The 138,661-nt window shown below is 32.8% G+C and overlaps 18 protein-coding genes and 1 long non-coding RNA gene across 37 annotated transcripts in view; 7 read left to right on the forward strand and 12 right to left on the reverse strand.

The window, feature by feature from the left end:
- Positions 1-2,304: 2,304 nt before the first annotated feature.
- On the reverse strand, positions 2,305-7,195 carry LOC107416575 (ubiquitin receptor RAD23d). The gene is made up of 12 exons (XM_016025081.4): positions 6,993-7,195; positions 6,148-6,309; positions 5,999-6,052; positions 5,158-5,231; positions 4,964-5,023; positions 4,636-4,813; positions 3,839-3,994; positions 3,695-3,760; positions 3,564-3,611; positions 3,349-3,455; positions 3,184-3,262; positions 2,305-2,703 (listed from the first exon to the last, which is right to left on the reverse strand). Exons 1-12 carry the CDS (start codon positions 7,056-7,058, stop codon positions 2,587-2,589), a joined length of 1,167 nt encoding a protein of 388 aa, XP_015880567.1. The 5' UTR covers positions 7,059-7,195; the 3' UTR covers positions 2,305-2,586.
- Positions 7,196-29,027: 21,832 nt separating this feature from the next.
- Positions 29,028-31,319, forward strand: LOC107416535 (uncharacterized). Of its 2 annotated transcripts, none has more exons than XM_025072485.3 (5): positions 29,028-29,474; positions 29,561-29,664; positions 29,778-29,949; positions 30,087-30,215; positions 30,319-31,319. In XM_025072485.3, exons 1-5 carry the CDS (start codon positions 29,292-29,294, stop codon positions 31,048-31,050), a joined length of 1,320 nt encoding a protein of 439 aa, XP_024928253.2. In that variant the 5' UTR covers positions 29,028-29,291; the 3' UTR covers positions 31,051-31,319. The 2 variants fall into 2 exon arrangements, with proteins under 2 accessions (XP_024928253.2, XP_015880523.2); XM_016025037.4 differs by having other exon boundaries at positions 30,322-31,319.
- A 273-nt stretch (positions 31,320-31,592) lies between these two features.
- LOC107416548 (small ribosomal subunit protein cS23) lies at positions 31,593-32,965 on the reverse strand. The gene is made up of 2 exons (XM_025072673.3): positions 32,569-32,965; positions 31,593-32,210 (listed from the first exon to the last, which is right to left on the reverse strand). The coding sequence occupies exons 1-2, from the start codon at positions 32,857-32,859 to the stop codon at positions 31,929-31,931; spliced, it is 573 nt and encodes a 190-aa protein (XP_024928441.3). The 5' UTR covers positions 32,860-32,965; the 3' UTR covers positions 31,593-31,928.
- A 340-nt stretch (positions 32,966-33,305) lies between these two features.
- On the reverse strand, positions 33,306-40,494 carry LOC107416545 (NADPH-dependent diflavin oxidoreductase 1). 8 transcript variants are annotated; one of them, XM_025072666.3, is made up of 15 exons: positions 40,344-40,491; positions 39,409-39,746; positions 38,801-38,974; positions 38,510-38,655; positions 38,317-38,394; positions 38,092-38,196; positions 37,597-37,688; positions 37,103-37,287; positions 36,929-37,026; positions 36,479-36,553; positions 36,250-36,360; positions 35,962-36,096; positions 35,490-35,609; positions 34,320-34,536; positions 33,306-34,223 (listed from the first exon to the last, which is right to left on the reverse strand). In XM_025072666.3, the coding sequence occupies exons 4-15, from the start codon at positions 38,645-38,647 to the stop codon at positions 33,694-33,696; spliced, it is 1,884 nt and encodes a 627-aa protein (XP_024928434.3). In that variant the 5' UTR covers positions 38,648-38,655; positions 38,801-38,974; positions 39,409-39,746; positions 40,344-40,491; the 3' UTR covers positions 33,306-33,693. The 8 variants fall into 8 exon arrangements, with proteins under 8 accessions (XP_024928434.3, XP_048327530.2, XP_024928435.1 ...); XM_048471573.2 differs by lacking the exon at positions 39,409-39,746; XM_025072669.3 differs by lacking the exon at positions 33,306-34,223 and having other exon boundaries at positions 34,349-34,536; positions 35,480-35,609; positions 40,344-40,494.
- Positions 40,495-43,679: 3,185 nt separating this feature from the next.
- On the forward strand, positions 43,680-45,502 carry LOC107416529 (uncharacterized). Of its 2 annotated transcripts, none has more exons than XR_003055669.3 (2): positions 43,680-43,898; positions 45,191-45,502. It is a non-coding gene; the product is annotated as an uncharacterized LOC107416529 (long non-coding RNA). The 2 variants fall into 2 exon arrangements; XR_009638792.1 differs by lacking the exon at positions 43,680-43,898 and adding an exon at positions 43,905-44,685.
- A 642-nt stretch (positions 45,503-46,144) lies between these two features.
- LOC107409994 (protein SWEETIE) lies at positions 46,145-74,541 on the reverse strand. 2 transcript variants are annotated; one of them, XM_048472647.2, is made up of 48 exons: positions 74,026-74,540; positions 73,404-73,611; positions 72,176-72,282; positions 71,084-71,320; positions 70,864-70,953; positions 70,300-70,387; positions 69,952-70,016; positions 69,407-69,511; positions 66,751-66,840; positions 66,559-66,639; positions 66,256-66,324; positions 65,527-65,652; positions 64,094-64,197; positions 63,716-63,848; positions 62,679-62,785; positions 61,575-61,685; positions 61,259-61,420; positions 60,985-61,071; positions 60,557-60,650; positions 59,709-59,777; positions 59,507-59,629; positions 59,344-59,412; positions 59,160-59,264; positions 58,936-59,024; positions 57,714-57,870; positions 56,377-56,526; positions 56,137-56,186; positions 55,874-55,973; positions 55,726-55,782; positions 55,576-55,643; positions 55,073-55,166; positions 54,290-54,510; positions 54,023-54,167; positions 53,847-53,915; positions 52,547-52,603; positions 52,274-52,360; positions 52,059-52,187; positions 51,706-51,909; positions 51,116-51,577; positions 50,709-50,774; positions 50,095-50,192; positions 49,915-50,011; positions 49,662-49,800; positions 48,808-49,115; positions 48,596-48,730; positions 48,325-48,489; positions 48,101-48,226; positions 46,145-47,192 (listed from the first exon to the last, which is right to left on the reverse strand). In XM_048472647.2, exons 1-48 carry the CDS (start codon positions 74,188-74,190, stop codon positions 46,320-46,322), a joined length of 6,741 nt encoding a protein of 2,246 aa, XP_048328604.2. In that variant the 5' UTR covers positions 74,191-74,540; the 3' UTR covers positions 46,145-46,319. The 2 variants fall into 2 exon arrangements, with proteins under 2 accessions (XP_048328604.2, XP_048328605.2); XM_048472648.2 differs by lacking the exon at positions 46,145-47,192 and adding an exon at positions 47,218-47,877 and having other exon boundaries at positions 74,026-74,541.
- Positions 74,542-77,658: 3,117 nt separating this feature from the next.
- On the reverse strand, positions 77,659-78,860 carry LOC107416561 (probable carboxylesterase 17). The gene has a single exon (XM_016025070.4). The coding sequence runs from the start codon at positions 78,830-78,832 to the stop codon at positions 77,774-77,776; it is 1,059 nt and encodes a 352-aa protein (XP_015880556.3). The 5' UTR covers positions 78,833-78,860; the 3' UTR covers positions 77,659-77,773.
- A 3,126-nt stretch (positions 78,861-81,986) lies between these two features.
- Positions 81,987-86,687, forward strand: LOC107416537 (T-complex protein 1 subunit zeta 1). Its single transcript, XM_048471843.2, has 15 exons — positions 81,987-82,353; positions 82,445-82,508; positions 82,869-83,004; positions 83,133-83,284; positions 83,434-83,481; positions 83,654-83,746; positions 83,947-84,053; positions 84,409-84,523; positions 84,618-84,704; positions 84,989-85,193; positions 85,354-85,448; positions 85,530-85,598; positions 85,727-85,834; positions 85,951-86,069; positions 86,389-86,687. Exons 1-15 carry the CDS (start codon positions 82,220-82,222, stop codon positions 86,462-86,464), a joined length of 1,608 nt encoding a protein of 535 aa, XP_048327800.1. The 5' UTR covers positions 81,987-82,219; the 3' UTR covers positions 86,465-86,687.
- A 413-nt stretch (positions 86,688-87,100) lies between these two features.
- Positions 87,101-89,121, reverse strand: LOC107416569 (uncharacterized). Its single transcript, XM_016025076.4, has 3 exons — positions 88,956-89,121; positions 88,625-88,772; positions 87,101-87,392 (listed from the first exon to the last, which is right to left on the reverse strand). The coding sequence occupies exons 1-3, from the start codon at positions 89,008-89,010 to the stop codon at positions 87,314-87,316; spliced, it is 282 nt and encodes a 93-aa protein (XP_015880562.1). The 5' UTR covers positions 89,011-89,121; the 3' UTR covers positions 87,101-87,313.
- A 2,588-nt stretch (positions 89,122-91,709) lies between these two features.
- LOC107416568 (14-3-3-like protein A) lies at positions 91,710-95,397 on the forward strand. The gene is made up of 5 exons (XM_016025075.4): positions 91,710-91,869; positions 92,607-93,120; positions 93,253-93,375; positions 94,573-94,689; positions 95,175-95,397. Exons 2-5 carry the CDS (start codon positions 92,635-92,637, stop codon positions 95,232-95,234), a joined length of 786 nt encoding a protein of 261 aa, XP_015880561.1. The 5' UTR covers positions 91,710-91,869; positions 92,607-92,634; the 3' UTR covers positions 95,235-95,397.
- Positions 95,398-96,156: 759 nt separating this feature from the next.
- Positions 96,157-100,560, forward strand: LOC107416577 (ultraviolet-B receptor UVR8). The gene is made up of 11 exons (XM_016025084.4): positions 96,157-96,329; positions 96,480-96,624; positions 96,822-96,932; positions 97,025-97,085; positions 97,368-97,486; positions 97,679-97,764; positions 97,969-98,170; positions 98,891-98,944; positions 99,724-99,837; positions 99,956-100,012; positions 100,231-100,560. The coding sequence occupies exons 1-11, from the start codon at positions 96,301-96,303 to the stop codon at positions 100,432-100,434; spliced, it is 1,182 nt and encodes a 393-aa protein (XP_015880570.3). The 5' UTR covers positions 96,157-96,300; the 3' UTR covers positions 100,435-100,560.
- A 30-nt stretch (positions 100,561-100,590) lies between these two features.
- Positions 100,591-101,796, reverse strand: LOC107416578 (membrane protein PM19L). Of its 2 annotated transcripts, none has more exons than XM_025073076.3 (4): positions 101,397-101,796; positions 101,120-101,246; positions 100,986-101,034; positions 100,591-100,889 (listed from the first exon to the last, which is right to left on the reverse strand). In XM_025073076.3, exons 1-4 carry the CDS (start codon positions 101,530-101,532, stop codon positions 100,701-100,703), a joined length of 501 nt encoding a protein of 166 aa, XP_024928844.1. In that variant the 5' UTR covers positions 101,533-101,796; the 3' UTR covers positions 100,591-100,700. The 2 variants fall into 2 exon arrangements, with proteins under 2 accessions (XP_024928844.1, XP_015880571.1); XM_016025085.4 differs by having other exon boundaries at positions 101,120-101,297; positions 101,397-101,774.
- A 1,283-nt stretch (positions 101,797-103,079) lies between these two features.
- On the reverse strand, positions 103,080-106,970 carry LOC107416530 (RHOMBOID-like protein 9, chloroplastic). Of its 4 annotated transcripts, none has more exons than XM_016025030.4 (7): positions 106,812-106,970; positions 105,375-105,936; positions 105,063-105,285; positions 104,772-104,937; positions 104,295-104,465; positions 103,550-103,704; positions 103,080-103,421 (listed from the first exon to the last, which is right to left on the reverse strand). In XM_016025030.4, exons 1-7 carry the CDS (start codon positions 106,866-106,868, stop codon positions 103,163-103,165), a joined length of 1,593 nt encoding a protein of 530 aa, XP_015880516.3. In that variant the 5' UTR covers positions 106,869-106,970; the 3' UTR covers positions 103,080-103,162. The 4 variants fall into 4 exon arrangements, with proteins under 4 accessions (XP_015880516.3, XP_015880519.3, XP_015880517.3 ...); XM_016025033.4 differs by having other exon boundaries at positions 105,063-105,291; XM_016025031.4 differs by lacking the exon at positions 106,812-106,970 and adding an exon at positions 106,617-106,779 and having other exon boundaries at positions 105,063-105,291.
- A 4,353-nt stretch (positions 106,971-111,323) lies between these two features.
- Positions 111,324-117,070, forward strand: LOC107416538 (uncharacterized). 2 transcript variants are annotated; one of them, XM_048472660.2, is made up of 13 exons: positions 111,334-111,913; positions 112,091-112,188; positions 112,295-112,381; positions 112,491-112,641; positions 112,746-113,480; positions 113,846-113,988; positions 114,129-114,317; positions 114,407-114,497; positions 114,585-114,753; positions 115,598-115,708; positions 115,848-115,935; positions 116,353-116,461; positions 116,795-117,070. In XM_048472660.2, the coding sequence occupies exons 1-12, from the start codon at positions 111,725-111,727 to the stop codon at positions 116,417-116,419; spliced, it is 2,118 nt and encodes a 705-aa protein (XP_048328617.2). In that variant the 5' UTR covers positions 111,334-111,724; the 3' UTR covers positions 116,420-116,461; positions 116,795-117,070. The 2 variants fall into 2 exon arrangements, with proteins under 2 accessions (XP_048328619.2, XP_048328617.2); XM_048472662.2 differs by lacking the exon at positions 114,129-114,317 and having other exon boundaries at positions 111,324-111,913.
- A 1,274-nt stretch (positions 117,071-118,344) lies between these two features.
- Positions 118,345-119,143, reverse strand: LOC107416562 (uncharacterized). Its single transcript, XM_016025071.4, has 3 exons — positions 119,012-119,143; positions 118,775-118,863; positions 118,345-118,673 (listed from the first exon to the last, which is right to left on the reverse strand). Exons 1-3 carry the CDS (start codon positions 119,033-119,035, stop codon positions 118,526-118,528), a joined length of 261 nt encoding a protein of 86 aa, XP_015880557.1. The 5' UTR covers positions 119,036-119,143; the 3' UTR covers positions 118,345-118,525.
- Positions 119,144-122,249: 3,106 nt separating this feature from the next.
- Positions 122,250-126,377, forward strand: LOC107416554 (uncharacterized). Its single transcript, XM_016025063.4, has 9 exons — positions 122,250-122,722; positions 123,165-123,211; positions 123,346-123,448; positions 123,835-123,921; positions 124,480-124,563; positions 125,172-125,225; positions 125,666-125,746; positions 125,948-125,993; positions 126,116-126,377. Exons 1-9 carry the CDS (start codon positions 122,390-122,392, stop codon positions 126,181-126,183), a joined length of 903 nt encoding a protein of 300 aa, XP_015880549.1. The 5' UTR covers positions 122,250-122,389; the 3' UTR covers positions 126,184-126,377.
- Positions 126,378-126,533: 156 nt separating this feature from the next.
- LOC107416555 (uncharacterized) lies at positions 126,534-128,311 on the reverse strand. The gene has a single exon (XM_016025064.4). The coding sequence runs from the start codon at positions 127,770-127,772 to the stop codon at positions 126,660-126,662; it is 1,113 nt and encodes a 370-aa protein (XP_015880550.4). The 5' UTR covers positions 127,773-128,311; the 3' UTR covers positions 126,534-126,659.
- A 1,534-nt stretch (positions 128,312-129,845) lies between these two features.
- On the reverse strand, positions 129,846-133,398 carry LOC107416553 (uncharacterized). The gene is made up of 5 exons (XM_016025062.4): positions 132,981-133,398; positions 132,843-132,887; positions 132,368-132,661; positions 132,084-132,262; positions 129,846-130,363 (listed from the first exon to the last, which is right to left on the reverse strand). The coding sequence occupies exons 1-5, from the start codon at positions 133,189-133,191 to the stop codon at positions 130,187-130,189; spliced, it is 906 nt and encodes a 301-aa protein (XP_015880548.3). The 5' UTR covers positions 133,192-133,398; the 3' UTR covers positions 129,846-130,186.
- A 2,308-nt stretch (positions 133,399-135,706) lies between these two features.
- The window catches only part of LOC107416550 (uncharacterized), a 5,577-nt gene continuing 2,622 nt past the window's right edge, over positions 135,707-138,661 (reverse strand). Inside the window, exons 2-8 of one of the 4 annotated variants that reach the window (XM_048472882.2) lie at positions 138,251-138,544; positions 137,792-137,917; positions 137,427-137,507; positions 137,032-137,095; positions 136,867-136,942; positions 136,659-136,774; positions 135,707-136,210 (exon numbers count right to left, since the gene is read on the reverse strand). In XM_048472882.2, the coding sequence (XP_048328839.2) occupies positions 137,067-137,095; positions 137,427-137,507; positions 137,792-137,917; positions 138,251-138,544 (530 nt within the window). In that variant the 3' untranslated portion in view covers positions 135,707-136,210; positions 136,659-136,774; positions 136,867-136,942; positions 137,032-137,066. Of the gene's footprint in view, positions 136,220-136,658; positions 136,775-136,866; positions 136,943-137,031; positions 137,096-137,426; positions 137,508-137,791; positions 137,918-138,250; positions 138,545-138,661 lie in introns of all 4 variants that reach the window. The other 3 variants (XM_048472881.2, XM_048472884.2, XM_048472883.2) reach the window with 3 other exon arrangements.

The raw sequence follows: 138,661 nt of genomic DNA on the forward strand, positions 1-138,661 counted from the left end.
ACTTGCACATATTTTAGACTAAAAAAGAAAGGATGAATAGGAGACATTACCTGGAATTGTTGACTGTATCAGTCAAAAAGGATGGGAAAGAGGGACATGAACATATGCAAATTTACTATTATAGGAACTCTTTAATGAAAGCCAAGAAAGAACATATTCTCACGGCCTTCCCTGCCAGCCCTTGTTAGGGGCAGCGTGCCGCAAAGCCCTTAAAACGGAGAACAAACAAAGATATTTCATGGCAAAAGTATAGATTCATCCTGGTACGGCTGATATTGGATCAATCAGATAAAAGTAGCCTAGACAATTTTCTATTTGAGGTCCCTACATTTTTAATTTTGGTACAGATGACTCATTGATAAAAGCAATTTTTTATTTTTGTTCCTTGTACACTAGCAGGGAATAATTAAAGGATTATGCTTTCCTACGGAGGTGGTTACACTATTTTCCGTGTGTAATAAGTATTTTTATTTTCTTTTTCTTGGTGAATATGTGTTATAAGAATTTTATTTTTGTACTGTGTTTGTATACCTTGAGCATGTCTAGATAATAAAACCACCTTTTTTTTTTTTTACGTTTTCAATCATTTTGAAAGCCCATTATCACGGGGTTTGCCGTGATCTTTCAAGGTCCAAATCCTTTTTAATGGGCATCTGGATATGATCCGAATTACTAAAGCCCATATCACTGTCCTGTTTTACATAGTGACAAACTACAATCTTTAACAATTTGAATTCATGGTCCAACATGCTCACAGCAAGCTGTTTTAAAAAACTATTAAAGTGTATCAAATAAAATAAAATAAAACCTCGTAATCTCATTAAATAAATAAAAAATTTTAATTTCAATTAATATATTAAATGAATAAATTAGTTAAATGCATAAAATAATAATTTTTTTTAAAATTCTTTAGTACTCATTGAATATATAAATTAATAATTGATTAAATTTATAAAATATATATAAACATTTATCCGATATAATAGGAAAGTTTACTTAATATTTTTTTTTCCCCAAAATATGCATAAAGAGTTTTTGCTTTTTCCAATGTATACAAGAAAAAGAAATAAGATTTGAAAGAAGAATGGAAAAATTGATCCACAACTTATGAGTCAACTAATTAACTAATTTAGCAACAGTCTTTTTTACATTTGTCAGTGAGATTCCTTCCATTACTATACTTCTTTGTATGGTGAAATTCTTTATACTGATTACTTTTTCTTTATTTATTGATTGAATGGTGATCAATCCCATGATTATTGATTATAGATTTGATCAATATTGATTAATTTTTTCTCTACTTTTTTTAAAATTAATAATTATTTATTTATTGATAAATTAATAACCTCTTTAACTGAATAATTTTTCATAATTTCATGGATATTCATTTATAAAGGTTTTACCGTAATGAGTTATTACTACTTTATTGATCTATATTTTAGTTATATATATTCATTTAAAAGTAACTGTACATGATTTATTTATCAATAATGTAAGATTTAATAAAATATTCATCAAATAATATAACAGATAATGTGATAATATTTAATTATTATTATTTTTTATTCACTTATTCATTAAAGATTTACTTTTTCATATTCAGATTATATCAATATATCAATCAATAATAATTTAACATGTATCATTTAGTAAATAAATTTTATAAACATTTGATACATATAACATTAATGTTGATGCGGATATTAATTCTAGCTAGTTTGGGTTGTTCTGGATAAAATGTGGTAATTAGGTATGATAAGGGAAACGGTGGCTATAGCTTGCTCTTTTTGGGAAATGGAATTAGAGGCAATTGACTGCTGGTATGTGCTTTCAGATATAGATCGGTTTCCAAAATTTTTAACAAGGTGATTCTAAGGATGCTATTTCACTTCTGCAGAAAAAGAATGTAGATCATCCTGAGGATTGCTTTGGGGATGAGAATTTGCAATTAAGATTGGCTCAAATGGGGTCTGTCATTGAGATAACAAAGCACTGCTAATTTGGTCGCTCATTTTGCTTTATAGTGTGAGGAAGCTTAATTTCGGATAGCGAAGGGGCCATTTCGGCGTGTAAGACTCATTTCCAAAAGTAGTTCATGATCCTGATGACACAGTGAACCCTTAACGATACTATAAACTAATGAAGTTGTTATCCTTTTGTCAAAAATTTAAAAAAAAGAAAAATTAAGAATATTCATTTATCCATCACCTTGCCACATCACCTTGGTAGACCTCTTCGCATTGACAATTAAATCTTTTGGTACCAACTAAATATCTAAACCATCTTTTGGCCACATGTCCTACGTAAGATCAAGATTGATAGCAATTTTATTGAGAATTTCTAAAATACTGTTTTTTCTGCATTTTGTGGTGGACTTGAATTACTTAAGAGTGCTAAACATTCGAATTGAGATTTGAAACAGTAACTCTGAAAATACTATATCCGAAAGATAGAAATCTTGACAAGAAAACAGTTGGAGTAAGACACCCTAAAGGATATTGATAAACTCGACCAACATGGTAGAGGAGTGTCGGTGAAAGGAAGGAAGATACATGTAGCAGAGAACATAAGAAAACACCACGTTGATCATTCTTCAAATTCATGCATGTGATCCAAAAGATAATTGGCGGCCAGCTCCTCATTCTTGTTGCATGCAAAGAATACTTCCAAAACTATAGCTCTATCAAAGCCCATAGCTTCAAGCTGCAAAAAAATTGCATTATACAAACATAAGGCCATCATGCCAAAGCACAGCATAAATTGCCTTTAACAGCGATTTAAATTTAAAGCAGATATCCCATGGATTTTACAGCTTTCTTTTCCTATCATCAAAATGGGAAATTGATATATGCAACCCAGGAAATAAATTATTCTTTCACATTCTTCAGCTGGATATAATAAAAATCCACTCAAACAAACAAATCCAACAGATTATCCTCACGAAATTAGAATGTAAAAGAAATACCCATCTCAGAAGAAATGTTGTATGCATCATAACACAGAACTTAAGACTACTACTCTCCTAGAATTACATCCCAGAAGCAGCACTTAAATTCATTTTATTATGTCTAAAATCCTCATAAAAAAAGCAACAATGTGGATATAATACTGTTCTCGCCACAACTTTGAGATTTCAAAAACACTAATAAATGCAAAAACTGTAAGAGAGATTAATAAACTTACACGTTCAATGGCTTCTCGCTCCTCAGGGGTGACAGACACAGCCTGTGGCATTGCCGAAGCCAACTGACCCAGTAGATTCCTGTCTTACATTAAGATATGATCAGCATGTGCAACTATATATTAATAAATACTCAGAAAGACAGTAGAAAAGCATATTTATCTCACCCTTCTCCCTCAGCAGGTTCATTTATGAGGCGTAAAAAATCAGCTTGATGCTCTTGAATGAGCCGCATTAGATGTGGATTCTGCTTTCCCAGCTCCTGAAGCATGGGCTGCAATAATATAAAATTGCATGAGTTCTTCCATACTAACATAACCGGTAAAATTGACCAAGATATCAAGGGAACCTTTTCCTTAAAAAAAGATGAGCAATTCAATACCTGCAGGATTTGGGGATTTGCTTGCACCATAGCTCGCAATGCTTGGAACTGCAATAAAGGGTAATAAGATTACAAATTTCAATCACACCAATGAACAATCAGTACACACCCAGATAAACATGTTTGCCTACCTGTTGACTGTTGCGGAGGAAATCCAAGGTGCCTGCACCAGCATTTGCACCCATATTTGGAAGGCCCTGATTTCAAAAAGAAAAAGAATTCATTGCTTCACCCCTAATAATAGGGTTTATAACTACTAATCAGACAATATATACCTGCGGAAAGAGATCCAGTGGATTCGAATTAGGACCACCAGCAGGCGCTGCTGGCTGTGGAGCCTGTACAGGAGAATTAAGTGGTGGAGGATTTGTTGCCTGCCCACTCGTAGGAACTCGGGCAACCGGTGGAATTTCAGCTTGTTCAGGAATTCCCTGACATATTCACCTTTTATGTTAACATTTAACTTTAGTACACGTCTCTTTTCAGGCAATCTAGAGCAACATAAGTGGAATCTGATGCCTTTTTAGATTTCAAAACATGTGCTACAACACCTCTCTCAAAAAAATCTAGAAGACTGGTGACAAGCTATTGTAGTGACACGACAGTGCTGAAAGGATTTAAAATCACGAGAAAACTAGGAATTTCATAACAAAAGTTGAGCACAGTTGGGAGAAGAATTTAGTGATTTAAAGGGGAAGAAACAATTGGTTTTGGAAGAGCTCAACCTACACATGCGGGGAGTTGTCAAGTATGTGACAGTGTTAACTTGATATACATAGGTCCAATGGTATTAACTTAAGTTAGTACAATTGACGGGTACAATTGACGGTAACTTAACAAAATTAACTGAAAATCTAGCTGAAACTATTTTCAAACATGTATTAGAGACTTGCATTTTCAACCTCACAACACATGCCGGTATAACAGGAACATATCACACAGAAAAAGTACAGCTTAATTGTATTAGGTGATTACCTATCTCACTTAGTATGAAACAGCATTCAGTGTCGAACCAATAACAAACAAGATCCGGTCACTGAGTTAACAGCAACAAAATAGGGTCTGAACTTACAGAATACAGATATTCCACAGCTCTTTCAGGGTTGTTAAATGCAGCACGTAAAGCACGAACAACAGTATCCCGGTCCCAACTTCCTCCACCCATATCAAGAATCTGTTGAATGGTAGACTCTAAATTATTTCCTGCAACAAGATTTGATGCAGCTTGGCCATACACATCAGATCCTGGGCTGCAAAAACCCAAAAAGGATTAATAAAATGATAGATATAGAAGGTAACTATGGAAATAAAAAATAATAAAAAATAGAAGTTTATTGCATAGAACATATTTTTAACTATAAAAAATGACATGCAAAATATAATATATAACAAGAACTCACGACGCAGTAGGGGCTGTGGTAGGAGCTGCAGTAGGAGCAGTTTGAGGGGCAGGCTGTGGCCTACACAGTTCAAAATGGGCAAAAGAGAAAATTAATCAACGGTTAAACACACATTACATTTCTCGAGTATTAGCATAAATATGCTTATTCAATAGAGCAACATCAAGTCAACATAATGAGGGAACAACACTCACAACACTACAGCTGAGGGGGGAACTTGAGATGTTGTAGATGGTGCTGTTGAGGTAGGAGTACTTGCGGGTTGAGCCTACAGAAACATTGGCTAGATTAGAGGGACTCTGATTACCATTTGAAAGCATAAAACAGTGACCAAGTAAAAACAAAAGACCATATAAAGTAAGTACCATAAGTAATTATTTTGTGAGTCTTCGATATATGATTTACGGCAAATATGTATTTAACACATGACAATTCATAACAACGAGTTACAAATTTACATTTTCATAAAAATGAGGACAATTAGAACACATTCTCCAAAGAATTAAGCAACAGAACATCTTTACAGTCCATCTTTACAGTCCAATCCAAATCACCAATGTCTACAAAATCAATTAACATACCTATATAAAATATGTGATTGGAAAACAATTTTTCTGTCATAATTCAGTGTAAAAGAAGAAAAACCAAGAGTCAAATTCCATGATCTCATCTCATCCCACTATCTCTTCCTTTATTAAGAAAATTTAGAAATGTTTTAATGAGAATAGGCTTGATAGTCTAATAATTCTTATATAACATTTGTCCAAGAATTATCTTTAATCAAGCTCTGAGAATATATCTAATAACTGAGACCTAGAAAGACGTCAATAAACACAAAACCAACCAATGAAACAGAAAATCCCCACAACAATATGTTTAAATCTTTAATTGCAAACAAAACAAAACTATCTCTTTCTCAGATGCAAGAAAAGAGTTCTACATAGAAATTTGATAAAAGTAAACCCTAGAGCTTCCAATCCTCTTAGAAGAACAGAATTTGAGCAAGGGAGTTTTCAGCAGCATTTTCAAACTTACCTGACTTGTTGCAGCGCCTGACGTACCTGATGCTCCACTTGGCGAAACCTTAGTCTACATTTTATGGCACAAAGAAATCAAACATATTCATGCGTGATTAAAACAGTTAATTTCTTCATAACTTGAACAAAAGAGACAATGAAACCCACCTTGCTTAACATGATAACAATAAAACTATTTTCAGCAACTTTATTTTCTTCAAGAGTTGTTGTATCCTTAAGAACTTTCCCCTGATAAATGAGCATCTGTTGAGAAGCAGGGTATACATCTGCCCCCTGAACTGTCTCTATGTTCTTCTTGACATCAACAACCTTAAAAAACAAATAATAAAAAAATCACAAATTGGAGAAGTGGAACTAGTCAAGGAAGCAGAACTTTGTAGTGTACAAGTAACCTTAGAGTCAGCAGAAGCACAAATTGAAGGCTCAACAATTCAATTGAACAGATAAAATATAATGAAATTGGTCAATATCAGTACTAATTTTCCACAGCAGTGCTTACAGAACAGCAATTTATAAAAGTTCAAAGATTTCAATTCGTAAAAGTTCACCAGCTTATACAGGACATGAACTGACGTCCATGGATATAAGAAGCTCAATGAATTCAATTTATTATCAAATTGCAAATTCAGAAATCTGTCATTAACACAAGAATTCCATTCCAATTGACCCAACACAAACGCAAATAGAAAAAACGCCAACAAAACATAAATGCATCCAAATTTGAATTTTGAAAAACCAAAAGAAAACAGAATTCTTAAAACTAAAGCAATTTTTATCCGCATAGGTTTTCCAGCATGTTCGGCCAATCAAACCGTTTGAAAAACAACAATCAGAAACCCTAATTCACTGACAGTTCCTAAATCCCGAAAATCTAAAAAATTGAATCAAAAGTCACGTCAAATAAGCACAAGTATTCCCCTTTTCCATCTAACAAATAAGAAATTAAGAGACTTTGTTTTTTTTTTTTTTTTTTTTTTTTTTCAATATCGTACCAAGTCTTCGGGTTTCACTTCGATCTCGAAGTTAGTACCCTTCAGTGTCTTCACGAAAACCTTCATCTTCTTCCTACGATGTAAATATTTCCGTACAGTTCCGACTACCCGGCGAGTCTCCAATATCAGGTTCCGGCCGGCGACACCTTTATAGAGAGAAAGAGAGAGAGAGGGGAAAGTCACTGCGAGAACGAAATTACTAAAAGCACGATCGCTGTTCTTCCTTTTATAACAAGAAGATGGGCCATGATCAGGTAGTAGCGATATTTGTAGGAGTGGTTTAAAAGCCCATTCAATAAGCTCCACGAAGGTCATGTGGCACGTGTCAATTACAGATTGGATTTTGTTAAACTTCGTTTCGGTAGTACCGGAGTGAGCTAGATTTCTGTGTCCCGGCAACGACTAGTTTGTGAGAGTGATTCATTGGGATTTATCCGTATATATTAAGTGGCACGTGAGAACTGACCACGGCACGTGTGAAAAGTGTAGGGCCGCTTTGGTTTCTAATTCATGTGGCCCGTTGGATTTTATTACTTCTTGTCGGTTTTGTTTTGATGCAATTGAGAATGACGAATGGTTAGGGAGAAAATTTTGGAGCTTTCTATATATCTTGCCGTAGATAAACTTTTTTTTTTGGGCCGTGGGCCTGTTAATGGAGTAAATAAAGAAATTATTTTGACGACCAAAAAAATTAATAAATAAAGAGATTGTTTCGTATACACGACAAGTATATAGAATGGAAAATGAAATTTGGTAAGATCGGGAAACATTTTCAAGACATTTGATTAATGGACGGTCTCTTTGGGAAAAAAATAAAAAATAAAAAGTGATTAGACTAATACATAACAAAAACAAATAATAAATGGTGTCCAAATTTTTTTAATAAGTATGACCTACTTAGATGGATAATTCAGTTATTTTAATCTTTATTTTCACAATTTCTCTATAAACTTCTTATTTTTTATATTCAAAATTTGTTAGCAAACATTAAACAAGACTTTCTTGTCATACCGTGGGCCAAGTGATTGTAAATTTACGATTATAAACTATTTTGGAGCATTTTTTGATACTTAATATTTGAAATAATATTTTTAGAAGACAGACTTTAAGAAATAAAATATACATTTTGAACTTAAAAATGCATTTGTTTGCACCTCGAATAATAAGGCATACACCTTATAGATATACTTAAATATAATAATTTTATTTTTATTTTATAAAATTTATGTTGTATAATTATTATTATCTATAAACTAGGAGTGTATGTTTTATTGTATATTTATTTATACTTCTTCATTTTACATTTTTGTTATATTTATATTTTTTATCTTTAATTTCATATCAATTTAAATATATATTTAATTTTTGTAATATCAAAATTAATTTCCAAAAACGCAATGCCCTAAGGCTTACTCTTCAACTCATAATAACGAAAATGCCTAGTCTTGTACCTTCCTCTTTTAAAATACTATTTTGGAGTCAGAACAAAGAATGACAAAATATATATATATATATATATATATATTTTAATTTTGGAGTAATAATTAAATGAGCTTTTGCTGCCCTACTAAATTTTCCAATGAAGAAAAAAAAAATATATATATATATATATGGACTTGTTTTGTTGTGTTATTTGTTTTTATTTTCAAAATAGAAAAATAAAAAACTGTTTTTTATTGTTTTAGAAAAAAAAATTGGATATTTGAAAATTCAGAATTTCGAGCATTTACGATGGTCCAGATGCCCAACTCATATGAATGGTCCCAAATACCTAGCCCATTTTAGTGGCCTCATCTGCTAGGCCAACTTAGGTGATCCTAAACCCTGAATTAGCACATTAAGGTGTTTTTAGGTTTAAGTCTAGTTAAGGGTTATCATCAGAGTCTTACATTGATCATTGACTACACCCTAGTTTAGTATATAAAGGTAGACTTAAAATTCCAAAAACAACTTGATTGGCATTTTCGGAAATATCCAATTGATCGGTGGGTTATTACAAATGCTGTCAGAGTTGTTGCTACGTTAAAATAATTTATAGGCAAAAGAGGTGAGTAGACTTTTAAACCAGTGTTCTAAAAGGCGCAATGCGTCGTCAGACGGCAAAGTCAAGCCTTAAACCTTATTGTGGCGTTTGATATGCAGGATAGATTTAGATCGGACAGAACAGGTTCGGATCAGACATGATTGAATAGAATACAATAGTACAGTTCTGTGTTAGGCAGAATTCCGGACTGAATGGAGGACTAGTTGTCACATGTTTGATACAGTATAATTTTTTATTTTTTTAAAATGAAAAATTTAAAAATGATCTTTATATTTACAAAAAAATATATATATTATATTTAATTAAAATTGTAAGTTTATATATTTATATTTACATAAAAAAAATTTAAAATTTTTTTTTTTACATCCACAAATTATATTAATATATAATTTTAGATATAAATTAAAATTAAATTATAATATAGTATTTCATAAATAACAATCAACTAAAAATAAAAATAAAAATAATTTAATGGGATTTATAATTAGAATTAAAAAATATATACTTGTTTCCTAGGAGGCCATCGGGCCCAATTAATTTTTCTCTACACTGAGTCTTCGATTAGTAGGCAACTCATTTGTTTGCGCTGTTTTCTCATTATGAACGGAATTAGTTCTGCAAGGACCATTTTCATAAGCAACAAATGAACAGAACTTTAATTAGTGGAATAGATGGTTCCCATAAACAAATTTTAGAAAAGAAAACCAATTTGACCAAAAAACAAGCTGCAGACTAATCTAAAGAAAGGTAAATGCAATTCCTTTCCTAATCAACCACAAAATCTGAAGAATGTTATATTAAACTACAAAAAAACGAAAAAAAAAAAAAAAAGGCATTGCAAAAGAAGGTTTCTATCATATATCATTTTCCTTTCCACTTTCCTTGTTTTCCTTACCAATCTCCTTAACATTTTCCTCGTCTTCAGTAGCTATCTCAGATGCCACAGCAGCAGTCATAAGAGAGTCCAATTTCTCAGACTTCCCCAGCACAATCTCAATCTGAAAGAAAAAGAGAAAGGTTTCAGCAGCCAAATAAAATATACTATCGGAATTTTATGAAAAAATTGTTCATAAATTCGAACTCCCAACTATGGATAACTGACCTTGGCCTTCTGTACCACTGTGAAATAGTTCCACTGATCACAAACACCTGCGCCTCCACTATTGCAGTAGCAGACCACAACATAGTAAGAATTGCCAAATGTGAAATAAGCAGGCACCCAACTATCTTGCTTCTACACACAAGTATATTCTCCATTGGATTCCCATGGCACAATCTTCCCATTCAACCTGGCAAACACCAAGAACACAACAATGGGCCCATAATAGACAACCAACCCCCATATCAAACTGGACAGAACCACGAACAAACCTAGGTACTTAGAAAGAGCATCAGACACAACACCGATTATGCTCACAATCAACTCAATTCTATGCTGGTTAGCCACGATTATCCACGAAAGAAACCCAATCACAAAAACACAAAAACCAGCACCAAAATCCTATAAATCAATGGGAAGGAATCGCTACAAGACAAGCTAACCGTACTTGCCATGAACCAATAAACGTTGAAGAAAATGGGTATAAAAATGAAAAACGAAAGCGATGCAGAGATGCAAAAATTCATACTCACCGGCTGTGTTTGTTCCTCGGAGAGATGCAAAGGTCCGGCGAAAAATACAATCGTTCACCGAGGAAGAGAGCTGCTTCAATTGTTGACACAATCCGGTGAGGAGTTGCTTCGGTGAGAGACACCAGCGAGGGAGAGAAGAGCTTCGGCGATTTTGGGACAAAAGTGACCCAGGTGTAGAAAGGGTTTGATTTGGCCTGCTGGCATGGGACACAATTACTGTTTGGGATATCCTGTCCCCTTATCAAAATGTTGCTACCAAACACCGAACTGGGTCACAGTCCTGTCCTAACTTGCCCAATCAAGTGAAATAAACATGGCCTATGAGTCTAGGTATGTCTAAGCGAAGCTTAGGCATGAAAAGACGTTTCATAATTATATTATTATTTTAATTATTATAACGCTACTAAATAAATAAAATAATTCATCTTTTAAATGTTAAATATATATAAGTCTATATTACCTTATATGTGTAATAAATATAAATTAACATGTTATTGATCATAACAAATTTATAAAAATTCATGTTTTCTAAGTTTCCAACAACAGATTAGTTTCAAAACATATATATTACAAACCTACAAGTACCTAAGAATTGCAAAATTAATACATACTTTAATTATTACCATAATCTAATTATTGTCTAATTTTTTATCGGATTCCAATTCAATATCTACATTTTCATCAAACTCATCTTCCATGCCATCCGATACAAAATCATTTTCCTCAAGTTCCCTAATTTCAACTTGAGCATTTCTAAAACTTTTTTTAGATAGTAACGTATCATTCTCCATCTCATCATCACAACTTTCGGCAATGCATGATTGTGCATTACTAGTATCATTTGCTAGTAAAGTCTCTAATTCCTTTTTTCTATTTCATTTTTTCCTTTTTTTGTTATAATTTCTCTCTAATTTCTTAATCCTTATACATTATGTTTTCATTTTTTTTGTTTAAGAAAAAAAAACTTAAACTTAAAAAGTTTCCATTTTTTAACAATTTTTTTTATTTTTTTTATTTTTTATGAATTGTTTTTTAATATTTTTTAAAAATAATCTTAGAAAAAAAAAATTGAACAAAAAGGCTTGGGCCTTTTAGCTCCTAGGTGTGCATTAGGCGGTCAACATAGCATAAATCATTTTTTTCTAAGCCTTACTACTATACGAGGCGTTATCTAAAAGTATCACGCCTAGATGACATATTTTTCCATCTTTTAAAACACTGTTTTAAACTAATCAACCACAAACGTGCATGTAGGTCCCGTGGTACAAAAACCTTTTTTTTTTTTTTTTTGGTTGTTTTTTGTTTTCAATCATTACTTTCAAAAAACAATGGTCAAACACTGGTTTCATTTAGTGATACAAAATTGGTGGTTTGGATTACTTTTTATTATGTTAAAAGTGTTTCCAAAATAAAGAAAAACAAACAAAAAATTTGTTTCCTAATTTTTATTCTTTCAAAAATTTTTTTTAAAATAACGATCAATGCCTTATAAATGTATTAAACAATTATTTTCAATTTTCTGAAAGAAAAAAATATTTTAAAAATAGCTAGCCAAACATATTCTCCTCAAATATATCCGAAAATACATTTTCATAGAAGATTTTAAAATAATAAACAATTCAAAAACTAGATGACCAAAAAGAAACAATATATGGTGTGCAATATTTTATAGATACTAATCCAATAAATAAATGAATAAACATGGAAGAATGACCAAATATGTAAAATGAATCTAAGCATCTAACAACAAGCAACATAAATTTCATATTGAATTATTTATTATATTTGTCTAGCAATAAAATTTGAAACTTTTTAAAGCCTAATCCTTCTTGAGTGTTTGAGTAGTGTTATTATAAAGAATGGACAAGTATATTAAATAGTAGTGTTACAGACACCAAAATATACACAAAAGTTATTTATCAAATGATACATGTTAATACATTATTTGATTGACACATTCATATAATTTAAATAAAGATAAATGAATGCTTAAATGAATAAATGTTATCACCATTAAATGGTTGGTTAAAAAAAAAAAACCTTTAATATTAATGATTAATAATATTTACTTATATTTATAATTATTATGAAATTAGGTTACTTTCTTTCAATTTGATTCCCATGTTTTAAGCGTAAATATATTTATAATCATTATGAAATCAGCTTACTCTCTTTCAATTTGATTCTCATGCTTTAAGCTTAAATACCCTTGAATTAAATATATTCAATATTTATAATGGAAAAATGGCTAAGAAATTCTGACTAATAAAATCTACCACTTTTATGGTGTATTTTATTAATATATCAAAGCATTTTATTAATATATCAAAAGGAAATAATAATATGCATTTTATTAAAAAAATATTTTTTATTAGTTCACCGTTAAAAATCAAAAAAAAAAGAAAGAAAAAAAAAAGAAAAGGTCATCTTTGAAGAAAATAATAATAATAATAAAAAATAAATAATCAAGAAGCAACTCATTTTTTCTCCTCCCCCCCCCCCCCCCCCCCCCTTGCATTTGTTTATGTGTATTATAGAGTCAGGTTTACATTAGGTCAACTTGATAATTTTAATATTGAATATTTTTTTATTAACTTTTGGATCTCATCAAAAATTATAATTTAAAATTTAATTAGTGATAAATTATAGATATATTAAATACTAAACCTTATTTAGGGAAAGTGAACACAAAATGTAAATTTGTTTTAATATCTTAGTCATTAAAATGATCTAAGAGCTAAAACATAAAATTATGTTGATTTTACAATCAGATTGATCTAATTGAAGCCTAGTTAATAATACATGCCAATTTAAAGGTGACAATTCATGATACCAGATTGTGTTCAAGTCAACTTATTTATTAACCTATTGATTTATTAACCTATTGAAATTGTTCAACCTTAGTCATTAATCCTATTAGAAATTTTTAGTCCAAACACAACATGTTTAACGAAAAGGTAACATGACACAATCTATATAACTTATTTATTAAATAGGTTACTTTAGGTGAACATAACCTGTTTATGGAAAATTGGTCCAATTATATAAATTAAATTATTTTAAATTAATTGCTACAAAAAATCTAAAAATAATTTAATCATGAAATAACCGTAATCTAAAATATATATCTAAAGCCAAATAATTATATTTACAACTTTTTTTTTACACTAACACAATATATAACAACATCATAATTTCATATAATCGTTAAATATAGATATATATATATATATATATAATAAAACTAATATTTAGTCCTTTAAAAATAACATAAAAAATTAATAATCTATTTTTTTATATTTTAAATAATTTTAGATATATTATTATTATTTTGGTTTGTTAAGTTCATAGTTTTATTAAACATATATTAAAGTAAATAAATATTAAAGAGAAGTAATATTACAACTCTAAATAAATATGTAACTCAATAATTAAAATTTAGTAATGGTAAATTTAATATTTTAAAATAATAATTTAAATGAGTTACAAGTGTGTCGGGTTGTGATGCATGATAATCAACATATTTAGTTAAATGGGTCAATTTGAATCAATGATAGGTTAAGTAGATGCAAAAAAAAATATTTAATAATTATATTAAACGAGTTGATCCAAATTAATCAAAACCCATTTATAGGAAACTCAAGTTTGTTAACTATGTATCATTTTCAAATTGTGTTATTGTATCATGACTTAAATTATCATACCTATCAATTTATTATCTTTGTATGCAAATGCCTCACTCTTAATACTCTTTTACAAAGAAGAAAGCATAATTCGACCACAAAGGATATATGATGGATTGGCATGCTTGAAAGGATTTTTTTTTTCTTTTGTTTTTTTAAATTTTTGTATTTTTTTTTTTTTGGGGTAAGAAATTAAGAGAGATATTTTTTTTTATGCTACAAAAATAAAGAGAGATCTTTGTGGTGTCAATTTTTAAGGGAGGATTTATCGTAAATGTAAGTGTACATAAAGAAAAACAAACCAAAAAAGGAAACATTTCTCCAAAAAATAATTACTTAACTATTAAAATAGTATTTTAAACACGTATAATATATACATAGTTTGTCCGAGGAAGCTAATATAAACTTTGTTTAAAATACACAAATTTTATACCAAAATGAAACTTATAATATGAGGACTACAGATCAGGTTTTACCTTTCGAAGATCAAACCGGTGGTGGTAAGGATCCAACCGAGAAGCTCGGGAATTAATTGTCCTTGGATCTCCCAATCTAACAAGTTGCAAATAAAAAGGTCAAAATATGGGAAAAGAGTTGGTGGAGACGATAGAAACTCACCAAAACCAAGGGTTCCGGCAAGCCACCATGGTTGCCGGTAAACATCGCCAACGCGAGCACGATAGGCGGCCACTGCCCATGAAATTTGGTTGGTTGATCGGCCTGAAGGTGGATAACAATGTGGTAGGGATGGTGTAACAAAAAGGTTGCTAGATTGAAGCGGACGGAACTGCAGTCGAAAAACATGCCGATCCCTACGCACCACTACCTACTGGCGATGAAATTTGGCAAACTATCCAGTTTCAAGGGTCAACCTAGTGGTCCAGAGTGTGCACACCGATGGTGACTGGAGCGTGGTTGACCAACAATGGATAGTTCTCTCTCCTCCCTCTTCTTTCTCTTTCTCTCTCCTCTCCACCAATTAAAACCACTTATAGATGCCACTATGCACTCACAAAATTGGTTAGGTTTTTGACAGATGGCACAATGTCAATGGATACTATGCACACGTTTTTCACACATGCACAGATTGGTAGCTGGTAAATGCAGTCTCGAAAAAATTTATCAAACTTCAAAGGTACATAACTTTTTAAGCATATGTTCAAATTAAGTGTGTCGCTAGTCTATGAACTTATAACAATAAGTACTCTATAACCATGTACAAGTCAAAACCAAATTTTGCAAAAGTGAAAGGTAAAATGCGGCACCACTCAAACATTTCAAACTGCGACTTATTTCGCTTATAATTTTCAAACTACAACTCTGTTTTCAGCATACTACCATTCCACGTACTCGGGTTAATATGTACTTCCCAACAGTGCCTTAATCAATGCAAAACTCCATCCACAGCAAAGAGTCAATGTGTGTGCCATTTAATCAATGCGTGAAAAATTTCGGTATGCTTTAGGATGGGGTATTACAAAATTGTATAAGATTATTTGATATAATTAATTTAAACATGTCAATTTCTTCAATTAGGTCAATTTTATAATTTCATATAAATTGGTCAATTTTATATAAATCAGCTAATATAACTCGAGTTAACCAATTTAACAAACAGGTTATACGGGTTGTGTTATGTTACCTATTTATTAAATAGATCGTGTTCGAATTGAGGGTTTTGGCATAATTAATAAATGAGTCATGTTAGGGTCAAATAATTAAGATATAATTATTAAATGAGTTGACACAAATATGACCAACTGACATGAATTGCCACCTCTAGTTAGAAGTCTTGGCCCCAAAATTTTGGATGAAAATAGAGATGGAAGAGACTTCGCTGAAGCCTTGAACCTTGACATGGATAGTGTAAAGCTATTTCATTGTGCATCTTTGATAAATGGAGATGAAAGATCCACAGAATTAGGTATTTATCATATTTTGATGGCATTGGTTTCAGAATCTGCTTCTGTTAGACCACGCATAGATCATAAAAGGATGCAGAAGGCCATTAAATTGGCTAAGTAGATGAAGACTTATTGACGATGAATAAAAAAAATATTGATAGATGAAGCTAGGATAGGGAGTGCTTAATTTCTTTGGAGGTTGCACTTAAAAGATGGGCCAGGATGAAGAATGGTGGTGTGATTATGAGTAGCTTTTGATTTAAGCTCTGACGTTTAACCACAATACTATAATAATGAGGGGAAAAAAAAAAAGAAAAAAAAAAGCCAAAATAAAGAGACGAAACCATGAAAATGCAATACAAATTTGTATGACCTGGTACCAGTATGTAGCATTCCAAGTGATTCAATATCAAAGGATAAAAATATGCCACGCCACCGTCCTAATTACTATTTTTTGGAAAAATAAACATTTTTTTTTTTTTTGGTGCCTTCGCAACACCTTTCTCCCTCCTCTTCTGATTTCCATGGTTTATCGGTTTCTCCATCTTCATTTTTATGAACAAAAGCTTGAAGATAAACATTTATCTTTTCTTATAGAGCCATCTCCCATTGATTTAACACAAAAAGAAAATCTGTAATTAAACTCACGAAGTATAAAAGCAAAACGAGATTTGATTTTTGTTTAGACTACAAAGCAATTTTCAAATTTAAATTCTTCAATTTCGTTAAGTATCGAGAAGGTAAAAAAATATTTTATGTGGTGAAGATTGTTGCATAGTCCTTTTTTTACTCAAAAATCTTTCATGGTGGATTTTACAAGAAAAAAAGTTTAAAAAATTTAAAAAAAAAAAAAAAGACAAGGATTTTGAGCTCTCTAATGTTTTTATATGGAGTTTTGGGAAACGATTTGAAATTTTATTGTGAAACTCAAAGGGGAGATAGAGAAAAATAAAGTCACCATGCAAAGGGAGAAGAAAAAACGTGTAGAAGGTTTAGTTTCCCAAAACAAAAATCAATTAAAATTTGGAGCTAATGTGATAAATTGTTAACACATGGCATTAAATCACTTGGACAAGTACCAACTGATTTGATACCACCCCATCATATAATTTTCTCACATATTTATGGTTTGGACTCCATGTTTTGGCAAAATCTTTTTTTTTTTTTTCTCATTATTATAGTACAATGATTAAACACATAAGATTAATCCATATTTTTCAATTTTCTTGGTATGAGTTGGTAACGCTGATTAAAAGTGTAAACATGTCTCTATTTGGCATTATCGTTCAACCTGAGCTAAGCAAGTTTAGAAGCTTTTAGTTTAGGATGGCCTTAATAGAAGAGACGATAAGGAGACTAGAAAACTTTACTTTGAAATAGATCGACGCATATAAATTAGTGTAGTCATTGCTTTTGGTGCAAAGGAGCAACAAATTGAGTGTGGTTTAAACACTCTATTAGAATGTCAATAAGAGAGGTTCTTCAAAAGTTTGTTTGTATGTCTTTTCATTATCTCAATCCATTGTATCTTTCCTTCAACAGCTATTAGCACAAATTTGCATCTCTTATGTCTCGCCTAATGTACACATTATTTGTTTTTACCCTATAAAATATTTGTAGTCCCTTATGTCTCTCCAATTTTAAAATTTTCCTTTTCTTTTACATTTTTTTTTATTTCAAGCCATTTTCCCTATATTTATATTTATTTGTATTCATTTGTCACTTATATGTATAATTATTTATAAATATAACTACAGAACACAATTAATTAATGGCAAAATTAAATGTAATTAAAATGAAAAATGTTTATTTGTACTTTTTTGGTTTAAAATAGAGAAAGTTAATTTTCACTTTTTTTAGTTAGATTTTTTTTTTCTAATTTTAATAACACAGGTATTTTTAATTCATTTTTTAATCTTAACAAAATAAAAAATTTATTATTCCTTTTTGCTTCAGCCTATATGTTAGTTAATCTTATAATTAATTTGACTGCATATAGCTAGAAAATTCACAATTTTTGGAATCCTTACTAATAAAAAAACTATAGGTTCTCTTAGTACGGCTAATACGGTTATTTTATATTATTATTAACTAAATTTTGTTATTTTGTATTTTTGGGCTATTCATGAGAATAATTTGTATTTTTTTTTATGTGTTGTAATGTACTGTTTTATTTTTGTATTTTATCTTCTTATCATCGTTTATAATAACAATAAAACAAATAGATATAGTTAAATACTAGTAAAAATAGAATACTAATGAATATTGATATTATAATTATATTTTTATTTTTATTGTGTTAATATTTAAGTATTATAGGAGAAACATAAATATCCCGTATAGATTGCCAAACCGAAGAAGCTAGATAATGTACCGTTTGCAAGAAAAATGAGGTCTTAGAAAAGCAGAAATCGGAGAAAAATCCACCATACATTTCCAAGCAAGCTTACTTAGAAGGGCTTGATTGAGAAGCACCAGATCCTTAAAACCGAGACCTTCATCTTTAATAAGAGTGCAACAAATCCACCAAAATACAGTAAACAACTTTTTTGAAGAGATAGAACAAATCCAAAGAAAATTTCTAATAGCTTGGTTCAAATGCTTAAACAAATCAATAGGCCATTTATAAACTATAAAAGAATGGACAAAAATCAAAGTAATAACAAAATTTATCAAACAAGCACGACCCGCAAAAGACAAGGAACGGCCTTTCAAGTTATCAAATTGAGCAAAAATCTCGTCTGCAATAGAGCGGAGACAAGTATTAAAAGGCCTACCTTTGAACAAAGGGACCCCAAGGTAAGTAAAAGGAAGGGATCTATATCTAATACTAATCGTTGATAAAATGGACAATTACCGGGCAGTAGTAATATACTTCCCAAAATAAATAAAGGATTTCTAAAAATTGTCCAATTGGCTAGACAAAGAACCATACAATAGGAAAATCTCATTCACCAAACAAATATTAGAGGCAACACCATTACAAATAAAAAAACATTATCAACTATTTGAGCACCACCTGAATTTATCGTACGCTATATTTTAAAATATATTTTAATTTTTAATTACAATTTTTACCGTACGTTATAAAATTTGTTAAAACACACTATTTGAGCACCGCCTGAATTTATCTCACCTTGAAGTTGCAGTGCAGTGATGGATGTGAAAGTATTTTGCTGTTTACTCCTCCATCATTTGTCCCCTGATGACGTTAGAAAATTACGAATTTGATCACATTAAAAATCACACCCGAAAAAAGACAAACTTCAATTCTATTAAAATATTGTTATCTCTGATTTTGGTAAATGATTTTATTTGTCATTGAAATGGTTAGGTTTACTAGTACGGTTGTTTGTACTATTATTATTATTTTATTTTATTTTATTGTAAAACGGTTGTTTGTCTTATTGCCCATTTTTTCTTTGCTTGAATTATTGCCTATTATGTGTAAATTATATCTTTATATCTATATATCTATATATATATATATATTGTTTTTTTACCAATTTATTGTCTATTGTACGTGGGTGTGACAATTTTATTCCTAATTGGAATCAATCTGCTGCTTATTAATTGTATTGAAATTGTATAAATTTGAACGTGATTCATTTACTAATTACGGCATAAATGTTAACCCTAATATGATTTATCTGATAAACAGGTAATTTGATCAGATTCATATAATATATTTATTTTTGGCTTAACACAACCTATTCATGCAAAATGGATCGATTAGTTAAATGAATTATTTTAAATAAAATAAAAATAATTTAATTACTAATTAATCATAAATTAAAATATATATGTAAAACTATATGATTATACTTATACATTTACATTAATATAATATATGATTATACAACAATCTCATATAATAGCTAAATATATATATAAATAAACTTAATACTGTTCTTTTAAAAATACTACAAAAAGACTTTAATAATCACATTTTTAATTTTCTGCGTCTCTACTAATTTTAGACATATTAATTTTTATTTTTTTGGTGCTCAGGAATTCATACATTTATTAAAATATAATACATATTATTTTGATTATTTTATTTCTTCATTTTTTTAATTGGTGGATTAATAATACAATTTTAAATAAGTTGATAATTTAGTCATGAAAATTTATTAATTAAAATTTTTTAATGGTAAATTTAATATTTTAAAATTTTAATTTAAAAAAAGTTATAATTATATTAGATTTAATTGATACATTAATTGACAAACTTATTTAAATGAATCAATTCAATTTAATTTTAAATTAAACATGTCAATTCAAAAAATGATATTATTAATAATCAGAATTGATCCGAATATGTTTATACTAAATTCAAATCTACTGCTTTACTGTTGCTTTTGAATTGTATTATCATATCATAATCCATATTATCACCTTTAATTATATGCAAATGACTAACATTATTTGAAATTCATTCGCAGCATAGCCTTGTCACTTTTCAGTCCTCTGGTAAAGTGGCATGCAAATAGAGTCAAACCAGATGCAAGTGACCAAGGAGAGCGAGACCATATGCACGGACTATGTATATTTTGTATAATTACTTATTTTTAGGATAGAGGGTTTCGTTATTGTTGTTATTTATTTTTATATTGTCCTTTTTCTCTTTTCTTCAACTTTTGGGTTGTTCAATAAATACTTAGATTCTTTTGTCCTTTTAAAAAAGGTTTTTGTTTTTTATTTTGGGATATTTTCCCATCAAAATGCGGGTTGAATCAAACACTTGTTGGCTATTGTTTATTTATTGGTAAAAAAACAAAAAAAAAAAAATTGGATTTATGGGCATTTTTAATGCACTCAACTGAAAAAAAATGAATTTAAGTGGGGGACAACCCATCTTGTACTCGGTCCTTCTCCTGGATTGGTTGTCTTCCTCCCTTTTGGGTGGAATGACTCAGGAGTGTGCACCGATGAAAGCCTCCTGGGTCTTGACTAATTTTGTAGTCATCCTTTTTGGTTCAATGAAACCCCTGTTTTTAGCTAGAAACTGAAAAAAAAAATGAATTTAAGCGATTATCAGAGCTTTAAACGATAAACTAGTAAATTTTACATTTTGATGAACCAAAAAGAAAAAAAGAAAAAAAAATTACATTTTGAAATTTGTAGATGGCTGAATGAAAGGGTAAAAGTGGTATTTCATATGTCAAATGAGTCAAAATGTTAGTTTTTGGATGGTAGTTATTTCCAAAGGATCTTGGTGATGAATTTTAAATTGATAGTGTTAACTCTAACGTGTATTAAGCCATGCAACGGGATCTAAATGCATCTTTCTCTTTTTATTATAAATATTAAGGACCTTCTAGCAGAGTAGTGTCTTCTAAATTTTGTCTTATACATATATATATATATATATATATATATATATATTGTTGTCCTTTAATTGTTTTTCTCCGGCAGCCGCATGGAAGCACTATAAAATAAACTTAGCAATGAGGTGTGAAAGATATTAATTTGGAAGGTGCTTTTAATAAGTTTTGAGTGACACATGAAGGTTTTACTTCTGAACAAACCAACTTCCCACTAGTTTTACTCTTAACTGGCAGAACCGATGATAGCCTTTTCAAATACTACTAATGACTCTTTTTTTCCCCCCCATTTTTAATTTATTATAACTTTTTTTTTTCTCTTATTTTGTACTGTTTGTTACCCGGTACAATCTGCTTATCCGTTCATTCTGGTGGATGAGTGACAAAATGATTTTGCTGAAGCCTTGAACCTTGGATAGACCTGATAAAATCTTCCTTTGTCTCTGTTTTCATCCATGGTCGCCAAGCCAAAACTTTTAAGGTCCTTGAGAGCATCCACCATATTGAATCGAGAGCAGTTTGGGAATAAAATTTTTTTTTTAAAAAAAAGAAGAAGTTAAAATAATTTAAGAAAAAAAATAATGATGATAATAATAATAATAATAATTAAGGTTGCAGGCATTATTTGCGGTTGAGGTGTCACCCTGTATTTAATCTATTTTTTAATTTAATTTGGTTCACGTTTTGGTTGAACCTAGAGAGTTTAATATGTGAGATAGTCTTAAGCCTGATCTGTATGAAAATTTCAGAATACCATCTTTTTTATTTTTTATTTTTGGTAAATTCAGAATACCAGCTTTAGTTGGTCGCAGTTCTATAAATTGAATAAGCTTGTGCGAGTCTGTATTAAGTACTGCAATTATGTTATGTGTTAGTTGTACTTCCAACTATGTTTCGAAAGTAGCATGATATCATTGGCCTTGAACATAACAATCCGTTGATTTTTAACATGGATTTGTTCTTTCAACATGACTAACTAAATTGTCATTATTTGTTCTTTCTGTGTTTATATTTGTGAATCAAATCAAATTATTCCATTCTGTTTTGCTTGTATGGGAAACACTATTATATTGTTTGAACAGTGTTTTTTTTTTTTTTTTTTTTAAATATGCTGAAATAGATTATTTTGTTACAAAATTTTGTTGAAGTTTAGAGCACAACGTAGTATTGATTATTTGAAGTGTGCAATCGAAGGGCGTATAGAACACTTAAAAAAAGCATAAATTAGATCTCTCTCTCTGGGGGTATATGAACATCAGCAGTAATCATTTCAATTCCAAGGTTCATAGCCAGGTAATATTTGCAAATAATAAAATCTTTTTTTTTCTAATTATTATTATTATTATTATTATCTATATAGAAATTGAAATAAGCAAATGGTGGTGAAAATCGCCAATTACAATGGCTGCCTAGATTTGCAATGTTTTGGTGGAGAGCTTGTTCAGAACATGCACATGGTAGGACCTAAATGGAATTGCTGTTTAATATGGATGGTGCTGCTAGATGCCCTGTTGGACATCATATTCCTCTGGTTTGATTTGTGGTGATTATTGCTTTACAAGGGACTATTAACTTTTACTGAAATAAGTGCGTCAAAAATGGATTTGATAGATTTAGGTATAATAAGAAATTTCAGAAAAAATGTAGCACAGAACACCATATAGATAGTGAATTTACAGAGCATCTTCATAATTTTTTTTTTTTTTCTTGCATTAACAATTTCTTATTGAGCACTGGAATTGAAGATAAAGATCACAAGATAACAGTAGATTATGCAAGAGGGTGGTGGAGGAGATGTTATTAGTTATGTTATGGTTCCCAAGCTGAAGCATCTGCAAAGATCATGAAAAACTTTTCTACATGTACTTCATGCGCTGGATGGAGACCTTAGTATAGGTTAGCCTCGAAAGTTTTAGTTGTTTGCTGAGTGGTTTTGGCTAACAGATCAATATAGCTAGAGCATTATATGCTGGCAAATGTGACACAATCGAGCATCTTAAAGCTCAAGTTCAGATAGATATTATGGGAGGACTAGGAGAACTAAAATATAAATGCCTGTTCTGACAGTCATAACCATTATAGCTGTTATGCTCTGTATAGCTTCTTCTCATACTACATTCTGAGTTTACAGACTATTTAATATATATATATATATATATATATAAATACATATAGGATTACAGTTATGAGCATAAGTAATTGGCAAGTCCATCTATGAATTCTCCATTTGACAAAACAACGAATTCGTTTCATGGTGGTCAATGGGTGTAAAGGGGGCTAGAATGATGAAATATGGGTGGTGTCAAATTTATTAAGAAACAAGAGGCATTGTGTTTGCTTTTTGTGGATGTTGGTGAAAGTGGGAATACAAAAATTGAAAGCAATCAGATGGTAAAAAAGATAGACAGGCTACACAATACGAAATCAAGAAAGCACCGGGCAAGGGTGCATTTTGAACTATTAATCAGAAAATTTCTATATGTATTACCTTTCTCTCTATCCAATCACAATCAGAAGCTTATCATATCGCTGTTGCTTATAAAAATCAAACATTGATCAGTCAGAAACTTTGAAACTGTTTTATTGCTTTTCTTTTTCCCAATTAATGAGCACAAAGAGTCAACCAAATCATCAGAGAAAATTGTGTTCAATGAAGAAATAAAAAATTAGCCATGAACTAAGAAATAATTCTCTGGTCTTAGAAACTACACGTTTCATAACAATTTCTGTTGTATCAAAATCAGATTTAAGTATTATTGGCCAAACATATGAGTTATTCCAAAGTGGGGAGGAGATGTGGGGGAGAGTGTCTCTTTGAATAGAAGGCAAACTATGGGCAAATTGACTTTCATAAACAAACTTATTAGCTAAAAAATAAAGATTAGAAGAAAAAACAAATATATTGTTTCATAAACAAACTTATTAGCTAAAAAATAAAGATTAGAAGAAAAAACAAATATATTGTTTCATAAACAAACTTATTAGCTAAAAAATAAAGATTAGAAGAAAAAACAAATATATTGTTTCCTAAGGGCCTGATAAGTTCTTTGCCGGTTATCAAATTTTTTTTTTTTTTTCCAATACATAGTACTATTTCTTTTATGCCATATCAATCTCCTACCCAATCAATACATCAAATCATCTTTTTATGTTTTCTCGAGGTTACTCTGTAAATCAGTTAATTACTAAGATTAACCTAGTCTAATCACTACAAGTTCATGCTGAGATCATCTTTCCTAAAATGTATTGAGTGGTTATTTCACTTAAAACAAAAGTGCCAAATGGGAATTTCCAATTATGACCCCAAAAAAAAAAAAAAAAAAAAGAATTTGCGAAGGGCTTAATTTTTACTTTTCCACCATGAGCAATTCAACCAGCAAATAAAATACCACCACTAGATATAAACTTTGAAAAGAGATTTTGATAATAATTGTTGTATATTCATATCATATATGTATAATGTAGGGAAAAAAAAGGGTTGTATAAGAAATGAGAACATTAGTCTGATGTTGACGTTCTTGATAGATGTTGACCAGGGAGATAGAAGTCTGAGCGGTCATACTCAACACCATGACTTTTGTGGAGACGGAAACTGATATATATATATATATATATATATACAGGACAACGGTGCTTCTGTTCCAATGGGAAAATAAGCACAGCCGAAATACCAATCAGAGAGGGACATGGTTCTTCTGTGTTTTACTTTTTCAAACGTTGATTATTACCAATTGTATAACACCATTTTTAAGACCAAGTTAGTTCCCGCGTTTCCATTTCTTATCTTTATAATATAGTCACTGCACACTGCGAAAGAATCTGGAAATTATCTCATGTAACAAGTATATTATTCTTATGTTGTCACGTTCCAATTAGTTATTGATATGTGGCACGCTACACATAGCTGTTAGTTGGTTCGTTTTTATTTTTTGAGTTTCTCGTTTGATATGTGAAATAGTTTTAAGCCTGATCTGTATGAAAATTTCAGAATACCATCTTTTTTATTTTTATTTTTGGTAAATTCAGAATACCAAATATAGTTGGTCGCACTTCTATAAATTGAATAAGCTTGTGCGAGTCTGTATTAAGTACTGCAATTATGTTATGTATTAGTTGTACTTCCAACTATGTTTCGAAAGTAGCATGACATCATTGGCCTTGAACATAACAATATCTGAATCAGCTGATTTTTAACATGGATTTGTTCTTTCAACATGACTAACTAACTTGTCATTATTTTTTCGTTCAGTGTTTACATTTGTGAATCAAATCAAATTGTTCCATTCTGTTTTGCTTGTATGGGAAACACTATTATCTTGTTTGAACAGTGTTTGTTTTTATGCTGAAATAGGTTATTTTGGTACAAAATTGTTGACGTTTAAAGCACAACGTAGTATTGATTATTTGAAGTATGCAATTGAAGGGTGTATAGAACAGTTGACAAAAGCATAAATTAGATCTCTCTCTGGGGATATATGACCATCAGCAGTGATCATTTCAGTTCCAAGGTACATAGCCAGGTAATATTTGCAAATGATAAAATCTTTTTTTTTTTTTCTAATTATTATTACTATCGATATAGAAAATTGAAATAAGCAAATGGTAAGAATCGCCAATTACAACGGCTGCTCAGATTTGCAATGTTGTGGTGGAGAGCTTGTTCAGAACATGCACATGGTAGGACCTAAATGGAATTGCTGTTTATTTGGATGGTGCTGCTAGCTGCCTGTTGGACATCATATTCCTCTGGTTTGATTTGTGGTGATTATTTCTTTACAAGGGACTATAAACTTTTACTGAAATAAGTGTGTCACAAATAGATTCGATAGATTTAGGTATAATAAGAAATTTCAGAAAAAATGTCGCACAGAACACCATAAAGATAGTGAATTTACAGGGCATCCTCATAATTTTTTTTTTTTTCTTGCATTAACAATTTATTATTGAGCACTGAAATTGCAGATAAAGATCATAAGATAACAGTAGATTATGCAAGAGGGTGGTGGAGGAGATGTTATTAGTTATGTTATGGTTCCCAAGCTGAAGCATCTGCAAAGATCATGAAAAACTTTTTCTACATGTACTTCATGCGCTGGATGGAGACCTTATTATAGGTCAGCCTCGAAAGTTTTAGCTGTTTGCAGAGTGGTTTTGGCTAACAGAGCAACATAGCTAGTATTATATGTTGGCAAATGTGACACAATAGAGCATCTCTAATCTCAAGTTCAGATAGATACTATGGGAGGACAAGGAGAATTATAATATAAATGCCTGTTCTAACAGTCACAACCATTATAGCTTAGATGCTCTGTATAGCTTCTCATACTACATTCTGAGTTTACAGACTGTTTATCTCGTTGGAAACAATGTATGAATATATATATATATACGTAGATACATGTGGAAATATTAATATAAATAAATAAAATTACATAAAATAATTAAAATATTTAGAATCTGTATTTTTTTAATTGATTTATTTTATAAAAGTCTAACCGAGGTCTGTATGGTACCATAATCTACTTAATATGATTTCCCTACCATAGTCTCCTTAAGACGATTTCCGCTCCACCGGTGCAGATATTTTCTGACGGTCGTTTCCTAGAATACAATGGTCTGACGATCGTTTTCTAAAATACAATGGCTGCAAAAGTTTTCAAATCTAGCATTTCAGAAGCTTTTCTCTTCGAACTTTTAGATTATGTTAACTTTACCACTATGATAAAAAATTTCTGTAATTTTTCTTTCTGTTTTTCACGTAAAGAACTCAAGAAGATTTCTCTGTGTTTTTCCAAAAACTCAAAAGAATGTTCGAAAAAACGTGTGTAGAATCAGAAGCTTATCATATCGCTGTTGCTTATAAAAATAAAACATGGATCAGTAAGAAAGTTTTGACACTGCTTAATTGCTTTTATTTTTCCCCAATAATGAACACAAAACAGTCAAGTCAAATCATTAGAAAATTGTGTTCAATGAAGCAAATAAAGGGGTACAAATAAAAATTAGCCATGAACTAAGAAATAATTCTCTACTCTTAGAAACTACACGTTTCCTAACAATTTTCTGTTGTATCAAAATCAGATTTAACCATTATTGGCCAAACATATGAGTTATTCCAAAGTGGGGAGCAGAGGTGGGGGAGAGTGTCCCTTTGAACAGAAGGCAAACTAACCTTGTGCAAGGTAAAAGAGAGTGGCGCAAATTAAGCGATTCATATGGGGCAAATTAACTTTCACAAACAAACTTATTAGCTAAAAAATAAAAATTAAAAGAACAAAACAAATATATTGTTTCCTAAAGGCCTTATAAGTTCTTTGCCGGTTACTATTTATTTTATTTTATTTTTATATATATAATCTCCTATCGAATCAATCCATCAAATCATCTTTTTATGTTTTCTTGTGGTTACTCTGTAAATCAGTTAATTACTAAGATAAACCTTGACTAATCACTACACGTTTATGCTGACATCATCTTTCCTAAAATGTATTGAGTGGTTATTTCACTTACAAAAGAAAGTGCCAAATTTGAATTTCCAAAGAGCTTATTTTTTACTTTTCCACCATGAGCAATTCAACCAGCAAATAAAATTCCACCACTAAATATAAACTTTGAAAAGAGATTTTGATAATAATTGTTATACATTCATATCATCTATGTATAATGTAGGAGAAAATAGTGTATAAGAAATGAGAACATTAGTCTGATGTTCTTGATAGATGTTCAACCAGGGAGATAGAAGTCTGAGCGGTCATATTCAACACTTGACTTTTGTGGAGACGGAGACGATATATATGTAGAAATTAGAATACAGGACAACGGTGTTTCTACTCCAATGGGAAAATAAGCACAGCCCACGTGCCCACCAGAGAGGGGGACGTGGTCCACCTATGTTTTACTCTTTCAAACGTTGATTAACTACCAGCTATGTAACACCCTTTTTAAGCCCAGGTTAGTTCCCGCGTTTCCATTTCTTTTCTTTATAATATAGTCACTGCACACCGCGAAAGAATGTGGAAACTATCTCATGTAACAAGTATATTATTCTTATGTTGTCACATTCCAATTAGTTACTGATATGTGATTCACACCACACACAGCTGTTACATAAAACACTTTGGGTTTAGTTTCTTTGTTTGATTTTTTGAGTTTCTCGTGTCAGAATATTGTTTTTCTTATATGTTGGGGACTAGTCTCCATTTTGATTTCTTTGTTGCGTAATGTACTTGTCTTTGACCAATATGTATATCACCCTCCTTGGTTATTTTACTTGCCCATATCAAAATTGTATGGTCATCTTTTGGGTCTTGCCTGAGAAACCGTCTAGTTTCCAGATTGTTTCTTCCAGAAAAGTTAAAAAAAAATAAAAATAAAAATAAAGAAGGCCGTCTAAAACAGACTTTGGCCCATTCAAAGCACATAAAAATATTGATATTACTAGGACAAACTTTTAGCATGCATTACTTTCCCATCACATCCACTTCGGTGAACTACGAATGACACGTGGCTCAACCTAAGGAGTTTGTGATAGTGTATTATCACAGACACCCTTCATGCTATCTCATATTATATGGCCAAGTCAACTGGTAATACATAAAAAGGAAAACTGATATAAACAGCTCTGTCATTCTTCTTATATATATTCATGAAAGCCTATTTTGGTGGTTAGAACATAGGAGAAGCAGAAGCAGAAGGAAGTGGGACAAAACATGGGTAGAAAACTGGATGCTTTGCTTGGCAGGGACTCGAAGACCAAAATCAAAGCCCTTGCTAAGCTTGCCATTTCCAGGGTTGCTATCCTCAAGAACCAACGCCAAGTCCGGTGCTCTCATGCCCGTTCTGATGTCAAAGAACTCCTACAACTTGGTCACCAACAACGCGCTCTCCTTCGTGTAAATTTGCGACCTTTGTGTTACCGTCTCTCTCTCTTTTTCTCTCCCTCTGTCTGTTTGCTAAGGTTGTATGGAACTTATAACAGGTTGAGCATGTGATAAAGGAGCAGAACATGTTTGATGTGTTTGTTATGATAGACTATTACTGCAACCTCCTTCTAGAAAGAGTCAAGCTCATCCAAAAGCACAAGTGAGTATTTGAAGTTGTAATTTTCCGAAGGAAAAACTGGTTCCATCTCTTTTGATTATAGAGATTATTGATCTCCCCATGCATGGTGATTGGTGCATGTGTTTTTTACGCAGAGATTGTGCTGATGAATTGAAAGAGACAACATCAAGTTTGATCTTTGCAGCTTCAAGGTGTGGAGAACTCCCAGAGCTTCAAGAGATTCGTGGGATTTTCACGTCAGTATTTGGTAAGGAACTTGTTGCTCGTGCAGTTGAATCACGAAACAATTGTGGAGTAAATCCTAAGGTACGTAAATTGGACTTGGAGAAAAACAACCAATTTTTCGGCTTTCTACTTTATTTTTTTTATTTATTTTTTTTTTTCTCTTTCATCTTTTTCTGCCCATCTCCTCGCAATAACTATGTCTCTCTTGGGTGCTCTAGATGATACAAAGGCTTTCAACAAGACAGCCAAGTTTGGAAAGTAGATTGAAAGTCTTAAAGGAAATCGCTTTTGAATCTGATATCACTCTACAGTTAGAAGAAGATACACCGACGACTGCCAAAGAAAATGTAATTTGCATAGCTTAACCCAAAAAAAAAAAAAAAAAAAAAAAAAAGGTCACTTTTTAGATAGTAATTTCTAAACAGAAAAGTAACTTATCTCAAATGATAGCAGGAGAAGTTAGATGTGGCCAAGAATCAGAAGAAGAAGGACCAAACGCCTGTTACATCTTCTAATTTCAATGAACCTGAGCTCGATAATGAAACCTCTAATTTGCCTGAGAACATAAAGCAGCAGGACAAATTCTCTGAATCAATGAAAGGAAAGAAAAAGTACCAAGATGTAGCAGCTGCAGCTCAAGAGGCGTTCATATCAGCAGCACATGCAGCAGCAGCTGCAAGAGCTGCTGTCGAGCTCTCAACATCCAATTCCCAGGACCGAGATGATCAAAATGGTTCTGATCATCAAGGAGGAACCATATCAGAATTTGATAATTCTGGAAAAGCTCAAATTCAAATGGACACTTTTAAAGCTTCTATGGAGACAGATCACTGGGGTAGTAAACTCGGTTTTGATAAGATCCATCTTGATCCTATCGACAATCTCAGCAGATCAGAAGGTGAAGACATGATAAATAACAACTACAAAACGCATCTCCAAAAGGTGGCAGAGAACAAAATAAAACAAGAGATAGATAAGAAACTATATGCTTTAAGTTTGGGTTTAAACAATCCCACCAACATATCCAGAGAGAGAAAAATAGTTTCCCACAATGAGCCGTCGAACAATAGTAAAATGGTGTTTAAAGGAAATGTTGATGGTCTCTCGGATGTGGATATTATTAGGCTTCCATACCAATCTCCAAGGTGGATCTCACAAAAATCTCAAGCTGATTCCAATTAAAGGAAAACCTTCACTGGAAAGACGGGAAGCTGGTATCAGTGAGGAGTACATGAGTCTATGTTAGAGAAGAAAAAGCTTTTCTTCCTAACATATGAAAAGCTTTTCTTCCTAACATTTACTATAGTTTCAAGGATTATGGTTTTGATTTCTTTATTTCTTTACACATAAATTTTTGACACACAAACTTCAGTATTTAGATTTAGTATTCGAAATCTATTGTATTAGATTTATTCTTGGCACCATCTATATAAGGTTCACTTTTATTGAACTATCGCCATCTGGTCTCCATATATCACCGAAACCGAGCTTGATCATGGACAACAGCTCTGAATGATCAAGCACTAAAAAGAAATTGGGTTTCAAAACAATGCATTCAAATGACAATTTAGGCTAAAAGCCAGAAGGTGAAGAAATTAATATATATATATATATATATATATCATTTGAAAAGAAAATGAAAGCCGAGAGAGAGAGGAGAGACTCAGGCATGACCACATCAAGATAAGACAGTGCAGTTTTTAAATACAGTTTGCAACATAACATGGTCTAACACTCATGGTTTGACTTTCATAAGAATCTAATGGATGAATACCAGAGTATACTATACATAATGATGCAACTACAAACCCAAAAGGGAATTTGAATCGTTGATTAAGTGGCATACCAGTTTAAACCAACTCCAAAATGTTAAATTGCATCAACAAGAAACAAGCAATTTTCTATGTAAACAAGCTCTTGACATATGCAATCTACATAATCAAACAAATATACCCCAAAAAAAAAAAAAAAAAAAGACATGTTTCATACAAAATAGAACACAATTGAAATACTAGCTCCATGAAAAAGCGAGGAAAAATCAAAATTTTCTACATGGCTGCTTATGTCAAATTGCCCCCACTTTGCTGCCACAAGTTGATGATGTCAGTAGCCTGATTGAGAAGAATAATCATCTCCTTTTGAGATATCCAGGGCTTGCTTTCAAGGAGCACCTTGAGCTCCTCCCAAGCATCTTTCCTGGGCCAGAAGTAGTAGGGACTTAGAGGGATTGTGCCATGACCAGGTATCAGTTGGTCAAGTCCAATGCCGATATTCTTCTCCATCCAAATGAATTTCAATACAAGCCTTGGTTTCTTTAATGGCTTCACAACCACTCCAAGCTTCTACAAATATCAACCAAAAAAAAAAAAAGAAAAAAAAAATTAAGGAAAAGGAATCGCCTTTATCACTGATTATTTTTTTGGTCACTGAGAAATTGTGGGAAATCAAGGCATTAATTAGATATATCTAATTCTATAAATATATCTATTCAGTATTCTTCAAACAGCAAGTTGATTCCCAAGAAATGAAACTAAATTTCCATACTTTTCCAGGCAATAAGCCAGTCTGCTAAAATGCGAAGTTGAGAAAATTCAGCATATCTATATTGACAAACCCAATTCCTTGGATTATTCCATTTTCAGCTCAAATAAAGAAAAAACCAACTTAAATGAAAGAGAGGGGAGAGAGAGAGAGTTGAACCTCTTTATTTTCTGAAGGGGTTCCGGAGGTAACATCATCGACGGGGTACTCTTCAGCCACTACAGATTCGGCGGCGGCTGAAACAGAGAGTTGGAACTTTCTGGAGGGGTGGCGGAGTTTGAACTCAGAGCCTGAGCGAGCAGTGAAAATGGAAGATGTCCTTGGCTTCACAAATACCGAAGAGGAGGAGTGAATGATAGGCTTGAGATTTTGAAAGTGAGCTTGGGGAAGCGATGTTGAAGGCCTGAAAGACGCATTCCAATTCGCAGCTTGAAACTGATGAATTGCCATCGATGTCGTCCCCCAACCTCACCTTATCTAACATGCACACACGGACACAGACACAGAACACACGCAGAAAGAGAGCTTTCTTTTATGTTCTCAGTTTTGTTTCCCTAACCGAGAGACGGCTGTGGATAAGGAAGATTCCGCAATTGGGTATTGATTACTTTGAGGCCACTCCCAGGCCCAACAAATTTTTGGATCAACTCACATAAAGCCCACTTCCTTTTGCACGTGCACGCACATTCCCCCACTGCAACTATGCATTCACAATAGATGAAGAAATTCAGTGGTAACAAGCGTAACAGAGAAGATTCCAAAAAGGATTTATTCCTTGTAATGATAAGAAAATCAACAATGAGGCACGACAAAGAAGGGTGAGGATTTTTCAATTTCTATTTTTATTTTTTTCTTGAGAATACAGATAAATAGATAAAAATTGCCAACCATCAAACTTGGTTAGGAAAAAAATGTGAATCCATTTCCTATTAAAATTAGCAAAACATTACAACGTGTTTCCCTGAAATGTTCCAAGAATTTCAAAAATTTAATGCAGTTCTTTCTTAATTCATTCTTTTAACTTTCTTCAGGACTCGATATCCACCTAAATCACACGCGATCAAAATTCATCACCCCTTTTTTTTTCTTTTTTCTTTTTTGACAATAAATTCATCTTCTTCTTCTTTTCTTTTTCTTTTCTTCTTGTTTTTCTTTTTTTTGACAATAAATTCATCACCTTCTAGTTCTCTATGATATATCCAAGCTTTGTATCTTCACCCTGAAGCTTGCCTTAATATTTTTGTTTATCTTATCCGGATGATACATTGAAGATTCAACCAGAGGTCAAGTCCATGCTTCTACATGGTACTTGCCAACCCTTTCTAGTGCTCTGAGCCATCTCACAGCCGATTCCTTAGGAACCCCACTTTCTTTGGAAATAATTTCTTCAAAAGCTGATAACACATCTGAGGGCATTTTGGTTGAAGAACCGGCAACATAGACCGCAGCTCCCTCACTCAGCAAACTCCACAGCCTCTGGCTATGTTCCCGCATCTTATGCTGCACGTAAACCTTCTGTTGCTGGTCTCTTGAGAAGGCCACATAAAAGCCTCCCCCTTTTGCTTCTGAAAGTACCCCATTATTTTGTGAATGAGACAACCAGAAATCTTTGTATAAAAAGTCATTTTCCTTGTTTTGACAACCAAAGAAAAACATAACTGGAGCAGTGGTATCAGCTGCACTTTGGATGGCTCTTTCTTCCACAAATCCACGAAAAGGTGCACAACCGGTTCCAGGTCCAATGAGAATGAGAGGAAGAGATGGGGGTGGGGGAGGAAGGGAACCTTTATGAAACCACACTGGAATATAAGTGCCTGGTCATGATAGAACAAAACAAAAATGACATCAATGGATGATTCATTTGGATGCTTATCAATAATATGACTTGGAAAATCTTATTAATGCCATACATTGTTGAGGATCAAGCTGGCTTAGCCATGATGAGCAGAGACCTGATCGTTTCCTTTTAAAAGGTGTCGTCAATGATACTACATTTACCGTTAAGTGCACTTGATTTGGGTGAGCTGAAGGAGAGGAAGATATGGAAAAAGCTCTGGTTTTCAAAGAAGGAACCAACTGCACCAGCCATTCAAATGGCATTTGAACTGAAGGAAAATCCTCCAATACCTGCATTCCAAAAAATTACATAATTCATCAAAAGGTGAGTAACCTTTTTTTATCCACCAAATGAAAAATAATAACTGACCAACTTCAAAGTCATTAATAAATAATTCAGTTGGCATCTCTATTACGCTAATTGACTCATCTAAACCAAATGAAACAGAGTGTCTAAAAAACCACTTTATTCATAAACGTGTATTATTATATTACAAGAAATACAATGCTCGTTAAAATGCAAAACAAATCCACAACTAAATCCCGTATGTATTGTATGTCCACTTGGAGCAGCTCAACCAACAAAAGCTGTGTTGTAAATAGGTCATGGATTCGAGTCATGACTTATGCCTTTAAAAACAATTCTAACATAACAAATAAAAAATTCCCATTTACATGGGACTCTCCTATGAATTCTAGAATACTATCAACTAATAAACCAGGCACCAGCTTCTTAAATCTTATCACACGAAGGCGTTTTAACTTTCGGTTTAGTAACAAAAGAATAACATTTCAAGGGTAGAAAAATGTAGACAAGCTGTCCAATATAGCACACCAAACCGAAAAGAGATAACATATACATACTATCACTAAGCCAAAAAAAACAAAAAAACAAAAAAACAAAAGGCTAAAAGCAATAAACTCAATTCTCTTCCAAAGGATAATGAGTTATCGACACCATCTTCTTCTTCTTCAGAATTCTTTCTTTTTCTTCCAATCTATACCACCAAACAAAGCCATTACCGTGCATCTCTATAGCATTTAACCCTCTACACAGAGGTTTTGACATGGGAAAATATCATACTTGTGACATATTTTGGAAACTAAGCAGCATTTAGATAGATTCAGAGAGAATTCGAAAGTCACAGGCCCATCACAAACAATGGTGGTGAATAGAGTAACAATTATAGATGACAAACTAAAGAGGGAAAAAATAAAAAAAGCATTCATTTACTTGACACCACCTCCAGAACAGTCCTCCGTTCCTTCTGATTGTATTGGTATAGGTCATCTCTTCCTTCTGGTGACGCAAAATATTGAAGTCTTTCCTTTTCATGTTGAGCTGTAGCAAAAATACTCATAACCTGGAAAGAAAGTGTTTTTTTATCAGAACTGAAGATCAACACGATACAGACATCTTGCAAAAGTTGAAACCAAAAATATTTAGATTCAACCACACTAAATTTCTTTCACATGCTAAACAAGACATTTTGGAAAAACTCAATTTTTTTTTTTCCCTTAATTTGTTGCACCCAAAGCAACAAGAGATTTTGAGGAACTAGTATGCCTTGCAAATTTGTTCCCTTATGTACTTAAATGTTTCTTGTTTTTTTTCTTCGAAGAATAAAAAGAAGAAGATTCTTCAAACTAGCAGTGGTGATTTTTCTGAAATTTACTAATAGAAAATCACAAGTTAAAAACATACTGGATCCTTGCCTCAAATAAATAGCGCCGAGGGGAAGCTGATGCAATATCCATTGTCAATTCCACAAAAGATTTTAACTTGATAGGAAATTTTGCAGCATTTAAATGAGAACGAAGAAGGTTATTCTCCACCTCAACAGGGCTAACCTGAAATTAACATATTACAGATCTAATTGGACACAAAATAATATACTCCAGAGAAGATGCTCAACTGAAGGCACTATTGAAGATCCTCTAAAGGCATTATGCAATCCAAAGTAATATCACCTACAACCACCAACACACAAAGAAACTACTCACAGTTACAAATACTTCAGGGTCCAAATTACAACGCCTGATGAAAGCGTCTACTGCAGTAGGATTCTGGCCAGGGAGGACCTCAAGGACATCGCCAACTTCATATTCAACAGCCTGAACAAGAATTGGAAATTGATATGCACAAATTTTCAATTTTTACAAAATACTTTAGCATTAAAATGGAGTAAAAATACATAGTTACTTGTACTCCAAGACACAACAGACAACTTACAGGTGATACAAATTCAAATTCCAAGTGGCGCACATCTTTTCCACAACCTTCTTTGGTCAATAGTTGATTTTTGATCTACATGAGCAAGTTCAGATTAATGTAGAGGTGCATGTGAAAATAAGATGGAAAGAAAGAATCCTCAGAAAAATATGACCGGTATTCGTGTCTCACATCCAGTGGCATAAACCAAAATCTACCAACTAATGCAAAAAATAGTTATTACAAACAGAACAAATTTGGGAAATCTAAGATAGGGAAAAATCCTGAAGGTTCCCCATTAACCCAAAATATAAAAACTAACCACATCTATGACTTGGAAAGAGCATTAAGAAAATGAATTCTATCCATATAGAAAGAAAAGTAAAGATTTCTACAAGAAAACATGATTTAAAATGAAAAGCTATAAAAAATTCATCAAAAACAAATCACAAAGAGTTTAATGTAAACTACCATTTTAAGAAAGCAGTCAGGCCTATTCTTGTTGTTTGAAAATTTTCCAGGCGACATTGTTCGAGCTCTCTCAATTTGCATCTCAATGTGTTTTAGATCTACATATGAGTTTAAAAACATTAAATTCAAGTAATTATTGATTATACAAAAAAATAACTCTGAACAATAAGTTACCTGAATTAGTTGAAAATTCTGAACCCTCTTTATCAATAGTATGATATGTGATCTGAATTTTTGGTTGACCAATTGATTTCTCATATGAGATCAAAAAACCAGGACCATTTGGGAAGAGGTTGGGATTGACCTTATTCAACATATTCCACAATGATGTCATCCATGGATCCAGAGCAGCCTCATACCTATCAATAGAATTCTGCTCTTGGTAAACTTAATACCATCCATAATAGAAAGTCATAATTGGAAAAACAACATAAAAAACTTTTTCTTTTGCAAGAATTGCTGGAAAAGGTTTACTTGTAAATTAGCCTGCTTCATCAAAAGTTTAAGTTATGTTATACCAATACACAATCATTAAAAACTCTACCAAACCAGTCAAATCTCAAAAAAGACAAAAGAATAAGACTGATGAAACACAGACAATGTATTTATCTCTCCTTCTTTCAGTTCAAGCATAATTAACAGACAGCTATAGTGTACTGTAGCCATACCCTGACGGGTGTTGATCATCTCCTAAAGCTCTTTCAACTATGGCAGTTGCCCCAAGATCTGAAAGTCTCCTGTCAAGCTTCTTTGCAACAAACTGCAGCGATACACATAATTAATGAATTCAAATTGAATGTAAAGAAAGCAACTTATACTTTCACCAACCATGTTACAGTCACTTTAATGAACTATATATTATAGAAATCAAGGAACAGAATCCACAAAAATCTACAATGAATGCAGAATAAATTTCCCAGGCAAATAACAGCTAAAATATTGGCAAAGGTAATAAAGATAAACAAGAGAACGTGCAATACGTGTATGATCAAACAAACATAAACAACCTAAACTTGGTTGAAGATCATAAATCAGAATACATATCCATACCAAGATTTTATGTGTTATATACCATCAGATAATTAATAGACATAAGAATATACCAACATGGACAGCAAAGAGAAAGAAAGAGATAATATATATATATATATATATATAATTACATTAAATTTCTGGTACCCAGAATCACCGAGACCAAACACAGCATAATGAACTCCTTCTAGCCAATGCTGACCTAGGTTCCTCTGAAGAAGGTATTTCCAAAAGCCCTGCACATATTCAATGCGGGAGATTTATGCAAAAACAGAGGACTAGCACATAATAAAACCTAACTTTGTCGATATTGCTATTAAGATAGATTCCCTGCCAAGAAATAAATAAATAAATACCTTCATGGAATCAGGAGCATCGCCCTGGCCTGTTGTAGAAACAACAAAAACGACAGCGTTTTCACGAGGTAAGGAACTCTGAGACAAGCAAACATGTCAAAAATGCCACTAAGCAAAACAACTTTCATACGATTAGGCACCGAACAGAGGAGGGAACTGGGAAGTAGAATGAAGTGTAAGACTTTTGACTTACGGCGTCGTATTCGTCCAGAGAAAGAAGCCTGACGGCACAGGCTCGGCGCTCGGCTTCACGGCCAACTTGCTCCGCCACGTCCAACGCATTTCCGGTCTGAGTCGCGTAGAGTATCAATAGCATAGGTCTTTCTTCCATGGCTTCCTCTAAAATTTTATATCAAAATATATATAAATATATTTATTTAAATAATTAATCTAACTACCAGAAGCTAAAGATCAAGCTTTCAATTTTATTTACGACTAGCCAAAAATAAAAATAGTTTTAAATCTTTATTAGTGATTGTTATACCTTCGATGACCAACAAGTTCTTCGCTTCGGCGCATCAGAATTTGGAAACGAGAAAAGGAGCGAAGGACGAACAAGAAGAAGGAAGCTTTAAGGCCCAATATATGCCGGACTTGGCCCGGATGTCTAAAGCAATCATTTTAGGCCCACTTCCTTTTTTCTCTTTTCAGGCCCAATCTGGATCCAATAAACACCGTTTCATTTATAGATGAAGAAGGATACAAGCACGGGTCCCTTAAGATTTTTTTTTTTTTTTTTCTTTTTGTGTGTGTGTATGTGTGTGTGTGTGTGCGTGTGGGGTCGGAAGATTTGAGTAATTTTAAAATTTTGGATTTAACATCTTAGGTTAAAATTCCCCCTCCTCGAATTTTTTAAAAGGTCAAAAAAGCAAAAATGTCCACCTCTCATCTAAGAGGAAGAAAAATGCTCACATCTTTCCTTTTCAATAATTTTATCCACCTTTTTATAATAAAAAAATAAAATAAAATAAATAATTTTATCTACCTTTTATATTTATTTTACCTAAGACATTACCAATTATACCCTTTTGAAAAGGTTTCTTTCTTTCTTTCTCTTCATTCTAAAACTTTGTTTCCAAAAACCAAAAATACCTGTAGTTGCAATAGTGTTGGATTGGAGTGAAGAATCAAGAATTAGGAAAATAATGGCATTAAGATCGATGATGATTGGTGCACTGCTCGGATTAGAAATGCAGATGTGTTCCTTTGAATTTTTGTCATTTTGAATTTTCTCAACAGATTTTTGGGTTTTTTTCTTTTTTTCTTTTTCTGGTTGTTGTTTCCTTATCCAAGTCCTTGGAAGCATGGGAACGGGACTTAGTGCTTTGTTCTTAAACCAGCTGGTGAAACGGGTTGCTTTTAACTTCATGAAGAGCCATCTCACAAAAGGAATTCATCAACATCTTTACGGTTTCGGTTTCCACACCAAACTGTACAACCAATTAAAATTTTAAAAAAAAAAATTTAAGTTTTAATTCTTTAATTCATACATAAAAAGACAAAATCAAGAACATATACGATAATTTCGTCCCACAATAAAGGCCCTCGTTTAAGTAGAGAGGAGTATCAAAATCAACTGTGTATGAGATTTTGTAACAATATATTCCCCGCCCAAATGGAGGTGAGGTATCAAACTTTTTGCTTGAATTTCGTACAATATAAAAGTGTTAAAGAGAATGTCTCTATTTTTATATATTTTTATCTTATTTCGAATGTAAATTTAGAACCATATATACCAGCTTTAAGAAATAGAAAACCTCGGATTTTGAATTTGACCAATAACTGAAATCAAACCCAACTCTAAAAGAGGATAGGTTAAAATCAAGTTTTTAAAAAAGATCGTTCAATTCGATCATTGAGGTGCTTAGGCTTTTGTATGGGTTTGTTCACATAATATGTTCAATGTTCTTCAATTTATATACTAATAGATTTATATGCTCCTATTAGTCATATAAATCATGAATGAAGAAGAACAGTGGACAACTTGAGCAAGGACAAGACTTGCTAATTCACCATTAATAACATACCTTATGATGCTTCCTCCTATCAAAGCAATCGGAGCTCAGATTGGACAGTTGGGACAGATGTTCCTATAGCAACTTACTTATTAAATGAATGATGTAATTGATAATTCATGAGGTGGGATAAGTGAAGTGTGGCCAAAATTGTTGCAATGATAAGGGTAGGCATTTTTCTTCATTTTGGATAAGGGATGAATATTTTTGTTTTTTTCTCCTATTAAAAAAAGATTCATTATAGAGAATCTGCAACCCACTTTATTAAATCTATTTAAAATGTTTAAATGAGATTTCAATTCAAAATTAATTGATAATGACTAAACTAGTTTGTTTGTATTATAAAGTAGATATTTTCAAAATCCCCTACCAATATGAGTCATGAAACTTTATTTGTATTTTTTTTAATAATTTTCTATTCACGTTATAAAAATTTTATTTAAATTTTTTAATTTTATTTTAATTATAATTAAATTTATATTTTTTAAAAATTCTATTTAAACCTTATATACAAGTTTTTCAAAATTAAAAATTATATACATAATTATAGCAAAACTGAAAGATTTAAATAAAATTTACTTTTAACATTTTAGAAGAGGGAATGTAAGATGTAATCAAATTGGGACAAAAACATTACCATAATGAGAAACGATGGACGAGATACATCCTACATTTCCTTTTTATATGATTGTTCCTGGTAAAGAGTATCTAGATGTTTTTCCGCTTTCAACTTTTCATGTTTCGTCGGCCATTTGGAGTTGTTTCCGGACTAATGGTTATTTGGATGTTTTCTTTTCAATTTGTGTTTCACATCATCTTTCAAGAGATTGGCCAATAAAAGAAAAATAGCACATATGACAATGAATGGCTCAAAATATTCTGATTTTTATTATTATTATTTGGTAATTTATATTCCGATTTTATTAAGATTCTTCAACTTGATTGCATGGGCATTCAAAAAAGTGAAAAAATAAAAATAAACAAATAAAAAATTTAAAATAACTTGATTGCATTTCACTTTAACCCGTAATATGAAAGTTTGTAAATTACATAGAAGAAAGATAATATACATATATACGGAAATTCTATGGTGAGAACGGTCTGTATAAGGATCGTAGTATTAATAACGGTTTTTTATAGTATTAACGATGATTTTTTAGAAAATCGTCACTAATATTATAAAAAACTATCATCAATACTGTGATCCGTATGAGAACCACCCGCACTATAAACAGACTATATATATATATATATATATTTTTTTTTTTTAATATTGCCTTTGAGAATTCAAACTCAAAGTTTCAATGGAAAAATAGAACTGAGCTGTTTCCATTAGGATGGTAAATAAACACACTTAACTACCTACCAAAATCTTAAAAGTGTTATAAAACAAATACATATAAAAAATTAAAAAATTGATTTTTAACAAAGTTTCCATTAGATTTGAATTTTTTTTTTTTTTTTACCGGCTTAACCGATTGTAAGTTAAGGTAATAAAAAAAAAAAATTGTAAGTATTCTGACTGGCTTTTACTTTTTTGTTTTTTTATTTATTTGGTAATTTAACGGCATTGGATAAGGATGGACCAGAAGCATGAGCCGAACCAGCTCGGCTGGGACCTGGTGGCAGCATTCTGATTGGTTGGTTGTATTGACTTGGGTTGTCCTGCATTACTCTGTAGTGAATTCTGTCCACTGAATGCTACAAATCATGACGTGAGAACCAAAGCAAAAGGCGAGCTGGTTTGACATACGTTCACGTGATTATATGCGAAAGTTGTACCATTTTCACGTGCGCCAGGCGACCTTTCACAAAGTGGTTTCCATGGGCCCCGCTGAATTTTGTTTGAGAACTAAAAAATTAAAAATAAAAATAAAAATAAAAGAAAAAGGATTATTATATTTTTACAATTACATGCGTGTATATATGTGGGTATGTGTATATATATATATATATATTCAAATTCGTGTTATGACTCTTTTAATATTTTTAATATTAAATTTTTTTATTAATTTTTAAATAACAATTAATATTGAAATTTAAATTTTAAAAATGATAAAATATAAATTTAATAACATATTAAAATATTAAAAATAAATATATTTTATAGTGAATAATTAATAAATATAATTTTAAATTTTATATAAATTAAAAATTTTTAAAAATTAATATTAATTAAAGATCTAATTTATACGTTATGTTATAATGAAACTCCTTTGAAAACATAGTTAAGCACATATTGATCTCATTATTTAATCCTTTTGAATTTGCTAAATAATAATATATTGTATTAAATTTAAAAATTTTAAATGACTGAATTCACTTATAAATTAAAAAGTTAAAATATATAAATATATATATATATATATTTATTTATTTATTTATTTAAAACAGATGTGAATTTAATATGATAAAAATAACTGTGATGCCTCCATTATATTCAAAATATCTGCATTAAATTTTCTGTGTACTTTGCGGTATTTTATTTTTTTATTAACTCTAGTAATCATTTTAGTAGGTTTACAAAAGAGGGTCAATTGCTCACCTATCCTTTTTTTTATTTTTTCTTTTGGTTTTTTTCATTGACCGAAACTGCTTACCTTATTTAAAAGGGCATTCTTATAAATTTAGAGTAATTTAACTCTATAATAATGAGCATTTTTAGCATCATTTGTGCCCGTGAGACACTTTCAACCCTGCCAATAAAACAGTAGTAGCGGAAAACAAAGGAAAACACAAAAAGTAAAAAAGACATGGCAGTATTTGGAGGGATATATGTAGTCGCATTCAAGTGAGGGTGGGCTCAATCTTTTAGAATCAGTAGATTATATATTATTTATATAGATTGCATATAATTTAATTGAATAACATATAATATTGATTAAAAAGTTAAAAATATCCTCATTTGAACTTTAATGTGTATATATATATATATATATATAAAATAAGTATTGGTTTAGGATATTCTGATTTTATAAAGTTACGATACAATATAAAAAAGTTAAACTGAAATAAAAATGATTAATTTAGCATAATTAATTTAAATTGTATGCTAACTTTATAAAATTAAAATATTTTAACTATATCAAATACATATATATAAATTAGTTATACGGTGCGGATCATATTAAAATCAATACTTTTTGAAAAAAAATATCAATTTATGCTGTATATGTTTTGTACACATACACATCAAAATAAATATTTTTTTAAATATCGATTTTAATATGGTCCACATAATAAAATTTTTTTCTATATATATATATTATTTTTGCCAATAGTAGAAAATAAGGAAAAAAGAAAAACATGTTTTGTTTTTCACATGCTTTTATTTGGTAATATTTGAAATTGAAATTGAAATTAAAAATCAACCGTAGCCTTCTTTCGGTCGCAGCCTTTATAAATAGAAACCTATGGCATCAATCTTTAAGCATCTTCGTACATATATGGCTATTCCTCTCTCTTTTTTTATTTTTTTATTTTTTGGTTTGGAGGAAAACGGCTCTTCGCAGAGTGTGGGCGTTGATAAAGATTATGTTCTAATTTGTATGAAAGATGAAATGTCAGGTAGCAAATCTTTCTGCCTCTTTCTTACACATATAATATATATGTAGTTACGTATGCATAGGAATTTTCATAGAAAATCATTAAATTCTCTCTTATTAGTCCTCAAAAAGGACTAAGATGATGTTTAATCGGTGGAATGAGAGGAAAATTTGAATGGCAATTCTAGTAGAATCTCCATTCCATTGTCCGATTGGATAAAAATATTGTTGGAATTAGGATTCTATTCCCCTCTCCATTCCACTATTTTGATGGATAATTTTTTAAACCAAGCTCTTAAAAGTAATACAAAAACTAATAATAAAAACCTTGGTAAAAACCATTTTGGATAAAAGAATGACTCTATACAGCCTATACAGTCATTACATATATAGAGTTAAATTATTACAGTGCAGAAGAAGAGTCTGGTAAGAATCAATCACTTCCTGTTGTGGGACATAGATTATAGAACCATCTGCTAGTTTCCAATCTATTACCCTAAAAAAAATAAAAACAAAATCTGCTAGTTTCCAATCATATTTCCCAAGCATACTGTCAAGCTGCTATTATGGATAACATAGTTGCACAAAGGCACTTCTATATGTACGAAGTTATTTTCACAATTTGAAACACAACTCCACACAGCCCATCTAAATTACATTTACATCTTATTCCCTATTTCACATTTTGAAACCCTCGTCTCTTTCCTCAATTACCAACAATCGACCACCGCAAGCAACCGTCAGTCATCGATTTTCGACAAAATCCGGCATCGGCCTCCATCAGTGGACAGCGGTCATGACTTTTAATGGTTTTATTTATTTATTTATTTGTATATTTTATTTTCCTATGAAATCCACCCATACGTGGAAAATATGTCTGCCGCTAAAAAAATAACTCTAATTTCTCATATACATATTTTTCTTTAGTATAATTTCTTTTCACAGCAAGAAACAAAAATATAAAAACAATTAGAGGACTGATTGATCATTATATTAGGTGGTTTTGGTTAAAATTTCAGTGTACAAATGGTTTTCTCTCTTTATACACATATTTGCTTCTATACATAGAAAAAAAGTTTTAATAAGTTCAAATATAGTAGAAGCTATGGGAACATTCATTGATGGTATTAATTATTTGTCTGAGATGTTTGAATCATTGTATGCATCGAGTTCAGAGTTTACTGAAAATTTCAAACTTGATATATATACTGAAATAAAAGATATTGTACTCCTCTTTTCCTTCTTATGATGAAATATCTTTTGTACTCTCTATGGTTCAATCATGTTGATCGTCATGATCTGTATTTTCTACAGGGAAGCAATCTCATGAAGGGCCTGCATTTGAGTAGCAGTTAAAATGGAACACTCATTTGAGCAAGATATGTACAAAGCCTCGGCCTCGAACCTTCACCTGGCCAAGAGGCAATAATTAATGTCGATCTCATTGCCGTTGACACCAATTTGATACCCATTGTACAAGCTTGTGTGCTAAATAGATCATTTTTTGGTTGTTGTCGAAAATGTGTATTTAATGTCTTTTCCTAATCTTAGTTGTTGAAACCGATTAAATGTGATTTGAAATCTGTACCAGCATATAAATAAATCAGTTAGATATGATTTGAAATCTGTATTAGCTTACAAATAAATAAGTTTCTTGTATATAACCGTACTTATTATACTTACCCAAAAAAAACACTATTTTTACCCAGTTTCTTATAAGATATTTTATTTGTCCTTAAAATCAACTAGTATGTCATATGTAATGCTTGTCACGGAAAAAGTAATTTTTTTTTTTTTTTAGAGTACAAAAATGTAATTGTCACAATTATTGTAAACCTTTCTTCTAACGTAAAAAGTGATTCTCCTAATTAGTTGTATTGTTAGCACTGCTATAAAACGAAAATTAACACTAAAACATTGACACTGACAAGCATTGGAGACCTTGAATATAGAAAAATTATCACCTTCCTTCAAGTATTTTTCTTTTTTATATTATATTATTTTATTTTATTTTATTTTCCAGACACATACGACTAATCTATTTTTAGTCATGTTCACCTATGGATTTGAGAGTTATGAGTCGGCAAATCCAGTTCATTTTTTATCATAGTGAAGTTTTGGTATTTATAGCATGGGACCTTCAAGGACAATAATGAAGCTTGCATCTTCCACTCGACGACAACATCGTTGTTCAAGTACAGACATCTATATTCATTAAAAAAATTTATTTAAAAAAAAAAAAGTACAGATCATCAAACGCAACTGATATCCTACTAAATTTGAAAGGACAGATTTTATTTAAAAGAAAATTGATTAAAAAAATGATATAAAAAAATAAAAATAAAAACATAATTAATCCAGTCGATCTAACAAGTACGAACAAAAAATTTGATAAAATAAATTAAAAGATACGTATAACTAAGTTAAAACTAGCAGTAACGCTTTATTCACTTATGGGTGATTTTAACTCATTACTGCTCTCTTTAAGCTGTTGTTCATCACTCTCCTTTTCAGCCATCGGCTCCTTTTGTGAATCTTTATCAGCTTCTGTAAGCTGCATTACGTCCTTTGAATCAACTGCTTCTATATCAGTAGTCAAAGGATCCGATGCTGATAGTAGCGGTTCAATTCTAGTGTCTGAGCTCTCCTTTCTCAATTCATGATCCTTGTCTAAACCCACTTCTGATCCTTCTGCTTCCTCAACTGGGTTAAGGTCAGATGGAATTTGTTCGGTTAATTTGCTTGACACATCTCGCTCTTCCCTCTCTTCTCCCGGGACTTCTCTCTCGTAGTTCTGATCATTTGGCTCAATTACATCTCCATCGCTTTGGGAACGACATGGTTGTTCCACTTCAATTCCATAATAAGTAATATTTCTCTCTTCCGGCATCGGATCACCTTGGCCAGCAGATACCATCTCCCCTTCACCAGCCTCTTGGTCTGTAACACTGATCTTGTCTGTAGAGTTAGAAGGTTGGGACATAGAGTTTTCTTGAAAAGAGTCATTCCCTATATCCATTTTTGTAACAGAAGAATCTTCAACTTGGTCAGGTTCTTTAACAGTGCTTTCTACATTTGAATCAGCCCCGGCTGCATTTGCAGAGGCAGGAAAAGACTGGAATGCATCCCAGTCATCTTCATCCTCCTCATCTTCTTCCATTTCATCCTTATTAGAATGCATTGTAGCAGCTGATGGCTGGTGACTTTCCTCTCTAATTCCCACCGTTGGTAATGGTAATTGTATTCCTAAAGATGGCGTTGCGGGTTTTACTTGTGTTGCATTTTGTTCCTGAGTTACAGATGCACGGATGACCCCCTGAAAGAAAGAATGGGTATTGAAGGAAAATTCCACCAATAAGCTCTAGAAAAACATAAAGAAAAATCGACAATTTTTGACAATGTCCAAGTGAAAAACCATAAAACTTCTTCCAGGAGAACAACTTGGAATGGCCAAATTTTTTCTAGATGAACAGAATGAGGTGCAGTGTCATAAGTTCTTGAGGTGTCATTTTAACGAAAATGAAAACAGAGAAGCATTTGGAGCAATTTTCTGTCGCAGACATTTTGGATTTCTGAAGATTATGAGGTGTTTACTTCGAAGAACAAATGAAAAAGGGAAAAAAACTGGAATATAATGTTACATGTCACTTGATCCAGATATTTTGGTCCACTAAATATAATATGGTTGTGGTATAAAAACAGCAGACTGATACAGTTGACAAATGAATAATGGGAGTAAAAAGCAGAAGAAAACAAAAATAGACACGTAGATGAGAGTTCTCTTTTGGCTTCGTAGTTCCTGAAAAACACAAGGCCGGTACCCATGTAATACCCAATATTCTGGATCTTTTTCAGAAATTTGCACAAAAGCAAAGAGAAGTTTTGAAGGGGAGCAACTGCAGTAACTTGGGCCGTAAAATACTGAAAGTTCTTAAAAGGTTCGGTCTTCAAAAAGACAAGGCCATTTTGTCACAACTGCATTAAGACATGTAGGAGGCTGGCTGCAATGATTATGATAATTTGCTTTAAAGACTAGCTTAAATAGGGCAAACAAATCCCAATGCCAAGATGTGAAGAAACTAATCCCAACCCCTGGCCTCTCCCATCCACACGTAAAATAGAAAATGAAAATAAGTCAAAAATATGAGTTAGTTAAATGTATGAGTTCCTGGGCCTTCTCAGAACCTGCATAATTGAAAGAGAAATAAAAATGAAAAAGAGAACCTGCAGTTGCTGCCGGTGTGTTACAGGCATAGACAACAAGGCATCCTTGAAATATACTGCTGAGGAAGGAATTTGTGCAAGATGAGAAACAAATCTTATAGCTGTATTTTTTACATCATTGAGTTCCTGTCAGCAGTATCCATAGAAGAATTTTTACAACGAAAGTAAGAAACGATTAAATGTCACCGCAATTTTCAATCACAAGAGCTGATTGATCATATTACCTGAGAATAACTGTCTTCTGAAGCCAAGATAACCATGACAATCGCTTCAAGAAGTAGGTTCATAAACCCTCTCTGACAGTCACTATCTTTTGACACTGTTTGCAGAAGCACTAAGAATTTCAAGCACTCACCAGCAACAGTTGTCGATTCTTTAGTAATAGGTTTCTGTCATGAAGAACATATTACAAATCTAGAATGTGAAGGATAACCGAAATTTTAACAGGTTTATAATTACTAAATGGGAAAGAGAACAACAAAAAATTAAAAACACCTTCAACGTCTTCTGGATTATCATGAAGATATCTTTAATGCATTCACCAGCAAAGTATATTAGAAAAGTGTTATCTTCTACATTTGTGCTTTTTTGTACCATGCCTTTTAGCACCTGCAACCCAATTGCTTGAACCTGTGCAGAAAAATTTTGAATTGCTGTTTTATGCTTGGTAGACATTACTGAATATTGCAAGTAAAGAGAACTATTACCTGTATATTTGAATCACCGAGTACAGTATGAATGCATCTAGTGCAATTTTTGTACATCATTAAGAATACAGGGTCACTATCTCCATTTTCTTCAAGAAATTCCATGTCATGAACAAGCTTAGCAAATGATATGATTTGTTCAAGAGAGAAAACAAGCTGCGCCTGCAGTGATATGCGCAAATCAGATTTATTCTCCACTAGATGAATACTCTCGATGCAATCCTTGGACAAATTAGACATCGCATTGAGACAAGCGCCAAGTATCATTTGCATATAATGAATAAAGTCATCACCGATATCAGATTTATCTGCAGCATGAAATTTCATTAGCATATGCAGATATTTATATAAATAAAGAACAATTGCAATCACAAAGCCAATAACATGAGCGAATATTTACTCCTATGGATTTTGGATTCCAACCAACGCTTTTGCTTTGCTAATAGACTATATTTTCTCATGATACAAAAAAGGATAGTTCCCCTATCAATTCCCCACCATCCACCCCACCCCCCCCACCCCCCCCCCACCCCCCCATGCTGACAGCTTTTGACACATGAACTGCATCAAAAGACACAAGGTGTGAATACACTTGCCCAAGATGGTAAACCCTTTAGGTAAGACTCTACAATTGATTGTCAAGTCCCAGAACAGAAATAGATTACATCCTCTAAACATGGTTAAAAGAGCCCTGGAGACAAAGTTTACACTCTTGGGCAAAGCCTTTGGGTTGCTACAAAGCCTGTATATTGGAACACTAATATCAAAACGAACTTTTTTTCTTATTAAATGATATATATTTTATTAAACAATACTATGTAAGACACGAACTCGCCAGATCATGAAATGCTCACCATCAATAAATTTCTTCAATAAAATACCAGTGCTCTTGGAAAAATCATTAACTTTGGATAAGCACAAGTCAGTTGAGGCTACTCCAATGCACTTGTAACCAATTAAAAGAAATGCCAAAGCCACTGATGTTAATTGCTTCTGCAGAATTATATGCAAATGATAAAAGAACCGTTAAATAAGCGTGTCTCAAAATACAAAAACATTTATTGAAATTCAAATACATGAACCTATAAAGCATAAGAAATATTGCACCTTTGGTTCAAAATACTTCACTAGTGTTTTTGCTATAACAAATAGAGAAGATATAGAATCCTCCCAGTGCAGAGGATCAAGTGATATTGCATTAGTTCTGCACACAACCATGTATGCTATTAGGAAATCACCTAACACGAAAAATTGTTAAACTAGAAGATTCATGGTAAAGTACTGTACCTCTTAAACAGCTTAAAGAGGTAAGCCATGCAAAGCTCCATTGCTGAATAAGCAAAATTTTCCATTTCAAAAAAGCTCTCGGGGCAGTTCTGCACAATCTATTGAAAGAATCTGTAATTCAGCATCCTTGATTGACAATTTATATGTACAAAACCAACCGCATAGAATCTAAACCACAAATCAGAATCAGTAATGCAAAAGTCCTTGAAAATAAACTACTTTATATGCACCACTTCATCATACCATCATTCTTTAATTATAACATAGAAAATCTAAATAACAAGCTAATTTTAGCTAGCTGTATTGGTTGCCAAACATATAGCAGTAGAAGTGCACGGGATGCATTGATGTTGACCGATATCTAATTGGAGTAGCTAGTGAATAAATTGAATAAATAGGAATATATCTCAAAGAACTGGAAAACCAATAAAAATGCCCAGATCATCTGCTTGATCTTTGACATAGGTTAAAAGATAATTGCAAAAACAATACTAGCTGTTATTCATCAATACCCAACTGGAAAAATAAAAAGTAAAAAGAAAAAAGAAAAAAGAAAAAAGAAAAGAAAAGAAAAGACTTATCAAATTATTTAAATAAGAGTTGTCAACGTATACCTGTGAAAAAACAGATATGGAAAGGCTATTCCACGAATTATCCTTGTATATGGAATATGAAAAAACCTGCACTAGTCAAGTGAAAAAATAATTAAAAAATGTAATTGCTCGCTACACCAAAACCATCAACATAGAACAGGAAAAAGTGGCCACACTAGGATCACAGTAATATCATCTTAAAGGAGCCAGTTGAAGAATAATAACAGAACAGGAATACACTTCGTGATTTCAGGAAACACAGCAATTTATCTATTCCAGAATGTGCCAAACAACATCCAATTTAAAAGCGAAGCCCCTCAAAATGAGCATTTCTGCTACAAGGAAAATTTTGGGACTATTTTCATGGAATGCCAACCCTTAAATCTTTTGAGAGCTAAGAGTAAGAAAAGAAAGAGACGGACTCCCACCTGTAACAATTCTCTACATATATCCAGAGTAAGAAAACCCGCACTCGCAAATCTTTTGGTTGAGAGAAACTGGAATACTGGTAACACAATCTCGTACAAATTCACCGCTGGAGAATCTAAATCTTCATTAGGTGGCTCTCCCTCATGGTTAGATTTAGCACAATTCAATGGAATTTTCAGTTTACATCGGATTGGATGTTGTCCTCGAAATAAAACAAGCAAAGAACATCCCCAAAGAAATTGATACTCTTCAGATCCCAGTTCAACCATACTATATCCAGACAATAAGCTATTTCCTGAGTTTTTGTCAACAGTGATTTCAGCATGTCTATTCTCCTCAAGATTCTTAGGAACTGCATCCAGTGCAAGTGCTTGCAAAATTACGGGCCAGGATTCCTCTAAACAAGACTGCAACTTTGATGAGACCAAAGGCGATTGGATTCCATCAAGAAGTGGATTCCACTGTAAGAAACAAGACATAGGAATGAGTACAATGAAAAGGATTGAATAAAGTTAAGCTCACAGCTTCCTCAGATAACAGAAAGAGGTGGGAGAGGAAAACTAACAGATTTTGAAACTATTTAGCTTACCTTCTTCTTAATTTGCAAGCTCATGCAGGTGTAACAGTAGTCCTTCAGAATCCTAATCCAGTAATTGCCAAGTATACTTGAACTCGTTGAGAACAATGGCAACAGTGCTAGATATTCATTCGGAACCTCGCTCTCATTTCTCCTCAAGAATGCATATGTATAACATTTGAGGGATGCATGAGCAGCCAATAGTCTTATCTTAATCTATTTTATCATTCAAAAGGAAAAAAATAAATAAATAAAAGGAAAAGTTTAAGTTTTATTCTTATACAACCAATGTATGCAGAGATCATATAAATAATAAAAAGAAAATATAGATTCTTTCTTCAAGTAAAAAACTAATTTAAACAGACCTTGCATGAGACCCATTCAGCAAATGATGGATAATAAAGGTCCTTGAATTCATTCAGTGGGCGTGAAATCAAAGAAAAGATCCGTTTAACTGCAACTTGGTCTCCCTTAATTATTCCGTTTGTCAGTATCTGAAAATTTCAGCCATTTAACATCTCGTTATGTGTATCATTGATAAGGAACTCATTCAATGAAGAAAGTTTCCATTATCCAGAACCTTAGTAGCCAGCTGCAATCCTGCCTCCAACAAAATAGGGCCAGCAGACGAGTCTAAGGCAGTGCGAATTGCAGATACTAGTTGAGCCTAAATTTCAAAGAGTCTCAATCAATAAGAAACAAGTGATATTTAAAAGATATAAAACCATAGGAAGTGCAAAATCCTTTCAAGCAGCTTTAAGGTAGTTAATTTATGCTCCACTAATAAATAATTTTGGTCCTAGGAAATTAATTAAAATAAGTCAATATCATAAAAAACCTCTGTCTGACATACCTGATACTGTTCCAGTAGAAGGTGCCCTGGAAGCTCAGGATCAGATGTTCTTTCGAACTGTCCAAAATTATAAGATAAAAACAAAGTATATATTAAAATCACAAAATTCTAACAGATAATTATTTCAAAACGGAGTACATGAAATAAAAGATTGAAATGTGAGCATATTATATATATATATATATATATTTTTTTTTTTTTCCTCATAACAAAATTCCACCAGTGTTAGTCTACATGTTAAAATTAGAAAAGTGTTCAATTACTATTTTTCTTGCAATTAGAATAGCCTTAGGGAAAGTGTCCCATTGCTAACTTTTATTTTCTATCAACATAAATAGGTTGTTCCTCTAACGCTTAAAAGACATTATTCTTTCATCTCAATACTCTAGGTCAAGAAAACACGATAAAAGAATTAAATCTGAAATCAATGGTCCAGTTAGAAAGTTGCATATATGTTATGGAAAGTTATTTCATGTTTCTCTCAATTCACAGAGTTTTTTAAATTAACAAAGACACAAACAAAGGAACAAATACGAACCTGCACAGCATAGAAGGAAAATGGAAGAGTAGTAGGAGGAACATAGGGAGGGGAGAAGGAAGAGAACAAAAAAAGAAAAAAAAGAACGAATTCAAGTATGCAACCATATAAATTAAGTTAAATATCAAGCACAACATGAAAACCCTTGGTTTGGCAAAATAGCTAGACTACTACAAACTATGTTATAAGAATTTAATTGCAAGCCAACAAACTTCACAAATAATCAAATCAAGCATGATAAAAAGCTATATGTTAGGACCTTCGTCTGCATCTTATTTCACAAGGAATTTACTTCCATATATTTGATGTTCAGAAAACTAATGATGGTATTTGAAGACACTTATTGAAGAAAAGTTTTAAGTTTTAAGTTTCAAGTTCATTTGGAATTCTTGCCGCATATCATAACACAGCATTATATAAAAGGTCTATTCTTTTATTTTGCTTTTAATTTTTTTTTAAGAAGTTACCAGTTTGAAGAGTATTTTAAATGCCACGCTTCTAAATTCCAATCCATAAAAGGCTGAAGGACCTACATAATTGCTATATATTATGCTAAAAAGGAAACAAACAAATCCAGCCAAAGAGATTAAGAACGAGAAGGAAACAAAAAAACAGAGATTATAAATAAAAGTTAGCCCCAAAAAAATCCAATTATCTTTTGGTCAAGGTGAGATTTAGTTGAGTTGAGTTGAGTATAAAATCAGCTCAATGGAAATTGGCAGAATGGAAATTGGCAGAATTAATATGTATCGCACAGATTACCTTATCAATAATGCTGCCAAGAAGACCCACACCAATTGGCCGCATGTTCTCAAAGTGGATTGTACTTATCTATGAAAAATAATAGGAGAGGGAAAAAAAGTCAAATTTACATAAGTTTTGGGCCTTAGATGTATTGATGTAATATGGACAACATGCAACAACTTTATATTAAGCACCTGATAAGCAAGTGATATTAGTTCTTGTATATGGAGGACAAGCCAATCACCAGATGCCCGTCCATCAAATGGTTCTTTCCTTGCCAAAGAAAGATCAAAATGAGCTGGATTCTTTCCAACAGCTCTTGGTAGACAACTCAAACACCTATATAAGCACATATTACTTAAAATAATTAGGTACTGAATATATGCGTGCATATAAAACAATCAACGCAGGTATGCATGTAAAGGAATCAGATGTACGTATAGAAAAAAAGTATCACATACTCTGCAGCAAATACTCTGGTTCGATATCTGAGGTGTCTATCTCGATTTAAAAGAATGTTGGAAGCTTCATATGCATTCCCATGCGCTGGTAAACCTCTAGAACTAGAAACCATGTTTTCATCATCATGCCCAAAATTCAAACTTGTGTCACCATCATTTTGAGGATCATTTTCTACGTTGTTACTTCTTTCATTGTCTCTCCTTTTAGATGTGGCAAGAATCTGGACAAATGTTTCAACAATATGCTCAATTAGAAAGTACATTGTGATGGTAAAAACAGTATTTTCTTATTTCAGAAAGCATCTCTAAGTATTCTATTGATCTAAGTAAATTTTTCAAAAATAAGATTTAAAATATAATTGACTCAAAAGCTTTCTAAGAATCAATGGGTATGATGTCAGTTACAAGAAAACATTGTGAGGAAACACTTTGCCGGAGGACATGCACTCAAGGACCTAAGCCATCAGTCAAAATAATAATATGTGAAAGCTTCAGGATGCATGGTTAAGAATTATTATGTAAGTATTTGTAAAAAATAATGTTTTGAAATATAACATCGTCCATTGTGATGCAATTCATAAACATACAAGTTTTGCAATATTGATTGTGCCACTTCCTAAAAGCTTAAGCTTTTCAAATTGATGATGGTAACTTAATAGTTCTTATAGAAAAATAAGCCTCGGTAAATTTAGAAAGGTTGCATGCATGACAGACACAAGGAGGAAAAAAAAAGACAAATAACCAAAAAAAAAAAAAAAAAGAAAAGAAAAGAAAGACACTTACCACATTACGACATACTGTTATCCAATGAGATGAACAAGAAGGGCATGACGCATACAGCAATCGCATAATTGTGGTACGCACAAGATCCCCAATCCTACAGAATGAAATATAAGTAACAAATCCTAAGTATTGTTCTTTTCAGCCACTCTCTTTCTCACACACAGATACACATACTTGTAACCACAGAAAATAAGGATATCCAATGTTTCTCAGACACAGGTCTGACTGTCTATTGTGGGCACATGTGCAAGTGTCATTCTCTCTCCATGTTTCTCTCTTTCTTTTCCCCCAAAGTTTCTCCACATATTTAGACTGTCCACTAGACATATCCACATCACCATCCAAGTGTTGAATGTGGGCATTAAATTGTATTATTAACAGCACAGGAAAAGCAAGAGATAATGTGAATCTAGAGAATCACATAATGATTAATGATTATGTAATGCAACCAATTAACACTCTAAGAAACAAAACCAGCAACATAAATTTTTTCTTTGACGTACTCTTTATCAGTTTCTTCATCCAGCATACAAAATAAAAGATCTTCTATTTGCTCATCAACAATGGACGCCTGTAAAACAGGATAAGACTTTAAAAATATGACACACTGAGATGAGGCTGTGTGACAACTAGGAAAAAGAAGAAGGGAATACCGGATCCTTTTCAACAAGATGCCGTAAAGTGGAAACAGCAAGATGCCTTAAAGTTGGCTGCATATATAAATAAATAAATAAAAGGTGATAGTAGAAAAAAGCGAAAAATATACAGTTTTAAGATAATGATTCCAAGAAGGATCCAAACCTGTCTCGAGGACAAAGTAGCAAGCAAAGTCTGCACATGGGAGTGCACAGACACAGCTTGTGGTGCAAAAAGAACAAGTTGTTGAGTAAAGCGGACATTCCTGCCAAAAATTGAGGCTCGAGTATAAGTACTTTGTATTCTCACATAATCATTATAAAAATAATTATAAAAGAGAATACATATACATCCATTTAGTATATTTAATAAAACTAAAAGAAATAAATAATAAATCAATAATACGAGAAAACCATTGGTCCACATACTCTAGCATTGTTGCTGTTTCCTGCCCAGCGCTTATCTCTGCAATAACAGACTGGAAACAAAATTTATCATAGGCATGCATCTACCAAATTACAAACTACTATTGAAAAGAAAAAACTTCCAAGATTTTAAGTTTTTGATCAGTGTGTCTGAATGGAACATTTCAAACACAAATGAACAGGAACATTAATACTCGAACAAAAATAGTCCATAGGTACATAAAAACTGTAACCAACAAGTACCTTACAACGAGAAAAGAAAATGCTGCCTGGGGCTAGTTCAGGACCAAGCACAGCAACAATGGCATTTATAAGACGGCCAACTCCTTGCTGAAGAACAACCCATCCATTGTCTTCAGACAAAAGAATGTCCAGAGCAAGCCCAAGTGTTGCCTTCCAATAAAGAGAAAAATACCAAGACGACATTATTGATAAGTCAAATAAAAGGCCCAATCATTAGAACCACAACTGATGCAGAATAAAAGTAATAATATTATTATTATTTTAGAATTATTAGAACCATTATTTAGTTTGATTTGGTTTGATTTATTTAGTTTCCCTTCTACTTTAGTTTTCCATTTAAAATTTGGTTAGTTTATTACAAATGGGGCTTGCTAGAACCCTATTAGACACCATTGAGATATTGATTGTTTGAGTGAAGGTTATAATCCCTCTACAATTTCCACCTAACTCTTTGCCTATTCATCTAATTCTACCCACTTCGTCAATTTTCTCCCTCAAGAGCTTCTAATTGTCACCCTCTTTTATCAAATTCTATCTCCCTCTTATCTTTCTCTATCCTAGTATCACCTCAATGGCAGAAAATCTTTCTTGAAGAATCACATCTCGTGTGTGTATATATTAGAACAAAAAATGTACAAATACATGCATGCAGATGAACACTAACTCTTCGAGTAAATAATCAAATACCATTCCCAGCTAAGCACATTCCTTAGTATTTATAATATTCTTAATTTTAGCAACTTTTTTTTTCTTCTCTTTTTTTTTTTTTGGGCTTTATTTCTGTTTCTTGAGGATTCCTTATTCTCTCCTTTACCCTATGTATTGATTCCTATCGATAAAAGGTCATTTCTTATTAAAAAATAAAACAAAATACTAAGGTGTTCAATTTTGCAAGGAGCTTAATTTATTGCAATTCCAACAGTGTAGCATTTCATATGAAAGATGTTGAATGATGACTAAACCAGGTGCTCGGTGAAACCATACGAGAACAAATATAACTTAGGATCTTTCAAATATAAAATAAAATATGATCTAAATGGTAAATAAAGTAAAATAAATATTCCCAGTAAAAAGAAAGCTTCATAATCAGCTTGTTGGTAACCAAAGATATTAAAAGCCTTAAATTTTCTCAAATTAGGGTGGAGATCCAAACTTTATCAAGATTTAAAGTCCTTTAGAAACATAAAAATACAGTAGAAAAGGTGAAGGCTTCAATTGCTAACTTTATTTTGGAATAGAATGAGAAAGCAAGAAAGCCCAGATGATGCTAACAATATCATGAGGAAAGAAAAAAGAAAGAAAGAAGAAAAAGAAGAAAATAATAGGAGAAAGGTTACCTGAACATGAGATACATAGGACAAGCCAGCAGCTTCAATGGTTAAAAGGAGTCCATGCAGTGACCAAATCTGTAAACCAGCTATTGAACTCTTAGCCAGCAAAGAGATTGAGCTCACAGTTGCAGGCACTAGAGTTGATAATGCCATGCCCCCTGCACTGCAGGAAAAATATATAACAATGGAAACGGTAAAAAATAAAAACTAAATCATTTTTGCTCAAAATTACAGCCAAGCAACAAACACCACCAGTCGTTAAAATTCTTTTAACAAATATAATAATAATACCTTATAAATAAAGTTGGCCTAACACAAGAGTGGTCAAGCCAGGAGTCAGGACCACTACGACAGATTAGCTGCAATCCTGATTTACAATAAAAATACCATACAAACTAGCTGTTCCACTAGGAATTCAGTTACTATGCAAGCCACGTGTGATATTAAACTGGTTGCTCAAAGGTAATCAAGACCATCCCCATCCTTCAATTAATAGAAAAGATATCTACTAGCAACCAAATAAATTTTTATTTTCTGCTAACCCAAAAGAAAAATAAACTCAAGTAAGAACAATACAGGACAAACATCTTGATAGTGAATATAAATAGAAAAAGCAGCAAATAATAGTTAAAATTATTATGGTCAAGAGATTGAATGCCGATTAAAATGTACAAATAGTTTTTTTTTTTTTTTTTTCTGTTTTCACAGCTGTAAACCAAATGTTCTCCTAAAACGCCCTCACATTATGTTCCATCCAGATACACCTTATCAAGCAAGATCAAGTTGTCGGCATGCAATTCAATTCCTCTCCAGAAGCACCCTCAACTACCCATCAGACATATCCCACTCAACTAATAAAAGAGCAAATATGCTACAGTAGTTGCAAAACAGCAATTTTGCAACTTAAAGTGGACCTACATTCCCACTTTCTATAACTCTATTGACTGTCTACGGATGGTAAGGAATTCTAGACGAAAGCTCTCAGGTGGTTAATTTCCATAATATAGAGTTGAATTATCCATTATTGTACCTACTAATAGTCAGTTAAAAAATTTTCCAAGTCTTTTTTTTTTTTTTCATTCCTGCCACAAGGTATTATGGTTTCAGAAACATCGTCCTTAAAGTTTCATAATCTATTTACATGATCAGTTCTAACGACAGATGTAATGGCAAAAACAAGGCTGCATGGGCATAAAAAGGAACACCAATGAACAGATAAATATTTCACCTGCGATGAATGCAGCCAAGAGCAAGGGCTATTGATCCAGCAGAGTTTGAATCCATTGCTCCAGTTAGGTCAGCAAGCAGCAATCTTGTCTGTTATCACCAAAGAAAAAACGTATTTAAGGAGACAAAAAATGAAAAACCTCTCTCATCTTCATATTAACTAAATATCATAAAAATGGGCAAATAAAATTACTGTAAGCCTGGTAACTAAAACATAAAACTGACCATTCTTGCTGTAAAGATGTCATTTCCAAGCCGTGCTAAAAGACCAAGACCTTCTGAAGAAGCTCTACGTTGAGAAGCACAAATATCTCCTTCTGCCAGAATACTCTGTCATAATTACAAATATGTTAACAAAAATGCAAGTAGTAAAGCAGTAATACAAGGAATCCTACAAAAAATTTGTCACCTGAAAAATAGCCTGTGCAGAATTTAAAATATCCAGTCCTAATGGCTGTGGACGAAGATTAAGCAAAGCCTGATAAGCATAAACAATGAATTAATATCAGAATGCATGAAATCGATGATTCAGCTTAGATGCTACAACATAAATCCTAAGTTGATGGAACAACCTTGAACCCTGCAAGTAACCCCACACATATATTGGTGACACTAGCTGCATGCCATGGTTGCTTTTTTCCAGCTTTCAGACACTGCTCAATCATTCCAAGAAGTGACAGCATCCCACCGTTATCCTGGGATAAAAAATTTGAGTTTGTGTTAACAAAGAGAAGCTCATATGCCAATGTACAAATGATTTTCCACATCCCCTACCTGACAAGCAAACATGACTCCAAAGCAGAGGAGCATCTGGTTCACCAGGGTCTTGTTTATTGGTTCCGGCTTCATGGTCAAATTCAATCCTCAGTATACAAAGTTATATAAGGCAATTTACAGTAAGAAACACATTAAAGAAACTTCAGAAGATAATATCAATATTGCCAGATATGCATCTCTATTTTGCAAGTATTGAAGACTTCAGCATGGGAGCAAATTCGTGAATCCTCAGAAGAGAATAAAAATACAGTCATGCAGGCATTACTAATGGCCAATCCAATTTCCAAATCTTTGGATTGCATTCAATTTCACATGTGAATAAGTAGAGGACAGCAAAAGAGAGAGAAAGGAAATTGTTTCAATTCAAAGAAAGTACTAGCCCTATGCTACAAGAATTCACCACTTCTCAAGACCATAATTCTGCAAAGTGAGACAGAGAGAAAAATCAAAGAAGGATGGCCTCTTGCTCATTACATTTGCTTCTCTGAAGTTGTCTTCCTCAGCCATAAGCAAAGCATCAGTCACACACATGGGTATGTACACAGATGACCCACAACGTAAAATTTCTAATAGAAATTGCTAAATCATAACCAGAGGTTATAACAAATTAACTACTGTCTTTACAGTACCCTGTTTCTGACCTATTAGCTCTTGTATTTCATCAAGCTTAACATTTTAGCTTATTAATACAGCTGTATACAAATAACAGTAACCTAATGAACCTATGTTACTAGAAGGTAGAGCATTTTCTACCCAAAAATCACTTCTAGTTTATGACTAGACAGAAAATAATTACAAACCAAGTTGTAACAGCAATGAATTATCAACAAAAGAGTTACTAGTACCTGCGGAAAGCTAGAAACTTCACTCTCCCACAAGCTAGGCACAAGGCCATCTTTCCCACCTTGAAAAGCACGCAGTTCATCTTCAAACCAATCCCTGATTAAATACAATTGCCAAGAACCAAATATCTCTTAACATTGAAACGAGATTACTCCAATTTTTCTTACAAGGATTAACAATGATTTACTGTACAATGTTGTCAAAGATGCAAAAAAATCAACAGAAAAATTCTAACCGAAAAAATTTGATAAATAAAATTTCCAAGAAACAAATTCCACTTAAAAGTTGAGATTGTTTAAAAATGATTAAGTTTTTTCTATAATAACCAAAAGTGATGCAACTACGAAAGGCTGTCAAAGTTGTAAAGACAAGAAAATTGAAAATAAAACAAAAGAAAAAGAGAATAATAGGCTATTTAAAGAGGAGACACCTTCCAGGAATCCAAGGACCCAACCATGCATCTCTTTTGTCCAACAGAGACCTCAAGCATGAACTTTCTTCACATCCAGCAGCATCCCTTTAACATTAAATAGCCAATTAAAAAGGAAAAAAAAAAAAAAAAAATCAGACAAACAAGAGGGATTCCAAATTTGAAATTTAAAAGAATGTGAAATTTCATAAACATTATTCCTCAAAATAAAATGAGATCACTTTAGATCTTCATACAAAGTTATGAAACAATAACATGTGCAGAAAATCATCACCTAAATGGCCTGGTACATAATTGAATAATCTGGCGGTGGTCGTTCTTATATGCCATGGGATCAGGAAGAGACTGATATGCTATTAATGTTCTGATGATAAATACATCAATTTCAGGCTTCACATTTGGCAGTTCCTTGGCTGCCACTATATAGGATAAAGCCCTGCTTTGCATAACATAAAAACTTTATAAAATAAGTGTATGTAAAAGTAAAACAAATTATTCACTAATGTAAAACTGGAAGCAATGCATGTGCCTGACAGCAACACTCAAACAAAATTTAAACAAATAACAAAAAAATGTGACAATAGACATACCTACTCAAATACACAAGCACTGGTTGAAGAAAAATCCCATTATTAACAGAATTTGGAGTAATAAAGCATCTTATAAAGGCTGTAAGAGCATCAACTGCAGCAGACCACATGCTACAAAAGAAAAACCAAGAGTAAATAACCGAACACAGAAGAATGCTGCCATAAAATGCATTAAACAAGAAGTAGATATGATGGAAAGAACTGTATCATTCAAAGCCAAATTGAAGAAACAACTGAAATTCTAAGTCTTTTACAGCCAGAAAATTTTGCATTACCAAGCCCAAGCAAAACTTTTTCATTCACCAAAATGGTGCGAGCCATGAACTAAATGACAAAATAAATTCCTGACACATTCCACCCACCCACACACACACACACACACACACAAAAAAAAAAAAAAAAAAAAAAAAAAAAAAAAAAAGGGGGTTAAAAACATGACAATTGCAAGCAGGTAATTTCAACCATACTTCTAGAAGAAAACAAAAGTAGAAGGAATACATTTGAGCCAGTTAATTCACTCTTTTATAGGACACTCAAAGTAGGTTAATTGCTAATCAAAATGATAAAATTATTATAGAATAAAGAAATTTTAAAACAGGAAAAAAGAATACAAGAAGGTTGAATGACAGGTGGAGGTTCAAAAGGCAGTGGCAGCAAGCATCCAGGGATAAAAGAAAAGTCTCTATGTTCTGAATTTTAAATTGAGAAAAGAATAATTGTGTTCATTATAATATGACTAGTAAATAAATCAAACCATCCAGAAAAAGAATAGATTCACAGGACCTTTTTCACCTTAAACATAGACAACCTAAACAATCTATTTAATACCATAAGCAAAGACTAACAGGGGCAAATAGAAACAATTAGGCACGTTAGTAGGTTTTGTTTGTTTCAATTTTTCCTTTTTTTATTTCATCTTCTGCCAAAGTCAATTCCCTAAATCTCAAACCATCTGGAGATAGTACTGTTCGATCTGTATTTTCAAAGTATCACTCTATATGCTTGAATGAAAGAATCAGGAAGTAGTTCCTGACTGAGTGCCACAAGACATAGAATATGAGTTGATATGATATTGAATAAAATACATCATACATAATGACTTACCAAATCCTTGATGTCAAATCTCCAGTATGTTTAGTTTCCAGATCTGGATTGCGAGTAAAGAGGTCAACCCACAAGGAAAGGATATCAAAAACTTGGTCCTCAAGCTCCTGAATGCATCAAGTATAGCACCTTAAATCCCTAGTACTAAACAGTTAGTCATTACATGAAATGAATATAGAGACTTCTCCATTCCTTAGGAGAGGGATGGAATCTATTAACAAAAGGGGATGAAATCAATCCTTTTGACAGCCCAGTACTACCTAGCAAGTGTATGGACTCAGGGGCTTAGCTAAGGAGATTTGGGGTGAAGATGCAGTGGGTGGAATATGACTTGGCAAGATATAAACTTCATATATGTATAATTTTTCTATGCTGCGAAAACTTGCAAAAACACATTAGGCAACATGTTGCCTGACACTTTTTCTTAGACAACACATTGTGTGCTGAAAGACTAATATATTTATAGAAAATGCTACAATAAGCACGTATCTTCCTCCATGGTCTGCACACCTAACCATTTACATGTGTATCCTTCAAAGGATAGGCAGGTAAAAAATGTACATGCATATTTTTTAAAGGATACACATGTAAATGTTTTAGATGCCCACAGATAGATGCTTTTTACAGCAAAATTCTATATATATATATATATATACATGCAGTCATTCTCCTATCAGTACCTTTATTATTAGCTCTTGAATTGCTTCAAGGCTGAGATTTAAAACTGTAATCTAGTAGAATACTAAAATTCTAGAGGGCAAAGTGAATGTTTTCTGCAAGTTGGACGCATATAAATCTCAACCCTTAAAGTAATCCAAGGGCTAATAACGGAGGCCTAAGTAGTTTTCCATCATTAGGGTCCCAGTCTAAGAATTCCTATACATATATGTAAAACATATACAAATATAATCATAAGAAGAATAAAAAATAATTAATGAACTAAGACAACTATACAAAAGATAAGACAAAAAATTAAACAAAGTGTAACTTTTGTTCCAGTTTAGATTGTTAGGAACATAAGGTAGATCACTGTTTACCTCCCTTGGCAAGGAAGCTAAGAGAGATGATAAAAGAAACCATCCAGCTTGCTTTTCAACTGTGGCAGCTACAGGATTTCGATTAGATTCAATCAGCATCTTCTTTGAAACTTCAAGCACAGATCTGGGCAATCTGGCAAATCATATTAATATTAGAGCCACAACCACCAGTATCAATGACAGCCATGATACTTCATTGTCACCAAAAGGGAAAACGTGCAATAAAAAATGGGCAGACATATATGTAGTGCTGGAAGGGATAAAAGACACTAAATGACTTAATAGACAAAACAAAGAAAGGATGGAGAGAAAGACTGACCAGTGACATCTCTCCACAAACAGGAAAATTATGTTCTTTAAAACAAAACATGCCATTACCTAGCTGGGTAACCAAGAGGTAACTTTGGGGAGATGGACATCAAAACTGCTAAAACGGTAGCCTGTCCATGCAAAGAATTGAGCTCTGATTGCAGATTATTCCCCTGCAAATGATATATAAGGGTCACTTAACTACGTATGAGTTCATAATTAAAAGAACAGTTGAAAGCATAATTGCAATCCACAAATCTAATCATCAATAGACATATCTTTATACTTCATATTTGCAGTATTTTTATATGATAAATAGATCGGGTTCAATAATACCAGTAAAATATAGGTTGCATGAGAAAAGTGAAAATGCCATTGGTGTTGAAGCAAAATCTTAAATTCAATTGATGAACAAGAGCATAGTGTCACATTCCGTGCAAAAAGGATGGAATACTTGAGGTTTAGCCGGAAGGTTCTACACTTTCCATGAAGATTCAAGAGAAGTCCGGAAGATTCTAGAGGATTCAAAAGAAACCTAGACTAATGTAGATAGAAATCTCTCTAGAATAGTCTAGAACCTCATCTAGATGTAAGCCATGTGTACATATCTAGAACTTTGTATTCTTGTGATACGTGTCAAGCCTCTATATAAAAGGTTGGACTCTCATTTATAACACATCTAAGAATTCAAGCAATACAAATATTCTCCACATTCTCTCAAACTCTCTCTAGCTCTCCTACTTCCTACTCTACTACTCTTAACTTCCGCATTGTGCTAGTTTGTGAACAAGGCTGACTTAGCAAGGGAGGTGCTAAGTGCCGCACGGGAGCGTTGTAAAAGTTAGGCCCATAACAATAGGCTCCTAATCCATCAATAGTTTATCTTGTCAATGAGAGCCTAGATGGTTTCATTAAAATATTGTGTTGAATCTTCAAAGTTCTTAGGTCATGTGCAAGTAAATTACCAACCCAAAATAAGGTGTATACAAAGACTAACATGATTTATGCAAAGACACATGTTCTTTAAGGTAAAATACATTTATAAAAATAAAAAAAAATAAAAAAGCCTTAAACTATTATCTAGTTACAAAATATAAAGAGAAAGTGGCCTTGTATTAAGCTGTTGATTAAAGTGTTGGATTCTACAAAAAGAGCAACAAAATAGTCAGGAAGGTCATACAGATACCATCAACATGAGCAGATTTTCTCACAAGCAACATGGTTCAGAAAGATATATTTATGAACAAAAGGTTTATCTACTAAAGTTATGAATAGGTTATAGTTTAGCAAAGCATTGAAGAATATTAATAGAACCATAGGGAGAGCAAGAATCTATTTGTAAAAAATCAGCAACAACAACAATAACCAATTTAATTGAATTTCGCAGAAATACAAATATGAAAAATATTCAATAGAGGTCATTAGAACAAAGGTAAATTACATGTGAACAGTAAATGAATGACAGCAACACATAAAGGTTTCAAAAGAATCACTAGCTTTACCTTCTCAAAAGAAAGATTCTCACGTAAAGCACTGAGCATGGTCACACCATAAGAAACCAAACCACCAACGCAGGTAGGATCAACCTCAGCCAATGAACGCAATGTTAAAGCAGCCTCAATTCGTACCTGACCATAAATTTGAATTTAACATTCAGCTATACAAAGGTTGTTATCAAAAACATAAAAGTGGAAAATTAATGCTTGAGCATATAAATTATGGTTCAGTTCCATGTTTTAACACATCAACAGCACACACCAGGAAAGCAAATCACACAAAATGTTGAGATAAAAGTGTACTGCCTAGCATGACTGTTTCTGATACAGGACAGGATAGAGAGAAAGGAGAAGAAGTAGAATAAAGGGGTAGAGAACGGAGAGAAGTTGAGGGGAAAGTCTGTCATATATACCAATCTGCATTGCCATAGCAAATACAAGTTCTCTAAAGCCTTTATTTATGATTGCATCATTCTTAATATTACCATGGCCAGACAAAGGCTGTTAAAGAGAATCCTCAATCAAACTGAGACAGAGGCTGTTAAAGAGAACCCACAATTAAACTGCAATTTTAAAAGGAAAACCCTACGTCTAATGCTTCATCTAACTAGACAAGTAATAAACATAAGGGCATCAATCGAGTGTTTAACAAGAGTAAAAATTTAGAAGAATATCATATGGATGCCACAAAAGATTTTAAAGCTTCAAATCACATAAACAAATTCAAGAGCTTACAAGTTGTGAAGAATGAGATACTGCTGCAACAACTGTATCATCAAGCACTTCCTTGAATTCAGATGGAACCTGTAAGTGGATAGAGCAAGCGCAGTTTAAAATCATTACCAAAGATCTTAAACTATAAATACTAATTTAATACCATCACCTATAGTTTTACTAGAAAAGGATACGAAAAAATCCATAACTCAATCAGATCCTTAGCAAGATATTGAATACCATAATCTCTACCTGGAAAAGAATAAATCATTCCTTCACAATGAAAAATTGGAAGACAAAGATATCAATAAAGTCACACCTCACCTCTCCCAGGGTTTTCAGGGTATATGATAAGGTACGTAGAGCAGCAATTTTCATGGAAGGACTGGCATCAGGAGATTGAAGCTGTAAGTTTCCACAAAAAAAAAAAAATTAAAAGAATACCATAAAAATAACATAGCCATCAGAAAATTAAATTTTTGAAGTAAAAAAAGTCCATCTGAAACCTCAGCTTACATGCTTTCCAAGAAAAACCAAAAAACTCCTTTGTGTAGGTTCTGTCATTTGATCAGTAACACCAACCCGAAGTATGTAGAGAACACAAGCCTTTGTCAAGCAAGGTGATCCAGTGGTCAGTAGTTTTATACATGTGTACACACACACACGCACATGTTTGTGTATTTTGATAGAATATCAAAAACTTTATTCATATTTCACAGAAAAAGCATTACAATATAATAAAGAGGATGACAAATCTACAAAACAGTTATTTTAAAATAATAATAATAATAATATCACATACTTCCAACCCAAGAAAATCAAAGAAAACGGAATATCCTTAAATTCTTTCAAAGTAGATGATCATAAATACAAAGAAGCCAGAGACTTGATAAAATCCTATAAAACCCTTGCAACTTGACCATAGTCTGTGAAAAGTCTCATATCATATCTGACCCCCATGAAGAGCAAATAATCCTTCCTACCAACACCTCTGTTTAACCTTCTGCAAAATGCAAATATTGGAATTTTCCTTCAAGAACATAACCTGATAATTTATTTACATCCTATGTTTCCTACACCTCTTACATTTCAACTTAAAATTATCACTGAAAAAGCAAACATCCTAAATCTAACACCCTCTTAACACTATCATGATAAATACTTTCAGATACGACAGTCATAATCCACTAAGCCTTGTACTGCAAACAACATACTTCCTATTGTTATTATCTCTACTTCCATCTTAAAAAGAAACTACTAAAAAAGTTGCAGTTCCTCGCTGTTAATCTCTTCTTTTTCTAACAATTGCCTACTCTTCATCTCCTTGGGCATCCTTGAAGTTTACATTATCTGAACCTATCTACTTTTCTATTTCATGAACTGCCAAATATCCTCTTAAGTCACTATGCTGGTTCTTTGACCTTTCCCTATGAAGAAACTCACATCAAAGCAATCACCAATAACTTCTCTCTTAGTTAGCTAGTAAAAGAATCACAATTTGTGAGCATCAATAAAGATTCATTGATCACCCTCATTGTTTACCCCTTAAACAATTTTAATGAAGACTCTGAAAACAAGTAGCTATATATTGAAGCTTGAGAATTAAAAACTGGGGATTGACAAGAACCCTTTTGACAGATCATTCTCAACTTAACTTCTTTGTTCTCCACTAACAAAAATATCCTGACTGAACATTTCTTCACCCTACTGGTGGTTAATTGAAAGGCTTCCCTCCTTAACTAGATATTTGTCTTCTTCTTCACATTGCCTATTGTCAGTTTGTTTATTAAGTGAAACTTTACCCACACTACAATTTACATCTAGAGGCTTGATATTCAACTTGTACGTCAGTAGCCCAGCATCAAAATCCATTAGTTATTTTAGATTAATCTAAGAAAACCTTTTGGGCCTCAAGATATTTGTATCAGAGAGTAGTTTTGGGCTTAAAACCTCCTTGGTATGAGGCTCATCTTCTGAAACAGCTCTTCACCCAGCCTCTGTTTGTTTTCCATATATAGCAATTAAATTGTCCACCACTATCGTCAAGTAACTCTTCCTCTTCCAATGCCGCATATTTATTGTAATAATTACTACTTCGGCAACTCTTTTTAAATTCAAATTAGCTTTAGTTTTCAAACATTATTACATGCTTTCTCTCAAAAAAAGGAAGGAAAAAAAAAAAAAAAACTTCTACCACATGCAGCCACCTGATTCCAATCTAACCTTTCATACCCTATTTTTACATGCAACCTCTTTTCCAAATTTGGAAAAAAACTTTATTTCCCCATCCACTTGTGACCACAGCATCCTCCCTATTTTCCCCCTCATAAGAAAGTATGTCACCTCACCCATGATGGCATCTTTATACCATTTACCTTATACCTGTCACTAAACTCTTATGTAGGAGCTAGGAACCTTAATCCCTACCATGATGTTTTTATGACAACCTGGTCATTATCTTATTTTTCTACATGGCATAAATAGGAGATGCTAAGTTTTAAATCACTAAAGTTTATGCTATTGGAAACTAGTCCAAACTATGCTTGTCCAGTTGACACAACATAAACTATAGCACTCTGTATTTCATGTCGTCCCATCCAATAATAAAAAATAAAGAGTCTTACACATGAGAAAAATTAAGTACCAGAAATGGGGATCACAGGGATTCAGACACAACATGAAACAGATGCAAAACTCTAATACCACGTAAAATTACCATCAAGCTGAAAAGCTTAGATTAGTAAGAAGCAACCCAACTATGGATACCAAGTTGACACAATACACATTTGACAAAGAGTCATATCTATGCCATATAACAGGTAAAGTTTGCAAAAAGATAACATGCAACAGAAAACACCAAATGACTGCATAAAATATAACAAACTGACCACTAAACTGATAATAAAATGAAGACAAGTGAATGGGGGGAAAAAGTAGAGAAATGAAAAATGAAAAGTCAGCACTACTGTCCATAATGAAACATAATCCATAATTAGAGCTAGAAACTTTAAATTTCAAACTTCCCTCCATTTAACTCAGTTCATGTTATGACAACAAACCAAAAAGCTTATATTGTGAAATGTATCTTGCCATTCCCTAGCAAGAAAGACTATGGGTGAAAAGTTAAAACAAAATCAATAAAGCTAAAGGTTGTGATTTTTTGAACAATTACCAGTGGATGGGCATCAATAGATGTATCTAAACGGAGCATGTCCATAACCTGCAAAGCGAAGTTTTGAAGCTCACTATCTGGATGTAGATACTTCAGACGAATAGCCTGCAAACATACATTGCAAAGAAATATATCATCTTGAAACAAGGTAAAATAAGTGCAAACCACACTTCAAACCTAGTGCAATGGCAACAGATGTAGCCAACACAAAAAGAACAGCAACATGACACAATTCGCATGCAAAATTCAAGCCAATGGCATCAAAATTTCCATTAATAGATTCTCAAAATAAATGAAAGCACCATTCTATTATGTGTAGAATCTCAAAAACGTGCTTTTCAATGCACCAATTTCAACCATTCCACCAGCAGTTTACGAAGCAGATTAATTCTAATATAGTTCACGTAACACCTGATCAAACACCATTGTTTCTTACAGTTTTAGTACATAGAAAATTTAATCATATCCCAAACATTGTTGACAACAAGAAAAAGAAAAGGGGGGATTAAGGGGAGGGAAGATGTGCAGGGATTCTTCAAATTTACCTGTAAGAAGAATACCCAAGACAAGGTTATGCCAACTCGAACATCCTTCGACCGAGGTCCACTAGCTGCTTATTGAAACAATTTGTTAAAAGTCGTTTGATGCCATGAAGCAAGAAGAATATGTCTACTGAATCACAGAATTAACAGGAGCCAAAAAAAAGTCCATCCATGACTTCACAGTTAATGCATATTACCACACAGAAAAACTAATCAAGTTCACAAATTAATATGCAAAATCCCATTTTAATACCACAACTTGAGAAAGTAACTTTAATTGTAAAACCATTCAATCCACGGACAACTAATATTCAATTTACAGACAACTAACGGCTTCAGGCAGGAAAATACCTCTTGTGAAAGGCAACGTCAAATGCCTCTGTAAACCACCTTCTAGCTTCTTTGCTGGAGGAAAAGGACCTTTCCCCCTTGGTTGAACCTGGTAAAGAAACACAGAGGATAATAGGACCACCACCAATCACCAACATGTTCAATTGAACATATAAAATCCACTCTAAATCTGATTACATGGTAACATACAAATTCAATTTTAATTCAAGTCTGAAGCCAGCAGATATATTTCTCAGTTCAAATTTTAATAGAAAAAGAAAATCCATTGCATAAATTTGGCTGGTCATATTATATACCTATTCACATAAAATTTATTTAAAAAGAACAATAATTCCTCTAACACACATAAATATAAATAGTGTTATCACTTATTTCCAGCCTAATTTGGAAATTAACAAGACAAAATCAACTTAATTCCAGATCTATTCCTATGACAATCAGATCTAACAATAAAATTTGAGTTAAAAACGGCCTGATCAAAATTCAATATAGGTAATAAATCTTGAACTGTTCCAATTTGTTTGGCTCAATCTTAATGCCAACAGAAGACTAACATATACTAACCTGTGCATCAGGATTCATTCCAAGAGCAAGCAACGATCCCAATGCTTCAGCAAATGCATCCCGAACAGAAGAAACAGGATCCTCAAGGGCCTATTACAAGCAAAATGTAAGGAAAAAAAGATGTAAAATCCTAGCAAACGTTTAAAAGATTAACATAATTTAACTCAAAAGCTCTCTGAAAAAAAAAAAAAAGGATAGCATGGAAAAGAAGAAAACTTGCCTTGACACAATAAGAAGCTGAATTGTCAAGTTCTCCCACTCCTAAACCCGGCCCTCCAATGGTGGCAAATGCCTTTAGACATCTTGCGGCAGCTATCCTAACAACAAATGATTTATCTGCAAAAGCAAATCGCATGACGAGACGAAATGCCTCAGTATATGCTGCAGAAGCACCACCACCACCTGAGCCTTCTAGAGCATTCTGAAGCACATGTAAAGCCTCTTGTCTAACAAATTCCTGAAATTTGAGGGATGTAACTAAAGTTATAAAAAGAAAAGAAATGGGACAGGAAAAAAAAAATTTTAAAAAGGAGGCCATTCAATATCGGCAACTATCAATTTCCGGCCAACAGGTTATAATTGGGTTAAATATAATCAAGCACCTGTGATTCCAAATCATTTACCCTTAACCTATTTGAGCACCTAACATTACTAAAATTGTGATATACCAAGGTCTCTGCCCATCTTTATTTGTTCAACATCCTCACATAATTAGAACCTTAAAATAATTTAAGCAGAGTATAACCAATTTGACCCATAATTGTACAACCAAACTGGTGATACATGGGTATTTTGTGGTTTGAGAAATATAGCTTGAAGCTCAGGCATAGGATGATCCTGAATTGACATCCAATATCCTGGCCACCAAGTTGAAATCCTATTTCAACCCTTAAAATGACATAAAGGATTTTAACTCAAACAAGCCCCAAAAGCAACAATAGAAAGTTAGCAATGATACATGAAGTAGCTTTATAAAATATGAAACTAATTGCAAGTACTTTCTACACTTTTAGCATACATATCAAACCAAGTGGCAAGAGCTTCATAATAAATCCCTATACCCTAAACCATGAGAAAACCATAAATTTCAAAAAGAAAAATAAAAAACAAACAGATAAATCCCCTTAATGTGAAAGATAGAAGATACAGGATCCTTGACTAGCAAGTCAACATAGATAAACTAAACCATTGTTTTACAACGAACATCATTACCACACATCCTTTTCCCTTTTTAATTTCCTACTCAATCTTAACTAACTTTTACTCATTAAAACATAAATACGTGCCAAAACCGCAAAAGAAGTAGGACTACCTCATGGAATTTGATAAGTTTCGAGGCAATCATAGTTGTTTCAAGTAAACCTGAAGTAATTCTTCGCCCAAAATGTCTGTATAACTCTCCTAAGCATTGCGCGGCACCTAAACAATTGTATTTAGAAACAAAGTAATAGAAAAAGATACATAAAATAGAATCCCAAAGATACAAGAGAAACAATCAAACAAACCACAGGTCAAAATATGGGATGGCCAAGATACAAAGCATATACTTCATTGTAATGAAATCCCAGAATCTAAGCAGACCAAAAATTATCATAATTTATTTTTAATCACCAGGTTCAGATAATTGCAATTTCTTCAACTCCACATTATACAAAGCATCATTAGACATATAATTTGGAGTTTGTTTACTTGCTAATTACTACTCAGATTGGGAAGTCGATGATCATTGAAGAAGTTTAACATCAATGATAAATTGATATTTACATGATTTATTAACCACCAGATTCAGATAATTATAATTCTTTCTACTCCACAGTATGCAGAGCACTATTAGAGATAATTTGCAGTTTGTTTACTTGCTAGTTACTACTCAGATGGAGAATTCAATCATCATTATAGAAGTTTAACATCATCAATGATAAATGGATTTCACATGGTGACTCTTTGAGACATATAAATTCATTTAAGTGAAAAGAGAGATGTTAACGGTCCTGCTGCTATTAACTCTTTCATACAAGTTGAAGGGAACCAAACGGTGAAAGAATCTAAAGCATATTTACATATTTCTTTTCTTCTGTCAGAGATTTACCTGAAACTGTTTTTTTTTTTTTTTTTTTTTTTCCCTTATAAAAAAATGTTATGTAGACATAGTTATTTTCCAGTTAATACATGCCTGCACGTGCATACAGAATGTGGCACACATGCCTGATAGCAAAATGCACAAATGAAGACTTGACAAAGTTTCACTAGGGCACATATAGCCAAACCAGGCAATTCAATCCTTGAAATCAAGCACATCTAGACCCATGCTGATACATTTCTATGGGCACCATGATATAACATCCTTTTCATGATGATCTCAACATTTCAATAATATAAGAGGGGCCGCCATTTAACCAATAAAAATATTGAAACTAGCTATCTTTAGTGCGGAGTTATGTCAATATATTTAAACATGTCACTAAAAAAATAAAAATAAATAAAAAAACACAAATATATATTTATGAACTACACCACGAGTTTTAGTGTTTGCGACAAACCAGCAACTTTTTGCGGCTCGTTCCTCTTCCCATCGGAAAGAAATCCTTGTAGACTGCTTGCTCTCGAGTATATTGAAATCCCATCTCCCTTAGATATAATCTTCCGCATTGCTACTGATGCCAAATGACGCACAGGCCTCCGAGCACCAAGAATAAGTAGAGAATACAATGCATCCTCACATTTCCTTTGCCATAACAAAATAGATTCCTGAAAAATTAATTCATTTGCAGATAAAATGTTAATGGCTAAACCAGCCTTCAAGTGACCATATTTCATTGAAAAAGAATGCTAAACATAAATGCTTGTAAAATAAACCCTAAGATCAAGAGCATTTACTTCCAAAACAAGAATTATCAATTCAGATGGGGAAAAAGCAATCAACTAAGAAAGGTCTTCCAAAAGAGAGCATGAATTCTGAAATGCACACACAATTCTGTTTGGCATATTTAACAAACAAACAAACAAACAAACAAAAAAACTAAGAATTTAAGTATAAGTCCCTACTGCATCATTCTATGCTCCAAAAACCAAATTCCATGCAATACCAATGCTTAAAAGTTATCAAACTAGTGAACGGAGAGAGAGAGAGAGAGAGAGAGAGAGAGAGAGAGAGAGAGAGACCTTAGGCTCTTCATCAATGGCGGAGATGAGATCGGAGAGTAGATCAAAGCAGAGGAGTGGCTCCGGAGGCTGTTGGACTGCGGAGGCTACTATGGACTCCAACTGCGCTACCAACACACCGAACCGCGAGAGAGGGACGTTTTCTCGGACGAAATTCTTCGCCATTTCTTTACTTCACGCTCACAGACCCGAATGATCGGAACAAGGAAAACGAAATCGCGTTCTCGAATTGGATTTCGAAAATAAAATAAAATTATATACTATCGAATCAAATCAAAGACACAGTGCTAAATAAATAGATCAGTTCTTTCACAGGTTGACACGTGTGTAGGAATAATCTCGGCACGCAGCCCTCCGTCTTCTTCTACTTCTATGGAGGGTTCAGTTTAGTTCAGTTCATTTCAGATCAGATATTTTGTCTCTCTTTTGGGTTCAGATATAACGGCATTGTTCGCCGGGATTTGCCTGTTAACGTTCATAAAAATCGAATAAACTGGCAGTACAGAACTTGTAGAACGATGAAAAATAATATTTATAAAACCAATGTATATATATATATATATATATATTTTTTATATATAAACCCAATGTATATTGGAATATATTTATATGTATATATACATGTATATATGTAGGAATGTCATAGTACACTGTTGAATTTAAAAGCGGTGCGGTTATTAATATAGTCAGTAAAACAAATATTTAACATTTAAAAGAAATTCTCCATCTTGTCAAAAAAAAAAAAAAAAAAGAAATTCTCCATCGAAAAAATAAACATTTTTAATTATTGTTTTTCATATTGAAATTGCGAACCCTTCAAACCAAATAATTTGCTCTAATGTTTTTTTTTTTTTTTTAGTGGACTAATTATTAAAATGTTAAACATATGTAAATGTATAATAATTTTTACTTACAATAGTAAATAATGAAACTGCACATTTCGATTTTGTATTTCAAATTTGAAAAATATTAAATATGTATATATATATATATCAAATATTAAAATTATAGAATATTTTAATTCATTTGTATATTTATTAATTTTACAAAACCGGATAATAATCACTAAAATATTTTTAATCTAAGAGAGGTTTCAGTTGCAGTTGCACAATTAAATAAATTCTATACAATTCCATTATACATTTATATTTTTATCTACATTTAAAATTATTATTATAGATTACTAATTAAATATATTTGTATTCAGAAATATAGGATTAAATATTTTAAATGATGATCAACATATATGATTGAATATTTTAAATATATTTAAAAATATACAATCAAATATTTTTAAATATGAATATATTAAACATATTTAAATACCAACGTCTGAAATATAATCAGAAGTATATAATTGAATATTTTAAATTAAATTTATCTAGAAGTATAGGACTAAATATTTTTAGAGACGTATAACCGAACACTACCCAATACATTTTTTCATTATCCAAAAATATTTTAATTTGAAATAAAATTTTGTTAAATTTTCATGATTAGTAGTCTCATTCAAAAGTATTTGAAGAGTTTTTATACAGTTATATTTGATTTATGAGCAATTTGTAAATAAAAAAAAACAAAAACATGTTCTTTAACTTAACTAAAACTCTATGAATTATGAATATTTTAGATATTAAAAATATTTATAAAATTATTCTATATTTTTTATATATTTAAACAGTAATATATAAAAAATAATATTTTATAAAGTTCTTTTAAAATTATAAAAAAAAAACTTCTTTAAATCTAATCATACCTTATTTCCATTTAAAATTAAATTTTTATAATTGTATGTGCATATAAATATGAGTTAAGCTATTTGTCATGTAAAGTACTCAACCCTGATGAAATCCATACTATTTAGATAAATATTAATTAGTTGCATCTATTTTCTAAGCTAAAATTTTAATTTGAAAGTGAATTCTAAATGATAATTTATTATACTATCTAATAAACATTTAAAATCCAATGATAATTGATCAAACAAATAACTTTTTGTACAAGAATCTATCGAACAGTAACCAAAAAAAGTTATAAATAACATCAAAATGTTTTGGCATAATGACTATCGTTGAACTGTCTGTCTTTTTAAAATCTGTAGATTGTTCTTGAAGTGCGGGCTGGTTCTTTTTGCCTTCTTTGTTTCTTAAACACCAAAAATAATCATGACAATCCTTTATTTTTCCTTTATATGTAATAAGTAATGATTTTAATAAATAAATCAAAGAAGCTAAATTGATAAATGTTGGCAAGTTGCCATGAAAAATAAATAAGTAAGTGCTCCAAGATGGCATAGTATATTTCTGAAGAAAGGATTTCCGCAATCATGCTGTAGCCACTGGCCTGGGGGGACATGGCCCCAAGCTTTTTAAACTTTTTAAAAATATTTTTACTATTTGTCAGAAATATTATTAAAAAGTTCTTTTTTTTTTTTTTTGGCTAACAATGAAAAAAATTTCATTTAAATACATGTTTTGCCTCATAATTTAAAATATTAACTTATCTATGTACATTATAAATTCTTAACAGTAAGCACTTATTATTATAAATTATAAATATTAGTTAAAATTTAACATTATTCTTCGAACAAAAATACAAGACATTGTTAAAATTATCTCAAAAATAAAAGACATTGTTTAAATTATAGCAAAAAAATACATTTTTAAAATTATAGACTTGATTAATTTAATGATTGGATATTAATGTAATTATATGCTTAATTATTCGTCATAACTTTAAAAAACAATTACTGATAAGAATACATATTTTTATTTTATTATTTAATACTCCCAATAAAAATTATTAGTTAATTCGATTATACTTTTGATTTGATAAATGATTTTTATTTATAGTATTACTGAACTTTTTTAATTTTTTTATACTTTTGTGTTTTAACATTTTATTTTTGTGGGTGTAACATTGTCACTTATAGTTGAATAATTGATAAAAAAGAAAAATACTAATAAAACTCATATGATTTCCAAAAAACAAAAATAAAAATAGATCCCATCTCAATGATATTTTTAGAGAATTATACAAAATTACTATAAAATAAAATTAACAACAAACCAAAAAAAAAAAAAAGAAGAAGAAGAAGAAGAAGAATATCAACTAAGACTCAAACCATTTTTATTTTTTATTTTTTGAAGAATGGATCGAAGTATCGAACCATTAACTTAGACCCTATTTGCATGGGGCCCCTTAAACTATTTCATGGCTGCTCCTGGATTCCCGTATCCGGTTGGTCAATTGGTCAAGATATTTTCATACCATAATTTTCCTACAGTCAGAATGAACAATTCCATTCTTATATCCAAACAAATACATGAACTCTCTCTTTCACTATTTACCTTTAAAAACGTATATGGATATGGATATGTTTAGATGGTTTGAATAGTTTCGATTGCTGTTTTGCTGTTAGAGAGACAAATAAGGTGGCTCATATGCTTGCTTAGTTTGCTCTCCTTATAGACTCCTTTCAGTCTTGGAATACTGTTGGTTCTGATTGGCTACTTCTTGGTGTTCAATCTGATTTTTCTAGTGACCATTGAGTATTCTTTTTAATAAATTTTGAGTCTTATTAGAAAAAAAAATTAAAATATATATATATATATATATGTATAATAAAGAAAATATTAAGTACAAACTATCTAATATACATGAACACAAAATCTACGATTATGACAAAGAAAAAAGATAAAAAAAACCTACATAAAAACACATAAGAAAACTACCATCATTATTAATTTCACACATTTAAAAACGCACTGATATGAGATATAAGTTCTTGGGTCCGAGACTTAGAGAGATGAGAACTCTGCAGAACTTGGAATGCATGTCCAACGCCTTTACAAACCGCTACTTCGACTTTCTTCCCAACACTAACCAAGGCATTGCCAAACTCTATATTTCTATCCTTCAATATATCCATCTCCGATACGCAAAGCAATATAGCAGGAAGCCTCAAATCCCTCAGCTTAGGCGCACCATTTGCCTGAGGGTTACACCATGGATGGTCTCGGTTAGCCCCAGAAGGCAAAGACAGCCCCCAATACGTATCAGAGGTTGAAAGTGTAAGCGCCGAGTTGGGTGGCTGGTTTGCATGCTTTTCGGAACCCGTCCTGGATTCTCCTCCAAAGAAAGGTTGGACCAATATGATCCCCTTGAGGACCAACGGGTTAAGAACCTTGGATTCGATATTCGACCCGACCCGTATGGCCACATGGTATGCTATGTTAGCTCCTGCACTGTCACCGGCTAGAAACAAGCGCGACATGTTGCAACGACTCAACCACCATTGATGCTCATTGGACATACTCACAGCTTGGTGTTTAACCCACATGAGAGTGTTGTAACCGTCTTCGTAAGCCGCGGGGAGGCGGTTTTCCGGGGCTAAACGGTAATTGACTGAGATAATGACACAGTTTGATTTGGAAACAAGATTGGTTAGAAACTCATGGTAACATCTCCAAGAGGCTGAGCCAACACAAAAGCCACCTCCATGGAAGTATATAAGCAAAGGGAGTTTTCCTGTGTTTGTGGTGGTGGGGATGTAAATTCTTGACCATAAATTCATTGCTTTGTCTATGACAATGTCTTTGGCTAGGATACTAGTGGATTCTAATGCAAAAGTACTAGGGACATTTGGTATAATAGGAGGCCTTTCAACATGTCCATCTCTTCGAACTCTAATTAGACCTTCGATTTCTTCGACAACTCCATGTGGGTAGTGCTTTTGCTGCTTGCTTACTGGGAGGTTAAGTCGAGGGTCTGGAGAAATGGTAGCCATTATTCTTTTCAATCGCATAAAAAAAGGTAGAAGAATATTTTTATGGTGTTTTGTGGTGTGGAAGCAAAATTGGTGCTGAAGCTCTTTATATAGGGAAATGATAGAAGTACCAAAGGACACTGGAAGGAAATTTCCTCTCTCTTTCTCTTTTATCATCTAGCAAATAGGCCTCATAAACTAGTCAACATGTGTATATCTTCTCACGTGGATTCTCATCTGAACTTTTCTAATATATCCCATTTTTCAACACCCTTTTTTAGTGCAACCAAAGTTGAGAAAAAAATTTCACCTTTTTGTTTATATGTATATATATTGCATTAATGTAGCATGTCAACACAACTTGCTTGGTGTATATGGACCGCAAATTGATATGAACAATCGATAAATATTCTTTTGAACTAGCTATTTTTGTTGCATGGAAATGATAAAAGCTTCGTTGTCATCAATATCTATAACTTAAAAGCTTTTAATATACATTAACCATATGAAACATTACATTTTCTACAACAACTTAAATATACAAAACTCATAAGCATTTGAAGTTAAACTTAGTTGATTAATTTTTGTTTTTTTTGTTTTTTTCAAAATTTTCAAAGATAATATGTATAAACCAACTAATTATTTTTTGGCAAATTAAATGGATATTCTTTAAATTCCATGTACATGCAAATTGACAGTCTAACTTTATTCTTCAAATATTTGTTTTCCCACTATCTTCTCTATGATCTTTTTGACAATGAACTTCACGTTGAAAATTGAAACTATTCTATCGTCTTTTGTATATTCATTCTAATAATCCCAGAGAATAAAAGAGTTTCAGTCTCTGTATAAACAACGTGCAAATACAACTGGCTATATACAAGCAGAGATAAAAATAGAAAACTTCATAGGTCCAACTGTCAATGCCCCAGAACCCGCAGGCCGATTTCGATCTTTGACTTTTTCCATTATGCAAGGAATCAACCATGTTGAATTAAATTCATAAGATTAAAGATTTTGTTCTCTGTACTTACCCCGCCTCGCCCACCACCCTTCCCCCCAAAACCAAGAATCTTTACCTTCCGTCCATCTTTACACAATCTGATCTTATTCTTCAACTAAGTGGCTCTTCAATGCAATAAAGTTGTTCACTTTGCCTAGCTCTATTACTAATAGTGACTGTCATTGGTATACCTTCAGGCAAACCATGGAAATTTTGTAAAAGATAACCAAACATTTTAATAGTTCTACGAATTATAAAATAAAGGAATAGCACTTTCATTTGTTTTCTCCTGAGAATGCTCCATAGAAAGTAAATTATAAGAAGTTCTTTGTTGGGTGGGCCCCAAATTTGACTAAAATGTAAAAATTAAATAAAAAATTAATACCAGTTTATGATAGGTGATAACAATTCACAAGTATGATGTTTTGGCAGGTCTAAAAAGATTGAAACTTTTACAAAGAGCATACAATATATTCACTTATTCAGTCGGCTCTGTTTTGGAATATTTTCTACAAAAATATCCAAGGTGATAAAATTTACTTGGCCTCCAAAATCTTCTAATCCACTGAACTCGATTGCAAAAAACCGAACAGAAGCAAATCCCAAATTCAAGACATATCTCTTATAGGGACTTCCATGGCGGTAAAAAAAAGTTTCAGATTCTTTTCATCCTCAAAATACCCACCATAATTAGGATTTCTCAATTCTTTGTGGATATGCAAATGGGTATTTTCCATCTTTATTCTTTAAATATTCTCTTTTTTCCTATACTTTTTGACCAAATCCATCCACATCTCAATGGGGATGTGGGGACCAACTAGGGGAGAAAGCTGGCTGATATTGCTATAAATTCTACCCCATGAGCTATCCTTAATCAGATCAAATGAGTTGTCTAAATTTCAAAGCTCTGAACCCAAAAAAAAAAAAAAAAAAAAAAAAAAAGGAAAAGGTTGCTACTTTCTCTTCATGCAAGGGGTCAATCACCAATTACAGGAAAAGTTGTTTTTTTTTAAGTAATACATTACACCAAAAATTGTTGATAGTTGGATAATGATACAAAATAGGGTCACGATAAGTCTATGCAAATGGGCTTTCCACCATAAAATAGAGATACAAGAAATTCATCTAAACTTTTTAGTTTTGCATTGATTCCCTCTTGTTTTTTTTTTCCCAAAAGCTCACTCTATACGGAGTTTAACGCATGTGGAAATTGTTTTTGGACGGTTTATAATTGCTTGGGTTAATTTTATTCGCTTCTTTTAGTTTGATATTTGATTCTTCTAAAAATACCATTATCTTCTTTCATTTCGAGTAATCATAATTTTTCTCTTATTTTATTTCATTCACAATCTTTAAAATAATGTCATTTGCATTTCTTTCAAGGATGCTATAAATACTTAACTAACTAACAAGTGAAAAAGGTAGTGTACTTTATTAACAAGCATAGAAAAATAATGATAAAAAAAGATACTATATTTGGTACATCTATGCCCCCTTTAAATTTTGATGCTACATACGTTTTTCTAGGAGAAAACATAGGGTGTTTGGATTTTCTTACATTAACGGCGACACGGATGGAAAACTTACACTATTTTTCTTAGAAAAATATATTTTTTTGTCACTATTTATAATGAAGCATCATTTGGAACAATATAATCATATGTCAATTTAATTGCTGTTGTGTGGATTCACTCTCCTATATTAAATTTTTAATAAAAAATTAATATATAATTAAAATACAATTAATTAGTATTTATTATTTTAACATGACTCTCACTTAAATGGTGGAAATAATAAAGAATTGTTATTTCACATTGCTTGCATGACAATCATTGATTAGCAGCGTTTGATTATGTTTTGATTTTCTAAACTAAAAACTTAGCATGATTTTAGGTGGTAAATTAAATCGTAATATGACGTTTGAGTTCTATCAGTTTGATAATGCTGTTGAAAGCAACAGAATAGTATTTTTCATTTATTATTTTTATATTTTGTAGATTTCAGTAACTTTGACTTTGTGCAAAGGCGGATTCTTGGGCCTCAGGCCATGGTTCCTCCTTTGGGCCTCTGTACATGGACTCATGGCCTGTCAATTTAGGCCTTGGGTCTGGAGTCGGGACATTGGCCCTGGAACACAGAGTTCAGAGGTGGCTAAGTCAAGGCGGTGCGTTTCAATGTTGTGGAGGGACTGAAATTGAAAAAAATGAATCAAAGTTCCAGAAAGCCCTAAAACCCTCTCTCTCTGTGACATAGTGTCTCTCATATTCATAGACAGCGAGAGAGTTCAGTTTCTGTGTTTTTGAGTTTGGCCAAAGCGCAGGAAGTTCAACTGCCTCTCAGTCACGCTCGCTGAAGCTTTTCTTTTTCTCTCAAAAGTCTCCGCGGTTTCTTAGAAGCAAAAAAATCAAAAAAGAGGAAACAAGATGTCTTTGCGGGTTCTGAACCCAAATGCCGAAGTGCTTAACAAATCGGCGGCGCTTCACATGAACATCAATGCCGCCAAGGGCTTGCAAGACGTGCTCAAATCTAATCTCGGCCCCAAAGGAACCATCAAGATGTAATGAAGAAACATATTTTCCCATCTCATTTTCAGATAAAAATAATGTAAAAAAAGTAAATTATTTTGTTTTGGATTTTTCTTTTTCCAGGCTTGTTGGTGGAGCTGGAGACATCAAGCTCACCAAAGATGGTAACACTCTGCTCAAAGAAATGGTAAAGTCTCTCTCTCTCTTATTTTTGGGGGCAAAATTACTAGATCTTTGGATTCTACTGCCTTTATGTACCATTGGGTTCTCGTTTGCTTTTTGTTCTGCATTGAATCGGGATAGGAAAGGAAATGAACTAAGTAGTTGAAACTCTGTTTAACTGATTTGTTATAAGAATTTAAGAGCAAACCCATGTATCAAAATAATGATAGTGTTTGTAATGCCATCGAATGGAATGGGAAATGTTATTTTTTCTTTACATGCACCATTACACATCTTAAAGAGTTGCATTAGGTTGATACTTTCCAATTATGTTGTTTTGTTTTTATGGTGGTTTTTGGTTAGAGTTTTTGTGAAATGGTTGCAGCAAATTCAAAACCCTACTGCAATTATGATTGCAAGGACAGCAGTTGCCCAAGATGACATAAGTGGAGATGGCACCACTTCTACCGTGATCTTTATTGGTGAGCTTATGAAACAATCGGAGAGATACATTGACGAAGGTTAGTGAGACACCTGAAGTTCATAACATGTCCATATCACCCCCATAAAATGTTGATGCGATGATTCATTCTTCCATTTGTTTTAAATTTTTGTGGCTCGCTGTGTTTGGGACTTATGTTTCATGTAGGAATGCATCCACGGGTACTGGTTGATGGTTTTGAGATTGCAAAAAGAGCCACTCTCCAATTTCTTGAGAAATTTAAGACTCCTATAGTGATTGGTAATGATCCTGACAAAGAGATTCTCAAAATGGTGGCGAGGACAACTTTAAGAACCAAGGTAGCTTGTAATATTGATTATATTTTTCATCAAAAGTGGTGAGATAGGATAGGGGATGGGTCATGAGTTATTTTTTTAAAATAATATTGCATTGTTTTTTCATTTCATATACGTTAACATACTTATGTTTGTTTTATTTTCTTTTACAGCTATATGAAGCATTGGCAGATCAGTTGACTGACATAGTTGTTAATGCGGTGAGTGTATGATTGTGTTTGACATTTCTTGAGGTTTTTGATGAGAGATACTTCCTTACGATATATGCTTTTAACAAGCACACAAATAAATTTTTAAGGGACCTATAAATAAGATGTATTAATAGACCTTTTTTCCACTTGGTTTTTGAAATCTGTTGTCTGTAATTGACAGGTTCTTTGTATTCGTAAGCCTGAGGAGGCTATTGATTTATTTATGGTGGAGATTATGCATATGCGACATAAATTTGATGTAGACACACGCTTGGTGAGTTCATTTCTTTGTATATGCGTTTCATACTTGTCCTTCTAACAATACATTATAAAAGTAAGTATTATTTTTCCCTCGGTTATCAAAATCTTTGTGATCTTTTTGTAGTGATGTTAAATTGATGCTGATTAATGTATGGTCTAGAGTTATGTTTTGTTATCTTGCAGATTTTTAGTTCACTTTTTTTTCTTTCCTAGGTTGAAGGTCTTGTCCTTGATCATGGTTCTAGGCATCCTGATATGAAACGACGAGCAGAGAACTGTCATATCTTGACATGTAATGTATCTTTGGAGTATGACAAAAGGTAGATGGATAGAAATATGGTAAATTGTTCACGTTTCAAAATTTTATGTTCCTATATGGGCTATTGTATAATGGTTTTGTGCGTGTTGGCATATAAATATATGGATGCTAGGAAATGGATATAATGAAGGTAGATGAAATGGAAGCATATATCTAAACTTTTTCATTGTTACAAGTTATTAAATTAGGAGTAGAGGTTTTGAAGTCATCGTAATGCCTCTTTGTGCTTCTAAATGGTGCTTATCTTATTTTTTTGTATGTTGATTCCAATTGGTATAGCTATCAAGGTTACAGTTTCTCGTGGTTTTTGTGTATATGGTTTGTGAATAACATTGTGTTAATTGGTTTTGCCACAGTGAAGTAAATGCAGGATTTTTCTACTCGAATGCAGAACAGAGAGAGGCAATGGTTGCAGTTGAAAGGCGTCAAGTTGATGAAAGGGTTCAAAAAATCATTGATTTAAAAAATAAGGTGGAGAATGTATTAATTGGTTTTAGGCTGCTCAGTATGCATGATTTGATATAGACCTTATATGTTATGAGTGTGCATTTTTTGTCATTCTCAGGTTTGTTCTGGCAATGACAATAGCTTTGTTGTCATTAATCAAAAAGGAATTGATCCCCCATCATTGGACCTTCTTGCAAGAGCAGGGGTAAGTACATACAATTGCTTTTTATATTTTGTAAACTGGTTTGCTGATAAGTCATATTCTATGTTATAGAAAAGTGTTCTGCAAAGGGATATGACGGTTTTGGTGGGTGTGCAGATTCATCGATGTAGTTTGTTGAAATGCAAATTTATTATCTAGTTATTCTAGATTATTGAAAGTGATAACTTCGTATCGTTTGGGACCTTTTCTGTGTTTCATTATTTTAATTTGCTTCTTATGCCTTGGCCACATCTTCTTGTTAATTGACTGAGTCAGTGGCTTTTCAGATAATTGCCTTGAGAAGAGCCAAGAGGAGAAATATGGAACGCTTGGTTTTGGCTTGTGGAGGAGAGGCTGTAAACTCTGTAGATGATCTCACCCCTGATTGTCTTGGTTGGGCTGGACTGGTCTATGAGCATGTGCTTGGGGAAGAGAAGTACACATTTGTGGAAAATGTGAGGAACCCTCATTCTTGTACGATCTTAATCAAAGGTACTGTCTTTGTAGTCTGATCATACCTATAAAAGATCTATGTTGTTGTTTTTCCTTGACCATATTAAGGGGTCTCTGAATTTCCACCATGATGTTTGTCATTTTGCTGTTAGTAAAATTCTTGGTGGTCTAATCATTATTGTCTTCATTAATTATGTAGGGCCTAATGACCATACAATTGCTCAGATTAAGGATGCTGTTCGTGATGGTCTGAGGGCAGTCAAAAATACTGTGGAAGATGAATCTGTTGTCTTAGTAAGTTTTGTCCAGTTAGAAAATCTTTTTGTATGTCTACTTGTAAATAAAAATAATAAGGTAATTTTCCATCTTTTATAGGGGGCTGGTGCTTTTGAAGTTGCAGCTAGACAGTATTTAGTAAATGAAGTGAAGAAAACTGTTCAAGGGGTAATCTAATAACTGCTGCTTTTTTTCTTTTTCCATTTTTTTTTCTTTTTTTTCCCCTGCTGCTTGGAAATTTTTTTGCTGTCGTCATTTATTTTGATATGTTTATTGTCACTGCAAACCTGGAACAGCGAACTCAGCTTGGTATTGAAGCTTTTGCGGATGCCCTCCTAGTGGTGCCTAAGACACTTGCTGAAAACTCTGGTCTTGACACGCAAGATGTGATCATTTCACTTACGGTATGTTGCTTTTGTTATACTTGTTAAGGTCATTACATACTTGGATCTTTCTTGAAGAAAATAGGTTGAGAATAAGCAAATTGAACTTGGCAAACACTGTTTGGATGTTTATTCAGGGAGAGCATGACAGGGGAAATGTTGTTGGATTGAGCCAGCACACTGGAGAGCCCATTGACCCTCAGATGGAGGGTATCTTTGATAACTACTCCGTAAAGCGCCAGATTATAAACTCAGGGTCCGTTAGAACTCAGTACTTGATTAATAACATTGTTCTTTTTTGTTTGCATTTTTAGCCATTGTGGAGGTGGGGCGTTTTTGTTTTGCTTTGTGTGTGTGTGTGGATGGGGAGGGAGACTTTCTTCATCTCCCTGTTTTAGTAACCGATTCAAACAGAAATGGAATAGATAGTAATGTTCAGGCGTTCAAGCTGGGATTAAGTGTACAAATGAAACGCACTAGTGCTTTTGAAAATATTCTCTGTTGTTCGATACAAATAAAAATCCATTGATATCCATGCGTTGAACTTTTTACTGACAATTTTTTATTTTTTGCAGGCCTGTAATTGCATCACAGTTGCTGTTGGTGGATGAAGTAATTCGTGCTGGGCGTAACATGAGAAAGCCAACCTAGTTTTTTTTGGCATGTTTTTTTGCTTTTATGGAGGTTCATTTTCTGATGATGTGCTATGTATTGGCTTGAACTACCTCAATGCAACAGAGAGCGGTTGTGATGCTGAGGAGTGTTGGAGGAAATTTGCATCTGTAGTGAAATTTTTTCTATGAATCAACTCCTGTCATATACATGTAGTAGGCTAAACTTTCTCATATAATCATCGTTTTGTTTAAGTTTCTCATTGGAATGGGTGATCTAACTTAGAGGTACGATATATTCTTGGTAATCTCCAAATATGGATTAACACTGATGAGATCTAAATGATTTGCCATTCATCCTTTCTTTGGAACTTAACATCCTTTTTCCCAACGGAAATATAAAATTTATTTTATTATAATTTGTTACATTTTTGGATCTTGTTTTTACAGAAAAATAAAACACTATGTTCTTTTTACCGTTGGAACTCCACATTTCATACATAGCAAATTTTTTATCCAATGGAGTACTAGCGTACAAATTGCTTTTCAGCTCAATAAGAGCCCCAAAGAAAGGAAAATAAAACTATGTCGATGAGATGATGCGTTACAAATAAACTTGTGGAATTAGAACAAAACAACTCAATATCGAAAGGAGCAAGAGCAAATATCAATCCCATAAAGAAGTCAGAGTAACCAAATTGCATTCAAATTTAACGATTTCACGTGGCATCTTCTCTCCAAAATGATAAGGAAAATGCAACATATAAATTCATCCAGTGATAAAATTGCATTGCATCTTCCAGTCCCACTAGATAGTGTCACTCACATACGCACTAAAAATCAAATTGTACATGAGAGGGCTTTCGTAAATGGGTATTATGAAAAAAGCTTAAACTGCTGCAGGTCCCTTCCCATCTTGTTGAAGCATGTAAACTTTCTTCATTTCTTCCAATACAGCATCATTAGTGCTGCCAACACAAGAAAAGTCTCTAAAGATAAAATATGCACTCATGGTTGAACTGGTTAACTACAGTACTTCATATCTAATACGCGTATAGAAATTTGTCATGTGTTTCACCTTTAGAAATCATATCTTCTTGTCTCCATTTAAATTTCTGCTATTTGTCAAGTTTGAATTTCCAAAATAAACATTTTTTATGACACATGTTCTTTACAAGGCTATATATAAAGTTAAACTAAAAGTCATATCGGTTAAAGATTTCTCCTAATCTCATTTCCAACTTCTATAGATTCAATTTCTTTAATACCAGGTCGGTGATATGGGAGAGAGTTAAAAGAGTGACCACAAGTTACCGATACTTAGCATTAGCAACTGTAAAACAAACTTAACCACAGTTACTTATGGACCATTATTTCCAGAATTTCACTCGCGGCTATACATTCTAAATTTTCCCAGCACTTCATTTAGATCATCAAATGAGATAAATACTTCCTTTTTACTTGATTATCTTTTTGTTGTAATATGACATGACAATAGCAGCCTTCGGGCTTTGCCTGCCCGTTCTAATGAAAAATTAATATTGCATCATACTCTCCTGTAAAAATCTTTGGAATACTAACCACAGTCCACCACCTGTATGACAAGCTTCGGATAAAATACGGCAATAACTAGCCACCTTGAAGAAGCAACACAAAAAGTGACAGTAGCAGTTCCTAACTCCACTCCATAATAGATAAAAAGACATAATGAACAGACACTAAACTAAATCTGTCCTCTCCACAGGATCTAAATACCATTATACTGCCTAATACAATTTCCTTTGTCCATAACCTATATGATACTGTGCTAATAGTTCAGTTTAATGTACCAGTACAAATTTTCAACTGGCAAATCGAGGCACACTTGATGTAGGAAAAGAAAAAAAAAAAAAAAAATGCAAACAACACTGTGATCTACACGGTAAACCCAGATCATAAAACCCCCTTTTTACCTCATTGTAACCAATCTTGGCGACTATTTTGAAATAAAAGCAACCTCTTAAAGCAACTTAACCATGAATTACAAAATTAAAATGAAAAAGGAAATAGTTTTCAAGAAATTGAGTAAAACCCATTTGCAGCTATCCTATCAACACTCAAAGCGCGCTATAAGCAGATCATTATCATCTTAAAAGATAATACTAAAAAATAATAATTGAAAGAAAGCAATAAAATTTTCAATTTATTAAAATAAGCTTACTATTGGTGAAGACAATGGTTTAATTCTTTTGCTTGTGTGCGACACTTCCAAACAACAGATAACGTTCTCCCCGTAGCACATTCCGCGTACTTGGAAGCGTAATGGTCACACTCCTTTAAAGCCTTCTGCTTCATTTTGCTCCTCAAAGCTGTTTGTGTATATATATATATATATAATATTATATACGCGCGCACACAGAATGAAATCATCAAATTTTTCCAACCAGTAAAAAGGTATATAAGAAAGGGACGAGAAATCAATTATTTTGGGCACGAAAAAAGAAATAAAGCTATAGCACTGGTTAAGCCCTAGATTAAATGGTGTTGCTTACCTTCTTCCACTTTCTTCTTCACGTGATTTTCACGTGCTTCCTGTACGTACCCCATTAAAGAGAGAGCCTCTCGCTGAAAAAGAAGGGAACTTTAACTTTGCTTGTTTGCCTGCTGAGAAAAAACCAGAGCTTTGATTCATTCACTGAATCACATGGGCATAAATGATATTGTATTTGAAGTAGTGCAGTTGGACTCTGGATGTGTATTAAAACCAACTGCTCAAGTGCTCCAATCGGGCTTTTGAAACTGGCACAACTCCAATTCGGTGATAGCAGTAACCTAGCCCAAAAGTTTTACAGCCCAACTGCCATGTTGATAACCAGCCCAAATATATGGACCCAAGTATGAAGATTTTAACTTATTTTTGTTGAAATAAATATTTTAATTTATTTAGATTAGTAAACTGTATTTATATTTGAAGACAAACGAACATTATTATCTTAAAACCCAACATTGGACCTTTCTAAGTACTTAGAAGATAAATAATTTTAAAAGCTTTATAAAGTATGAAAATTTTAATTTATTTTTTTAAATAAATATTTTAATTTATTCGGATTGGTAAATTGTATTTATATTTGAAAACTATAAACAATTATTCTCTTAAACCAACATTGGACATTGGAGCTTTCTAAGTACTTGGAAGAGTTGGGCCTAATAGGTTGCATATTTATTGTTTTAGTTATTTACAATAATATCCTTTTCCAATCAAAGTAATTTCTATTTCTCCTTCTTATCTTGATGTCTCGAATTTATAAATTTTCAAATTGCATACATATTTTTTTTTTTATCATTTACGATAATAATCCTTTATAATTAGAGTAATTCTCCCCTCCTCACCTTAAGAGTTAGACCTATAAGTGATTAAAAGAGTTGACTTAATAGCTTGCATATATATATATATATATATATTTGGTCATTTACAATAATACCTGTTGACAACTAAAGTAATTTTTTCTTCTTTTTTTTTTTTAAGTTTCAAATTCACAATTTCTTAAATAAATATGTGAATGCTTACAAATAAGCCCAAGTCACTTGATAACTTACATATTTATTGAATAATACATTATTTATTATTATTTTATGTACATTTTATATTGGGTCTGTGAACTGTGATATTGAAAGTATTTGAAAAAAATTAATAAAAATAAAACAACTCTTTTTTTTTTTTTTTTTTTTTTTTTGTGTGTGGTGGTGATAACTTATTTGTTCAGGGTTTTTTTTCTGCGTCAATGACCCTTTCTAATTCCAATATCAATTTAGCTGAATTATAATTAATAATACTTTCTACACTCACGAATCATGGTGCATGTTGGAGTTGAGTTGAGTGGATACACGTTATCAATCACTTCTCGTGTTTTTCCTTACACATTATAAGATTTTTTGAGGCAAATATATGATCAATCGTAACTGATATATATATATATATATATATATATATGATATTTACATATTTGTGTGACTAAAAATAAAAGATAGTTAGAAATTGAAAATTTATTCATCATCTAAAAGAATGTAGAACATTGAATAAATTATTCAACTCTTTGCGACATGACATCAAATCTAAGTTAAATATTCCACAACTAGTATCGAAGTATATAAATTAAAATATTACATGATAAAAAAAAAATTTGATAAATTTTAATACTAAAAAATAAATGACAAACTTTTAAAGTTTGAATAATGCACCAGCATGAGCTTTGATTTAGCGATGGGTATGGGTTGTGCTCCATGTTGAGCAATTAAATTATAATTAATTTATTATTAGAAATCATGCAAGTTGGATGCATTTAGCATCAATTTCACATCAATTTATATCCTTCTACAAGTGGTCTCTGGAGTTTGGGCTTCCAAAAGCACATAAGGTATCAGGTGCAACTTATTCAGTTTACAGGTGGAAAATTTTGATTTATGATATGCCAAGAATATTGCTTTTTTAGACACTTTAATCAAACTCTCACACAATTTTTTCTCTCTTTTGTTTTTGCTTTGAATATATTGTTTTCCCTTTGGAATTTAAAAACCTAACTATGATAGATTAGAGTTACAAAAGTGGCCTAACTATTAGGCCGTCCTTAAAGTGATAACCCCTCTTAATCTTATCTGAATAGTTAGATAGAAAAAGAATGGAATAAAACGGTGACATAGTCACATTCTGTCCAGAATAAAAGCTGTATTGCTTTCCCTTATTAGCACATCTAATTATAATGGGGTTGATAAAGTAGTTTTGACTAAAGTGCACATTAATAACTTAAGGATATACCGAGGTTATGCCGTCCATGAAAGGAAAATTATCTTCAAATTTTTATTTATATATATATATATTTTCATAAAAACTATTTTTCCCTTTAAAAATTGATTTTTTTTTCTTCATAAAAAGTTATATTAATAACTTATTAAAACCCGAAATGATTGTTTTTTTATGGATTAGTTTAAACAATCCAATGAATTACATGCTTAGCAATAACTAATAGACTAAAATTTATTTTTGTCTAGTTCTTCAAATACCAAAATGTTTATGAAAAAAATATTTACTAAATATCATGTCGATACACCAAAATGACTGATGACAGTGTGATGAGTAGGCAAGGGGCAGGCAAAAAAGGGGCACGCAAAGAGTGGCCCCATAAACCCCCGTCTAGCGGCCCAGCGGCAAAACAGCGAAGCGTGTGGGGTTGATTGTTTGACGGTCAACGCTTAGGAAAATTACAAAATCAACTCCATGGAATCTCCGTCACCCCACCACGTGTCTTATTCCCATTGGACCCCCAACTCTTCCCCGACCATTTTTAAGCACCACCACCATTGTTGCTGCTCTCTTTCTCTCTTTCTTTCATTTCCAGTTTCTTAGGCTTTCTACGCGGTTTCAGATTAGTCAGTCCCTCACTCAGATCTTCTTCCTGCACTCTTTTAGAGGTACGGAAACCTCCTCAACCTCTTACTCTTAACGCTCTTATCAAGCTTTCTAGGGTTTAGTATTTTAGGTATCAGACTTTTTTCTGAACATTTTGTTTAATTTTTTTTCTTCTGTTTATCTTATTATTATTATTTTTTTAATCTTTGGTTTGATTTTAGTTCTACTTTTAATTCGTTGTTTGTCTGAGATCCAGCGTGAAGATCCGTTTGAGTTTGCTTTTAATTATTTTTTGGACTAATTGATTTGACTATGATTTTTGGTGCTTGTGACTTGATCTGTTTGGATTAAGCTTTTACCTTGGCTGATTTCACTAGGGGATAGACGAGATTTATAGGCTCAGGTTAATACTAAAATTCGTTAGTTCCTTTGTGTTTATGTGCTTTTTTGGATCAATTTTTTGACTATCTGATCAGTTTGGCTGCTGAGGAACTCGAGGGAAAATAACGGAATCAGCATTTTGGTTTCTACTTTTGGGTTTTTGCTAAAATCGGAAAGTGTTTTCCTTGTTTTGCTCAATGTTTTGTGCTCTGTACTGAACTTGGCTGTCAGTAGAGCAGCTTTAACATTGGTTTTTTGTAATTATTGTCTTGGATTTGTTAACTCTAATCTCAGTCCCGTTGTGGGTGGCCAATAATTCTCTGTGTGCGCTAGATTTTTGCTTTTCCTTGTTTTCTTATTATGTAAAGGGCTAGATTATTCTTTTAATTAATGTAATTTGGGCTGTTGTATTTTCCAGATTCTAGTAGTACTTTGATATAGTAAAAATGTCGCCAGCTGAATCTTCGCGTGAGGAGAATGTGTACATGGCCAAATTGGCCGAACAGGCTGAGCGTTATGAGGAAATGGTAGAGTTCATGGAGAAAGTAGCTAAGACAGTGGATGTCGAGGAGCTAACCGTGGAAGAAAGGAACCTCCTTTCTGTGGCTTACAAGAATGTGATTGGGGCTAGGAGGGCTTCATGGCGGATCATCTCCTCCATTGAGCAAAAGGAGGAGAATAGAGGAAACGAAGATCATGTTTCCGTGATCAAGGAGTACAGGGGAAAGATTGAGGCCGAGCTTAGCAAGATCTGTGATGGGATCTTGAATCTTTTGGAGTCGCATCTTATTCCATCAGCCTCGTCTGCCGAGTCTAAAGTCTTTTATCTCAAGATGAAGGGAGACTACCACAGGTACCTTGCTGAGTTTAAGACTGGAGCTGAGAGAAAGGAAGCTGCTGAGAGCACTTTGTTGGCTTACAAGTCTGCTCAGGTTGGTATTCAGTGAGTTTTTTTTTGTGGATAGCATTCGGTGACATAGTTTGTAATGCTGTATTTTTTGAGTCTTATAATTACGGGCTTTTTTCTGACAATAACTGATATTTTCTTTCTGATATTTGTGCAGGACATTGCCCTAGCTGAACTGGCTCCCACACACCCAATAAGGCTTGGACTTGCGCTTAACTTCTCTGTGTTCTACTATGAAATCCTTAATTCACCTGATCGTGCTTGCAATCTCGCAAAGCAGGTAATTATGCATGACTATTAATTTGAATGTTTGTTCTTTGTTTCTCAATGTGTTCTGTTTTTTGAACTTCTCACTTGGTAAATGTGGATGAATTTATCTAGGATTCTTGATGATGCCAAATAGCTTAGTGTGAACTTTTTCCTATTTATCATGTATTTGTTATTCACTGTACGTTCAATATGATTAAGTTTTTGTGTCTTCTGTAGCATGTTTTGAATTGAATTAACCTTGGTGTAACTGTGGCTTGAATTTGCATGTTATTGGAATGTTTGTTTTCTGTTAGACAATGTTATGCTTTATAACTCTGACTTGGTAAAGGTGGACTATATTATCTAGGACATTTGAGGATGTCAAATAGCTCACTGTGAACTGTTTCCTATTTATTGATGTTTTGTTATTCAGAATATTATATGCAACTTAGCTTTTGGGTTATGCAGCTTTTTATATTAAAAAAAAAAAAAAATGTCGTCTGTGGATGTAACTGTTGCTTGAATTCGCATGTTACTGGGAGCATTGGCTTTGTTCCAATATCAGGGCATCTGTCTCTAAAGAAAGTGTCATCAAAATCTGTTTGATAATGTTGAGAGCGTTTTAAGATTTTTAAAAGACTTTTTACTTTTTGTTGGTTTGTCTGATTATGATCTTGTGGGATGGTGGCTAGGTTACCAATACTTGTTACCTAAGATCTGTTGATTACTTTCGTCCATTATCTCCAAGTCTCTCCTTTTCTCCTCCCTACTTTTTATTTTTTTTTTATTTTTTTATTTTTTTATCTATTGAGATCATAAAATTGAGGCAAGCCTTCATTTGTTGGGTTGATTTAGACTGCCCATGAAATTTTACTTTTGTTAGGAATGGAATATCTTATACTTTCAATATAATTATTTTATTATTATTATTTTTCTAATTTAATTGATTTTATAAGTTTCTTATGTGTTGATATGAATTGAGACCCTAGAAGACATTCTTGGCTGCCACTCTTTTGTGACTTGATTTTGGTTTGAGAGTCAACTTGAGCTATGGCAGTGTACCAGATTTAGTAGTCATAGGCTTGTGTTAAAGAGGTACTCCCATCTGTGGGAGTGTAATTGACATTTAGGTATATCATTAGTAAAGCTTTTGGTATATTTTGTTTTAAGAATGCTTTCAATCAGTGCCTCTTTGTGTTATGATATGATTGTTACCTTTATCTTTCAGGCTTTTGATGAGGCTATTTCTGAACTGGATACTTTGGGTGAGGAGTCCTACAAGGATAGTACATTGATTATGCAACTTCTTCGGGACAATCTGACGCTCTGGACTTCCGACATCATTGTAAATTTCTATCTCTCTTGCTCTCCAATTTGTTGAAGTTATTTATATTTCTAAAGGGATAGATAACCGATACCTTGTTACTAAATCCATGCTATTTTGTTGCACATCTTCATGTTATAAGTTTATAATTTTTTAGAAACAAGTACTATGAGCTTTGGTGGCTTGAAGAATGAACCTCATCCAGCCTAAAGCATCATCTCTAGGCCTTGCCAAAGTCTGTTTCAATAGTCTAACCATATTTTGACATGATCTTTACATCAAACTGGTCAATTCACTTCTTCCCACAAGAAAAAAATGTAATATCAAGTTTGGGATGGGATTCTAAAATGTCATAGCTCTCTTTGAGCCAAGATGCATACAACAGGAATTGTTTAATGCTTATGCTAGGCTGTTTGCTTCTTGTCTTACTCATTATTTAGTATTTATTGTTCATATATTTGTGGTTCTTTTTACAAATAAATTTTTTTTTTTCCCCTGAAATTTAGGATGATGCTGGTGATGAGATCAAGGAAGCATCAAAACGTGAGTCAGCCGAGGGCCAGTAGTGATGAGTTGTGGTGGATAGGATTTGTACTGTGTACTTTGATCTTAAAATAGATGCCATGTGGTTGGTTGTAGCTAAATTTATGGACTTCTTGATCTTGAGTGTTTAGTACACTTGGGGTTGAAACGTTGAAACAGATTATAAATTTGCCTTTTATGATTGAAGGTTTTTTTTTTTTTTTTTTTTTTTTTTTGGGTGAATTTGGTTCAGTTTTTGGCTATTGTGCAATATAAATTTTAGTATTGAATATCGAAATTAGTGATTAATCATTTTTTTTTTTTTTTGGCTTATGGTGCATGATATCTATTATCATTAATTTTTTAAATATTTCTTTTGACATGGACCATGCCTTTGTTTTTAATTTTAATTTTTTTTTTTTTATGTATTAGGCATGGACCGTTCTTTGGTACGTATGTAGGAATGTGTCAATTGTATGCGTCACTTTTATTTTAGTATCTTTTGTTTTTGTTTTTCCTGTCACTGAGCAAGCTTTTCCTTCTATTGTCCTCTCGTTGGGAGGTGTGCAGCAACAATATATACAACCAGTAGAGCGTTTTCTTTTTTTATTTTTCAACGATATTGAATTGGGTCTATGATAATGGTTTGAGGTACCAAATAAGTCGAGTAAGATGATAAAATAAATTAAAATATTAATATATGACATATGATATATATATATATATATATATATTTTAGCAGATTTATTACATTTATTTTGTATGATCTAAAATATTAAAAAGAGGTTAATATAATTTTTAAGAAATATAAGATTTGCATGTAATTAAAACAAAATTAAAAGGATTTAAGCAAATGTGAAAGAAAATTGCTGCAATGACTGTAATAGTCAAATTAGGATTAAAAAAAAAATAATGAAATAGTGCAACGACATCGTCTTCAGCTCATGGACGCACTAGGAGGCCTCAGAGCCTCACTGTCTTCCACTAGATTGGCGACTCATTTCAGAATCGGGTTCGCCTTGCTTAATCACCTTTTCTGGCCAAACTTCCACTTTCATTCTCTTTCTTTCATTGCTTTGATCAACCAACTCTCTCCTACTACTCTTTCCCATGGCTTCCAGTACCTCCATTATCGTTTGGTCTCTCTGCACTCTTTCTCTCTCTTGTCCTTTTTTTTCGTGCTGTTATTATTGCTGAGCTTAGACTGTGAACTGTGTACGAAAAACCTCAAAGAAAAAAGGAATGATTTTTATTTGGTTTTTTTTTGGGTTATTGAATGGTGTAAACAGGGGTTCTGGAGAAGATGGGCAACTAGGAATCGGAACAAACGAAGAGAAAGAATGGGTATGCGTTGTTAAAGCTCTTGAATCTCAGAACCTCCGCTCTGTTGTTGCCGGTAGCCGAAACTCACTCGCTATTTGTGATGACGGCAAGGTTCAATTTCTGCCTACTCTCTTTCTTCGTTTTACTTATTCAATTTACTTCTCTGTCTTTTTTCTTTTCCATTAGAAAAATGTTTGAATCTTTTTTTTAATTTTTTTTTAAACTATTTGTTATTCTTGTTGTTGCTTTTGATTGTATGATTAAATTGTCGTAAGTATTTATTTGTTTTTCTTTGAATTGTGTATTAGTTGTTTACATGGGGGTGGAACCAAAGGGGAACACTTGGGCACCCTCCAGAAACTAAGACTGAGAACGTACCGAGCCAGGTTAACGCTCTTGCCAATGCTAAAATTGTTCAGGTAGATCCTTAATTTCCTAGTTTCATTTTACAACCTATCTGGATTCCTTTATAAAAGGCATTTCAACTTCTATTATTGTTTTACATTTTTAGGCTGCTATTGGTGGATGGCATTGTTTGGCTGTTGATGATCAAGGCCGTGCTTATGCTTGGGGTATGTAATTTGTTTCTCTTTGCTCTTTCTTCTTTTGTGCTGTGATAGTGTAGGATTATAAACTAGAACAATTGGTTTTTTTCTTCTTTGTCTCTCAATAGAACAGCTAAAAAAGAAAGGGGTTTACTTTTTAAGCTGCTTTATTGTAAATTGGCTCCATTAATCATATTAAGCTGTTCCTTCAGGACCTGAAAGAGGATTTTTGTGGTGGTCTTGATGTGTCTTGTAACTAGACCAAAACAGTTCTTTGATCAATCTAAGAGTGTAAATTGTTTGGTGTAGGTGGAAATGAGTATGGACAGTGTGGTGAAGAACCGGAGCGGAAGGACGACACTGGTAAGCCTTTGAGACGGGATATCGTGATTCCTCAGCGCTGTGCGCCAAAGCTTGTTGTCCGCCAGGTATTTACCTTCTATGCCATTATCCATGTTTTTAGCAATGAGACTCGTTATGATAGGGTATCCTTTGGTTGCTCTGTTTACTTTTTACCAGTGATAACAAGTGTTGACATCTCTTGCCTAGGATTGGTCTTTAAGGCCATATATTTTTCCCTAGATTGCATTTATGGTTAAATCTATTTTTCTGTCTTACAGGTAGCTGCTGGAGGTACTCATTCTGTAGTTCTTACTCGTGAAGGGCATGTGTGGACATGGGGTCAACCATGGCCTCCTGGAGACATGTATGGTGCCTTTAAAATTTATGCTGTGAAGTTATTATAGTGCATTTTTTTTACATAGCTGTTTTAGCAATGTTATGGAATACATACATCAACTTACTTGTAATGATCAGTTTGTTTTATATTTATATTTATTTTAAATTATTGAACCTTTTGTTTTTTGTATTTTAATATTAATATTATTGTTTATTTATTTTTTTGTTACAGAAAACAAATTTCAATTCCTGTGAGAGTACAAGGTCTGGAAGAAGTTAGGCTTATTGCAGTTGGAGCTTTTCATAATTTGGCTCTCCAAGAAGATGGTACTTTATGGGCATGGGGAAATAATGAATACGGACAACTGGGAACAGGGGATACCCAACCGAGATCACAACCTATTCCTGTCCAGGGGCTTTCTGGTCTCACTTTGGTTTGTATTACAATTTCGATAACATCCTTGTTTTATCTATTGATAATTCCCCTTGCTTTCATGATTGGGAACTTTGCTACCCCAAGTCCCATTGCTAATTTGTCAGAACAATGGAAGAAAGAAGGCTTAAAAGATTGTCATTATTTTCATACATTGCATACATGCTTTTGGTTTGATGTAGAAGTCTGGAATTAGCTGGTTATCTTATGGGAGTTCACTTTAGTTAGGTGTCTGCTCATGAGCCGATGCATTATTTATATCATGACTGATGTAATGAAAGTGTTACATGTGCAAAACAATACTGAAGACATTACTTAGTTCCTTTACCAAATCCTTTTTTTTTTTTTGGGGGAGGGGGGGGGGGGGGGGGGGGGGTGGGAATTAATTGCTTGTATGAAAATAAATTTGCAACTTAACTATATTAAAAGGAATTTGTGATGTCTATTGAGTATTTAATGCCTAGAAATTGTTCTCACCATCTGTGTCATATAAAGTCCTAAAGTGCTCTTATAAACTATTTAGTGGTAAGGCCCCATATTTCACTTGACCCTATTCTTCTTTGGCTAGTTTCTACTTCCTCATCATTTGTTTCTGTGTAGCAAAGATGAATAGCATGTAGTCCTTGCTTCTTGTGTAGTTTCATGGTCAAATTTTACTAGGTGCTTATTTATGCGGTTGTTATTTAAGTAGCATTCACTTTTGGCCTTCTGCACCCCTCAGGTTGATATTGCTGCTGGAGGATGGCATTCCACTGCACTTACAGATGAAGGAGAGGTGATTACTTTTTCTCTTTCCCCAGTTTACTAGAATATTGAGGTTCTATATTTGGGTATAACTTTATCTTATGGTATTATTATGACAAGGGACGTACTATCATCATGCGGCCCAAATTTGGTCTTTTTTATTGCCAAAACATAAAGGAAAAGGAAAAAGAGTTTGTTTTAAGATGTTCAGGAAGTTATTACACTGATAGCATTTACATTTAGCAATCTCAAGTGAATTTACTGTTGTAGCTTGATTGTGTGGTAATTGAATTGAAGAGCATTTTCTAAGAACTTAACAAAGTGTATCTAGAGAGTGTTTCATAGGCTCTCACTCATTTTTTGGATACAATACGCAAGAAATGGTCAAAGAACTATATTTTTGGTATAATGTATGATGCAAAATTATTTCAGTTAAAATTCTTAGTAAAGCATTTGTGCTGGTTAAATGGTAAAGGTTAGCTGGTCAACCTTTTAAAGTGTTTGTGGAATGAGCCTTTGTTTGGTTAATGTGCGTACTGCAAATCCTAAAAATCATAGAAGGCATAAAAGGACAGACTTCGCGTGCTAGTTATGTAAACTAGGTTGGTAGACAATGAAGGTTCTCTTGCATCCAGGCACCCATCGAATTATTCTAAGCTTGCTCGTATTATATAAGTTATTAAGTTATTTCGTCCTTTCCTCTCCCTTTTCTTCCTCTTTCTCTTTTCGGCTAGTTGCCCATCAGAGTGAACCTTAAGTTCAGAAAACGAAAGTAAACCTTACTTCAGTGCCTCCGCCTTCGAATTGCAGGTGTACGGTTGGGGACGAGGGGAACATGGGAGACTTGGGTTTGGAGATAATGACAAGAGCAGTAAAATGGTGCCACAGAGAGTTCAACTTCTAGCTGGGGAGGATATTGTTCAGGTACCACTCATTGTTAATAATTGGTTATGGTTAAATTACACTAAATAGGGTTTTCATGATTTGAATGTTTCAGCTTCCATTAGTATCACTTATTCCCAACTGTTTGTTTATAACGTAGGTATCTTGCGGAGGCACTCACTCAGTCGCATTAACTCGTGATGGGCGCATGTTTTCAGTAAGTCCTGTTAAAGTGGTTTCCTTGGACAGTAATAATCTTGGAGTTGGAATTTCCCTATCCAGTATAAAGTACAAAAATTAAAAGAAAAAATACCAATGAAATAACATTACAGTCTTAAGCGAGTAAAACAGTTTAACATCCTACATCTGTTTGGCCAGTCTTGATAATGATGATGCCTAGTTTGATACATGATGATTTATCTTTGGCAATGGCAGTTTGGGCGAGGTGACCATGGTCGGCTTGGATATGGAAGAAAGGTGACAACCGGTCAACCAATGGAAGTTCCTATAAACATCCCTCCTCCGAGAAATGCAAGTGGAAGTGAAGCCGAGGGACATTGGATAGCCAAATATGTTGCTTGTGGTGGACGCCATACTCTGGCGATAGTGGAATGGAAGGTTGATGAATCAAAAGAGTGATCAACTTAATTGGTGGTAGAAAAACGTGTATCAACAAGGCGTAATAAACGTTGGATCTTTTATAACTATACAATCCAACGTCAACATATTACATAATCAATACGGGAAGGATTTTTTAACAGTAAATTATTAGATTCCCACTACTTTTCCTGATCGTGCAAGCGAAAAAAAGTATATTGAACATCGCAAAATTTCCCTTTACTGTCAAGCTGTTATATACAAAACAAAGCGTGAGGCAAAAAGAAAAATACATCTAGTATAGGAGGTCAGATCTCAGCGGGAGTGTCAGGCTTCTGGTGCTGATGATCGATGGCAACGCCGGCGGTGCCATGGTCCTCTTCGTTGAAGTTGCGATAACCCGGACCGTATCTGCTGTGATACACCCCACCGTGCAGCAGCACAACATAAAGAAACTGACTTAGCAATGAAATAACTATAAAGGTTTCCAGAGTTCGCTGCAAAAGCAACAGTGTATAGCAGTGTCAGTATGGCTCTAAAGAACAGCTACAACATGAAAATGTTTCAACACCATTGCTTGGAAACTCTCTTACCAAGCGTTTTCCTCTGTGCCCACCCAATATGATTTCCTTGCATACAAATCTGCATCATCAACATATATACGTTGAAGTTACCATGACAGTATATAAATTGCTATTCAAAATCAAGTGCAAAGAGGAAATTATACCCAAAAGCAATAGCTGTAATAGCCCAGGAGATTGCAGATAAAGATTGAGCACTGGCCAAACTGTCACTTCGCCATGCCCGCAGATGTATGAAACCCGAAAGCAGAGAACAAAAACCCAGCACCCCAGCTAACAATGCAAACACCAACATAAAGCTAGTTGATGGATTCCCACCCAAATCTGTAATTTATATATCAAAGAGATAGAAACAGAAAGAGAACAAAGAATATTAAATCCATTATTAGCTATGAATATGAGATAGAGAGAGAGAGAGCGTACGTGGGTGGTTCTGTTCTCCATTGATATATTTGTCGATGGACCATCCAGCGAGTCCGACCACAATCAGACACACCACAAAGTTTACTACTAAAAGAGGACCTATTAAGTCTCTAACACCCCTCCCCACCACCGCCATGACCACAAACCTCAAAGCACCACACCCTGCGATTTACACCTAAAGAGGCAGAGGTTTGCGGGTGTTTTTTTCCTTTTTAAGGATACAAAGAAACAATACCCAAAAATTTAAGATTAATGGTTTGCTACGTGGGGTTTCTTGTTGGAAACTCAAAAGATGTAGTTGCTTTGACGTGGAAAGTAATTTCCTTGAAAAAGTTTACAAGTCACGCAGCTACAACCTCCTCGAAGGCTCGCTTATTCTCCATTTGCCTTTATTCTCAAGCAGTAATTTATTATATGAGCGATGCGTTTTCCACCGTAATTTACTAATTTTGTTAGATTATTATTATTATTATTATTGGACCATTTTTTTTTTTTTTCAATGACTGATTGATTATCGCATATATTCGCGTCATGAAATTTCCACCACTAACACAAACTGTATTGCTCTTGACACTGTAGAGCTTACGTTTTGACACGTGGAGCTCATGCATGAATCCATGTAAACATGTTCCAATTCCGACTTGGTTGTGGGGTAGATCAGAGTTATCTAGCGTTGATCCAAACCCACAAACAGAGAATCATTTATTGATGCTTTCAAGCTTTGATATTATGTCTGTTTATTGTTATGTTCCGCAGAAAAGAAGTGAAATTTTTGTGTTTTAGCCGGAAAATTCTAAACTCTCTGTTAAAGAAGTCCAGAAGGGTTCCAAAGTTTCTAAAAGCTTCTAGCTTAGAAAAGTCTGGAAAGTTTCTGAAAATTCAAAAAAAATCTAAAAGGTTTTAGATATTCAAGAAAACTCTAAAAAATTTTAGAATATTTAAAAATATTATAAACTAATATAATTAGTAAGCTATCTAATATAGTCTTTATAAATATCTAGTAGAATGTTTTATAATCTCATCTAGGATTATGAAATGTATACATTATTTGGAAGCTTGTATTTTCAAACTACGCATCAAATTTTATTTTTGAACTACGTGTCAAACCGTCTATATAAAGGGGAGAACTCTCATTTGTAATCGTAATCGAACCCATGTAATCAAGCATCCTAGCAATACAAACATTTTCCACATTCTCTCAAACGTTCTAAAACTCTCCTACTTTTTATACTTCATTATTTGCTTTTATTACTTTTAGCTTCCACATTATCTTAGCTTGTGGGAAAAACTAACTTAGAAAGGGAGGCTAACTTAGAAAGGGAGGTGTTAAGTGCCGTACAGAAATGTTGAGAAAGTTAGGCCGTGACATTATTCTGTGAAACAGAGAATGGAGTGTTTGTAGGACTTCGTTGCATATCTCATACTGATTGTTATTCTTCTAAATTTGACCATGTTCCATTAAATTATAACTTTTACATATATCCATTAGACAACATAATACTTTCTTTTTTAAATTCCTCAAGATTATTGACCTATGAATGAATTAGATAAAAGCATATAGCCAATAGTAGCCTGTAATCAGTTTGTTACACTCGTCTAATCTCTGAAACCTCGCCATTAGTATTCAAAATTTCCAGAGGTTCCAACCAACATAGAATGTGTTTGGAATTTTGTGCATGAAAAGATCATCAAAAGACCTTATTACATATATATATATATATACACATATTTCTACATATATATATATACACACACAAAATATAAACTCACACTTTTAAATACAGGCCTATACAAAAGTTGATGTATGCCAGATCGTTCAAAGGAGGTTCCACAAAGAAAACTAAAGAGCTTAAAACAAGAATGAAGATGCTAAAGAAGAAAAGGGATTTGCAAGGGTCTACAGATCTTTTGACAAGTGAAATTCCTTCTTCTTGACCTGTTCTTGAAGATGCATCGCCCAGTTGGATTGTCGGGCATGTGAAATAGGCATATGCCATGCCTGTAAAAGCTGCACCAAAATGTGTCCTGCAATATTTACCAAATAATTATTTACCTTCTGGTTTTGAAAGATGGTTCTATTATGATTATAGTATTCCTATTAAAATCAAATGAAAACAATCAATTTTCTTTATCTATATGCGTACACTACTTACCAGTTGTCAACTAGACCAAAGTTGCTTAACATGCAGCCAAGAGCTGTAGTGATTACTGCCTTTTGGAGCATACTATCTGAAACATCTTTTGCTATTACATCTTTGTTTTGGATTTGATAAACAAGCCAAGCTCCAATTATGGCATATATTGGTCCCTGTGTATAATGGGCTTTGTATGTCAGAAAAGGTAGAAAGAAAACGAAAAACCAATCTCAAACTTAAAAAAGTAACAGCTATAACAACAATAAGTTCTAGCAATCCATGGGGGGAAAAAGAAACAAATTTTAAGCTGCAATCTTTCTTTTGCAGTTAAGGGTAATATGCAGATGACCTTGTGAAATTTGTGCCTCATAAAATGATAATCAGGTGGAATAAGCTTTGAATCTAATCTATCAAGTTGTTACAAAAATGCCAAATTTATAAGATTTCAAGTGCAAAGCATGACAATAGAGCGTAAAAATAGAAAGAAGGTAGTTTTATTTGGGCTTCGGCCGCCATTTTTCCCAAAAAAAGAAAGAAAAAACAACAGAAAGAAGATGATTCTGATAGATGAAACAATGCCTATAATACCAGTAACACCGAACTGCACAATTCTGATTTGTTGCTTTGTCAAAAATTTTGATCAGTCAGACTCACAGTCATACAAATTTTCACAAGCTAATTAGTATTTGGTTTTCAGGCATAAATAAAAGCAGCAGTACAATACGAAAACAATCACAAAATAAAAAGAAGTGTTGCAGCATACCGTCCCACCAACGGTTGGCTCTGGTGTATGGAGAAAGCTAATCAAGTTGCCAGAGATTCCACCAAGGACATATATCAAGACACATGTAAACGAACCATAGATTTTGCTAACTTTAGGCCCAAATGTAAGAAGTGCCCAACAACCAACACCTATGTGAAAAATTCCAGAGTGCTGCATATGCCAAATGTATATGAGAAGTAGAATATACAAAAGTTGTAAGAAAATAATTACACTCATTTAAAAAGTGGAAATTTTATTAAATTTTAAGGACCCCAGTACAATAATTTTAATCAAACGGATTTCAAATGCGTTTGTAAAATTTTTCTTGTCCATTTTGACCTCACTCCCTCACTGTATTCGCATTAAAAATCAATGGTCTTAACCCTTAAACAATAAAAGCAAATTTATAACAACTGACGACCAAATAAAATTTAGACTACAGAATCGAAACACGAACCCAGTTATCAAATCTTGTACCAGAAACATGGGTGTTACAAGCCTCCACCATTCTCCAACTGTGATTAAATGATTAATCTTTGCTCCATATAATAATGGAAGAGAAAAGAGCTCTAACTCAGAGGTCCTAACTGGACTAGCTATTTCAAAAAGAAAAACTGCTATGTTTATAGAACCCAATACACATCTGCATCCAAACATCGAGTAAAGAAGCATTAGAAGAAATAATAATAAGCTAATGGCTGCAAATTTTAAATATTATCATATATATAACAGCAAGAAGAATTCGTTTAGGAAAAAGCAGGGCTTTACATTAAGTAGAGATCAGAAGTCTCATCATACTGTTGTTGCCCCTGAAAGCTGCTAGAACTTTGATACACATTCCTAGTCCTACTTCTTTGGCTCATGTAACTATTCATTTTCTGCTCATCACCTCTTTCAGAATCTTCACTTTCAGATAATGGTTTTGCCGCTGGACTGGCTTTCATGGTATGCTCAGCAAGAGAAGATGATACATGTTTTTTAGAGTTTGCATCTGAAACTGTCAGAAAACATATAAGTTCAAGTCTCTTTTAGTTATCAAGTCAGAAAGCTACAAAACCTACTGGCATAAAAGCATCTTACCTTTATTGAGTTTGTCAAGATATGCTTCGAGTGTTTCCAACTCCTTCTTTAATCTAGATTGACTACTTCTACTAAGTAGCTCTTCTGTCTTATTTGAAGAATTTGAAGAAACTGAATTTGTGCCATCTTGGAGTTTTCCAAAATAAGAACCTAATGATCTAAGCTGCTTCTCGCTGGTACTAGAATCCAAGGCATACCACATCCTGTTGTGTGAATCATCTCCTGATATTTTTGATCTCAGATGGTGTTGTGCCTTACATCTCGTCTGCAAGGCAGTTACTTCGTTCATGTTTTTAAACAGCGAAGAACCTCCATAATGAAGTGGTCCTCTAGGTGCATTGCCTCTTGTCTTTGTTTTTATCAAGACATCAATATTAGGACATAATGAATGCCATTTCCTGCAAATGTCACTAGATACCGAGGAAAAACACCTAGGACCATCAACAATGGCGATATAGTCACATGTAAAGCCTCTGTCACTCTCTCTCATTACATTTTGAATTGGTTGTGTTTGGCCTCTACAGGGAATTTTGTAGCATATCGGAACCACGGCCATGTAGTTCTGAAAGAAAAATGAGCATAGTGGTATGAGCAACTAGAGCCATCCAAAATGAAACAATTCCACACAAGTATATGTAATGCAAATAATAATTAAAAAAATAAAAATAAAACTAATAACATAGTTCTGAAACAGAATCAAAAGGAGTTTCAGGTTCTTATAATCTTAGTTTGTAAACCACTACTCGAGGGTTTTGGATGTTGGTAAATTTAGTATGTTTATGTGCATAGAATTCAACAACAGAGTCTGTCACCTTCTACTTCTATGCTAGCATTAAAGAAAGGCATATGTGACGAAATCTGATGAAAGCAAGTCAGACCACAAAAAGTTATAACCATTGTTATATGAAATCAATCTCAGCTTGTCATTCCCAGTTAAAAACCAGTTGCAATGATAATAAATAAATAACCACTAGTAAAAACCAGTATCTATCCAGAATTAAAGGCTCGAATTGGGTTTTATCGGTGGACTATCAAGGTCCTAAATTTGCAACCGGACAAAACATGCAGTGCAGGTAGAGGCCAACCATACACACATGAAAGCAAAACTTCAAACACAGGATCTTCACTCTTTTTGCTAACAATAATAATTTGCAAAGAAGAAGGACAAAAGACAACTATTCTTCCAACTCAACGTTAAGAAAAAATATATCTTCCATTCAGGCTGAATTTAAAACGACATACATGGAAAAGTTAAAGTTGAGTTTCATCATATTCTTAAATCCATGACAGCAAAATATATATATACATATATGTTTTTCCTCTCAGCAACTAAACATGGTAAAGGAAAAAAAAGAAAGATATAGGGGGGAAAAAAAAAATGGAATGCAAAAATAAACAGACAAATTGAATAGGATAGAAGTAGAAGATAAAACTCACAGATATCTGAAATGGGGTGTCAGTCAGAGCTTTCAAAAGGGAAGAGTGGGGGCACATTCAATTCAAAGGCTGTTAGTACAAGAAGTTCCATTAATGGAAGTCTAGTTTGGCCAAATGCACATACACACAAACGTATTACATACAACAGCTTGTGACACAACAAGAGATGGTAGGACAAACTTGGACGATTGATGGAAAAGAACAACTGAAATCCAAAATGAATCCTGCCTTATCTCTGTTGACCCATTAAGATATTGCCACCTGTGGCTCTCTCTATCTCCACCTCTAGTTTGGTTTACCACTTTGTCCCACATTGGATTTTCTTTATTCTATTCCTTGGACCCGCTTGGTCCTGGCCCTTGTGGCTGTGTCCAACAATTGATGCGAGCCTAACACTGACACTAACACACAGGCGATTGCTACGGACGCTAGGATTTCTCATTTCACAAAAAAGGAAAAAGGTTCCTTGTAATTGACAGGCTATTAAATACAAAATATACATACATATTTCTTTCTCTTTTTTTTTTCAAAAAAAACAAAATGATATTCATGGCCATTGACGACGAAAGCATCGATTAACAGGTAATATTAAAAAATTTACTCTTTTGAATTATATTTAATATTAAAAATTTAAAAAGAGTTATGTGTTTCTAATTAATAATTTTTGATGGTGAAAGTACTAAGTATGCATCTCTGTTTCGTGGATTTTATCATGCTCAGGTTAAATCTCCTATTCTTTTTAATTTAAAATAGAGCAACTTTAGAATAATCAAACTTTTTGGAATATAGTGATTTAATATTTATTAACGGTCAAGGCCGGTTAAGGCGCCTAGGCCCCCATTTTATTGGTATCCCAAAAAAGATTCCATTTATATAATATATACATGTATTTATGAAATAGAATATAATTATTAGTTTATTTTGAAAATGTAAAAATTTTAATTAAAAAAAATTTTAAATTATTTTTAATTAATTATTTATTTTTTTAAGATAAATTTTAATTTATTATTTGTTGTGATAATTATTTTAAATTATTTTTATCTTTAAAAAATAACACCAATTAAGTTCAATTAAAAATTTTATATTTTATAATTGATTAGATTTTAATAATAATAAAAAAATATATGTTAAGTACTTTTTTTATTTATACACATTTTCTAATTTGTTTGTGCTTTTTTCTTACCTGGCTTATTCATTTTTATACTTTTTTATTCACTTATTTTTTATATTTGTTTAATTTTGATATACAACCTATATAATTTGTAATTTTTATTCAGATGATTCTAAAAGAAAAAATAACTTGTAAATTGTTATTAATTTTAATGAATTTATATGGTTCATTCTCATAATATTTTAAATTTTTCTTTCTTATTTTATATGAATTTAGAATTTTAATTATTTACTAATTGTTTTTGCTATTCATAAAAAACTACATTTCGCGTTTCTCTAGTTTTCACTTTCATTTCTTTATTTATATCTTAATTCGAATAAATTGATTATATTTATTTTGAAAATTAAAAGCCTAAAAGATAACATAAATTTATAAATAAAAATAGTATTTGAGATATTAAACTTTATAAAAAAAATAATTTTTTTCCAATGCATGAATTTATTATTTTTTGTTAGTGTAATTTAAGTGGAAAAAAATTTTCAAAATTAAAATTAATAAATCTTATTTATGTTCAACTATTAATTAATTTAGTAGTTTTATTCATTAAGAAAGAATTATTATCAAATATTGAATATAAAAATAATATTTAATTAAACATCCAATATTGTTTTAGGCCTACGCCCAAGAGTTGTTGAGACGGCCCTAATGGTTTTAATGATTGATTTAATAATCATTAAAACACTGTCACCTTTGTATCAAAATTTCGTTCAAAAATATCATATCATAGTATTGTCTTTTAAAATATATTTTAGACTTTGCCAAAGAAAAAATAAAAAAATAAAAACTTATACAATGTTTATCCTTTTATTTTCAGAAAAAAAAAATAGTTATCATTTTAGTAGCAACAGAATCTATATTTTAATAAATAATAATGCTAATATAAAATAAAATAATGATAATAATGCTGTAGTTCACTTAACCTTTAATTTTTTAAAGTTATTGATAATATTTGTTTATGTATATTTGATATATATATATATATGTATGTATTTTTACAGATAAAATAATTTGCACTGTAAAGTAAGGTATCATGCCATAATTTGTTGAATGAAATAATAAGATATCCATCGATAAACAATTTAATACCCATAGCACTTGAAAATAAATTAATTTTCTTTTGAAAAAAAATTCATCATTGCTAAAATCACAAAATGCATTTATGTTTAAATATTAATTAATTAAAGTGTAATTAACATTATATAAATCTCCTACTCTTTTTTATTTTAAAATAGAGCAAATTTAGAATAATCAAACTTTTTTGGAATATAATGATTTAATATTTTTTAATGGCCAAGGCCGACTTAAGGCATAGGCTATCAAGGCTTATATCTAGCCCCATTTTATTGGAATCCCAAAAAAGATTCCATATATATAATATATACATACATTTATTAAATAGAATTTCATATATATGATATATACCTGTGTTTATTAAATAGAATATAATTATTAGTTTATTTTGAAAATATAAGAATTTTAACTTAAAAAATGAGTTTTAAATTATTTTTAATTGATTATTTATTTTTTTAGATGAATTTTAATTGATCATTTATTACATTAATTATCTTTAATAACTTTTATCCTTGAAAAATAACATCAATTAAGATCAATTAAATATTTTATGTTCTATAATTGATTAGATTTTTAATAATTAAAAAAAAGAGAAACATATTAAATACTTCTTTTATTTATACATTTTTTTTTCTAATTTGTTTATGCTTTTTTCTTACCTGGCTTATTTATTTTTATCCTTTCTCATTCATTCATTTTTTATATTTGTCTAATTTTGATATCCAACCTATATAATTTACAATTTTGATTTGGATGACTTTAAAAGAAATAGTAACTTGTAAATTATTATTAATTTTAATAAATTTATATTATTTATTCTCATAATATTTTTTATTTTCTATGAATTTATGATTTTAATTATTTATTAATTATTTTTTCTATTCATAAAAAACTAGACTTCGTGTTTTCCTAGTTTCCACTTCCATTTTGTTATTTATATCTTAGTTCGAATAAATTGATTAGATTTATTTTGAGAACTAAAAGCCTAAAAAATAAAAAAAATTTATAAATAAAAATAGCATTTAAGATATTAAACTTTATAAAAAAAATAATTTTTTTCCAATGCATGGATTTATTGTTTTTTGTTAGTATAGCTTAAATGGAAAGAAGTTTTAAAAATTAAAATTAATAAATTTTATTTATGTTCAACTATTAAATAGTTTAGCAGTTTTATTTATTAAGAAGAATTTATTATCAAATATTGAATATAAAAATTCAATTAGTAACTTTATATTAAAAAACCAAAAAAGTATACATTTTATATAAAAAAATCTATTTTATTAAAAATAATATTTAATTAAATCCCCAATATTGTTTTTGGCCTGGGCCTCAAGAATTGTTGAGACCCTGTTGATGGTTTTAATGATTGATTTAGTAATCATTAAAACAGTATCACCTTTGTCATCAAAATTTCGGTAAAAAATTTCATACCATAGTATTGCCTTTTAAAATATATATTAGACTTTGCCAAAGAAAAAATAAAATAAAATAGTTATCATTTTAGTAGCACCAAAATCTATATTTTAATAAATAATAATGCTAATGTAAAATAAAATAATGATAATCATGCCGTAATTCACTTAACCTTTAATTTTTTTTAAGTTATTGATAATATTTGTTTATGTATATTTGATATATATATATATATATTTTTGACAAGTAAAATAATTTGCACCGTAAAGCAGGGTATCATGCGACAATTTGTTGAATGAAATAATAAGATATCCATCAATAAACAACTTAATACCCATAGCACTTGAAAATAAATTAATTTTCTTTTGAAAAAAAATTCATCGTTGCTAAAATCACAAAATGCATTTATGTTTAAATATTAATTAATTAAAATGTAATTAACATTATATAAATTCCCATAAATTCAATCTATATGTAAGATTAAAAAAAATTTTGCAGGAAAATGACAATGTAATTAAAACGAAACTTTAGAGATTTTATGATTAATATGTAGTAAATTAAAAAGAAATTTATATATTAATTGTAAGCAATACAAATATATATATATATATATATATATATTTATGTGACCTATATATTATAATATTACAGACTATTTATTAAGTGATAAAGTTAACTATCCATATTCATTTAGAACTTTAGTAATTGAGTTGTTTGTTGTTTTGTAAATACCACTATCAAAAGGGTGTGACAAAGAATCCATCAAAATAAAGGTTTTAGCTTAGTCTATGTTCCTATAAGATCTGGTAGCCTTCTTTTCAGAGTGAAAAAGTGGTTAAAAAAAATAAAAAAAAATTAAAGAGAGTGTAGGAGATTATTTACTTTAAAAGAACAATCATGACTGAATATTACTTTACCTATTGACCTGCCCCCTCAAAAGTGTTTGTTTAATTAATTCTAATATTAATCACAAATTAAAAAGGACTTAGTGGGAAAAAAAGAAAAAAAAAATTGGAATTGACAATTGGCGCGACCGTTCAAAACATTTCAATCAAAAATAAATGAAATTTTCAGAGCGAATTAAAAATCTGGCGCCAGTGCCTGGGGAAAGAGGGAACGAAGCGAAAATTTCGAACAAAAGGTGTCAAAAAGCCCCAAAAGCCGGCGTTTCCCACTTCTAACATCGTTTTTGTTCGTTGTAGAGAGAGAGAGAGAGAGAGAGAGAGAGAGAGAGAGAGAGTACGGAAAATAATAGGGGATGGCAATAGCTTCAAGCCCTGCTTCCCAGAAAATGGTTTCAGCTAAGAAGATGGAACGCAGCGAAACCAACAAGAGGAAACAACAAGATGGCGATAGTGCAAACCAACCCAAGCGCTCGAAGTGCCCCGGTGTACGCGTCGTCGGAAGCAGAATCTACGATTCTCAGAATGGCAAGACTTGTCATCAGGTGATTTTTTTGTTTTTTGTTTTTTGTTTCTTTTTAGGTTTTCGTATTGTGCCCACTTGTATATTCTGTTTGGCTGGTGAGAAAATGTGGAGAAATTATTTATTTATTTATTTTTTTAGGTGTCTTCTCCTCTTTTCTTTCTTTGTTTTTAATGTTAGAATTACTTGCACGCTGCAGTGCCGTCAAAAAACTAGGGATTTCGTGGCGTCGTGTAAGAACCTGAAAAAAGACAGGCTCTGTACCATCAACTTTTGTCACAAATGCCTATCCAACAGGTTTTTTGCTTTGCCGAGAATTTTTTGTATCATTTGTTTTTTTATTTTTTATTTTTTTATGCATTTACATGCCGAATACTTAATTGGGGTTATATAATGAATTTAGATATGGAGAAAACGCAGAAGAAATGGCACTGCTGGATGATTGGAACTGTCCCAAATGCAGAGGCATTTGTAATTGCAGTTTCTGCATGTAAGTGTTTCTTGCTAGCTAACTTTTTTTCCAATATAATAGTTAGAGTTGATATGCTAGTGGTTTCAAAGAAGCGCTGTTAATTTGTATTGTTTTGTCTGTTCTTTAGGAAGAAACGCGGTCACAAGCCCACTGGAGTTCTTGTTCATGCAGCTAAGGCAACTGGGTTTAACTCAGTTTCTGAAATGTTGCTTCTTAAAGGACCGGGAAATTTGAATAATTTGGTTGTTTCGCCTAAAAAGCCTGATGTATCAAACAAGGTAAAGCTTATTATTATTTTTGTTTTTATTTTTAGGATGTTTGTTTGATGGGTTATGTGTTTGTTCATATAAACTAATAAGCCTCTGTTTTTGCGAGTTGACAGGAACCTGTGGTGATTTCACCAAGGAAAAGAGGAAAGGAAAATTCTTTTGATGGAAAGATTGAGGCAAACTCAACATCTCCAAATTCATTACCATTATCTGGCCACAACAAAAGTAAGAAAGTAAAGAGGGATGGATTAAAGGAAGTAAGTGGTAGCAATAAAGATGATGGGAATTTCTCAATCAACAAAAGTAAGAAAGTAAAGAGGGATGGATTAAAGGATGTAAGTAATGGTAATAAAGATGATGGTAATCTCTCAAACAACAGAAGTAAGAAAGTAAAGAGGGACGGATTAAAGGAAGTAAATAATGGCAATAAAGATGGTGGAACTTTCTCAAACCAGACTACCTTAGGAAAGCCTATAGTTTCTGAGAAAACATTCAAAAAGGAAGTGGAAACAAAAAGGAAGGATGATTGCATTCTCTCAGAGAAAAAACGTAAAAAGAAAAGGGTTTTAAATGATGTTTCTTCGGGTCCAGCAAAACCAGAAGAGGAGAGGAAAGTCAATGATGGGCAACAAGATCCAAGAGTTTCTAATACACTGAAAGAAGATAATGCTAAGGCCAAGAAGAAGGCTCTCAAGAAGTGTACCTTGAATCTCGAGGATAGAAAAGTTGACATAGACCTTCCTTTGCCTCAGGGCACCATCTTAACGACAGTAGTTGGCATTGAATTGCCTCCTGAAGACGTTGGGCATGCATTGCAGTTTTTAGAGTTTTTTGCAACTTTTGGAAAGGTAATTATTTCGACATCTGATTGAGGCTTTTATTCTTTACATACTTTTATTAGAGCTGATTGCTTTATATTTGTTCTCCAGGCGAAATCTTGATGGTGTATGATCAAGTTGTTTTATATTCTTATGACTGCTCTTGGAAATATTAAGCTGTTCTGTAAAGTGTTATGAATTGAGATGAGTGCTGGTATCAAAATTTATGGTTTACAAAATATTTCACAAAATAATGATTCAAGGACTCTTTTAATGCTCAAATGCCAATCTGTTCTCTGTTATGCCAAGTATTAAATGGTTACTATATGTGGTAAAGCATGCATGACTATGGATTTATATATCTTTTTTATTTCATATTTACTCTTCTTCTTTAGGTTTTCGATGTTAAGAAAGGACAAGCTGAAGCTGTACTTCGCGAATTGATACGTGGACGAAGTGGACGTGGAGGACAGTATTCCACAATTGTTCGAATTCACACTCAGCTCTTGTCCCTTATACAAGAGGATGTACGAGAGGAGTAAGAAATCTTCCTATTTGTTATATTTACATAAACTTCGTAATTGAATTCAGTATAAACTTTTTATTATGTGCAGTGAGTTCTATTGAAGTAGTGACTTGGATGAAATAATTGATTATTTCGGAAATTTCTGTTTTTAGGTCTGTTTCCTCAAGTGGCAAAAATTCATGGGTCCCTATTTTGGAGAAATGCATTTCTGAATCCAAATGTTTACCAAAGGAACTATCTTCATTGTGTTTTGGTAGAGATGGCAAGGGATATGATGGTTTAAGCTTCTCAAAGAAACTTAGAATCTTAAATTTTCTCTGTGATGATGCTCTTTGCACAGTGTCAGTAGAAGAGATCTGAAGCACTGCTTTATTGTTTAAATGTTTCTTTTGTTTTCAGTTTAGAAAATGATTAAAATTTTCTCTTCCAGAAAGTTGAGGAGTTGGATTGATGAGCAAAATGCAACATTTGTAGACAGAGCAAAAGAAGCAAAAGAAAAGGTTGGTGCTGCAAAGAGCAAGGTAATATGAGAATAAGCCAAACATCTCTAAGAGCATATTGAAATGTTACTTTTATTGGTTTCCATTTTTAAAGAATTTTATATGCAGGAAAAGGTTATCAAGCAGAAGTTGCAGGATGAGGTTGCAAAAGCTATCATTGAAAACAGTGGTGCTCCCCTTTCAATTTCAGAGCATGAGGCTGTTGTTTCAAAAATAAAAATTGATGCAGCTCGAGCTCATGCTGAGATTCTTGAGGCAATGGGGGCTGTTCCTAAGAGTATGTTTAGCTCCCAGTATTTATATCTTCAATGCTAATTTGACTTTGCTTTATATTGGAAAACATTAATATGAAATATGCAAAATGATTATTCTAGTTTAGCTCTTTCATTACAATTAATAACTTTCAGGGAATCTTTTGGTTTTTTATTCTAATGCACCTAGCATTTGAAAGGTGGAACTTGTCTATCCTTATTTGTGGAGTTTCACTTTCATCCCTTGGCATATGAGCTGTTTTACAACTTTTCAGTGTTGGAGAAATAATAATTAGATTTAGTGGAGTAAAAAAGTGATGAGGAAATTTCTGACTTTTTTGAGAAATAAAGGCTAAATCTTCCGTTCTGTGTGGAAAATTGTAATTGCTCATCTGACAAGTGTATGCAATTAGTGGAGGAATGGTCTGCCTCTGCCATATCAGGTCCAAAACTAGATATTATTTGTGAGTCGTCACCTTGTGTCTTTGATGAGGACTTCTAGGAAACTTGGTATCAAACTAGATATGTATAATATTCTGCATATTTTTATTTCTTTTTGTACAAATACAAACAAGTTATTAGTTGTAGAAAGTTAATTCTCTTTTGAAACTACAAGAGAGGATTGTTTTTCATGTTGTATATTGCAATCTAGTTTATTAATGTATGAAATGAGAAGTAGAAGATCATAGAAACTTGAAAGGTCGAGAAAATAAGTCTCGTCGAATGATTTCTATTAACTTAGCTATCAACAACAACTTTAGCAATTGAGTTGGTGGTGGGTTCCTTTTTTTTTTTTTTTTTTTGGGGTTATTTTTTTATTTTTCCAATTTCTTTATTATGTGGCCGATGATTTATCTTATTATTTTACAGAAAGTCAAAGATCTGATGCTGTTAGAACGGAGCCTAATCTTTTGGATGCTGAAGGCCGTGTTTTTTGGAAATTAAAGTGCTTTACTAGTGAACCAGATATCTTGCTTCAAGGCTAGTTTTACTTTTATGCATCAAATATAAATATCTGCAGGATCCATTCTATGATATTATGCCTTCCCCCCCCCCCCCCCCCCCCCCCCCTTTTCTTTTTATAGTTTTGTTTTTGTAATTAACAAAACATAATGTACAGATATGGGGAGCTGGGATGCTGATGGAGAGGTTGATAAATGGTTTGTTTATGGTTCTGAACAGAAAGAATCAATAGAAAAATACATACGGTAACTTTTTACTTTCAGTAATGACTTGTTCTTATGGACTCGTTTCATGAAGTTCTCTTGAGGGTTTGCATTTCATGTATATCTAGCTGTTAAGAGGGGATATCAGAGCCAAATTTGTTCGGCATAAAGAATTCTAAAAAGTTGGGACCCTATTATGCATATGTTCATAGAAATTTTTTTCCTGAAATAATTCCAATATTCTTGGTAAGGGATCTTTTGGAGGATAACTTGGAGCATTTTATTGCATATATAGATGATATACTTTTTTAATTAACATAGGCTCAAGGAAGTTTCTACCATGTAGAAGTCCTTGCATGTTAGTTTCTAAATTGTTTCCTCTTGTGACATTTCTCTCTTATTATGTATGGTGGGAGGTTGAAGGATGGTGTTTTAATTTTGAAGATTTCCAAATCTCAGGGCAAAGAGGAGCAGTCAAATTACTTCTCGGACTGTACCTTGTAGAAGCATGGTGCAAGATGTATAACTTGATTGAGAGAATAATTGAACAATTTTTAGCCATTATTAGGTAACATCACTTCATATTCCTCACTATTTGCAAGCATATAATTTGGATGTTCAATTGTAATGGAAGTGGATTTTCCAGTTAAGTGCCTTTTGAAGTATTAAAGCCTTAGTTTTCGTGGGTTGGGTTTAGAAGCTATGGCTATGACGTGGTTTTGATTGAAAAACTATTTGGTTGAATCGGCCCTATTCTTAAAAGGATTTTAAATCTACATTATGAACTTTTCCCTGTTTGAGAACGCAACAATGAAGGCATACAAGTACATTTTGTTCTTACTCAAAATGTTAAAAATTACACTAATAAAGACATTATTACCATTTTGTTTCTGTGGAGCAGGCAGGCAGGCAAGGTAGAGATCAAAAAGTTTGGTCGGCTGCTGATTCTTTGAAGTTGCTTCAGATGTAGTATCTGGTTTCCATTTCTGGTCAGTATTATTTTTGTAAATGTAAAGAGTAAAGCTGACCTCCTGTATATTTTTGGAGACAAGAATCCCAGCTGCCTAAGAAATGGTGTTTATGTAGTCTGAATTTGATTTGTAGCGGAAAAATGTAACATGAAAAATTGATTCTTGTTTAAAGTAATATAGTCCATGAATTACTTTTTGAACAATAATCCAGTCATTTTCTTATAACGTCAAAAATATTGTATGGCAGTGGTTAAAAATTGTACTTTTGCATAAAAATGCTTCTAATTTCTCATGAAAGAGGTTTAACAATTTATTCACCAAGAAAAGAGAGGTTAACAATTTATTGACCAAAATATGTTAGTATAGATGCTAAAGTATTGTATATAACAGATAAGTCATGTTAAACTCATTGACTTACAATCATGTGTAATAATAATGTCACATAGTTTTAACCTAAAAGTGGAAAAATAAAAAAGGGAAATGGAAAAAAAAAAAAAAAAAAACTGAAGTAGGATTAAGAACTGTTACCTTTATTTATGTACCCATATCACATAATTATAGGACGTGAAATTTATTTACTAGTTTTGGTCATTTGAGATAGTGAGACTGAGATTATGAAACTAATTTATTTTAGTCATATATTACTACCCACATCAAATCTTTTTATAAGATTCCGATACTGTCATTAATTTTGTATTCTAATCAACTTTGGTGTAGACTTGGCAATTTGGATCATGACACGGCGACACGATTTGAAAACGATACGGAATAAATGGGTTTGGGTTTATTATAAATGGATTCGGGTCATAATCGGGTCAATCCGTTTAACACGATTATTAATCGTGTCATTTTCGGGTTGACCTGTTTAACTCGAAATTGACTTGTTACGACCCATTTATTAAACGTGTCAGTTTCAACCCGACACGATTATATACCTATTACAACCCATTTAAATTTAATTTTAAATTAATATTTTATCACTAATATAATATTTAATAACTAAAAAATATTATAAATTAAAAATTTTATAAAAATAATTTTCTATTACTAATTTTTTAAAAACAAAAAATACATCTTCAATAAAACAAAAATATAAAAATAAAAATAAAATAAAAAAAAATTTCGGGTTAATAGGTTAATTTTCGGGTTAACAGGTTAATAGGTTAATTTTCGGGTTAATAGGTCAATTTCAGGTTAACGGGTTAATAGGTCAACACGACCCGTTAAAATAATCGTGTTAAACGGGTCGTGTCGTGTTGACCTGTTTATAAACAGGTCGGGTTAGTGTTTTAGGTACCTGACACGATTAATAAATGGGTCGTGTTCGGGTTAGGCATTTTTGACACGATTATTAAACGGGTTGACACGAACACGACCCACCAACCCGAATTGCCAGGTATACTTTGATGAATGGTAATCGATGGCTAACTAATTTTATACCGTTGAGACCATGGAAAGTTAAAACTTAAACATACATATATCCTTTTGCCAATTGAAATTGGCTAGATAATCATTATTATTAATCAAAGAACTAGTAAAACATCATGAATTTCATGATCACCTCTTTACAACCCCATAAAAATAAAACCCCAAAAAAAAAAAAAATATTTCAAAACAAAGCAAAACCTACACATTTACGGTAGGATTTGGACATGAATAAATCATTTATCTTGTGAGAAGAAGTGATTGATGGCGGGCATGATCTCCGGTGGACGAGTTCGAAGGAACTTTCGGAGTCTATGCTCTGCATACTTCTTTCCTTCCTCTCTGTTTTCCAGCACTCCCATCCCACGGTTCACTTTGTTTACTCTGCAAATTGATTTCAACCCCTCAAAATATTTTAGTATCATTTAGAATGATGCATTTCTAATTATAAATAATAAATTGATTTTTAGTACAAATTTAATTACCTCACATCAGGGTTTGTCAAAATGTTCCTTGTAAGTTGGAAGACACACATCCCCGTCACAAAGCTCATGGCAGCCATTAGCGGATACACCTAATTATTAGTTAATAATGAGACAACATATATTAGCCAACATAAAAAGGTCTAAATGTCAATGAAATTTAAATAAATAAATAAATAATAATAATAAAGAATTATATTGGTTATTTTATTCAGTATAGTGCTAAAAAACATTGCTCACCTCTGGTTTAATCCAACGCCCCATCACAAACTACTATTAATCCTTGTGTACCTCCTATTTCTTTTTAAATAACCCAAATCCAAATGTACTTGTCTAGCTTCCTTAACCTTCACTGTTTGAAATGAATTTCTATATGTTATTTTTCCTGAATATTGACACATCTATATATATACAGAGAGAGACATAGATAGGATAGGAAACGCTATGTGCAATTTTCTGTGGGCAGCTTTTAAATTTGACCATACCCAAAACCAGGTACTTAGCCACATGTTTTCTTAACTTGGCAAAATTTTAATGACCGGAAGGTTCTTTCGTTAAGTCCCAGAAAAGGAAAGAAGGAAGAATGTTCTTTTTTCTTTTTAGAAATGAGAACGTTCTTTCCTTTGAGAATTTATATCGTAATCAGGAGTGGTATTGATTAATTCTGTGGATTGGAAATTTATTTATTTATTTTTTTGGATATACATATGATCATCGGACGATAACTTTTAATTAGTTTACAACTCTTCCAAAACTAATTAGTTGACCTTGACATTTTTTTTTTTTTTGGCTGAATTAGTTGACCTTGACTTTATGGATCAATACTAGAATATATTTGAATAGGTAGCACGTGACATATAAAAAAAAAAAGAAAAAAAAAAGGGTTATGGTGGTAGCCTCGGAATTTCTTCCTTAGACAAAAACAAAAGGAGGTTAAAATTTGGCTCAATCTGGATGATTATAAATGATTTCTTACCAAACCAAGAATTAACTTAATTATGAAATTCGTTAATGATTCTGCTGGAGAATCCATTCTCCATAAGACAAGCAGCAGCTCTGTGTAACAGCTCGACCATTCTCATGTCAATCTTGCAGAGTTTAGCTTTGTAGTATTCATTTTTGTTTAGGTCTAAGCAATTTTTGATATTGTAATAGAACCTGTCCAAGCATTAGGATTTCTACACGCTGGAAATGTGAAATCCCAGAAAAAATAATAATAGTAATAATAATTATAAGAAAAAAAAATTTATAATGAAAAAAGTTTTGAGTATATATGGGGTGCAGGATAAGGTCGTAATCGAATAGAATTATTACCTAATAAACATCTATAAATTAAGTATCACACATTAATAGATAGGATAGTATTGTACATAAATAGGTAATACTATACATAAAATTAGTAACATATCTTAAAAGCTTATGTTATTTAAATAAAAATGACAATTGGATTGGATAAATTTGGATTTGAGGAAATCTTATACCATCTCTTGGATTTTCCTGGTTTAACTTGATCCGATTTGGTTTTAAAAGTTTGAAATTTACTTCTTGAATTTTTTTTATATTTGTTAGTTGATTTGGAATTTTTTTATTCTATTTTCATTTTATACGGCCATTTTTTTTTTCATTTTTTCATTTTTTATAATTTTTTCAAATATATATTGGTACTCCTGTAAAAAATGACCTTGGCATTAACCAGCGCGCACTAGACCTACAAACGTTTTGCTTTATGATACAATAAAATTCAAATTTACTCGATATGCGCTTATGCTAATCTCTTTTTTTTTTTTTTTTTTTTGGGGCGCCATTGAAGGAGGTAAAAAAGTTTAAAAAACACACTGTCCTCAGATTGAAAAGTAACATAGCTTCTCGTGCAAAGAATAATAATGACTTTTCTTCCAGACAAAATTTTTACTGCTTCATGGAGCACAATAGATTTTTTTTCTTTTCTCCCTTGTACGATAAAAGAGTAGTATGAGTGAGGAGGATGCATTAGATAAAATGATATATGGTATGAGGATTGTTGGAGGCATTTGCACAGATAATGAATTATTATATATATATATATATATATATATCTGCCACCAATACACAAATTATAATGATTTGAAGTCGACTCCTTTCTACTATTTCCACCATGCTTTCTCTCTGCCTTATTCGTCGAGTCATTTTCAGCTCAATTACATTGAGTTGAGCCAGTCAACGAGGGGGGAATGAATGGTTTCTGATACAGATATAGGCTCACAAGTCTACATAGGACATTGAGCCTTTAGTTACCATAACACTAACACTCTCTCATTATCCAATTTCACGGTTAGCTATCCAACATTAAATTAAATGTAGAACTTTTTCCAGCAGGGTCCACTTTTTAGCTTTTTAACAAATTACACTCCAAATTTTATATTTATTATATTTGCTTTTTAAGTTTACAGTTTTTTCACCGATACTTTTTAAATGCCTTTCTATTAATTTTGTAACGTTAAATGTCACATGAATAATAGATGCTTCATTAGAATAAACATAATTTTAGAAGATAAAATCATTTGATTTTGTTGCAGTGTACAAGAAGATATTATTACAATAATTTTAAAGTTTCGACATATTAGTGCAAAATTACTTAAAATTAGGACTATTTTGTACAAAAATAATTAAAGTTGGTGGGGCGTTAATGCGTTTCTACCATGTTATGGCACCAAATGATTTGATCTTTTAAAAATATCCTTGTGTTAAGAGAGTATGAGCTACTCATGTGGCATTTAAAGGCTATAAAATGGACGGAATTGGGAGGTATTGGTATAAAAAACAGTAAATTTAGAGGCTATAAATGATGAATGTGGAATTTGAGGTGTAATTTGCAAAAAATCTAAAAATTTGGAAAAAAAAATAAAATCCTTAAATGTAATTTGTGAGGCGTGACATGTATTTTTAGCTCTAATTTACATGTACTTTGACGCAAATTTGTATTACAATGTGTGCTTCAATATCCACTACAACAAAATTATTATATAACCCTATATGATTTTAGAGAGAAAGACGGCACTAGAGAAACAAAAACTGACTTGCTTATTTTTAATCAAAGATAATTTTTTTTCCCCCTAAACAATGCATCACATATCCCGTCAAAAAAACAAAAAAAAAAAAATGCATCATATATTCCTCGATCTGCCTCTCTCCTTCAATGATTTTTATTTCATTCTAAAAATATTATAATTGTTTTGTAATATATATTTTTTTTTACTAAATATTCTTAGTTATTTTTTTATTGTTACGTTAGACGTTGGATTATGAGTGGTTGTGACACGTCATCCCTTAAAAAAAAAAATAGTTCACGTATATTTTTCTCAAATACTAACTTCTTAATTGACGACGATCTCTTTACTGTCGTTTGCGTAACAGGTAGATCATTCCCGTTGATTTTTTATTTTTTTTTGTTCTGTTTTTTAATTGTTTTGAGAGATTAATAAATTAAAAGGGATAAACTGGGGACACGTCATCGGAAATTTGGCGGTTGAGAACAATTGCAGCTGCAAAGTTCAATTGGTCGGTATCTCAAACCATAGCCCTGGGGGGTTCTTTTCTCATCTCAGAGAGTGACTCGGAGAGAATTGAAGCAGCTCTCAAATGGCGATACGAGCGGTGGGAGTGGCAGCAACGGCGAGAGGTAGCATCATCGTGAGCTCACAAAGTGAGAATCGCCATTGCTTTCTCTCACTGCATCCTCCTCCTCGTCCCAATCACCACCATTTCCATGGCTATGTCGGGTCAATACCAAGCACAAGCACAACCACCAGTACCAACGGTGTCTTCATCCACTTGGAGCCTATCGGTCCCAAATCCCGACGCCGTTCGGAGCTATTGACCATACCTAAAGCCGCTGATTCCACCCAGCCTTCCTCCGTCTCCTCCTCCGCCGGCAAAACCGTCGTCGCCGACGACCAATTCTCGCTTGCTAAGGTATCAACTTGGTAACCTTCTCCATTTTTTATGCGCTTTGGCTGTCTTTTCCCTTTCTTTTTACTTTCTAGCTAGACAAAAATGAAACAAGTAGATAAGGCATATATATATATATATATATATATATGAAAATTTGATGGTAGGACTGAATCATGACAGTTTTTTATAGTATTAATGACGGTTTTTTAAAAAATTATTATTAATATTATAAAAAATTATTATCAATACTGTGATATGCATAATGGTCGTCCGCATTATAAATGGAAAAACTATATATATGGAATTGTTTGATTTTCTTTTTTTTTTTTTTTTTTAATTTTTCGTTGCTTCTTATGGTTTGGATAATAATAATAATAGTAATAACAATAACTATCGATTAGAGTCTCATTTTTATATTTTGATGAATTAGATGGAATGGTGTTTGTTTTTCCAATGGTTGCAGGTTTCATTTGGTGTTATTGGTCTAAGTGTTGGAATTTCACTCTTAGGGTGAGTCTCTGAATCCTTTTGTTAGGACCTTGTCTTCTTTTTTTATTTTATTTTTTGTGATAAACTTGTTAGAACCTTATACTCGGAAGCTTTAGTTTAATTTTTTTACATTGATTGTGGTCTGCAATTTGCAGGTATGGTTTTGGAGCATATTTTAATATACTACCTGGATCTGAATGGTCAGCTTTGATGTTGACCTATGGCTTTCCTCTTGCAATTATTGGTATGGCTCTCAAGGTAATAAATAGCTTCTTTAATTGTTTTCTAGTATCCATGATAAAGTTTTGTAGGAAATGCTAAATGGTTCATAACTTGAAATGGTCAGACAAAAGATAAGATTTTGAAAATAGAAAGAGAAAATGCAAATTAATAGGAAATATCTGTGTTTTTTTTTTTTTTTTTTTTTTGGGGGGTTGCAAATCCTCTAATTGTCTGGTTATACCAGCCACATACACTTGTAGCTGAATTTTTTTTTATTCTCTTTATGGGCTTGGAATCATGGCTTCTGAACTTGGATAGGTTTATAAATTGAAGTTTCTTCGTTAAGGGGGGCTTTTGATAATGAGAAAGAAACAATCTGCTTTCCATTTGTATTACATTATTGCCTTTGGACTGTTTTGCAGTATGCTGAACTCAAGCCGGTGCCATGCTTGACTTATTCAGATGCTGAAAAGTTAAGAGAAACATATGCCACTCCGATTCTTAAACAGGTAATTCACTAAATTGATTCATTCTTGTAATCCATATATAGAATTACCCCACAAATTCAGATTTTTTTATCAAGAAGGAAAGTAGGGAAGCTATGAATCCTCCACGCTTCTTTTTCTCAATCTTTTAAGCTTTTAATTTATATTTCATTCTCTTAATGCTTATCTCCTCTCTGTTTTGACTTGAAGATTACTTCAAAGATAGATAACCAACTACTGACTGTTTTCTTTCCTTTGTTGTACCTGATTGGATATCACCCCCATTTTTGTCATAAATGTTCAACATGGTGTTTTTAAGAGCCTAAGATAGGTTGGGTGATTTAAATCTTAATCAACATTCTTCCTGTGAAAATACTTGTGGCGTATAGCTTATCATGCAGCACTAATATACATTGGTTTTGTTTTCTCATACTTAATTCAGGCCTTGTGATTTTTGAATGCCATTACCTGCTAGTCCCCTCTTAGATTCCTTAGGAGTTGACAACTATTCTTCTTCTTCTTCTTCTTCTTTTTTATTTTTTCAAATAATATAATATCCTCAATGATGACATCTATATTTAGGTCAGGAACGATGTAATCAGATATCGATATGGGGATGAGCAGCATTTGGAGGAGGCATTGAAACGGATATTCCAGTATGGTCAGGTACTTTACCCCTTATAGCATGCATATATAAGTAATCTAACAAAAAGGTCAAACTCAAAGCATAAAAAGAATTCTTAATTAGTAAAATGAAAAAGCAAAAAATTGCTTGTGATCCTTTGATCACTTCTGTTCGAGCGAACTCATCAATTTGAAATATATGCATTTTTGGATAATTGGTTAGATTTCCAAATTGAGATTTGATTATCAATTGCATCTTTCCGGTGAGATGACAAACTCTGTTTCCTGTATGCTTCAGTTTCCTGTAAGCATGCAGATTTAACCTGTATTTTACCGAACTTCGTAGAAGAACAAAAAACAACATGCTCGTAATTCCTTAGCATAAGTATGAGATTAAAATTCCTCGGGTAGTATAGGAGGGATATTTTACTATTCCTGCCAATTAGAAATATTGGTGTAGGAAAAAGTTAAAAAGAATGCTATTATCACAAGCCTACTTGAAAACTCAAATGGCTGTCTGATAACCCATATGTTATCAATTAGATGATTTAGGATTATCTTTATATAAATAAGTATATATATTATATTTGTAGGTATTTATAAAAACCATCTCTGCATGCCTAATTCTTTTTGCCTACTTCACTTATCAGGGTGGGGGAATTCCAAGGAGAAGTGCACCTATTCTGCAAAGCATTCGTGAAGAAGTATGTTTCTCTGACTTAGATTTGATACCAATGGAAAATGTTTAAATTTTCTATTTAACATAACAAAGAGGGTCCGCTGTTGTTAACCGGGAAAAGAGTGGGACTTGTGGCAATTTCTGATGTCGACTGCATGTCTATTTCAATTTTTATTATGGTGTCCTAGTTAAAAATGAATTTTACACTGGTCTCTTCACATGCAAAGATCAGACCATGACCATAATATTAGATGATTTTTTTCCAGCATGCCATATATATATATAGAATTTTATCGTGAGAACTTGTGCGAGGCTATCACTTTTTGTTAATATGTTGAAGGGGTTTCTACTTTTGCCCTGTTTGTTTAGATTCAGTGACAGACATCTTACTTTTGTTACATCGCTAAGTAATTTTACATGAGGATGATTCTTTGTCGAGACCATCTCATCTTTCTGCATGGTTAGGTCACTGAAGATGGTAGATACTCTTTAGTACTGGTGTTTGAAGCTAAAGCTTTGCAGTTGTCGGATTTTGAACGGAGACAGGTAAAGTAATTACCTGCTAAGCCTAGAAAAATAGTTTGCCAATGTTCATAATTACATAACTATCTATTGATGCCGCCATGAAGATCATTTTTTGATTAATTTTTCTTTGGTGAACTGAGGGAGTAAAATGTTCAGGGTTGTCCAATTTTGTTAATCCTTAATAACCAAAAACTGAGTTTTCAATCTCCAATGTGCTTGCAGGCCAAGTTCACTTCATTCTTTGGACCGGGGATTACAGCTGAAGTTGGTGAGCTAAGCTCTCAATTTAAAAGCAAATGTTTAATTCCAAGCTGGAAACACAAATATTTTACAGCATTAGCAGTCTTAATAATGATTCTAATTATTGTATTTATGAACTCTTTGCTGCAGCTAAGGGAGAGAAAGATCTGTACGAAGTCCGACTTATTTCAAATGCAAACAGTACTGGATCACCATGATAACAACTCTGATTTTGTAATCCAATTGTTCTAAATATTTTGGTTTCGATCATTATAGTCCTATAGTAAAATTGTGCTGACATTCAGTTTGGCAAAAACACTAATGCTTCCATTTGTAAATTATGAAGAGAGAAATGTATGCATATAAGTTGGAAAAGAATGAATGATACAAATGCAGCAAAATTTAGATTCCATTATCATGATCAACATATACGTACTTGTGCTTTTGAATTAATGGGAAATTTAAGTAGAAAAATTCAAACAGCAAACACAACACATGTAAATGGAATTAATGCAAAATTAAGTTTGGTCATAACCAAACTTTGGTACGTAAAGTATGAACAGTTGGGTTATATTGTATTCACTTTGTATGAAAATTCCATCAAACTCAGATTGAAAGCCAATTAAAAAATGTAACAAAAATTGTAATCTCCGTATAAACCCAGAAAAACACTAGATAACCCAACCCATTTGCTTCATCGGCCCAGAGCCAGGACGGCACAAGCAATCGACAAAGCAACCGGAAATTGAATGCCAAGGCACTGTGAGGCCATGCTCGATCTCCACTCGTTATTCTCACCGTCGTTATCGCCGTCCGGCAGCAAAGGTCCCGGCGGTGGCCTAATGAGCTGGGGCTGACCCTCCGAAGTAGGTTTAGGCAACAAATCGAGCCCGTCACCATAAACAGTGTAGTCAAGTATGGCTCCGACGCCGTGGACTGCGATGGTGGCAGTGATGTAAAGGTCTGGCTGAGTGATCGGAGAGCCATCGACGCTGAAATTGGAGCGGTTGTTGCTGGTGATGACGATGGATTTTCCAGGGAGAAGAGTCGGGAGGCGAGCGTTTGGTTTGAAGAGCTGGAGATCGGAGAAGGAGAGGCGCTGCGGGATGACGTGGTAGGGGAACATGAATGGGTCGGCCGTGAGGAGGCGGTTGACGGCGTCGTCTTGAGGGATGAAGAGAGTGGCGCTCAGAGGGAGGATCAGAGGGTTCGCTCCGGAGATTATGTTCACCCAATTCCCAAAGTCACCTGCTCCAATCAGCGCGTCTATTATGTTGCTCAACTGCTGTGGTGGTTGTGTCGATGCCGGAGTCGGCGGTGGAGAGGATGGTCGCGGTGGTGGCTGCTCGGGCAACGGCGGTGGCGGGGGATGTCTAGGTGATTGCGATGGAGAATGTGGAGGAGGTTGGCGAGATGATCGGGAATCCATTGGAGGAGAAGCAGAAGGTAAATGTTGAGGCGGCGCTGGTGGTGGAGATCGGGAGGCCATGGGAGGAACAGAAGGTGGTGGTGATTTGGTGGCGGGAGGAGGAGGTGGAGAGGGTGACGGAGGTGGTGGTGGAGATGGTGACGGAGGTGGTGGTGGTGGAGACGGTGAAGGAGGTGGTGGTGGTGGGGATGGTGAAGGAGGAGGAGGCGGAGATGGTGACGGAGGTGGTGGTGGAGATGGTGAAGGAGGTGGTGGAGGTGGAGATGGAGATGGAGAGGGAGGAGATGGTGGAGATTGGGTGGGAGAAGGTGATGCCTGCAATGTGGAGGAACTGAGGAGGAGGACGGAAAAAAAGACTAGGTAGTCGCTGGCCGCCATGTGAGAGAAAAGAGAGGAAGATCGATTTTCTTTGGGGGGGTTTAAAGAAATGGGAAATATATATAGTAGGTGAAAGAAAATTCGATGTAGATTCTTGGATGGTTTTCTTGGATTTTCTTTTCTTTCTGTCGTCTCTGTGTATTGTGCTTGTGTGGGGGTTACGAAAACTGAGAAGCTTTAGTAGCAGATGAGTGCGGACAGGGATACAGGGGTTGAAGGAGGTCTCTGTGTGTATAAGTGTGTTTGTGTGTGTGTGTGTGTCTCTCTCTCTGCTCACGCCTAACAAACATGTAACGGATCAGGATCTTTCCCGCCAAATCAGTTTGGACTCTATGGGGGAGACGATGGCACGTCATTGTAATTACATCCTTATGTCAAGGGTGTTTCCGGAATTTTATAGAATAACGTAATTTATTAACCCAGGCCCAGCAAGTTGTGCCAGCCCCAGTTGATATGGATTTGGGCTGCTCTGATGCCATTTTCCAATCTGTCCATTCGGACCCAAGGTCCTTTACTTTATGTTGAGTCACAGTACCTTTGACTCTCTTCTATTAGTATATAGAGAAATTAGTTAAACCAAGTAACTCTATTAATAATAATAAGAGTCAAATTTCAGTTGGTTGTACGAGTCATTAAAACGGTCTTAGGATCTGGGAGTCTGAAAATTTATGCACCTATTCTGCAAATAATTCTATTTTTAGGTCCCTTAAAGAACTTATTGCGAGCTTTTCTCCACGTATGATAATCTTCAATTAAACACTTTAAAACAGTGTCTGTAAAAAGTCAAAACTTATTTCCAATGCTAACTCTGGATAATCACCATCATAAGTTAATTATCTTGTAGTTTAATACAATGGTTAAAAGTGGCTTGGTTTTATTCATTATACCAGACTTTAGTCCTTTTGGAAAAAAATTGCTGATATTCGGTTGGCAAACATTAATGTATCATCATCCTCATCCATATGAAGATAGAAATTTATATGCGTAAGTTGGAAAAAGACTGAATGACAATGAGACAGAATATTTGAATTCCCATATCATTCATGCATGACTTGGGTCTTTGATGGAATATGGAACTGACTGCTAAAACTAGGTAGTAAAGGTAGTGCTGATGAAGTTGACCTCTAAATGCCCACTTTTTTTTCTTCTTCTTTTTTTTTTTTTTTTTTTTTTTTTTTGGTGGGACTTTTCTAGTGATTTTATGCACGAGAATTGGAACTTCTTTCGTGTCTATAGTAAACAGTAAACATACAACATCTTAGGGTAAAAAAAATATATATTATTTACCAAAAAGAAAAAAATAAGGGTAAAGAAAATATATTAATGTTACTGAATGTGGTTAGCTAGTGTAGTTCATAACAAACTGGGGTTTTGAAAATTCAATTTTCCAGGCTATCTTAAGGAAAATTTTTAATTTTAATTTTATAGAATTTCAAAAGCACGGACTGGTATCTCTTTCTTAAAAGGGACATGGTGCGGTATGCTTTAGGTTCAAATTAGTGACTGTCCAAAAAGTAAAGCAAAAAGAAAAAGAAAACATGTACTGAAGTTGTCAGTCTATATGCTGTTTGATTGCTTTGTATCTGGGAAGACCATCACTAAAACCGGAGACTCTTCATCTGCATTACTACTTTCTTTGGCAAAGTTATCAGATTATGTCAGCTCAGTCATCAAAATATCTTGTTGGCATCATTATGGCAATCAATGAATTTTTTGGAGATTTAAAGTTCCCAAGACCGCAAACATAGTGTCATAATGATGATTTTTGCCATAATTTTCTAGCTTCAGGAGAAATTTAACTCTAATTTCTGAAATCTTTTCTATAATTAATCATCTAAATGAATCAATTATTTTTGTTTTCCCAATAGATATCCAGCAAAATATATTCAGTACTCACTGCTGTCTTGGCATGATATGAAGTCGTTTGTCAATACCCAAAACCAATATAATCAGTTTCAAAATTGCCCTTGAGCATATATTTTAAAACTGTTCAAAACCCATTTCTTATTTTACTAATCTTTTTTGTATATAAAAGAGAGAGAGAGAGAGAGAGAGAGAGATAGAGCAGAGACAGAGACAGAGACAGAGCTTTTTTTCCATTGTTAAAGCACGGACAAAAGCATGCACGTGAACATTTAAGCTTGCAGCCAACTTTCACCACGAAAAGAACAAAATATAACATCACCTGGGCTCTACTACTACAATTAAAGAAATCAGAAGTCAGAAAAAAAGAAAATAATAGAAATGATATACACTCCCACCCATCTTTGATGATTGTTCTTAATTTCTCTATCAATGGCAGACACATTCATGCAGTGACCTGGGCCTGCAAGATCTCTGTTGATAGAGAGAGGAAAGAGAATCTCCCAACCATTCGACCAATATTCTTTTTTTTCCAGTTTCAGCTTTATTTTCTAGCACCCTTTAAGACGGAGGGCAAAGATATTCTTCTTTCTCGGTTTGTGTTTCTCTCTCTGCCTTTTTCTCATCCATGACAAACACCCTCCTTGACTCTGCTGCTTTTGCTCATCTTTTTCCTTTCCCTCTTCTCTTTTTGTTTCTTCTTTCTCTCTTGTTTCTGGCATTTTTACCTGCACTAATGCACACTCTCATCAATGCCTATATTCTACTTTTGTCTCTGATAGCTTAATTATCTTTTTCAATTTGACAGAATTAGAAAATTTTAATCTGACATGATCTTTCTAGTTTTTATTCCAGATCTCCACAGTTAATTCTATGAGAAGCAACAATAATGAAACTTCTGGATCAACTAAATTCATCAAGCTTTTTCAAGCATCCGAATTCCATTGGCTTGTGCTTCTGTTAGCCTTGGAAGTTCTTCAAGCTGAGAAACTTTGACTATTTGCTATTTATGTATGACCTTAATAATTGTATTATCACATACTTATCAGCCATATTTAGTTAGTAGCCCAAATATGATCAATGGTAATAATGAATTACCATCATTTACCCCCCCCCCCCCCCCCCCCAAAAAAAAAAAAAAACTTAAATTGATTGGAAGTGCTACTATATCAACAACCTCAAACAATAGATATTATATTATGTTGAACAATACTCATCTAAATGGTCTCTGTGTAGTAGTTACACCGATTAAATTTTGGTTTCTTTTTCTGCTTCCTTTCTACTTTGGGTGCGCAGTTTCATTAATATTTATAAATATGTACATGACTAACATAGGATGCAAGTACCAAGTAGCTAAAACAGGATCAAACCATCTTTTCAAAACCTAAGCAAAGATGAAGTAGACGTGAATGTGAACACAAATTGTCACTTTCACCTAACAACCATCAGATATCAGTCACAATATTGCCTCAAATTCTATAGTTTAGTTTACAGGATGTAACATCAAGGTGCAATTGGAGTATTTCCCTAAATATACTGCGAAAATGCAATCATTAAAGCAACCAGCCCTGAAACACACAAGGCCATCTTTCCTAAAACCAAAACAGCGAAATGGCATTTTCCATTATGAACCCCCAAAAGAAAACTAATTCTGAGAATCCTTTTACCATTTTCATCAAAGAATCTTCAGTGCTTCCATGTAAAACAAAAGAAAGGATGACAAAACAAAATACAGGAATTCATACACGGCTCAAGGAATAAAAAGTGTTGTGAATCTATGATGGATACGGTGAATTAATTTCTGCAACTTGTTTTGAACTCCCAAAATAAGTCATCCGGGTTTTCAGCCTATGAGAAAACACGTTTCTTTTTTTTTGTTTTTCTCTCTCTTCTTTTTGCAGAAAAACAAAAAAGTGTTTCTTGAAACACAAAGACCAATTACTATTATACGTGGTAAAAAAGCAGGCTACTTGAGGAGTACAAGACTAGAGAGGGCATGTGCACACCATAACTTGGGGGACCAATTCGATTTATGAGTCCCTCACCTAAGAATGTGAGGAAATTTATATACTACAATTATATGCTACACCTATTCTATTCTATATCCTAAATTTAGTTTCCCATCTTGAGAAACACACCGACGTTTTGCAAATGCTTTTTTTTCATCTCTTTCTCAAGTCCGGTACATGAAAAATACATAACGAAAAAAAAGACCTAAAACCAAAGTATAAGGCATAATCATCTTTTGTTGCTTTTTTTGTCATTATTTTAGAATCTTGAGTACTACTAAACATATCTCTGGTACGGCTTAAAACTATAGCAGAAATGAAAATGGGAAAAATGAGCCTTCTTGATATTTACATCTATTTCTTTTATTGAGCTAACCATAATAATTAATTTTTTTTGTTAATTATTCATAATGATGCCTAATATTCCAAAAAAACATACCTCTTGCTGAGATTTTAATTTTGCATATGAATTTGGTGAATCTCCATTTTCAAGTCCAAAACGTTTTAACGATCTCTCTACAATGGGAGGGGTCGAAGCAGGACTAGGACTACTTGAACTAAGATCAGGTGGAGTGCTTTGAGTTCCAACATCCCTAGTCATACTTCCCATTTTCTTTTCTGCAAATAGAGAAAACAGAGAGAAGATTTTTAGCTCAACACAATCTAAACAACCCCTTCAAATATATGAACCGGAAAAAACAAACAGTAATAAAAGAAAAGAACCTGGGATTGGAACAGGATGAACTACATCTTCATGTACTGTATTAGGATTAGGAGGCCTAGTTTGGAAATGTCTAGAATGGGAAGGGTAAATGAGAGGAGCTGACATTGTTATTCTATTTGTTAAGTTACGAAATGATCTTCCACTGAGTGTTTTTGCTGATAAACACTCCATTGGAACCTCTCCCGAAAGAGGGTTGCATATATATTTCTCTGCTTCATTCCATTTTGAATTCAAAGCAAACCCATCTGGGGATAAGCATTCCCAACTATTGTAGACTGACCTTGCCTGCAATGCTGCAAGGATAAAAAAAAAAAATAAAAAAAAAAATACCCTTTTGTAATTCAAAAACAAACCCAACTGAGATTCACATTTCATGATCGTGAGAATAATAGTTACAGGATAAAACTTATAGAAAAAAGTGTTTTATGAAAGCAAGAAAAGTACTTCCAGGAAAAAACATCAAAAACTCTTTACCTTGGAGAGCAGTGGTGAATGAGTATGTAGATGGGTCAATTTCATCTGCGAAAAAATAATGGAAGAAGTTGAGGGAAATAGTGAGGGCCAAAACTTAGTTTTCAGAATGGAAAAAAACAGAGGAGGGGTACCTCTAACCTCTTAAGCAGTAGCCTGGTGAAGAAGCAGTGCTAGAGATGGTTATGCTTGATCTGAAAGACCTTGCGTCTTCTCTAAAACTTCTGATATATGATGCTGAATACCTTCTCGAATTCGTGTTTTCGCGGCTAATTCTGGCCTTGGCACCCCATTCTCTCAGATTGAACTCTGCTTCTTCTCGTCGACGGGAAGTATATGGAGATTTTTCCATTGGTTTATGTTCATGCAATTAGATATTGATGAGATTTTAAGGTTATTATAGTTTCTACTTGTTCTGCTCTATCAATGTAGCAGAGTTTTTTATTTTTATTTTTTTATTTTTTATGTGTATCTAAATTCTATGATAACTAGATGTCACATCAGCAAAGCACAACTGTAATGGAACTGAGAGCAAAACTTTCATGTTTGAAAAGTATTTTCTTTTTGGCATATCCTTAACTGGAATCTGAGGTTGCCATTTTTTATTTGCATTATTTACTTGATGTTACATGATGGTAGATCTTGAAATTTGTTCAAATTATTTTGGTTACAAAAAGAGGTAAATAGAAAATCAGATATAAGATTCAGTATGCATGTTATGACTTTCAACATCAATGTATAAATTAATAAGTCTATAACTCAATTCTTATCAACTATCACGAAATATTTCTTTCAAAGGAAAACAAAAAAATGAAAATATTTTCCATTTTTTTTTTTAGCATTTTTTTTTTCTCTCCAAATTCAAGAATATGCCAGGGGACAAAAGGATGTCTACCCTTCAATTCTCAATTTAAACATCCCCTGCCAGGAAAAGCCACAGGTAAACATTTGCCACAAAATTCCTTCCTTCTGAATACAAGTAAAAGTTGAATAAAATTTTTAACAATTTCCAATTAATTTGGATTACTTTTTATTAATTAATAAGTATTTTATATGCTTAAAATCAATTACGTGCAATTTCATTCTCATCCCTGAAGGGAAAAATAAAAAATAAAAAAAAAATTGAAAACTACAACCTTGACAGTGTTCTTGCAAACAATTAGTACTACAACTTCACACTCTGCCCACAGGTAATATATGAGAGTCCGTGCATGATTGACATATAATGGCCTGAAGAAAATTGTTAGCAAATAAATGAGATTCTGATTGGTGGGCAGTAGGTGGGTCACCTAAATTTGTGTAGAATTACTGAAGCAAGCTAAGGCTGAACTCTCAGTGGTGCATACATATTAAAATAGTGTAACCAATTTTAGGGATCTGAATCTCAAATGCATAATCAAGATTTTCCCCGACATCTTTCTTTCGGTGGATAGATTTTCCCTTACATAGAAACTTGTTTTTAGGAACTTGGAGAAATTGATTGATTCATTTGTGAAAAATTCCACTAAAACTCACTATCATATTGAGCACAGCCTCTCCCTTTTTTGCTATTTGGGAACCTCATAGCATGTGATTTTCTTAATGAAAATTTGACCTTAAATAAATTTAGAACAAAGAAACAATTATTGAAAGGCTGAGGGATTGAGACACAAGAAAACAGATATAATTTTGTACAAGGATTGTCAATTTCCAGGAAATAAGATTTTTGGATATTTGCTAGACAGGAGTTCACAACAACCACCCAAAAAAAAAAACAAAATTCTTGGCAACCATGCAATAAAGTGAGAGTCCCTTTTTTGAATTTTAAAAAAATTAGAAAGAAATGAAATACCAATTCCCTCCACTGTGAGTTATGAAACGCTTAAGGACAAAATAAATTTTGCCACAAGGCATAACCCAATGGGGGTGAGGCCCATTATGATAATCACAATGGTCTATGGATATGGCTGTAACAAGTTGATCAAACGTATATGAATGCAGGGTTGTTTTCAGTGTGGGTTGGATGGAGAAGAAAAAGAGTGGATAGCAAGAAGTGGGGAAAGAGCCAGAGAGGGAGATTGAGAATGTCTGTGCGGTTGTGCATGTGCTTGTCATATGGTTGTCATCATCTCTGTTGAAAATGAAATAAAAAGTGTGGGGTCCTCATCTTATGGAAGCAGGAGGGTCCCATCCCCGAGGCTCATCATCACCGTCAGTTTTGTCTGATATATATGCAATGTAGGTTTCACGAAAGGGATAGGTTCTGTGCTATGTGTCAGTTTGGGTCCCTCTGCTTCATTTAATTTCTAAAGTTTTTTTTTTTTTTTTTTTTTTTTTTTTTTTGCCCTTTCATTTCACAAGGATATAATATTATATAGTATGCTTTTTCTTATCAAAATATGATATTTTCTGGGTTTCCATAATTTATTTAGCAGCTTCTAAAGTTTTCAAATTTTGTTTTGTCTTATATTTGCTTGTATGCTATTTATTCAAATTAACATAATTTCATTCATTTCCTTTTCCTTGGTCACGCACACAAAATTGTAGCCGATGAATACAAAGTGTATAATTTGCACTCTTACTTTGACATCAATTTGAAAAAATTCAAGTTCGGATTGTTGACCACCCAAAGAAACATAAATTTTACCACCGGATTATCTGGTAAAAACTATAATGTGCATCCTCAGTCTTGCGAATAGACAAATTTATTTAATTTTCCATGACGTTATTTCAAGCATTTAAACTAGCTTGATCTATATAATGGGATATATATATATATATATATACACACACACCCCTCCTTGTCCCCACAAACTTTTCCGAGGTACGGGTAACTTTTTCATCCAAGGAAAATTATGAAACACCTACTCTATTAACTCCACATGCAATAAGGAAATGTAATAACATCCAATTGAAACGTTATTTAGGCATGAATCTGACAATTACGGTTTTCTTGTTCCATCAAGTCTACCAAACATCACAAGCATAAGTTGAACTACATGTTGCACAAGGGGACCACCCCACCTACATGCGTACTTGGATTTATGTTACAAATTTTACATGCTCCAAAAACTGGCTGTCTCAGAAATTTGTAGTTTCACCCGCCGATCAAACAGGGTACTGCAATAGAAAAGCCAATTTGAAGTTGTTTCCAACTTGTTTTGAATCTCGGTTGGATGGCTGGTTCTAGTCCTCCAGTTGACAACCTAAGACTTAAAACATGCTCCGGAATAAGGGTGTCCGAATCCAATGAATCAACAGAGATGGAGTTCACATATTCATGGCAAAGTAAGGATGCAGTATACAAGAGTCAGATTGAGTAGTTGAGCTGTTTAAGACTCTCCTCTCTTCTGAATGCAGAACTCCGTGACAAGCATCCAACTGGTCCCCAACTGTACCACCTAAAATTCATAAGTACAAAAAGAAAAAAAGAGTATAACCATGAAGTATAAAATCAATCATGTAAGATGCAACATCAATGACAGTATGCAAATTAGTCAAAGGAGTTGAGAAGCCAATATAGAACCAGAACAAAATTATTCAACCTCTCATAACAGCTCACACAAATTCACCATTTTCTTTTTCCTTTTTCTTTCTTTTTTATCTTTTGCATGACCATTTCTGTTTTCTAATACATGCTATGATCTCTTCACTTGCAGTAATGTTGTAATATATATTAGGGTACATGGACAACAGCATATGCCAAAAATTTTATGTCAAATAAAAGTTCAATGGAAATCAAACATATACAATCTGCAGTGCTCTGTAGCTAAATTTCAGAATCCTTTCAACTTTTACATTATTAAGTTTGAATAAACAGTTTTATCTAAAAATGTTTACCTTAATGAGCTCACTGTTCACATGATCTTTTGCACTAATTCTATAATGAAACTGGAGCTCATGACAACTTCAGCAACATGATGGCATAAATTAAACAGTGGACATATTAAGGAGAGCTGAAAACCAAAATACACAAGTCTTACTTCAAAGCAGAAATGTTAAGACAGCATGTTACCAACTACAAATGACAAATATGATATATACTTACATTTCAACAGAACAGTAATCAAGGAACCTCTGTCAAACTGCAAGAAATCATCTAATATGTTCCCATATTAGAATTCCTGCAAAATAAGGGAGAGAAAAGGATCAAGATGAGCCCTTATGAGCAGTTGGCAACAAAGTATTCTAGAGGGCAGAAAGATGAGATAACCTGCTCAATGGAAAACAGATGAAAGCCGAGCAACTTTAGGAAACTGCATATGCATATAAACTACCTGTTTAACAGGGATTATAAACGGTTTGCTTTAGCAACAAAGTTATATTTTGGAGATGCTGAAAGAAATATGTGGCGGTGAGATAAAATTTGATCCTTGCTGCGTAGATAATAAATAATAAGAGAGTTCTACAATATTCAAATAAGGAACAAAACCTCCCACCAGAATTGGTTTATAACAACTTAGAATGCGTCAGATTTCTTTGCAGAAAGAATATAATAATTAAATTAGTCTCAATCAGCATTAGTATAACATGTAAAAAATCTTGCAAATGAAAATCTGAATCTTTTTCCCTTTTTTGGTTCCCCTTTTGTAGGGATTATTAAATTACCTTGTCCAAGAAGGAAAATAGCATTTGCAGCTAAAGGAATAACATCTTGAATCTTTTCACTGGCAAAAAATGCCTGAACAGCTGGCAGAATTAAAAAAAAAAAAAAAAGAATGAGAATAATAATTTTACAAACTATAAGTACAACCTTGGAAGCTGGGGTGATCACATAAGAAATAATAATTACAAGCAGAGGAAGCAGGGCAAGCAGACTTGGAGCATGCTATTAAAGGGAGTTCTATGTGTAGAGAATGTTTGCAAGGAATTGCAGCACTCTTAACGTCTAATTTTTATGAATATAACCAGCAAAAGTACTCTAACTTCTAATTTTAATGAATTTGACTAGCAAACTATGAGAGTATGGAAACCTGAGATTTGCATAAGTTTTTCCTTATTTTCACTTCTATCATTTTCATCAGCCAAATTCTCCATGTCAGATGCCACCATCATGTGCACAGAGTGGTATCCATCTGATACCCAAACAGTTTGCGTTCCTGCAAAATGATAAAGAAACCTTTAGTTACAAAATGCAGTGAGAAAACAAGAAGCGCCTCATGGTTGAGGCTCAGATCAAAGAGGCATAATTATTGTCTTTAGATACGAAACTGTAGCAAGTGCATCAATCATATTGAGTATTTTATATTCTACACAGTGTTCAAAGTCCTCCTGCCCCATTCTTTTATTTTTCTCTCTCTTGCCAAGATAACCACACGTGCCTGTTTATTACCCATCCCAAACCTTTTACATGCAGTAGAACATTTTAATCACAAAAGCTTGTGGCCTTCCAACATTCAAATATCTACAGATTTAGGCAAGTGAAAGCATACTTAAAGAAGTATCAGGAATAATAGCCAGATTTTGCACTTTCAAAACTTGAGGCAACTGTCGCATGTCACAAGTGATATCTGATCCAACGACAGGGTAAGACAAGCGCAAGAGATGTAAGTTTCCAGCTGAGTCCAAGATTATAAACTTTTTTGCGGATAATGCCTGAATAGAAATTGCCTTCACAGACATCACCACCTTTGATTTTGATGGTTCAGCATCCTGCCTCTTGAGTGCCACAAAGCATGCTCCCTGTTCACAGGAGTCAGCTCTCAATTTAATAGCCCTCTGTTTCACTGCAAGTTTAAATACTCCATTAGCTCAACGAGCCAACTGTAACAGCATTGTTTAATATGTGTATCTCATAAGCAAGAAATAATTGAACCAACTTCTTGATAAACACATAGTAAGTC

This window comes from Ziziphus jujuba, chromosome 4 (assembly GCF_031755915.1).
Source record: "Ziziphus jujuba cultivar Dongzao chromosome 4, ASM3175591v1".
Taxonomy (NCBI): domain Eukaryota; kingdom Viridiplantae; phylum Streptophyta; class Magnoliopsida; order Rosales; family Rhamnaceae; genus Ziziphus; species Ziziphus jujuba.

Excerpts from the sequence above, each read along its gene's own strand:
- LOC107416575 (XM_016025081.4), bottom strand. The coding sequence starts at position 7,058 with ATGAAGGTTTTCGTGAAGACACTGAAGGGTACTAACTTCGAGATCGAA. Across the intron at positions 6,310-6,992 it reads AAGTGAAACCCGAAGACTTG|GTTGTTGATGTCAAGAAGAA; the intron begins GTACGATATTGA and ends TTGTTTTTTAAG. Across the intron at positions 3,263-3,348 it reads GAACCTGCTGAGGGAGAAGG|GAATCTACTGGGTCAGTTGG; the intron begins GTGAGATAAATA and ends AATGTAAGACAG.
- LOC107416545 (XM_048471573.2), bottom strand. The coding sequence starts at position 38,647 with ATGGAAGAAAGACCTATGCTATTGATACTCTACGCGACTCAGACCGGA. Across the intron at positions 37,027-37,102 it reads AGAATTTTCAACTAATTCAG|ATCTAAAACACATTGAGATG; the intron begins GTAACTTATTGT and ends ACTCATATGTAG. Across the intron at positions 34,537-35,489 it reads AACGGAGGACTGTTCTGGAG|GTATTGGAGGATTTTCCTTC; the intron begins GTGGTGTCAAGT and ends TTTGGAATGCAG.
- LOC107416577 (XM_016025084.4), top strand. The coding sequence starts at position 96,301 with ATGGCTTCCAGTACCTCCATTATCGTTTG. Across the intron at positions 96,330-96,479 it reads AGTACCTCCATTATCGTTTG|GGGTTCTGGAGAAGATGGGC; the intron begins GTCTCTCTGCAC and ends TGGTGTAAACAG. Across the intron at positions 97,487-97,678 it reads CAAAGCTTGTTGTCCGCCAG|GTAGCTGCTGGAGGTACTCA; the intron begins GTATTTACCTTC and ends TCTGTCTTACAG.
- LOC107416578 (XM_016025085.4), bottom strand. The coding sequence starts at position 101,532 with ATGGCGGTGGTGGGGAGGGGTGTTAGAGACTTAATAGGTCCTCTTTTA. Across the intron at positions 101,035-101,119 it reads ATTACAGCTATTGCTTTTGG|ATTTGTATGCAAGGAAATCA; the intron begins GTATAATTTCCT and ends TTGATGATGCAG. Across the intron at positions 100,890-100,985 it reads GGCACAGAGGAAAACGCTTG|CGAACTCTGGAAACCTTTAT; the intron begins GTAAGAGAGTTT and ends TTGCTTTTGCAG.
- LOC107409994 (XM_048472647.2), bottom strand. The coding sequence starts at position 74,190 with ATGGCGAAGAATTTCGTCCGAGAAAACGTCCCTCTCTCGCGGTTCGGT. Across the intron at positions 66,841-69,406 it reads CTATTGATGCCCATCCACTG|GCTTGTGTTCTCTACATACT; the intron begins GTAATTGTTCAA and ends TGCTTGACAAAG. Across the intron at positions 56,187-56,376 it reads TTTTCTTTTCTCGTTGTAAG|TCTGTTATTGCAGAGATAAG; the intron begins GTACTTGTTGGT and ends TTTTGTTTCCAG.
- LOC107416535 (XM_025072485.3), top strand. The coding sequence starts at position 29,292 with ATGGGTAGAAAACTGGATGCTTTGCTTGGCAGGGACTCGAAGACCAAA. Across the intron at positions 29,475-29,560 it reads AACAACGCGCTCTCCTTCGT|GTTGAGCATGTGATAAAGGA; the intron begins GTAAATTTGCGA and ends AACTTATAACAG. Across the intron at positions 29,950-30,086 it reads ATTGTGGAGTAAATCCTAAG|ATGATACAAAGGCTTTCAAC; the intron begins GTACGTAAATTG and ends TGGGTGCTCTAG.
- LOC107416548 (XM_025072673.3), bottom strand. The coding sequence starts at position 32,859 with ATGGCAATTCATCAGTTTCAAGCTGCGAATTGGAATGCGTCTTTCAGG. Across the intron at positions 32,211-32,568 it reads CCCCTTCAGAAAATAAAGAG|AAGCTTGGAGTGGTTGTGAA; the intron begins GTTCAACTCTCT and ends TGATATTTGTAG.
- LOC107416537 (XM_048471843.2), top strand. The coding sequence starts at position 82,220 with ATGTCTTTGCGGGTTCTGAACCCAAATGCCGAAGTGCTTAACAAATCG. Across the intron at positions 83,747-83,946 it reads TTGATGTAGACACACGCTTG|GTTGAAGGTCTTGTCCTTGA; the intron begins GTGAGTTCATTT and ends TTTCTTTCCTAG. Across the intron at positions 84,054-84,408 it reads TCTTTGGAGTATGACAAAAG|TGAAGTAAATGCAGGATTTT; the intron begins GTAGATGGATAG and ends GTTTTGCCACAG.
- LOC107416530 (XM_016025033.4), bottom strand. The coding sequence starts at position 106,868 with ATGTGCCCCCACTCTTCCCTTTTGAAAGCTCTGACTGACACCCCATTT. Across the intron at positions 105,937-106,811 it reads ACACCCCATTTCAGATATCT|AACTACATGGCCGTGGTTCC; the intron begins GTGAGTTTTATC and ends TTTTTCTTTCAG. Across the intron at positions 104,466-104,771 it reads TTGTAACACCCATGTTTCTG|CACTCTGGAATTTTTCACAT; the intron begins GTACAAGATTTG and ends TGGCATATGCAG.
- LOC107416569 (XM_016025076.4), bottom strand. The coding sequence starts at position 89,010 with ATGGGGTACGTACAGGAAGCACGTGAAAATCACGTGAAGAAGAAAGTG. Across the intron at positions 88,773-88,955 it reads GAAGAAGAAAGTGGAAGAAG|CTTTGAGGAGCAAAATGAAG; the intron begins GTAAGCAACACC and ends ATACACAAACAG. Across the intron at positions 87,393-88,624 it reads AACCATTGTCTTCACCAATA|CACTAATGATGCTGTATTGG; the intron begins GTAAGCTTATTT and ends TTGTGTTGGCAG.
- LOC107416568 (XM_016025075.4), top strand. The coding sequence starts at position 92,635 with ATGTCGCCAGCTGAATCTTCGCGTGAGGAGAATGTGTACATGGCCAAA. Across the intron at positions 93,376-94,572 it reads CTTGCAATCTCGCAAAGCAG|GCTTTTGATGAGGCTATTTC; the intron begins GTAATTATGCAT and ends TTTATCTTTCAG. Across the intron at positions 94,690-95,174 it reads TCTGGACTTCCGACATCATT|GATGATGCTGGTGATGAGAT; the intron begins GTAAATTTCTAT and ends CCTGAAATTTAG.
- LOC107416561 (XM_016025070.4), bottom strand. The coding sequence starts at position 78,832 with ATGCGATTGAAAAGAATAATGGCTACCATTTCTCCAGACCCTCGACTT.
- LOC107416553 (XM_016025062.4), bottom strand. The coding sequence starts at position 133,191 with ATGGAAAAATCTCCATATACTTCCCGTCGACGAGAAGAAGCAGAGTTC. Across the intron at positions 132,662-132,842 it reads ATTCACCACTGCTCTCCAAG|CATTGCAGGCAAGGTCAGTC; the intron begins GTAAAGAGTTTT and ends TTATCCTTGCAG. Across the intron at positions 130,364-132,083 it reads AATTAAAATCTCAGCAAGAG|GTAAAAATGCCAGAAACAAG; the intron begins GTATGTTTTTTT and ends GCATTAGTGCAG.
- LOC107416554 (XM_016025063.4), top strand. The coding sequence starts at position 122,390 with ATGGCGATACGAGCGGTGGGAGTGGCAGCAACGGCGAGAGGTAGCATC. Across the intron at positions 122,723-123,164 it reads ACCAATTCTCGCTTGCTAAG|GTTTCATTTGGTGTTATTGG; the intron begins GTATCAACTTGG and ends CAATGGTTGCAG. Across the intron at positions 124,564-125,171 it reads GGATATTCCAGTATGGTCAG|GGTGGGGGAATTCCAAGGAG; the intron begins GTACTTTACCCC and ends TTCACTTATCAG.
- LOC107416555 (XM_016025064.4), bottom strand. The coding sequence starts at position 127,772 with ATGGCGGCCAGCGACTACCTAGTCTTTTTTTCCGTCCTCCTCCTCAGT.
- LOC107416562 (XM_016025071.4), bottom strand. The coding sequence starts at position 119,035 with ATGGGGCGTTGGATTAAACCAGAG. Across the intron at positions 118,864-119,011 it reads GGCGTTGGATTAAACCAGAG|GTGTATCCGCTAATGGCTGC; the intron begins GTGAGCAATGTT and ends ACTAATAATTAG. Across the intron at positions 118,674-118,774 it reads TTGACAAACCCTGATGTGAG|AGTAAACAAAGTGAACCGTG; the intron begins GTAATTAAATTT and ends ATCAATTTGCAG.
- LOC107416538 (XM_048472660.2), top strand. The coding sequence starts at position 111,725 with ATGGCAATAGCTTCAAGCCCTGCTTCCCAGAAAATGGTTTCAGCTAAG. Across the intron at positions 111,914-112,090 it reads ATGGCAAGACTTGTCATCAG|TGCCGTCAAAAAACTAGGGA; the intron begins GTGATTTTTTTG and ends TGCACGCTGCAG. Across the intron at positions 114,754-115,597 it reads AATGGGGGCTGTTCCTAAGA|AAAGTCAAAGATCTGATGCT; the intron begins GTATGTTTAGCT and ends ATTATTTTACAG.